The sequence below is a fragment of the Hippocampus bargibanti genome, linkage group LG12, assembly GCF_051943395.1.
Source record: "Hippocampus bargibanti isolate YZ-2025 linkage group LG12, ASM5194339v1, whole genome shotgun sequence".
NCBI classification, from domain to species: domain Eukaryota; kingdom Metazoa; phylum Chordata; class Actinopteri; order Syngnathiformes; family Syngnathidae; genus Hippocampus; species Hippocampus bargibanti.
Genome location: NC_142745.1, coordinates 21,313,269 through 21,415,000, shown reverse-complemented (window position 1 = coordinate 21,415,000; position 101,732 = coordinate 21,313,269). Strand labels below are relative to the sequence as shown.

At 47.2% G+C, this 101,732-nt stretch overlaps 2 protein-coding genes across 6 annotated transcripts in view; both read right to left on the bottom strand.

Annotated features, from left to right (window-relative positions):
* Window positions 1–8,022, bottom strand: part of LOC148890871 (6-phosphofructo-2-kinase/fructose-2,6-bisphosphatase 4-like) — a 20,471-nt gene extending 12,449 nt beyond the window's left edge. Inside the window, exons 1-7 of one of the 5 annotated variants that reach the window (XM_089010018.1) lie at window positions 7,681–8,022; window positions 4,272–4,388; window positions 4,084–4,180; window positions 3,942–4,008; window positions 3,785–3,859; window positions 2,934–2,990; window positions 2,731–2,852 (exon numbers count right to left, since the gene is read on the bottom strand). In XM_089010018.1, the coding sequence (XP_088866144.1) occupies window positions 2,731–2,852; window positions 2,934–2,990; window positions 3,785–3,859; window positions 3,942–4,008; window positions 4,084–4,180; window positions 4,272–4,388; window positions 7,681–7,882 (737 nt within the window). In that variant the 5' untranslated portion in view covers window positions 7,883–8,022. Of the gene's footprint in view, window positions 1–2,730; window positions 2,853–2,933; window positions 2,991–3,784; window positions 3,860–3,941; window positions 4,009–4,083; window positions 4,181–4,271; window positions 4,389–6,899; window positions 7,234–7,680 lie in introns of those variants that run through there. The other 4 variants (XM_089010019.1, XM_089010017.1, XM_089010020.1 and 1 more) reach the window with 4 other exon arrangements.
* A 23,822-nt stretch (window positions 8,023–31,844) lies between these two features.
* dnah1 (dynein, axonemal, heavy chain 1) lies at window positions 31,845–97,120 on the bottom strand. Its single transcript, XM_089010708.1, is given in 77 exon segments — window positions 31,845–32,119; window positions 32,518–32,752; window positions 32,843–33,049; window positions 33,132–33,276; window positions 35,236–35,366; window positions 36,672–36,842; window positions 36,933–37,109; window positions 38,602–38,781; window positions 38,866–39,036; window positions 40,514–40,642; window positions 40,751–40,909; window positions 40,969–41,113; window positions 41,714–41,910; window positions 41,986–42,137; window positions 42,228–42,423; window positions 44,415–44,640; window positions 44,807–44,967; window positions 46,397–46,546; window positions 46,653–46,772; window positions 46,854–46,979; window positions 47,045–47,176; window positions 52,398–52,589; window positions 52,654–52,821; window positions 60,911–61,102; window positions 61,171–61,356; window positions 61,432–61,542; window positions 61,629–61,820; window positions 61,924–62,095; window positions 62,214–62,422; window positions 63,013–63,148; window positions 63,296–63,492; window positions 63,561–63,791; window positions 65,572–65,750; window positions 65,839–65,868; window positions 67,292–67,465; window positions 70,285–70,442; window positions 70,524–70,684; window positions 70,772–70,912; window positions 70,993–71,097; window positions 71,188–71,346; window positions 72,092–72,211; window positions 72,282–72,476; window positions 73,732–73,909; window positions 75,026–75,180; window positions 75,254–75,345; window positions 75,425–75,611; window positions 75,693–75,779; window positions 77,999–78,262; window positions 85,016–85,121; window positions 86,993–87,181; window positions 87,280–87,393; window positions 87,454–87,617; window positions 87,705–87,891; window positions 87,893–88,110; window positions 88,191–88,296; window positions 88,411–88,532; window positions 88,615–88,779; window positions 88,884–89,096; window positions 89,174–89,427; window positions 89,557–89,755; window positions 89,844–89,999; window positions 90,223–90,364; window positions 91,791–91,873; window positions 91,963–92,082; window positions 92,669–92,894; window positions 92,978–93,171; window positions 93,295–93,445; window positions 93,950–94,248; window positions 94,309–94,520; window positions 94,617–94,774; window positions 94,955–95,210; window positions 95,301–95,438; window positions 95,523–95,655; window positions 95,757–95,892; window positions 95,994–96,156; window positions 96,787–96,859; window positions 96,956–97,120. Coding segments are annotated over 77 exon segments (12,645 nt in total). The 3' UTR covers window positions 31,845–31,997.
* Window positions 97,121–101,732: the final 4,612 nt, after the last annotated feature.

The window sequence follows — 101,732 nt, the reverse complement described above, 5'->3', positions numbered from 1 at the left end:
ATTTACGACCGGCGCGAGTTACGTCCACCCGTACTTACGACCACGACCGCCAGACCTTTTTTTTTTTTTTTTTTTAAATTCTACGGCTGTCACCGCTACAGCCAGCAACGCGACAGAGACAGAGGTCCGTGTAGGACGATTTATTAAGCTACAACACAAAGCACTGGTCCCAAAACAGGAACAGGGGAATAATCAAAAATAAAGATTACCAACAACGACGAGTGGGGGGGGGCAATGGGAAACCCGACAATGGCAAGAAGCAACTTGCACACGGTGGTGCAGAAACGGAACAATAATAATATATTTCACTTATAAGCGCCTTTCAAAACTGGGGGGATGAGGGGGGCTCAGACAAAGATATAGAAAGTCCAGGTAATAGAAAGTACAAATACAAGTTGACAGCGTCCCGTTTTCGTACCCGCTATCCTGAAGAAGGAAGTTGTGGAAGCGGGGAGGCGTGGCCCCGCCTCCAGCTGTCAATCCGAAAGAGACGCAAACGCCGCGTCGGGTTCACGGTCGACGCCGCCGCCTCTTTGAGACAGGTGACCTCTTCTGGCTTCTCCGTTAGCAGGGAGAGCGATTTTTGGAAAGCTCGCATGCGCGGGAAGCCGTGCGGATTTGGGTCAGCAGAAAGCGTGTGCGCCGACACAGTACAGTAATAAATATCAATAATACGAAATATAAAATGATTAAAATGACACTAAAAGTTATAAGATCTATAAATGAACTGTCAACATTTTGGTATATAATAGTATCCAATAGAAAACGTTGCTTAAAAACAACAGATTGACATCGTATACTATCCTGTCGTATAGGAGATGCCAGTGTGTCGTTATTTGTTATGATCACGTGATCCTCGCGTCAGCCATTTTGAATGCGTTTTTATTTACGACCATTTGACTTAACACCGTTTTGTCGGAACGAAACCTGGTCGTAACTCGGATGTTACCTGTATAGTGTATATATACTGTATAGTATATACATGTATATATGTATATATATGTACAGGTAACATCCGAGTTACGACCGGGTTCCGTTCCGACAAAACGGTCGTAAATCAAAATGCATTCAAAATGGCTGACGCGAGGTGTATACGACAGGATAGTATACGATGTCAATCTGTTCTTTTTAAAGGACAAGTTGTGTCCATAATTTGTAAAATGGCTTCAAATGACTTCTACTGAGTGTATTTTACCCAGAGAGATTCCACCGCAAACAGCTATATTTTACGTTTTAAGACTCGCGCTGAATATTCCGGAAGTCTTGTTTTTGAGTTGGTGACGAGTCCGAACGTTATGTCACTGTAAGAACGCCCGTGACCAAAAAAAGGACACATTGTAGCAGTCCTTCCATCACGTCAATGCATTTGGCTGTACTTGGCTGGGCTGAAAACTTCGTGTACCACCAAAAAAGAGGCAGAAGAGGACGACAAAGCTCCATGTAAGGAATTATTCAGCCTGTGGAAACGGGCTGATTAATTCCTGACACGGAGCTTGGTCGCCATTTTCTGCCTCTTTTTTGGTGATCCATTTCCCCCCAATGTTGCCTCAAAATGGCACGGAATAAATTCTTTAATGGATTGCAAACATGTATGCTTTCCTCTTCAGAACTATTTGAATCATATTCATAACTGGGTGTGTAACAAGAAAGCATATTCTCCGAATCTGAAGCCATTGTTTTGATTCTCGAGCAATGCAAGACGTCTTGGCATGATGTTACGAACTGGTGGCGGGACTTTCTGAAAATGCCCAATTCGCAGCTCAATTTTTTTGCAGATTTTAGACACTAAGTCATTTTTATTGGTGTTTTGCATTTGACTAAAAATATCAGACTGCGTGTTTTGGGTATTTTAGATGCTATAAAACGTTTTTCTGATGTCAGTTAGGAAACAAAAAAAGTGATGTCGGTTGTCCTTTAAGCAATGTTTTCTATTGAATACTATTATCTACGAAAATGTTGACAGTTCATTTATAATTCTTGCTTGTTCTGTAGCCACAAAGGGACATATGTCTTATTGTGCCGGTCCCACGCCCGGATAAATACAGAGGGTTGTGTCAGGAAGGGCATCCGACGTAAAAGCTTGGCCAAAACAAACATGCGGATCAAACCTCTCAAGATGGAGGACACTGATTGGCTGTGGCGACCCCTTGAAGGGAAAAGCCGAAAGGAAAAGAAGAAGATAACTTAGTGTCATTTTAATCATTTTATAATTCGCATTATCGATCTTTATTACTGTGTCGGCGGCGCACACGCTTTCTGCTGACCCAAATACGCACGGCTTCCCATGCATGCGAGGTGTCCAAAAATCACTCTCCCTGATAACGAGAAGCCAAAAGAGGTCACCCAACACACATGCTCGGACTGAGACGGACGCCGAAAGAAAAAAGTATTACCGGTTGCCCTCTCCCCGGCCGTACCCCGCGCCGACGTGCGGCCCAACCCAGGGGCCGTCTGCAACGCCGACTCGCCCAACCCGCCACCTCGCCACACAGAAGAACGAACTGTATCAAAGAGGCGGTGGTGACTACATGAGCTTAATGCGGCGTTTGCGTCGCGACGATCTCACCCGCTCAAGCGCCGACGCATCCCCCCCACCGATTGCCGTGCGAGTGAGATAATGTCAGGCTGGAGAAGATTGTCGTATGCGTTTGTTAAGAAACAGTTGCTCCGGCAAATAAACATCCTACTTGTTCGATATTGTCACGACCATTACAGTCTCGTTACTCTCACCTGTCCAGGACATCATCCAGGGTTTGGTACGAGTTTTCATAACACTTGATCCTCTTCATAAAGTCTTCTACCGCCTCCTCTGTGTTGCAATTTGTGTAGTCGGGGCTGCCCAGCTTCACTTGCTAAGCAGAAGCACAACAAACGATGAGCGCAACGGATGCCTGCTATTAAATGTCCTCTGAATTGCAAATCCACCTGCTCACCACAATATTCTCCTGGATCACATCTGGGTCCTCACACACCGATTCCACAAAAAACACCTGAGGGAGGAAGCACGACCACAAGTCAACGCAATAACTTCCGAGGAGCGCCACTTTCGACTCAATTGGCAAATACAGTGATACCTTGGCTTACGAACTTAATTGGTTCCCAGACAGTGTCTCAGGCAAAAAGTGTGTATCCCAAAAAATAATTTCCCATAGGGAACCATTAAAATGAGAATGATCCTTGATTGAATGGAGTGGCTGGTTTCATCAGAATGAAACACTTGATGAGGAACGTAACCATCTTCTCTCGCCATCTTGAAAAATGATCCCTTGTAGGTACTTTCTCTGTGATAACTTTATCTCGTTCCTCATCAATTGTGGTCTGTTTAGCTGGGTTCATAGCTTTTTGCATCAAGTGTACAGATGGCTTATGCGGGTTGTTTGTGGAGCCTGATTGATGGGATATTTTAACCTTGCAGTCTACACTCTGCCTTTACACTTTCAAAGTTGAAACTCTCTCACTGTCGTCTGCCTTTCTCTTTAATGTTTAAACCACCTCCCCTCACTGCTGCCTTCTTGACCAATCAAGTGGCTTTAACCTAAGACTGGGGGTGGGGAATAGAGGACAAAAACAGTCGGCTGCCATTTTGTTGTTCGAAGAACGGGCTCGTTCGCGAACGACACATCACTCATTGAGGTAGCTCCGTGTACGAAAAAAGTTTGTATGGTAAGGTAAGGTAAAATTTTCAGAAATTTAACGTTCGTAAACCGAAAGGTTCGTAAGCCAAGGGGTTCATAAACCGAGTTATCACTGACGGTGGTCTCGAGTGGGCGGCTTTAGTTCTTACTTTGAGGGCATTCTGCTTGGCAAACTCAATGATGGTTTTCCTCCTCGCTCTGGTAGTATTGGTGGCATCAAAAACCTGCATCCCCCACAAAGAGAGGAACAACCATGAAGGTGCCACCTGAATATCAAACCCGACACCCGAGCGCCACGGGACAGACCGCGACTTGGCCTCCTTCTTCGGCGAGGTACTGCCTTACATCGTTTAGAGCAGCCGAAGCGCATTGTCTGCAAAGGTCACACGAAAGCCCCCACGACAGACGTCAAAGCGATGGCCAACGCAGAGCGGATGCTCTCTCTCACCTCCTTATCTCTAATCCTTCCTCGTTGTCAGGACGGAAGAACTCAAAGGACTTGTAGATTTTCACACACTCTCTCCTGTACTGTCCGACATTGAACTCTGGAGAAGACACAAGGATCAGAATCACCTTGAGGGGAACTACCCATTTCTCCGCGGCGCCGCGTCCGTTTTCCTTGAGCAGCCATTTTACCTCTGGTGGGGACCCCGATCCAGTTGAGGTAGCGAGTCAGCTTCTTAGAGATGTAGGTCTTGCCCCTGGCAGGAAGGCCCACCGTTACGATCAGGGTAGGGCAGTTGGTCATACAAACTGCAACGGAAGACGGGAAGCAAGGTTGGTGTTGTCACGCCGGACGGGTCCTTCATTGGGGATCGCTGCAGGTGGTACATCGGCAACGGGGCCTTGCGCGCCACCCGCCGGCTTCTCACAATCCGACCCGCGCGCAGCATTCAGCACCCCACCGGGACCGACGGTGTTTGCACAGATGACTGGGTGAGGGCACGGTGGCCAAATGGCATCTATGTGCTAGACTCGCTATCACTCTTTATTTCAGATGTCAAACACTGGAGCAAAATCTCAGTGCCTCCGATTAGGGAGTCACGATGACATGGCTGCAGACTTATGCCAGTGTCTGAAACTCATGAAAAAAAGGTAGCGGACACCAAGGAAGACAACTCTGAAAAGTTGCCTGCCCCATTTTTCACAACTTGAAACCAGTAATCACAAAAACAAAACATTGTTGAAGTATAAAGGATTTTTTTTATTAAGGAAGTACCTACCAAAAATGCTCCCTTGCTTAATTTCTGGTAAATATTCCTTGCTGAAGATTTTGCCCCAGTTGTCGTTTGTCGGCATGGTGCGCAATGTTTGCGTTGCGTTGTCTGCTAAAAGCCACGTGGCTCCTCTTTCTAAGCGCCTTTCAAAACTTTCAAAGACACTTTACAGTCACAGCGGTTTGGCAATTTGCATACTCGGCACGGCAGCCAATCAGAAGCAAATTGCCAAACGAACGTTAGTTTGGCAATTTGCATACTCAGCACGGCAGCCAATCAGAAGCCTGTTTCGTGCTTCTGGCTATACCGTGACTGTAAAGTGTACTTGAGAGTTTTGAAAGGCACTTAGAAAGAGGAGTCCACGTGGCTTGTAGCAATTTGCTTGTAGCTTTTGCTTTATAGAATAAAACAAACGTTTGATTTTCGACAAATGTTTTTTTTTTTTCCTTGAAGTTGTTGGCCACCCGGGCCGAGACGTTTTAAAAGTTGTACACCGCAGGCCTCCGGGCAGACGTTATTTCAAACACTGCTTATGCATGCACGACGTTGGGTTGGCAATCAACCAAAGGCTTCTACCGACTAACTCGCTCGCTGCTCATTTCAACGTGCATAGGCAACGTATTGTTCTCAGTTTTGTGCATGCGCTTTGGATTGGATTGGATTTGCCTTTATTAGTCTCGCAGTGGAGAAATTTATACTTCACAGCAGCAAAGTTATGAAAGAAATGAAAGTAGAAAAGCAAAACACAGGAGCTGCTGGAAAGGCAGCCACTCTCGCGGCGCCGTCTTTAATACAATTTGGCAAAGCCCCCGCTCGTTGCACCTTCAACGGTTGGCTCATGGGCCATACATGTTTGTTATCTATGATGATGATTAACCGAGTTTGTTTCCATTTTTTAGGAGCTGAAACTTTTTCTGAGCATCTTCATCTTTATTAAATTCATGGAGTTGTTCTGTAGCCACAGGGGGATACAAGCCAGTGTCTGCTTGTGCCGGACCCAAGCCCGGGTAAATACATAGGGTTGTGTCAGGAAGAACATCCGACGAAAAAGCTCGGCCAAAACAAACATGCGAATCAAACCTCTGAAGACGGAGGACACAGATTCGCTGTGGCGACCCCCTGAAGGGAAAAGCCGAAAGGAAAAGAAGAAGAGACAATGCTTAGAAATGGAGCTTTTGCTTTGCCATTTTTCTAATTCAGGTCTTCCTCTGGAGAACGACACTCAAGCATCCGCCATCCGACGAAATGGTTTAAGTGGCTCGGCATCCGTGTACGAATACCAAGTCCGGTGTGGCTTGCTTGGCACTGCGTCGAGCGAGGCTACCGCACTATGGAACGACTACACGCCTGCAGCTGCCGCGCTTCGCCATAATCCTTCCGAGTCGTGACGACTGATTTCTGCTCGGGCCCTTCGCTGTGTGACGTCAGACATACCTGTCAATTTATACTTTTACCCCGTATTGTATACGTTTTTTTAATAATTTCAAATAATTTACAGCGTACTCCAACTTTTATACAGGAAAAAAAATAATTGTGAACCGATCTTACAAAGACCATTTTGGCTCAAATCCAGTTCGTCTCAACTGCTAGGAGCCAACGACAATACTGCCGCTGATCGCTCTTGTTGTCACGGCAAACAAAAGTAATCCTCAATTGTGTGTTTTTTAAATTGTCGCTCCGTACGGTTGGATTGATAAAAGCATAATGTGCACATGTGCGGTAAGGTGTCTGCATTTCCGCTTTTTTATCATTTCAAATAATGTACGGCGTACCACAACTTTTATACAGGAATTGTAATCATTTGTAAGGGCAGCGGTGAGCCAGGGTTGACAGGTATGCGCGACGGCCGACCAGGAGGACCGCGTTAGCAGCTAACGGTTTAAGCTAGCAGCACAAGACATGACGACAGCGGGCTCGAATGGTTCGGCGTTGTTAAAGGAGAGGAACGGAACTCAAAAACAGAATGGCATCCTGAAGAATTGGGGGGGGGGGGGTGACAAACAAAACGACAACAGCTTGTTTGAGGCCACGCCGATGCCGTACGTACCTTTCCTTTGCGAAATGTGCCTCTCCGGCAGGCCGTTTTTATACGGCATCCAAATCTTTCTGAGGGGGTTTTGGGTGAGTTCCCTCGGATTCAGATTCGAAAGTGGAGGGTCTTCCATCGCGTCCTGCGGCCACGTGAACGCCGCCGTGGGGGGGACGCGGGGTCTTTTCCCGCGATGCTCCTCCGAAGGTGACCGGGGCTTCATGGTCGGAGCTCGAGAAAGTGGCAGCCTGCCTCCGTCTCGGCTGCCTCTCGTGAGAATGAGCTATGTGACGTCACGCGCCGACACGATTGGTCGTAACGAACCCAATGCGCGCGCAGCCACATTTCCGCCACTTGACCAAAGACTTCGGTGAGGTCTTTCTTGACATTCCGCCTCTCGGTACGTTTTAACTTGATCTGAGAATTTCACCCATCTCTCGAATATTCAAAGACATTGTGTTCCGTTTTAATGTCATTTCATCAGTGATTGCCTCCTGATCGCCCCTGGGGATAAACGTATTAGAAAATGGATGGATGGGTGTTTTTTCTTTTATTGAATCGTTGGCAAATGGACGCGTTCAACTCGAAGGCGTTTCGCAAAGAAGGGCGCAACGCAAGGCAACGCGACACGACGTTACAGAACCGACGGGGGTTTGTTGTTGTTGTTCTAAATGTAGGGGAAAGGTCTCACCGACGGCGTCCGCGCGCAGACGCGGCGACGTCTATCTTTGCCCCGCAAAGTCAAGTCCTGCGGCGTCACGACAGCTCTCGACAAGGTCGACAAACGGAATTCCCTTACCCGCTCTGCCCTGGTTGTGTGCTGGCTTGGATCGACCGGAGCAGCCTCTCATCGTCGACCCTCTGCCGACGGGTGCAGCGAAGAGCCAAGCGCCGCACTGATGCTTGTTTTGTCCTGCCAACAGATGAGTGGGCGAAGTCCCAAGCAAGGCTTCTCGTACAAGGGGACGGAAGCAGGTGGCGGTATCTGCCCCCCTTTGCATACTCCCACAACTCGCGCAACCAGGCTCGCACCCACACACACAGACACGCGCGCGCAAGCACGTGCGCGCACACAAAGTACAAGGAGGTGCCCCCACTGGACTGACAGTTACAATGACAATCCAAGTGAAAGGTAACTAACTTTGTACACTATGTCTGTGTAAGCTCTCAGTCGTACAGGAGTGGTCCATCGATGAGAAGGTTTCTTCAGCCGTCATCTGTACTTCTTTGAAGGTGCCAGACGTTTCGCTTCTTATCCAAGAGGCTTCGTCAGCGAACTAAAAAAAACAAACATTTTTAGTTCGCTGACGAAGCCTCTTGGATAAGAAGCGAAAAGTCCGATACCTTCAAAGAAGTACAGATGACGGCTGAAGAAACTTCATCTTTGTACACTATATAATGATATGAGCAAATCGTATTTGCTTGTTCGACTATTGATGCCTGTCTATAGAACAAAGGAGCATTCACCTCAACCCTATGCCAGAAGTTGTATCATTTACCAAACCCGCTCAACAAAGCAACACACACTACAAGAAGCAATGCATTTTTAGTTTTTTTTGTTTCCTTTCCTTCCTTCCCTCTTCCTTTCATAACTTTGCTGCTGTGTTACTTCCGGGTAGAGTGAATGCTGGCGTGAATGGCTGCCGCTGCTCACCCGTACAAGAAAATCATGTGACTATAAAGTGTCCTTGAGAGTTTTGAAAGGCACTTAGAAATTAAATGTATTATTATTATTAAGACATACACGGAAAGAGCATACTTTGAGCACCAACCACATCAGTGGTGCGAGACGATTTAGCACTTGTAGTACTCGTAACGTGGAACACGTGTTACTTGAGCTCTTCCTCACGAAGAGCACGTCAGGCACACAAATGCTCAGATTTTAGGGTCCACATTGAGTGGACTATAGCAGAGAGAAGTCATTGAATCTGATTCGTGATCTTTTTCGGATCCCTCCCACATTCCGAAAACACGAGAGGTCAACCGAAGCCGCTGACACATGACTTTGGTCAACCGAAGCTCGCTGACACATGACTTTGGTCTCATGTCAGAACATACTAGTTGGACCAGTTTAACTGGTCCTTATCACGGTTCAAAACAAGGTGTGCCCCACCCTCGCACCCCCTGGATGTTCTCCGGACATTCTTGCTTTTTGTGCACACGTCACAATAAAGGCAGTTAAAGGACAACCAACACCATTTTTTGTTTCCTAACTGACATCAGAAAAACGTTTTAAAGCATCTTAAATACCCAAAACACGCATGGTGATATTTTTATCATTTTTGCTGGCGATCCCACCCATCCCTCCCACAGCCTCTTCAGCCTGCTGCCATCGGATAGGAGACTGCGGAGTCTCCGAGCCAAGACCAGCAGGCTCAAGGACAGTTTCTGCCACCAGGCAGTCCGGAGACTCAATAATAATAATAATACATTTAATTTCTAAGTGCCTTTCAAAACTCCCTCCCAGCCCTGCCCACCCTGCCCCTTCCCACTGCCACACTCACCGAACTCTGAGTACACGCTACATGCTGTACTATCATCCTGAACTCTATTTTTTTTGTTCTTTCTCATTTTTTTCTGCAAGACCTCACTTCAACCCTTTCTTGTTTGTTTTTACATTACTACATTACGTCACTTTATATACGTCACTTCCTCACGTTACATATGTCACTACCTCACTTTACATACTTCACGACCTCACTTTCCAGATGACACTACCTCACTTTACATTCAGAAATTCCATGTATATTGTCTGTTGTCAATTGTATGTCTTTTTAGCCACGTTATAAGTTCCTTGCATGCCTTGCACGCTAGGTCCGAGAGGACATTAATTTCATCTGTGCTGTGTGTCATGCATATTAGCATATTTGACAATAAAGCTGACTTTGACTTTGACTTGACTTTTAGTCAAATGCTGGGGCTAAACTAATACCAACAAGTGTTGAAGGTCGAGAAAAGGAGTCAAAACATATCAGGAGAGCACTCACAAACTGTGGGTACCCTCAGTGGTCATTTAACAAATGTCAGAAAGGAAGAATAGGGAATTAAACCAAAAAATCTGAAGATACAAAAAGGAGAGGAGCGGCAGTATCTTACATTGCAGGAGTTTCTGAAAAACTACAAACAGTCCTTTGGCAACACAAAATTCCTACTTATTTCAAACCGATAAACACTTCAAGGCAAAAATTAGTTCATCCAAAAGATAGGCTGCCAAATGAAAAACAAAGTAATGTAGTTTATTCCATACATTGTAAGAATGAAAATTGTAAAGAGCAGTACATTGGAGAGACTAAACAAATTCTCAAAAAAAGACTTTATCAACATCGCAGGGATAATACTAGTGGGCCTCAATCGGCAGTACATATGTACCTCAAAGCTAGGAACCACTCATTTGACGACAATGAGGTTAAAATCTTAGCGAAAGAACATACATGGTTTGAAAGGGGAGTAAAAGAAGTGATTTTCATAAAACAACTAAATCCTTCATTAAACCGGTTTGGTGGGGTGAGGTTCAATTTGGATCGTTCCTACAATAGCCTGCTTAGGCAACATAGGATTAGTAATAGTGATGAGATGATACCGGTAGAAGTGGGGCAATCAGGCCAGTCGTCAGTTAGGACAATAGGAACAATCAGTGGAGCTGCAGGGAGTAGTCCTCTGCTCCCCCCAACCTGAGAGCAGGGACCTATCATAGCAGAGTCCGGCACCGCCATGTCTGGACAGTAGGGATATATATATATAGGGCCTAAACTACCAGTAAGACTTCAGTTTGCTGATGAAGTTTCTTGGATAAGAAGCGAAACGTCCGACACCTTCAAAGAAGTACAGATGACGGCCGAAGAAACCTTTTCATCGATGGACCACTCCTGTACGACTGAGAGCTTACACAGACGTAGCTATTAGCTATCTATTGGCTTGAGAACTAGTTTTCTATCTATTTGTCTTAGTTACTGCCGGGTTGAGAGGAGCGCTGGCGCGTGTGGCTGCCGTTGCTCACTAAGCAGAGAAAATATCCTGTGACTGTGGAGTGTCCTTGAGAGTTTTGAAAGGCGCTTAAAAATGAATTGTATTATTATTATTATTATTATTATTCATAGGCAAGCTGCACGTTCTCAATCCTGTCTTGGTATGGGACCTGGCCTGCTCCTGACCCAAAGCCCTATAATACCCACTTGCAAGACACATCCGCTTGCCCACACACACACACACACACACACACAGACACACACATACACGCATAAAGCCTTTCTCAACAAAATGTCACAACTCAACCATGTGGCAAAGCAAACCACAGTTTTGCAAAGCGCGCTGGCGTCACATGGCCAGGTAACACACACACACACGCATACACAAACGCACCCACAAACCCTTACACACACATACACACACACACACACAGCCCCTGAGCTCACAATCGAGATCGGTGTGCCACATTATTGTGTTGGTGAAAAATAGCCCAGGTTCAAGAAAGGGGCACACAAATCAGACTTTTTTTCTGAACTCAGTGACAAAGGCATCTGAAGGCAAACACTGCACAAGCACTAGAGTTGCACATTTGGTTTGTTAAAGGTCACACCGAATCCATCATGCGCTGCTGCTTCTGCAGGCAATTTTTTGCCTGCAGCGAATTCACATGACTCCTCAACCAAACTGTGACAAGATCACATCTTCAAATTGTTGGTGCACTCCTCATGACATTTGCCCACTAATTGTTCCTCACTATCAAGTCAATGTGTTTGCCCGCAAAATGGACTCTTTGCTTTTGAATATTGAACATTGGCCTGCCGCTTGCCCAAACTTAGCTGGCATGTCCTACGGCTCACCCGAGCGATGGGGGAAAAATGGACGAGCGATGGGGAAAATAGTAGATCTGCATACTTCCACCTAGGCAATATCAATCGTCTTCGCCCGTCTCTCACCCCTCACACCACTGCTATGCTCATTCATAGTCTTGTCACCTCCCGGATTGACTATTGCAATTCACTTCTCCTTAATGTCCCTCAGAAACTTCTCCACAAACATCAACTCGTCCAGAATTGTTCAGCCCGGATTATCACCAGAACCTCATCCTTTCACCACATCACCCCCGTCCTCCAAGAGCTCCACTGGCTCCTGGTCAAATATAGAATCAATTTTAAAATTATTCTTTAGACATTTAAGGCTATCCATAACTTTGCCCCCCCGCCCCCATACCTATCTGACCTTCTTCAAATTTCTATTCCCTCTCGTTTGCTCAGATCCTCTTCCTCCCTCCACCTCTGTATGCCCCCATGGCCGTCTCAGCACGATGGAGGACAGAGCTTTCAGCTGCTCTGCCCCCGAACTCTGGAACTCACTTCCTCCCAACATTCATAACATGGATTCTCTTCCCACCTTCAAACCCCACCTATTTAAAATAGCATTTTCTGTGTAGCTCTTTCTCTTGTTTCAATTTATAATTGTATTTTATTTTTTTTATTCTATTTTGTGATTGTATTTTATTTATTATAGTACCTATGCTTGTCTGTGACTGTAAAGTGTCCTTGAGAGCTTTGAAAGGCGCTTAAAATAAAATGTATTATTATTATTATGGTTGCCAAAGCGCTGGTCATTTCCTCCTGTGACACATCAGAAGTAGAATTTGTTTACTCATGGCCCGTTCGCCTCAACAAGAGGAGGGAACGGCAAAAAAGTGTTTCAATTTCTCTTAGAAAACACTCGGAATGTGGCGTGCCAGGCTTTTCCTTCTTTGGATGTTTCTCTGGTCACGTGTGGTTCAAACCAGTGTGTTAGCCAGGCCGGCTAACACACGGTGGTCCACAGTGTGGTTGTTTCTTCAGTGTGGTCGGCGGAAGGATGACCGCAAGGAGATGATGTCCTTGGAGCCATTGAGGTGGGACGAGATCCACGGTGGATATACCTCCAGGAAGGACGACGAGCGACTTTGTCTGTGAGCCGGACAAACGATTGCAATCATGAGACGATTTGAAGGCTAAAACGCACTGGGATCGAGTTGTAGACTTCTCCTGATGATTGTGGAGTTCTTCCACTGATTACAGTAAACTGTAAAAAAAGCTAAAAAGAATCTAAAAAATAATGGCGGGTGAGCAGCCAGACACGTCAGCATGAACGTGAAGTGGAAATCAATTAAACTGCCTGCGAGGGACGCACAAAATCGATAAGTCGCAAGACTACCCAGCGCATTGAGGGGCTCAAAGTTCTTAGCTTCAAAGTTTCTTTTTTTCCCCAGACAATGTTCCATTTGGGGGTGGGGCCAGGGGAAGCAAAACTCTTCGCTGGCTGACCGTTACAGCCTTCAGCCTTCATGGGAGCCTCACCGAAACTGTGTCTCCAAGTTTTGTTCACCACACCCCCACCACCCAAAAGAAGACCACTGTCTGGAATAAAAGACTTTGATTGGTTTCCACTTTCACTCAAATCCGAACGCTGCTGTTTTTGGGCTACAGAATCGCGTGGTTGTGTTTCAGGTTCACGTCCGGGTAAGCTCGACTCTTTCTTCCTTAGAATAGGGAATGAATCCAAAAATTTGGAAGATACAAAAAGGAGAGGAGTAGCATTCTATTAGCTAGCTAGGTTTCTATCCATCCATTTTCCGTAGCGCTTATTCCTCATTAGGGTCACTGGAGCCTATCTCAGCTGTGTTCGGGCACAAAGACACTCTGAATTGGATTGGTCAATCTGCCTGCCATGCATGTTTTTGGAGTGTGAGAGGACAACCCACGCAGGCCCGGGGAGAACATGCAAATTCCACACAGGGAGGCCGGACCGGGACACGAACCGGCGACCTCTGCACTGTGAAGCCGGTGCGCTAACCACTCGACTACCAGGCCGCCCTACCTTTCTGTCTTTTTGAGTTATTCCGGGCTGAATAAACACTGGGGCGTGTGACTGCCACTGCTCACCCACAGAAAAACTTATCCTGTGACTGTAAAGTGCCCTTGAGAGTTTTGAAAAGCGCTTAGAAATGACATGTCTTCTGCTTTTCCTTTCGACTTTTCCCTTTAAGGGGTCGCCACCGCAAATCGGTGGCCTCCCTTTAGAGCAGGGGTCGGGAACCTATGGCTCGCGAGCCATATATGGCTCTTTTGATGATTGCATATGGCTCGCCGATAAAACTATATACATATTCTCGTTTTTTTCGCCGTTGATTTCCCGTTGGGGCTGCAGTTGGCGGAAAGCGCAATTTTGATTGGATGACACTGGCCGTCAGTCGAAACAGGTAAACGCCCCTTTAAATGAGCCCCACGAGTGCACTTCAGCTTGAATTCACCGGAGGATTCATTAGCCTTTGAGGAGAGAAAATGTTCGGATTCGAATTTGCAATGAAACAACACCATCGATGAAACAGTAGAACTTGAGTGACATTTTAACAAGCCCCGTGTTAACGTTAGCATCAACATACTTCTGCGAGAAGTAGATTGCAGATAGCAAGTGTGGAAGCTTATGAGCCGTGCGCAGGCTAGCTAGCAGTAACTCTGCCTCCGGACCGGCAAGTTGAATTTCATTCCGATCGTTTGCCTGAATTTTTACTCATCACGAGGAACGGAAAAACATTCATGTTAACGGTGAGTACTATCACAAAGTTAGTTTAAATAATCCATTCTGATATTTTGTTGAAAAGTGGCCGCGCGTGTTTGCGTGTGTGTGCGCGCGCGCGCCCGTGTGTGTGTGTGTGTGCGCGCCCGTGCCCGTGTGTGTGTGTGCGCGCGCGCCCATGTGTGTGCGCGCGCGCGTGGCTCTCGCTGAAGAACATTTCTAAATATTTTACTATTATGGCTCTCTTAGTCAAAAAGGTTCCCGACCCCTGCTTTCGAGGTTTGATCCGCATATATTATTATTATTAATAATAATTATTTAATAATAATAATAATCTTTTCCTTTCGGCTTTTCCCTTCAAGGGGTTGCCACAGCAAATCAGTGTCCTCCATCTTTAGAGGTTTGATCCGCATGTTTGTTTTGGCCAAGCTTTTACGTCGGATGTGTCACGGTTTGCAAGGTGGTGATGGCGGGTGCGGATCCCAAAAAGCAGGCAGGACGGAGCAGGAGGTTGTTGAACAAAATGTAAAACATCAAAATCAACTGAACGGAAAAAATACAAAGTATCAAAAGAAAATCAAGTGTAAAAGTCCGCCAATGTTAAACAAACACATGCACAGCGTACAATGCATGCGATTGCAGACAAAGCATGCAACAAACATGCAGCAAACAATGAACCGACACCGGATGGTCGTGCCGGGTGTCCTTTTAAGTGTCAGTGATTAAAACGACCAGCACCTGCGAGGCTGCAGGCAGGGCTGGCGTCGCTACCCGTTGGTCGCCAATCTGATCGGGACGAGCAGCACCTGTGCAGGTGCAGGCGGGGCCGACAGCGTCCCCCGTTGGTCGCCAACCAGATCATGACAGGATGCCCTTCCTGACACAACCCTCTCTATTTATCCAGGCCTGGGACCAGCACAAGAAGACTTGTGTCCCTTTGTGGCTACAGAACTAGCAACTCACTCAGTAAAAGGCTTGTGCTGGAGAATCAAAACATTGGCTTCAGATTCGGAGAATAAGATCATGACAGGATGCCCTTCCTGACACAACCCTCTCTATTTATCCAGGCCTGGGACCAGCACAAGAAGACTTGTGTCCCTTTGTGGCTACAGAACTAGCAACTCACTCAGTAAAAGGCTTGTGGCGCCGCTAGCATGCAGCTATGTTGAATGAATGGATTGAGAAGATTTTTTTCGGCCAAAAAATTGTAATTACGGTTAATCTGCGTATCAAAGGCTAGTAATACGAATTACAGTGATCGAGGTGGACCATTGTAATTCGAGCCTATGCGGGGAGTTTCCGTGCGTGATGCGCTAATGCCGATACGAGTTGCGTCGTCTGCTGTGGCACGCTCGGCTGACCAAGTGACTTATAAGACCGAGAATTTCCGTTCGAGGGCCTTTTTAGGAACTTGTTCCGATTAGGATGATTAAGTGTTATTTTTTTGTTTGATTGCAGTAGCAATAGATCGTGGATTTTCCGTAACATTAATGCATTCATCAACACTAGCGCATTATCAGCATTGCTAGTCGTGTGGGCGGGGGGGGGGGGCTGAGGTGGGGGCCATTTGGAGGAGCCGAATGTCCGTGTCCTTTTGTGTGTGTCTTTTGTGTGTCCCTCCTCCTCATTCTCTGCCCTAAAGGGGTGGGGGAAGATTCACAGCCGCATTCTCCTCTTCTTTTCCTATCGGTCTCCTGCCTGGCAGTTCGAGGCTCAGCATTCTTCATTCTTCATTCTTCTCCCGCACAGCCGCATTCCAGGATCGGCAAATTTATTCGTTCGCCGAATGGGTAAATAAAAGGAAAGAAAAGGTATAAGGCGGTTGCGTTAACATTCACAAACGTATTGTGCAAAAAAACATTGTTCCTGCCGCATGTAATCTGCCGCTCAGTTCTCTCTTCTTTCACAGGACGAGAGACTGCCTTGTCATTGCAAGAGGACTCGACGGGGGGGCACCCAGATGACTATCCCGTCACATCGGAAAACCTGCCCAACTATGCCAGCTCGCCGTACACATGAATGACATAACACTGTTTTTCCCATAGCTCTTTGATGAATACCGTCCACTTGAAACAACAATTAAATAGGCAGGCAAATTAGACTGAGTGAACAAATAAATAAGCCAACAAACAAATGAATAAACAGGCTTAACTTGAGTGAATTTGAAGGCAAAAGTAAAGTATTTTTGTTAGATTGGATAAAGTGTTCACGAAGAGAATTGAACACCTTGAAGTCAGGATTCCAATATTTTTGTCTGCGATCGGGACAAGTAATTTTGTGATCTGACTTCGGGCGACTGCAAAATGGAATTATATGTAATTGTGATGATGATTGCTGAATCATCAGATAGGGATGTTTTTAATTGTATAAAATGACAGAGTCAAAGAGTGAATTTATACAATTATAGGATTATTGACATTTAAATTGAGCTAAACTTTATTTTGTATATGGCTTGATTAAGCCATTTGAAAGAAGCCAGTTATTTACGATGCCTCTTATCAAGGTTTTTGTCAGCACAAAACTTCAAAGAGGGGTTTAACACCCAGAGGCAATTCTGGGGCCCACCACCACATTCCGTTGTGTTGACCTCTCGTAAATGACAGTTCAATTGGAAAAAGTAAATAAAATAGTCAGGGAAATTAGGCTAAATGACAAGAACATTTATCTCGAATTGGATGGAATTGGCAATTCAGAATCAGGAAAGCCTTTAGTAGTCCCACGATGGGGAATTTGGCAAGGTAAATGTGACTAGATTTGCTGGTGATTAATTACTTAAAAGAGGTACACCAGTTGATATCGTGGAACTTTTCATAAAAGAAAAGTTTATAGATTTATTAAAATAATGATCGTGACATGATCATTGCACTTGTTTTGACTTGACAATTGTCTTCCCCCTGAAGTCAATGAAAAGATGATTTGATTCACATAAGATATACATATTGAATTTGATGACGATAACAAATTGGATAAGGTTGATTTGCAAAATATGATGACTATTTTTTTCATTATGCTTTTTATGCAGATGATGTGAACCAGAACAATTTGCAAAGAGAGCTAGGATGGTGTTTGAGAAATTATTCAATTTCCAGGACGAATTCGTGAACTGTGAGATGCACACGGCATTTGCATCCACCCATCCTGTGATTTTCTCGACGCAGACGCTGCTGAATAACAGTTGTAGCATCCGAACTGCATTTTGATTCATGACAATTTCTATTTTGCACATATTTGTTCAGGCGGAATTTTTCAGACACATTTTTCTGATACTAGGCATTCAGAATGCTGTTGGGGTAATTCGCTATACGAACATCTTTAAACATCTTTTTGCATCATTTCGTTTTCGTTTGGACTTCCTGATACGTCATCCTGCCTTCCTTACATGATATCACATCCCATTACGTCACATCCTATTGCGTCGCACCCCGTCCGTCATATAAATGCTCTCCCAGTCCGTCTCTCTCTCTCTCTCTCTCTCTCTTGGCGCCGCTAGCATGCAGCTATGTTGAATGAATGGATTGAGAAGATTTTTTTCGGGCAAAAAATTGTAATTACGGTTAATCTGCGTATCAGAGGCTAGTAATACGAATTACAGTGATCGAGGTGGACCATTGTAATTCGAGCCTATGCGGGGAGTTTCCGTGCGTGATGCGCTAATGCCGATACGAGTTGCGTCGTCTGCTGTGGCACGCTCGGCTGACCAAGTGAATTATAAGACCGAGAATTTCCGTTCGAGGGCCTTTTTAGGAACTTGTTCCGATGAGGACGATTAAGTGTTATTTTTTGTTTGATTGCAGTAGCAATAGATCGTGGATTTTCCGTAACATTAATGCATTCATCAACACTAGCGCATTATCAGCATTGCTAGCCGTGTGGGCGGGGGGGCTGAGGTGGGGGCCATTTGGAGGAGCCGAATGTCCGTGTCCTTTTGTGTGTCCCTTTTGTGTGTCCCTCCTCCTCATTCTCTGCCCTAAAGGGGTGGGGGAAGATTCACAGCCGCATTCTCCTCTTCTTTTCCTATCGGTCTCCTGCCTGGCAGTTCGAGGCTCAGCATTCTTCATTCTTCATTCTTCTCCCGCACAGCCGCATTCCAGGATCGGCAAATTTATTCGTTCGCCGAATGGGTAAATAAAAGGAAAGAAAAGGTATAAGGCGGTTGCGTTAACATTCACAAACGTATTGTGCAAAAAAACATTGTTCCTGCCGCATGTAATCTGCCGCTCAGTTCTCTCTTCTTTCACAGGACGAGAGACTGCCTTGTCATTGCAAGAGGACTCGACGGGGGGGCACCCAGATGACTATCCCGTCACATCGGAAAACCTGCCCAACTATGCCAGCTCGCCGTACACATGAATGACATAACACTGTTTTTCCCATAGCTCTTTGATGAATACCGTCCACTTGAAACAACAATTAAATAGGCAGGCAAATTAGACTGAGTGAACAAATAAATAAGCCAACAAACAAATGAATAAACAGGCTTAACTTGAGTGAATTTGAAGGCAAAAGTAAAGTATTTTTGTTAGATTGGATAAAGTGTTCACGAAGAGAATTGAACACCTTGAAGTCAGGATTCCAATATTTTTGTCTGCGATCGGGACAAGTAATTTTGTGATCTGACTTCGGGCGACTGCAAAATGGAATTATATGTAATTGTGATGATGATTGCTGAATCATCAGATAGGGATGTTTTTAATTGTATAAAATGACAGAGTCAAAGAGTGAATTTATACAATTATAGGATTATTGACATTTAAATTGAGCTAAACTTTATTTTGTATATGGCTTGATTAAGCCATTTGAAAGAAGCCAGTTATTTACGATGCCTCTTATCAAGGTTTTTGTCAGCACAAAACTTCAAAGAGGGGTTTAACACCCAGAGGCAATTCTGGGGCCCACCACCACATTCCGTTGTGTTGACCTCTCGTAAATGACAGTTCAATTGGAAAAAGTAAATAAAATAGTCAGGGAAATTAGGCTAAATGACAAGAACATTTATCTCGAATTGGATGGAATTGGCAATTCAGAATCAGGAAAGCCTTTAGTAGTCCCACGATGGGGAATTTGGCAAGGTAAATGTGACTAGATTTGCTGGTGATTAATTACTTAAAAGAGGTACACCAGTTGATATCGTGGAACTTTTCATAAAAGAAAAGTTTATAGATTTATTAAAATAATGATCGTGACATGATCATTGCACTTGTTTTGACTTGACAATTGTCTTCCCCCTGAAGTCAATGAAAAGATGATTTGATTCACATAAGATATACATATTGAATTTGATGACGATAACAAATTGGATAAGGTTGATTTGCAAAATATGATGACTATTTTTTTCATTATGCTTTTTATGCAGATGATGTGAACCAGAACAATTTGCAAAGAGAGCTAGGATGGTGTTTGAGAAATTATTCAATTTCCAGGACGAATTCGTGAACTGTGAGATGCACACGGCATTTGCATCCACCCATCCTGTGATTTTCTCGACGCAGACGCTGCTGAATAACAGTTGTAGCATCCGAACTGCATTTTGATTCATGACAATTTCTATTTTGCACATATTTGTTCAGGCGGAATTTTTCAGACACATTTTTCTGATACTAGGCATTCAGAATGCTGTTGGGGTAATTCGCTATACGAACATCTTTAAACATCTTTTTGCATCATTTCGTTTTTATTTGGACTTCCTGATACGTTATCCTGCCTTCCTTACATGATATCACATCCCATTACGTCACATCCTATTGCGTCGCACCCCGTCCTTCATATAAATGGTCTCCCAGTCAGTTTCTCTCTCTCTCTTCTTCCTCCTCGCAGACCTCCCACAATGTGTCCGCTGACTTCAAGATTAAACTAACTTTCTGTCCAACACCTGCCTTCCTGCTGATTTAACCATCCTCTGCCATCAACACCCGTAGAAGCGATGAGCCAGGGACGAACGATCACGATAGACCAGGGGTGTCAAAGTCATTTTTTTGCCGCGGGCCACATTGTAGTTATGGTTTCCTCTCGAGGGCCGTTATGAATTTGGGGAACCCATTAGAATGTTTAAATCCCTTCAAATATTACATATAGAGCACACAGCAAATTAATGAATAACTCGTTTTCAAATCTGAAGTCAAGAATAATTACTTTTATTGTGGTTGACATCCAAAAATATGAAATTTTGGCTCAGATTTTAGCAATCATCATGGAATTTAACAAGTTTGATTTGCTTTCGCGGGCCGAAAAAAATGATGTGGCGGGCCGGATTTGGCCCGCGGGCCTTGACTTTGATACCTGTGCGATAGACCCATTAGTTGTCCTTTAAAGAGTCCCAAAATGTCCACAAAATGAGCTTACAACTAGGGGATTTCAGAAAGTCCCGCCCCCTTGTTCATGACATCACGCCAGGATACTCATTCACAAACTTCCTTGCTCCAGAATCAAAACAATGGCTTCAGTGACTTCAGATTCGGAGAAGATCCTTTCTTGTTACTCATCCAGTTATGCCTATGATTCAAATAGTTCTGAAGAGGAAAGCATAAATGTGACTCTTTTCCTCCACATTTCTTTAGGGAAGTTCTCCCGAGTATTGGCACATCGGTCTTAGGCAGCCTCTCTGGCATTGTCCCCCGACAGTTTAAACATGCTGTTGTCCAACCCTTGATCAAGAAACTTGGTCTTGATCAAGCTGTACTATTAGAACAACCGACACCTTCGGACAACTTGTGTCCATAATTTGTAAAATCAATTCAAGTGACTTCTACTGTGCGCAATTTACAAAGATTCCATCGCATAGCTATATGCTATATTTTACGTTTTAAGACTCACGCTGAATATTCATGTAGTCTTATTTTCGAGTTGATGACGATGCCCGAAGTGACGTCACGGAGGGAAAGCCCCTGACCGAGAAAGCGACACACAATGCATTTTGGGTACTTTTTCACCCTGTTTATCGCAAAATTAGAAGGAAAACTACAGAAATAACACTATGGTGAATCGTTGTGTGCCAAATTGTGGTAACACGCATTATGAAAGTGTAAGTTGACACAAATTCCCAGCGGACAAATCAGCCCATTTCCAACGGAGCTTGTGCCCCATATTGTGCATTTTCTAGGTGCTACTGTCACATCCTCCTCTGCGCCAGGACGTGCTCCTCGCCTCCTGTCTCATCCTCCTCTGCTCCTGCAGCGGGCCCCTCCCCTCCCTGCTCTCTGGACTCACACGACTGTGTGCAAGGAACGCGTTCGGCCGCTGAGTACTCCATCGACTTCCACATCCAGGCTACAACGATCGAGCGCTGAGAGGAGTGTTTCGTCGCGGACTGAGCGCCGCTCTCAAAGACGACGCTGGCACCACCCTCAGCGAGATGATCGATGTAGTCATCTGCCTGGACTATCGCCTCCGGGAGCGGCAGCGGGAGCAAGGTACCCAGCGGTCCGGCAAACCCGGAAACGAGCAGCGGACGAGCAGCGGACGACCACACCTGACGGCGACGAGAAGGCGCGACGCCAGGAGGAGTTCCCCGAGCCACTGCAGGTGGGAAGCGGGGGTGATCGAGCCAACCACGGGGGTCGCCGCACTCAAGGCCCCCCGCCTAAGACCTCCAGCACCCGTAAGTCCCCGGCCAAACTGCGACCATTGGAGGCATCGAGGACGGCGCCCGTCACGCGATTGGAGTTGGATGGCAAATTATTCGGCCGTCCAACTCCCAAGCTATACGGGTCCTAGTGGATTCGGGGGCGAACGGGTGCTTCATCGACCCCCAACTGGCCGAGACGTTGGGTTGCGGTACCGAGGAACTTAAGATCCCTAAGGAGATCCTGGACCTTGACGACCAACAGTTAGCCTGGGTAACGCGGATCACCGCACCCCTTAAACTCCGGTTATTAGGTAACCACGTCGAACAGCGCCAATTCCTGCTCATGCCCTCCCGCAACGTGCCACTCGTGCTGGGCCTCCCTTGGCTCAGCACCCATGGCCCTTCCATCTCTTGGGAGGGTCCACCATACAGGGTTGGAGCCCCTACTGCTATTCCAATTGCCTACGGTCGGCCACGGCAGGGCGAGACCCCTCCCGCGGCGGCGCACCCAAAGATATCTGTCTCGAGGGCGTGCCGCGTTGTTACCATGATCTGCGGGAGGCGTTCAGTAAGGACAACGCGCAATCCCTGCCACCCCACCAACCGTATGACTGCGCCATCGAACTGCAGCCGGGGGCTCCACTACCGGATTCTAGACTCTATCACATCTCACACCGGGAACAAGAAGCCCTGAGCACATGCATTGACTCTTCCCTCGCGGCTGGACTTATCCGACCCTCGCGTTCCCCGCTCGGCGCAGGGTTCTTCTTTATCGAAAAGAAAGATGGATCCCAGCGCCGTTGTGTCGACTATCGGGGTCTGAACGACATCACCATTCGCAACAAATACCCTCTCCCCCTCATGGAATAAGATTTCGCGCCTCTTCAATCGGTGACCATTTTTACCAAATTGGATTTTCGAAGCGCATATTATCTGGTTTGCATCAGAGAGGGGGACGAGTGGAAAACCTCATTCAAAACGTCCTTGGGGTATTTTGAATACCTGGTGATGCCGTTCGGACTCACCAACGCTCCCGCCGTCTTCCAAAACCTCATCAACGATGTGCTCAGGGTTTTTGTGTTTGTCTACTTAGACGACATCCTCATTTTTTCCAAATCTACAGAAGAACACCGGCAGCGTGTCCGACGGTTCCTGGCGCGGCTCCTGCAAAACCGGCTCGACGTGAAGGCAGAGACGTGAGTTCCACGTCTGCTTTCTGTCTTTTGTGGGGTTTGTCGTGGAGCAGGGGCAACTCCGGGCCGATCCCGCCAAAACCAAAGCGGTGGTAGAGTGGCCAACCCCGAAGACGCGCAAACAACTCCAGCGATTTTTGGGGTTTGCCAATATCTACCGCCGCTTTATCCGCAGTTATAGTCAGAAGGCACTCCCCCTTACTCCCCCTTACTAACCTCACATCCACCAAAACCCCTTCAGGTGGACACCCAACGCTGAGGGGGCGTTAAACCGCCTCCGTCATGCCTTCTCCAACCCTCCGGTCTTACGTCACGCTGACCCGGACATTGCGTTCGCGGTCGAGGTCGATGCATCTGAGTCCGGAGTGGGGGCGGTCTTATCCCAGCGCTCCCCGGTCGACCAGAAGCTCCACCCATGCGCCTTCTTATCTCGCCGGCTCAGCCCCATAGCCAACTACGACGTGGGGAACAGGGAACTCCTGGCGGTCATGCTGGCGCTGCAGGAATGGAGACACTGGCTTGAGGGGGCCAAACACCCCTTCACTGGATACACGGACCACAAGAACCTGGCCGCCATTCGGTCCGCCAAGAGACTCAACTCGCGGCAGGCCCGATCGGCACTGTTCCTCACACGGTTTAACTTCACTCTCACATACTGCCCAGGGTCGCAGAACACCAAGCCTGGCGTCCTATCTCACATCCACGAGCCGGCAGAGAATGAGGAGGTCATCGCCAACATCCTGCCGGCGCAACACATCGTGGGCGCCCTGCGGTGGGAGGTTGAGAGGAGAGTTCAGGAGCCCCAAGGGGGTAACCGTATCCCCAAGGGTTGCCCGGAGGATCGCCTGTTCGTCCCCCCCACTCTACGCACCGAGGTGCTACACTGGGGACACACCGCCAGGGTCGCCTGTCATCAGGGGGTCAACAGGATGATCCAGCTCATCGCCCAGCGGTTCTGGTGGCCGGAGTACAGGAAGGACATCACGGAATTACTGAAGGCATGCCCTGCCTGTGCTCGTGGGAAGGCATCCCACCAACCTCCGGCGGGACTTCTCCAGCCGCTACCGATTCCCTCCCGACTCTTGTCCCATATCTTCGTCGACTTCATTACAGGTCTCCCCCCGTCCCGTGGCAAGACGGTCGTTCTCACCGTTGTGGACCGTTTCTCGAAGTTGGCCCACTTCATCGCGTTAACCAGTTTGCCGTCCGCCATCAAGACGGCTCAACTCCTGGTTAACTACGTCGTCCGTCTCCACGGGATTCCGGCGGACATCGTGTCGGACCGGGGACCGTAGTTCGTGTCCAAGGTATGGAAACGTCTATCTCGGTGAGCCTGTCGTCTGGCTACCATCCCCAGACAAAACGGCCAGACGGAACGCAAGAACCAGGACCTGTAGGCGGCTCTCCAGTGTGTGTGCCTCCACAGTCCCGCGTCATGGGCCCTCCACTTGCCATGGGTGGAGTACGCTCACAACACCATGGTCTCCACAATCACAGGTCGGTCCCCTTGCATGTCCGCCTGTGGTTATCAGCCACCTCGGTTCCCTACCCAGGAGGGCCAGGTGGAGTTCTCCGTCCATCGAACACAACCTGAGACGGGCCCATCGAGTGTGGAAGGAGACCAGAGCCGCCCTCTCGCGCACGGCATCACGGAACCAACTGGTTGTGGATCGTCGTCGCCGCCAGGCACCAAATTACCAGGTCGGGCAGGAGGTGTGGCTGTCCCCGAGGGACCTCCGGTTGGCCGGGACATCGGCCAAACTGGGTCCATGGTTCGCCGGTCCCTTCCCCATCGAGGCCATCCTCAGCCCGGTCTCGGTGAGGCTTCGGCTGCCACCCACGATGAGGATCCACCCGGTCTTCCATGTCTCCCTCCTCAAGCCTGTGGAGACCAGCCCCCTGGCTCCAGCACCCACCCCCCGGATGGTGGACGGCGACCCGGTTTACACCGTGCGGGAGATAGTGGAATCTAGGCGCATGGGCAGGGGATTGCAGTACCTGGTCAATTGGGAGGGCTATGTAATGATATGAGCAAATCGTATTTGCATGTTCTAGTTCTACTAGTGATGCCTGGCTAGTATAGATCAAAGGATGCGCTCCTGCAAGTCAGTCTGATGAGAGCCTACGAGAGCCACACATGTCAATTGCCTTCTCCCACCAACCAACACAGCCGTCCTAATAAAGAACCTCAACTCTATCCAGAAGTTGTATCATTTACCGAACCCGCTTACACAAAGCAACACATGGTGTCAGAATTGGTCTGGAAGACAAGAGGATGATAAAAGGACTTGGAACGGAAGATTCCACGGAGGAAGGACATTGAGCACAACCCACGGCAGAAATGGAAGCTTTACGTCCACCCACAGCTCTGCAGCTAACAGGTAACATGGCTGAAAATTGGAAGAGATTTAAGCAACGTTTTGAACTGTATTTGTCTGCAATTGGAGCTGATGAAAGCCATTCAAAGATGAAATCATCTATGTTTTTGCACGTTGTTGGAGAGGAAGCTTAAGAGGTCTATAAAAACTTCACATTTGATGCTGAGGATGACAAGATGAAGCTTTCAAAAATAAGGGAAACGTTTGAAGCTTACTGCATTCCGAAACACAATGTGACGTTTGAAAGGCAGAGACTCTTCACATGTGTGCAGACGGTTGGAGAAACTATTGCCCATTATGCAAATGAGCTGAGAAACAGATCAAAGACGTGAGTTCGTTGGATTAATAGAATTACTGATCAAAGACAGAATAGTGTGTTGCATTACAGGTAATGAACTGAGAGAAAAGCTACTCAGACAATCTGATCAGGACCTGGAATGAGCCTTAGCACTGTGTAGAGCTGCTGAGACTGTTAAATCACAGGCTAAATAATTCTAGCTGCAATGTGGATGCAGTGGAAAGAAATGCACACAGATTCAACAAAAACAAGACTGCTGAGATCAAAGCAAGAGTGAGACAACCCAACAAAAATAGGATACTCAAACAAAAATCTTGTACTCGTGGTATGCAACATCCCCCAAAGCAGTGTCCAGCATATGGGAAAATATGTAAAAACTGCGACAAAGCAAATCACTATACTCGTTGCTGCAGGAACCAAGACATGAAAGGCAAGGTAGATGCAGTAGATGATCATTATGAAGTGGAGGAACTTTATGTGAATGCTGTAAAAGATGAAAGAGAAGAGATTGGATCACTACGCTGAAAGTGAACAACATTCATCTAAAATTCAAATTGGATACTGGAGCCAATGTGAATGTCATTTCAGAGACTGATTTCATGAAGATCAGGCCGAGACCAAAAATACATAAAGCAAATATGAAAGTAACAGCTTATGCGGGTTCAGTCATACCAATAAAAGGAAAATGCATTGTGAATGTGACACATAAAGGCCAATTACATAAGCTATCTTTCATCATAGTTCCAAGGGATGTGCAGGGTCTACTAGGATTGTCGGCATGTGAGAGACTACACCTAGTGAAGAGAGTTTTTGTCGTGGATAGACAAAAAGAGACAGTATATGATCAACTGATGGAGCAGTACAAAGACTTGTTTCAAGGGTTAGGCTGCCTACCAGGAGAACACACAATCAGAGTGGACAATAGTGTGCCACCAGTGATACATCCATGCAGGAAAGTCCCATTTGCTCTTCAAAAGCAGCTAAAATCAGAATTGGACAACATGGAGAGCAGGCATGTGCTATCCAGAGCACTCGAAGGCTAAACTGGATGAAGAAGTCGAAGCTTACATACACATGATCACCAGTGCATTGCGAGTTGCAGATGCAAAGATGTAGATTATACGGATGGAGACAAACAAAGATGAGACACTGAAACAATTGAAACAAATCATCAAAAATGGATGGCCAGAAGCGAAACAAAATTGTTCACCAGATGCAGCGGAATATTGGAACTACAGGATGGAGTTATCTGTAGTGGATGACATCATATACAAAGGCAGTAAGATTGTCATTCCAAAGACTTTGAGAAGTGAAATGCAAGAAAAGACCATGACAACTGATGTTCTGGCCTAGAATGAATCAAGACATCACAGATCAAGTGTCGAGATGTACAATTTGCCTCAAATATCAAGCAAATCAACCGGCAGAGCCACTACACCCACACCAAGCACCAGAAAGACCGTACCAGAAGGTGCGTGCTGACCTGTTTGCTATGTAATGATATGAGCAAATCGTATTTGCATGTTCTAGTTCTACTAGTGATGCCTGGCTAGTATAGATCAAAGGATGCGCTCCTGCAAGTCAGTCTGATGAGAGCCTACGAGAGCCACACATGTCAATTGCCTTCTCCCTCCAACCAACACAGCCGTCCTAATAAAGAACCTCAACTCTATCCAGAAGTTGTATCATTTACCGAACCCGCTTAAACAAAGCAACACATGGTGTCAGAATTGGTCTGGAAGACAAGAGGATGATAAAAGGACTTGGAACGGAAGATTCCACGGAGGAAGGACATTGAGCACAACCCACGGCAGAAAACGGCAGAAATGGAAGCTTTACGTCCACCCACAGCTCTGCAGCTAACAGGTAACGTGGCTGAAAATTGGAAGAGATTTAAGCAACGTTTTGAACTGTATTTGTCTGCAATTGGAGCTGATGAAAGCCATTCAAAGATGAAAGCATCCATGTTTTTGCACGTTGTGGGAGAGGAAGCTCTAGAGGTCTACAATAACTTCACATTTGATGCTGAGGATGACAAGATGAAGCTTTCAAAAATAATGGAAAAGTTTGAAGCTTACTGCATTCCGAAACCCAATGTGACGTTTGAAAGGCACAGATTCTTCACATGTGTACAGACAGTTGGAGAAGCTATTGACCAATATGCAAATGAGCTGAGAAACAGATCAAAGACATGTGAGTTCGGTGGATTAACAGAATCACTGATCAAAGACAGAATAGTGTGTGGCATTACAGATAATAAACTGAGAGAAAGGCTACTCCGAGAATCAGATCTGGACCTGGAAAAAGCCTTAGCACTGTGTAGAGTGCCGAGACTGTTAAATCACAGGCTAAAGAGTTGCTAAATGATTCTAGCTGCAGTGGAAAGAAATGCACACAGATTCAACAAAAACAAGACTGCTGAGATCAAAGCAAGAGTGAGACAACCCAACAAAAATAGGATACTCAAACAAAAATCTTGTACTCGTGGTATGCAACATCCCCCAAAGCAGTGTCCAGCATATGGGAAAATATGTAAAAACTGCGACAAAGCAAATCACTATGCTCGTTGCTGCAGGAACCAAGACATGAAAGGCAAGGTAGATGCAGTAGATGATCATTATGAAGTGGAGGAACTTTATGAGAATGCTGTAAAAGATGAAAGAGAAGAAAGAGATTGGATCACTACGCTGAAAGTGAACAACATTCATCTAAAATTCAAATTGGATACTGGAGCCAATGTGAATGTCATTTCAGAGACTGATTTCATGAAGATCAGGCCGAGGCCAAAAATACATAAAGCAAATATGAAAGTAACAGCTTATGCGGGTTCAGTCCTACCAATAAAAGGAAAATGCATTGTGAATGTGACACATAAAGGCCAATTACATAAGCTATCTTTCATCATAGTTCCAAGGGATGTGCAGGGTCTACTAGGATTGTCGGCATGTGAGAGACTACACCTAGTGAAGAGAGTTTTTGTCGTGGATAGACAAAAAGAGACAGTATATGATCAACTGATGGAGCAGTACAAAGACTTGTTTCAAGGGTTAGGCTGCCTACCAGGAGAACACACAATCAGAGTGGACAATAGTGTGCCACCAGTGATACATCCATGCAGGAAAGTCCCATTTGCTCTTCAAAAGCAGCTAAAATCAGAATTGGACAACATGGAGAGCAGGCATGCGCTATCCAGAGCTGTTGACCCGAAGGAGCACTCGAAGGCTAAACTGGATGAAGAAGTCGAAGCTTACATACACATGATCACCAATGCATTGCGAGTTGCAGATGCAAAGATGGAGATTATACGGATGGAGACAAACAAAGATGAGACACTGAAACAATTGAAACAAATCATCAAAAATGGATGGCCCGAAGCGAAACAAAATTGTTCACCAGATGCAGCGGAATATTGGAACTACAGGATGGAGTTATCTGTAGTGGATGACATCATATACAAAGGCAGTAAGATTGTCATTCCAAAGACTTTGAGAAGTGAAATGCAAGAAAAGACCACGACAACTGATGTTCTGGCCTAGAATGAATCAAGACATCACAGATCAAGTGTCGAGATGTACAATTTGCCTCAAATATCAAGCAAATCAACCGGCAGAGCCACTACACCCACACCAAGCACCAGAAAGACCATACCAGAAGGTGCGTGCTGACCTGTTTTCGTGTCAAGGTAAAGATTATCTTTTGGTCACAGACTACTACTCCCTGTATCCAGAAGTTTGCAGACTGCAAGCTACAACAACAGAAGCAGTGATAACATGCATGAAGGCCATATTTGCTAGAAACGGATTGCAAACCAAGTGTTTTCTGATAACGGTCCACAATTCGCCAATGAGAAGTTCAGAAAATTTGCGAAGGAGTGGGACTTTAAACACATAACCTCAAGTCCACATTTTCCACAATCCAATGGGTTGGTGGAAAGTCCTGTCAAGACTGTGAAAAGACTGATGTACAAGGCAACAGACAGTGGAACGGATTTCTACCAGAGCTTGCTGGTGTATCGCACAACGTCGCTCGAGTGTGGTATGTCCCCGGCCCAGCTACTCATGGGACGCGTGCCGAGATCCAACTTACCCATCCTGGAAAGCCTGCTAAAGACAAAGGAAGGGGAGAAAGTGAGGAAGATCAAAGAACAACAGAAACAAAAAAAAAAGTTCTACCATGACAGAGGAACACGGAACCTACCTGAACTGCACACCGGTGACCAAGTACGGTACAAAGACAAAACAGACACATGGTCACAGAAAGGAACTGTTCTGCGTCAGGTCCAACCAAGGTCATACAACATTCAGACAGAGGAAGGTGCTGTTTTAAGAAAAAAACGCTGAGATCTTCTCAAAGAACCAACCATAGCAAGTCAACGAACGGAGACTGTAACAGAGACTGTTGTAACACCTCTAAATCCAGGACATGCTATCCGAAAATCCTCAAGGAAAGTGAAACCACCTGAGAGACTGATTGAAACCATTTAACATGTTTTTCTAAGTGATCATGGTGAAAAAAAATGGATGTATCATGTGATAATGAATGTATCATGTGAATGTTTCATTTATTGTTGGAAGGTTTGGAAAGACTTTATTCAAGTTTAAATTTGCTAATTACTGAGCTAATTAAATTCATTACATTTGTTCAAAGTAAAGAATTCAATTAAGAAAGGGAGATGTAATGATATGAGCAAATCGTATTTGCATGTTCTAGTTCTACTAGTGATGCCTGGCTAGTATAGACCAAAGGATGCGCTCCTGCAAGTCAGTCTGATGAGAGACTACGAGAGCCACACATGTCAATTGCCTTCTCCCTCCAACCAACACAGCCGTCCTAATAAAGAACCTCAACTCTATCCAGAAGTTGTATCATTTACCGAACCCGCTTACACAAAGCAACACAGGCTACGGGCCCGAAGAACGCCAGTGGGTCCCCCGTTCCTGGATCCTCCACCCATGTCTCACCCGGGCATTCATTTGGCTGACCCCTCCAAACCGGGTGGGCCGCCAGGAGGCGTCCATTGAGGGGGGGGGGGGGGCACTGTCACATCCTCCTCTGCGCCAGGAGCGTGCCCCTCCCCTCCTGTCTCATTCTCCTCTGCTCCTGGAGCGGGCCCCTACCTTCCCCGCTCTCTGGACTCACTCACCTGTTCCTCATTTCCTTAATTGTGCTTTCTGGCTATAAAAGCCACCCATACCGTTTTCGGTCAGTGCCGGTGTATTCTCCGAAGTTCCCCGTCACCCAGCCGCACACAGGTCTGTTTCGCTCTTCTCCTCCATTGCCTGATTTCCTGTTTTGCCTTATGTGTCTCAGTAAAGACTCTTATTGAATCACTGTCTCCACCGTGTATTTCGGATCCAACCCTTACTACTTCCCGTCGTCCCTCGATTTCTGTCACCACTCCTCGAGCGGACGTGACAGCTACATTGTAGTCCAGACGGCTCGAATTGATACGGAAGGTCTTCTTTAATCGATTGCAAACATTTATGGTTTCCTCTCCAGAACTATTTGAATCATATTCATAACTGGATGAGTAACAAGAAAGCATCTTCTCCGAATTTGAACTTCTTTTGATTCTGGAGTGATTGTGAAGGAGTATCCTGGAGTGACGTCACGAACAAGGAGGCGGGACTTTTTGAATCTGCCCAGCTCCGAGCTCATTTTGTTGCAGTTTTGGGACACCTTAAGTCATTTTTATTGGTGTTTTGCATTTGACTAAAATGCGTGTTTTGGGTATTTTAGATGCTATGAAAAAAATTTCTGGTGTCAGTTAGGAAACAAAAAAATGGGGTCGGTTGCCCTTTGAAGGGGAAGGAGCCCATCAAATGTTGTCAATGCCGACTTGCTCTTTTTGGCAAGATTTGCGGGAGTCTTCCGTTAAAATAATTTGAAATCCCGGTACCCCACAATCACATTTTGATTTTTAAAGCGCAGTAATATCACTATTGTAACATAGATAAGCATTGAAACTCAAGAATGGATCGAGTGGTTCTTCGCAAGTTTATGCAAATCCTTAAGAAAATGTAATGGTATGTTTCATGTGTCATGTTTACTTTGGGCTGCTGTGAAAACGGTCCCAAAAGTAATCAGCGACGTTGGCTCAGTAACAAACTGGACATTGATGACTCGGAGGGCCTTTTTTTATTGTTTTTGTTAATAGTCTAAAGCGCAAATGAGAGCCACTCCCCGTTTGATCCAGTGTCCAGGAGTGAGATCTGTGGGCAGTTCAACTGCAATCACGTAGTTGGTAGAGTGACCGGTAGTCGACAGCGTCCCTGCAAAACGACACACGGACATTTCAGTGGCGGCACAAACCGCTTGTGTTGCGGCTCGAAAACACGGAGCTGCACTTCATAGAAGATGGCGAAAATGGACATGCTTTATCGCTGTACTGTTTAGCAAGGAAAAGATAAAAAGGACGAAGATCAAACTTCCATTTCGGACGGAAAGCGGGCACAGTGGTTTGTACGATTTTATTGCATACGTTTTATTTCATTGATGTGAAGTCTAAATATGTATGTTTAAATAAAAGCTATATTTTTATACTTAAGTGAAATGTATTATTACTATTATTATTATTCATCGTTCACAAAATGCAAGAGGTGCTCTGACGCAACACTATTTTGGGCTGAGTAATTGTTTGAGTTCTCAAAGTGTGTTCTCAAACACTGACCGGCTCGTGTGAGGGTCTTGTAAATGGGGCAGGTGTAGATGCCGGCGACGGGAGCTTTGCGGTTGGGAGTGGGGATGAGCCAGATGGCAGCCATCTCAGTGTACAGCTCCTTGGCTCTGGACTCGCCAAGCCGAGCGGCGTCGTTATCCCAGCGAGCGCCCTCCATGAATAAGCCGCTGATGTAGCAGCCCATGTCGGGCTTCTGGTCGATCTCGCTCACGGCTCTCAAAACCACCTAGGCCAGACAAACCCGGTCAGATGCCAGCAAACAGAGCTGCGGTACCCACTGCCAGCCACTTTGCGACACAGCGGCCACAAGTCTGACCTGAAAGTCAAATCCGATGGTGTCGATGGAGATACCGAAGCGGCGGGCGTAGTTCTGCAGCGTTCCGGTCAGAAAGGCTTGAGGGAAGTAGAATCCGCTAATCCAGAACACAGGTGGAATGCCCTTTGCGATCCATCCTTGAAGAAAGCCGATTCTCTGCAGCAGGTCCGACACCCAGGAGGCCAGAGGCTTCAGAGACGGGTAGGCCTGCGGGGAGAGGCAAAACGCCGTGTGGCGGTCGAGATGGTCGAGATGGGCGAGGTGGGCGAGATGGGGGTGTGCGCCTTGCCTTGGCCTTCCACATATCAGGCACGCCGTTGTTAAACAGGCTGTTCGCCATCAGCTCCAGTTCCGAAGACATCACCACTAAACCTTTCAGGGCCTTCACAATATCGCAGAGACTCTGGGCAATGACCTCCAGCAAGTTGTTGTATCTGAAAGGCAGATCAGATGCGAGGAGGGAGCATTGACCTTGGGGCTGTTGGTGGTAAGGGTTGACCCTGACTGCTCGTGGTTGTTATTAGATTGACAAATAGTTTGAAGCCACGAGGAAGGAGGCTTCCCGACGGTCGCCCTACATCAAAGGCGCTTGCACTTAATCATTTTGGCCACTCTACTAAATGTCTCTTTTCCGCAGGGGGAAAGCATACGACAACGTCATCATCATTGATAGGATAATGACACCAGTCAGGGTTTGGACTTGTACAATGGAAGGATACGTCGAAGATAATAACAATAATAATAATAATAATAATAATAAATTTGATTTTAAGCGCCTTTCAAAGCTCTCAAAGACACTTTACAGTCACAAGCATAGGTACTATAATAAATAAAATACAATCACAAATAGAATACAATAAATAAAATACAATTCTAAATGCAAAGAGAGAGAGCTACACAGAAAATGCAATTTTAAATAGGTGGGTTTTGAGATGGGACTTGAAAGTGGGGAGAGAATCCATGTTACGAATGTTGGGAGAAAGTGAGTTCCAGAGTTTGGGGTCAGAGCAGCTGAAAGCTCTGTCACCCATCGTGCTGAGACGGGTGGGGGGTGCACACAGACGTGGAGGGAGGAAGAGGATCTGAGGGAATGAGAGGGAATAGAAATTTGAAGAAGGTCAGATAGTGGGTTATGGATAGCTTTAAAGGACAACCGACGTCTCCGGACAAGTTGTGTCCATAATTTGTAAAATGGCTTCAAATGACTTCTACTGAGCGTATTTTACAAAAATTCCACCGCATATAGCTTTCTTTAACGTTTTAAGACTTGTGCTGAATATTCCGGAAGTCTTGTTTTTGAGTTGGTGACGATTCTGTACGTGACGTCACTGAAGGAACGCCCCTGACCGAAAAAAAAGGACACATTGTAGCAGTCCTTCCATCACGTCAAAGCTTGTTTGGTCTGACAACCTCGTATTGCACCAGAAAGAGCCAGAAGAGGGCGTCCAAGCTCCATGTAAGGAATTTATCAGCCTGTGGAAACAGGCTGATTCATTCCTCACAGGAGCTTGGTGGCCATTTTCTACCTCTTTTTGGGTGAGACATTTCCCCCCCAATGTTGCCTCAAAATGGCACGGAATAAATTATTTAATCGATTGCAAACATGTATGCTTTCCTCTTCAGAACTATTTGAATCATATTCATAACTGGATATGTAACAAGAAAGCATATTCTCCGAATCTGAAGCTGTTTTGATTCTCCAGCAATGCAAGACATCTTGGCGTGACTTCACGAACTGGGGGCGGGACTTTCTGAAAATGGCGAATTCGCAGCTCAATTTTTTTGCAGATTTTGGATACTTTAAGTCATTTTTATTGGTGTTTTACATTTGAATAAAAATATCATACTGCATGTTTTTTTAGATGCTATAAAACGTTTTTCTGATGTCAGTTAGGAAACAAAAAAGTGACGTCGGTTGTCCTTTGAATGTATAAAGAAGCATTTTAAAGTTGATTCTATATTTGACTAGGTGCCAGTGGAGCTCTTGGAGGACGGGGGTGATGTGGTGAAAGGTTGAGGTTCCGGATGATGATCCGGGCTGAAGAATTCTGGACGAGTTGAAGTTTGTGGGGAAGTTCTTGAGGGACACCAAGGAGAAGTGAATTGCAATAGTCAATCCGGGAGGTGAGAAGACTATGAACGAGGATAGCAGTGGTGTGAGGGGTGAGAGACGGGCGAAGTAGGTGCAAATACGCAGATCGGGTTATTTATATGGGAGTAGAAAGATAGTGTGCTGTCAAGAATGACACCTAGGCTTTTGACCTGATGGGAGGGAGAAACGGAAGATGGGTGTTTGTGGAATCAACAATCCAGGCCCAGAGCTTGGAGCAGGAGCGCGTCACAGAAGCAAAGAATGGGCGGAAGCGATGGCGCTACAAAACGGCCGGCGCTACCTGATGACCTCCTGCATTAGCACGGTGTTCATGGACTCTTCATAGAGCACAGGGTACTTTTCCACCACCTCCTGTATGTCAAAAGGCTGCGGGACCTTGACCACGATGCCCGCCACTATCTCCTCCACGATCTGTGGGACGGGAGGAGCTCTGTCACCTGATCCAGGCGCGTGCCCGACAGCGTCTTCCTCGGTGACGGCGAGGCGAGCGGCCGTTTGGGAGGGAACAAAGTACAGTGATACCTTGGCTTACAAACTTAATTGGATCCCAGACAGAGTGTGTAAGGTGAAAAGTGTGTATCCCAATAATTAATTTCCCATAGGAAACCATTAAGATGAGAATAATCCGTTCCCAGGTCCCCATACAACATAATTTTCTACTTTCTAATTACAGTAAAGTCTCGTTATATCGATATCGGATATATCGATAGTCCCGGTTATATCGATACTATTTCTATGCACGCACTGAGAAAATTACATGCAAACAGGGTCGGATATATCGATAGTCCCGGTTATATCGATATTTTTTCGGACTCCCTTGAATATCGATATAACGAGACTTTACTGTATATAAGCTTTCAAACTACACAAAATATACCTTATTTTATGTATAATAAATGTGTGATAGTATTATAATTAAAGAAATAAACTGTACAATATAATAAAGTCGTTTTATTTATCTTTGTGATGGTCATTGATGGCTTGATAGAATGGAGTGGTTTCATCGGCATTTAACACTTGAGGAGGAACGTAGCCTTCTTCTTTCATGATTTTGAGGAATTATTCATTGTAGGTGATTTCTCTGCGATAATGTTACCTAGCTTCTGTTTAGCTGGTTTGATAGCTTTTTGACTCAAGTGTACAGATGACTTGTGCGCGTTATTTGTGAAGCCTGATTGATGAGAATTTTAACCTTGCAGTCTACACACTGCCTTTGAACTATCAAAGTTGAAATGAGTCCAAATTTCACTGCTTTCTATCCATTTTGAAACTCTCTCTCTCTCTGTCATCTGCCTGTCTCTTTAATGTTTAAACCACCTCCCCTCACTGCTGCATTCTTGACCAATCACGTGGATTTAACCGAAGAGTGGGGGTGGGGAATAGAGGACAAAAAATGTCGGCTGCCATGTTCTTTTTTGGAGAATGGCTTCACTCTCTCTCTGTCTGTAAACCCCCCCCCCCCTCACTGCTGCATTCTAGACCAATCACGTGGCTTTAACCAACGACTGGGGGTGGGGAATAGGGGACCAAAACAAGCCGGCTGCCATTTTCTTTTTAGGAGAACGGGTTCGTTCGCGAACGACACATCACTCATTGTGGCAGCTCCGTGTGTATCCCGAAAAATAGTTCGTATGCCAGTTTATTTTCATAAACTTAACATTCGTAAACCGACAAGTTTGTAAGCCAATGGGTTTGTAAACCGAGGTATCACTGTACCTCTTCCAAGGTTTTGCCTCCAGCAGAAGCCGTTCGAGGTTGGAGGCGCAGCACTGCTCCGAGCAGAGCAAAGGTCTCATTCTGAGCAAAGCTGATGTTTGCGTTGTCGTGAAGACCAAAGATCTCCGGGGTGTCGTTGATGGGCAGGCTGTGGACGTATGCCAGGTAACCCTGAGGGCAGATGGGAGACAAACAAAGCGGATCAGAACCGGCGGGCGTTGCTGGTCCGCCTCGCGACCAAATCAAAGCGGCCCCTCCAACCTTGACGTCCACATTTGTTTCAATCTGCCGGTAAACGCCAGATTCAGAGTAGACGTGATCCTCTTGAAGAACGGCGGGACAATAGAAATCTTCCAACACACTCAGGAGGCAGCGTCGGTCCCACTCGTCCGTTACGCGGCCCCCGTAATTGATCTCCCCGGCTGTGTATTTCAGCACCTGCGCAGATGGAAAAGGCGCAGTTGAAGGGCAAAATGTTGCGCTGCAGATAGGAAGTGAAGGAAATAGATAGATTTATTTAGCCATATTAAACATGACACAAGATAAAAAGTTTAATCAGTATAAATATTGTTTTGTTTGTAAAAGATAGATAACAGAACAAAGAGGTATCGTTGGTTGGCGACATGTTTAAGGTGCCAGGAGATCGAAGCGGAGGCTGGCAGACACAAAGGAAGTGTGAAACGACAACATGGCCAAATGCTGGCCAACGCAGATGAAAGGAAGTGACGAAACACTGACTCGGCAGGACGCAACTTTTGATCTACCTTCCACCCTGCCTGGAGGTCAGGAAATACCTTGAGAACAGAGACATGAACCAGATCCCAGGAAGGACCAAATGGGAACTTGATTTCTTTGTAGGGGCCAAATTTGAATATACCTTTAAATCTGGGCTGCTCAGTCGTCGTCTTTCGTCTCTCTTCCTCATTTGGGGCACACGAATAATTTCTGTGTTAGGGAGCTGAGACCCAGAATTCTGTATTAGATCAAATTGTTAGGAATAAATTATCTGTGAGTTCCTTGCCGGCTTTTAGGTCATCCCTCTCACAACTGACGCGCCAATTGTTAGGTAAAACGTTGCGCAATAAGGTAAATATTTAATTCCGTTCAAAAGATTCAATGTAACTGTTAACGCTAATATTAGCAGTGTTTGAAATAATATCTGCCCGCAGGCCCGGGCGTACAACTTTCAAAACGTCTTGGGCCCGGTGGCCAACAACTTCTTCAAGAAAAAAAACCGATTTTTTTTCCAATCAAACGTTTGTTTTATTCAATAAAGCAAAAGCGACAAGCAAACAGCTACAAGCCACGTGACTCCTCTTTCTAAGCGGCTTTCAAAACTCTCAAGTAAACTTTTCAGTCACGGTTTCGTCCGATGCACGAAACAGGCATCTGATTGGCTGCCGTGCCGAGTATGCAAATTGCCAAAAGAACGTTCGTTTGACAATTTGCACGGCAACCAATCAGAAGCCTGTTTCGTGCTTCAGACGAAACCGTGACTGAAAAGTGTCATTGAGAGTTTTGAAAGCCACTTAGAAAGAGGAGTCCACGTAGCTTTGAGCAGACAGCGCAACGCGAAGATTGCATTCTGCACCATGACGACAAAAGGAGCAAAATTTTCAGCGAGGGATATTTACCAATTTAAGCAAGGGAGCATTTGTGGTAGGTACTTCCTTAATTTAAAAAAATCCTTATACACCGCAACAAGGTTTTTTTTTTTGCGATTAGTCGTCTTATTGTCTTTCAAGTAGTGAAAAATGGGGCAGGCAACTTTTCAGAGTTGTCTGCCCGGGTGTCCGCTAACTTTATGTCATGAGTTTCAGACACTGATATTAGCTTGTAGTATTCGAACCTAACAGAAGCCAGAAACGACCAATAGAAGAAAGGAGGTTGGCAGAAAGGCCCCACTGTTTGACAGGCTCAGCGCCATCACCTTGTAAGGGACCTTATCATATTCATCCAGAAACATTTTCAGTTGGCTGATGCAGATGCTCAGATCGCCGTCAGTGAATTCATAGGGAATGTTGAAGCCCAGCGGGCCAAATTTCCTTCGCTCCAGAGCAATTCCGTGGAACAGACACAGAGACAAGAGCAACGACTTCAAGTGCGAGACCTGTGGGGAAGCAAACGGAGCTAACATCAGCGCTTGTATCCGAATGGCGCTCAAGCGAGTAGCGGTGGGGGGCACGACGTGCACCTTGTCTGAAGAATTGATAAAGTCGTTGGTGAGCTTCAGGTAGGTTTTCTGCAGGTTGGCCTTGATTCCTTTGGGCAGCTCGATGGTCATCTTTGTCCCATTCTGAAGAATTGACACCGGGAACCTGTTGCTGGGAAGACTCGTTAGCCACAGGCGAAAATCCTTGTGGACCTGCAACGGAGCAAACAATCGCAGTTGCTTGCAAGGGGGAGCTGAGTTGGAATAATAATAATAATACATTTAATTTATGAGCGCCTTTCAAAACTCTCAAGGTCACTTTACAGTCACAGGATAAGTTTTTCTGTGGGTGAGCAGTGGCAGGCACACGCGCCAGCGTTCACTCAATCCGGGAGTAACTCAAATAGACAGAATGTTAGCCAGATAGCTATATAGCTAATACATAAAAACCTAAAAAGAACATCGTGTCCAGTAATTTCGAGGTTTGCATTCAATGAATACAGTACAGATATAACAATCATAATATCAATGGCCAGCTGTGCATTCGGCCTTCACTGGGTATTTACCAGACTTGAGCCACACAATACTTGTACTACTGCTTTGCAATTATAGAAATCATCAATAATATTTTATTGCGTACAAAAATGCAATTTAAAGCAAAATACCATTGCGGCACATAGTATCATCATGTATTGAGCTGTTCAGAACAAATTTTCATTGACATGAAAAGAAGCCATTCAAAACACAAGCAAAAAAATAATGGTATTAAAGGACAACCGACACCATTTTTTTTGTTTCCTAACTGACATCAGAAAAACGTTTTATAGCATCTGAAATACCCAAAACACGCAGGTTGATATTTTTAGTCAAATGCAAAATACCAATAAAAATGACTTAGTGTCCCAAAACTACTTCAAAATGACCTCAGAAAGTTTCAGATTCAGAGGTCCCGCCCGCTTGTTCGTGACGTCACGCTAGGACGTCTTGCCTTGCTCTAGAATCAAAACAATGGCTTCAGATTCGGAAAAGATGCTTTCTTGTTACTCATCCAGTTATGAATATGATTCAAATACTTCTGAAGAGGAAAGCATAAATGTTTGCAATTGATTAAAGAAGTCCTTCCGTCTCATTTTCAGGCGTCTGGACTCCAATGTAGCGCCCAGAAAATGCACAAGATAGCGGCCAAGCTCCGTTGGAAATGGGCTGATTTGTCTGCTGGGAATTTGTGTCAACTAGTGTCAAATAGTAGTCTTGGTGCAACACACAATGATTCACCATCGTGTTATTTATGTTTTTTCCTTCTAATTTTGCCATCAACATGGATCAACACGATGTTTTCAGACCAAACAAAGTACCCAAAATGTGTGTCGCTTTCTTGGTCAGGGGCGTTCCAGACATGACGTCACGTCAGGCATCGTCATCAATTCTAAAACAAGACTTTCTGAATATTCAGCGTGAGTCTTAAAACGTAAAATGTTGCTATACGCCATGGAATCTTTGTAAAATGTGCTCAGTAGAAGTCATTTGAAGTTATTTTATAAATTATGGACACAACTTGTCGGGAGGCGTCGGTTGTCCTTTAATGTTGCTACCTAGCTCCCTAGCTCCCAGCTATCTGGCTAGCTATCCCTCTCCCCACTGTCCCCATCCCCCCTTTTGAAAAAAAAGTTTGATTCTAGCCTGCAGACACCTTGAGGTCAATGTTCTCGATGAGGCTCTCCAGTGACGGCATCCAGCTGGGCGCCAGGTGACAGTTCTGAAAGAAGACCCACTGGCCTCTTTCCATGGCGGTGCGCATCAGGGCTTCGGCCAAGGGGCCCTAAAATCCCAAGCCGAGCGGAATAGGAAACCACAGCTCAAGGCGGGCTCTCACACCAAAGCCATCGCGTGTCAGCGTGCCAGCATTTCCTGCGAGCGCGTGTCTGACCTGGCCCTGACCCAGGGAGATGGCGGTCATCTTCTTGGAGAAGTGCATGGCGTCTGCAAACTTGTAGAGGTCAGACGCCGGGTCGGTGCCCGGAGACAAAACAAAGATGAGAGGAGATGACGGGGACGACTCCTTAAAGACCACGGCAAGGTCCGACGTCTGTGGGGAAAAAAATGGAAATAAAAGGCGTGGTGTGGGCGAGGGAAAAGGACAAACACCTGAGGTTCTATGAAGCGCTGTCCCAGCTTAGCAGCGACAAAGTCCTGGATGCCTTGAACTAGACAGTCGGCTCTCAGGCAGCGCAGAACGAGCAGCTTTTGGAAGCGGTCCAGCGCCGTGTCCCAATCCCCGGGCAGAGGCTCTCTAAAATGGACAAAGAGGGCGATGATGACATCACGATGCCTCTGGCCCAGCGCAACTGATAGAGATTAGACAGAATAAGAAGTTATTATATTTAAAAGTTTCATGCTTAGCTGGCCAACCAAACAAAAGGTGCAGATGGCCTGAGGTCAATCTGAGGTCAACAGACAGTTTGTTAAACTGTCATCTGCATCTAGGAGATCTGGCCTTGGACAGAATATAGGACTTGGGAAACTCCTTTATCACCGGAGTAATTTACGACTTGAAACTCCTTGACAGGAAGAGCTCATTCGCCAGGTTACAAATTTGTCAGTTGATAGAAAAGACAATGTTTTATTGCTTACAGCTGTTCGTGCTTAGAAATGTTCCAGGGGTGTGGTTTTCTAATCAAGAAAACTATGTTTTACTAATGTATCACTTCAATTTGCATATACTCTCAATGAATAGCTTGCAGAGGGCTGCAAAATGCAGGTGTCTGTCATGAATGGCTGTGTCTCCTGTCGGCAGTAAAAGACAATCTTTCTGGGTTCGAGCCTTTGTCCACAGTGTCTGATCGAACATCTCTGACAGCCACCCAGCCGCACGGGGGTGCCGCTCCCTTGCCTGTGAGGAACGTTGCTGTCAAAGATGTTCTTGAAGCCCGGCAGATGCTGGTCAAAAGTGCCCGCCAAGTCTTTGTAAGTCTCCAAGACGCTCAGACCCAGGATGTCCTTCCAGGCACGGTCCGACAGCCAGCTGGTGGCCGGATTGGCCAGCTCTTGGATGGGCATCCCACCAGATAACAAGTTTCGCCACTCGACCTGACAAAGTAGGAAACAAAGTATTGAACGCAGCAGATGCAAGACAGGAGAGCCGGCAGTGCCCCGTCGGCTCACCATGTCGATCTGGCCGTCGTTCATGAGGATGCGAGCGCAGAGCAGAAAGGCAAACATGAGCTTGTGCTTCTCAAACAAGCTGCGGCACACGTTGCAGTACAAGCTGAAGGTGAAGTATTTGTTAATGTTCTCGATCCGCTGCTCCACCGTGTCTGGAAGGAGACGCAAAGAGTCGGCATTTGCCAAACTCGACCGCGACACCGGCGTGCAGGAGATTTACGGCGCCCCCGTCATCCTGCTACCTGCCCTTTCCGCATTGCCGATGCCAACCATGAAGATACAGAGGAACCACTCCAGGGAGTATTGGTACATGGGGTCCACGTTGGACAGATCAGACACACAGAAGAAGAGAATCTGGGTGCGCACGGCCACCGGCACATATGTCAGACGGGTGGCGTCAATGTCCTTCTCGGTCTCCTCTGCCACCAGCACTTTGGCCTGATAACCCGAATGAATTAACAATGTACGGTACATCTGTGTAAGCTCTCAGTCGTACAGGAGTGGTCCATCGATGAGAAGGTTTCTTCAGCCGTCATCTGTACTTCTTGAAGGTGTCAGACGTTTCGCTTTGTATCCCAGGAGCTTCGTCAACGAACTAAGACCTTTTGCTGGTAGTTTTGGCTGTATATATATCCCTACTGTCCAGACTAAAGAGCAATACATTGGGGAGACTTAACAAATTCTCAAAAAACAGACCTTATCAACATCACAAGGATAATACTAGTGGGCTTCAATCTGCAGTACATATGCACCTAAAAGCAAGCACCCACTCATTTGACGACAATGAGGTTAAAATCTTAGCGAAAGAAAATAGAGGGTTTGAAAGGGGAGGAAAAGAAGCTATTTTCATAAAACAGCAAAACACTTCACTAAATCGCCACGTCTGGACAGTAGGGTTATATATAGGGCCAAAACTACCAGCAAAAGATTTTAGTTCGCTGACAAAGCCTCTGGGATAACAAGCGAAACGTCCGACACCTTCAAAGAAGTACAGATGACGGCTGAAGAAACCTTCTCATCAATGTACGGTACATCAATCGTGAAACGTGGACCAGGTTCAGTGGACCACAATCACTTTGGTAAACCCTTTCCCCCACCAAAAACGAAATAAAAAGCTCTTTGGCAGCATGGCTTGGATTTTACAAGCAGATTCACAGACCACTATAAAACCGCCAGCAATTCCTCCATGACATTCCTGATCCACTGGTGAAAACGGCTCTTAGATCCTCTCCCCAATCATCAAGGACTGCTTCACAACAAAGCGGGTGCAGAAAATGCTCAAAGGACAACCGACACCCCCAGACAAATTGCGTCCATAATTTGTAAAATCACTTAAAATGACTTCTACTGAGCGCATTTTACAAAGATTCCACGGCATATAGCTATAGATTACGTTTTAAGACTCACGCTGAATATTCAGGAAGTCTTGTTTTCGAGTTGATGACGATCACCTAACTGATGTCACGGAGGGAACGCCCGTGACCGAGAAAGCGACACACAATCCATTTTGGATACTTTTTTTTCTGAAAACACAGTGTTGATCGCGAAATTAGAAGGAAAACTACATAAACAACGCGATGGTGCGTCGTTGTGTGTTGCAGCCAATTGCAGTAACACGTATGAAGAAGATGTAAGTTTACACAAATTCCCAGCGGACAAATCAGCCAATTTCCAACGAAGCTTGTGCGCCATCTTGTGCATTTTCTGGGCGCTTCATTGGAGTCCAGATGGCTCTAATTGATACGGAAGGACTTCTTTAATCGATTGCAAACATTTATGCTTTCCTCTTCAGAACAATTATACTAAACTGGATGAGTAACAAAAAAGCATTTTCACTGAATCGAAACTCTCTGAAGCCATTGTTTTGATTCTGGAGCAAGGCAGTGTGTGACCAATAGTGACGTCACGAACAAGGGGGTGGGACTTTCTGACACTTGACACTTTAAGTCATTTTTATTGGTGTTTTGCATTTGACTAAAAATATGAGCCTGCGTGTTTTGGGTATTTTAGATGCTATAAAACGTTTTACTGATGTCAGTTAGGAAACAACAAAATGGTGTCGGTTGTCCTTTAAGATTGAATGACCGTCAATGTCTTTTGTGTTGTGTCACATTATTTGTTATTTTGTTTTGCTGTTGTTGTTTTGACTTCAAGATGGCGCCGCGAGAGTGGGTGCCTTTACAGCAGCTCCTGTATTTTTTCTACTTCTTCCTTTCCTTTCCTCTTCCTTTCATAACTTTGCTACCGTTAAATGTAAATGTATCCACTGCGAGACTAATTAAAGACTCATCCGATCCAATCCAAAGTGCCATACGTGGAGCGTCTCTCATACGTCCAACAAAGTAACAAAGACGTGAGTGTCTGTCTTACTTAAGTCTGACTTACACCGAGATAAACGGCAAAGAATACAAGTGCTGAGGCGGTCTGACCTGAATCTCGCCAGCTTTGACTTTGGAAGCTTCCAACACCTGAATGAGCTCCTGATTGTCCACTGGGTTTCCTTCTGAAGAGCTGAGGCGGAACAGGATCTCATCCTCGATAGCTTTCAACTCCTGCTTCATTTTGGCGTTGCTGACGATGAGCTGGTTCTTTGCCGTTTCCAGTTCTGGACGCTCTGCCGCCACCACCTGAGCCAGCAGCTGATCTTCCAAACCACTGAGAGGAAAACACAAAGTCTGTGATCTTTCCCGAGAGCCGTCGAAACAACAGCAGTGGCGGGGAACTTTGTCACTCGGTTCCGTTTTAGGAGAAGGAAAATTAGAACCATGCCACCGCTTGAGAAAAACAAGACAATCAGAGGATGACAGCGAATGAAAGTTACCTGGGCGACAGCGTGAAGTTGATGAGAGTGACCTTCGTGGAAACCTCTGGGGAGTAGTGTGGGTTGGGTAACTTGGTGGTGATGTAAAACTTGAAGCTCTCGTGGTACGGGACGGTTGAGTCACCCAGCTTCAGCTTTAAGCTGCCTTGCTCCTTAAACGTCTGGCCATGTACAGCGGCGGAAATTTATAAGGTGGGGTCAGGACAAGACCACGGGTGGCGTGACGTGAGCAGTGCCCCCCAACCCAAACTGAAACTATCACAAAAACTTGCAGTTTGAGGTTCCCTTGCCGTACTCATCATCTTGTAGTCAGGTAAACCTACTGGTTTACCTGTAGTGATACCTTGGCTTACGAACTTAATTGGTTCCCAGACAGAGTGTGTAAGGTGAAAAGTGTGTATCCCAAAAATTAATTTCCTAGAGGAAGCCATTAAAATCACGTGGCTTTAAGTTGGCTGCGATTTTTTTGGGGGAGAACGGCCTCACTTTATCTCTCTGTCTGTAAACCCCCCTCCCTCACTGCTGCGTTCTTGACCAATGATGTAGCTTTAACCAAAAACTGGGGCTGCCATTTTCGTGCTAGTAGAACGGGCTCGTTTGCCAATGACACATCACTCATTGTGGCGCTCCGTGTGTATCCTGAAAAATAGTTTGTATGCCAAGGTAAAATGTTCATAAATTTAACGTTCGTAAACTGAAAAGTTCGTAAGCCAAGGGGTTCGTAAATGGAGGTATTACTGTAGCTATTTTGGAAAGGACACGCTGAGGCTCCATCGTGACCATTTTGAGACGGCTTTAGATCAAATGGTTTTTCCATCGCGCCCCCAAGAGCGCATTTCCGTGTCACAAATCTGAGCATGGGAAAATTCCACTTGAAGAGATTGTTTCTCCTTTGTTGGGAGGTGAGGGCAACGGAAGCCAAATTGGACTTGATCTGTGGGATCGGCTATTTTGAATGGATTTCGACTTACGACCGTTTGACTTACGACCATTTTGTCGGAACAGAACCCGGTCGCAACTCGGATGTTACCTGTACATACATATTGATTGTATTCTTATTCTTATTCTTATTCTTATTCTTATTCTTATTCTTATTCTTATTCTTATTCTTATTCTTATTCTTATTCTTATTCTTATTCGCTATCTCTTAGCTAGCTAGCTTTCTATCCATTTGAGTTACTTCTGGGTTGAGTTAACGCTGGCGCGTGTGGCTGCCGCTGCTCACCCACAGAAAAAAAAATTATCCTGTGACTGTAAAGTGACCTTGACAGTTTTGAAAGCCGCTTAGAATGACATGTATTATTATTATTATTATTATTATTATTAGTATTAGTATTAGTAGTAGTAGTAGTAGTAGTAGTAGTAGTAGTAGTAGTAGTAGTAGTAGTAGTAGTTATTGCCGTCGCCACAAGATCACAGCCGTGCGGTCAAAATAGCCAAATGGAAGGGAACCCAAGTTAGTTGCAGCCGCTATTGGGTTTCAAATTTGGTCTTGAGCAGGAGAGGAGACGGTGGCGGTGTGCGAGAAGGCCTCTTGTTTTGCACCCGGAAGAAATGCCTTTTCTAACGGGGTGCCTGAGGCGGATTTACCTGCTGCAATAGCACGGGTTCCAGGGCCGGGTCCAAGTCCTCCTCAATATTCTCAAGCAAGCAGGGTTTCCCGAAACGAATGGCGTTTTCCAGATTGCGGAGGAAATCCCGGTCACTGAGTTTTATAATCTCCAGCCCGCTGTCCCGCTCCTGGTCGACAGAGTTATCCAGCCTTGTTACGTGAGTGACAGTAAAAGAGCCGCACGAGTGACCGGAAAAAGGGCAGAGTCAGCGTGAGGTCCCAACGCCCCCCTACCATGGCTTTGATCCAGGTGTTGGCTTGACCTTGAGGATCAATGAAGAGAGCCCAGCGGAGAGAATACTGGGCAATCACAGCATTTTCCACCGAAAGATGGTCCTTGGGCAGACCTGAGAGCTGTTGGAATCATAAGCTGTTGACGTTGGGATGCCAGAGTCGCTCAAACACGAATAGATAACGGTGAAACTAGGCGCCGACCTGCCAAGAGCGTATCTTGACGGGGTCTCCCAGGGTGGTGATGAGATTGGGTGCGTCGGTGTGTGGGACCTTCAACTCCTTGAAAGATCGCAGCCACTCCTCTGCCATGGCTGCCCGGTAGGAGCCCTGGGCCCACACAAACGTATGACGCGTATCTTGAAAGGACACCAAGCCCATTCCGGTTCACTTACGGTGAAGGGTCCCAGGTAGGAAACGTATCCCGCAGACATCAACACATCGCCCGCCACATTATTGACCATGTACTCCAGATGTTGCACCGTCTCTTTCCAGCGCGTTTTCTCATCCGCCAGGCCAGCGATGAGCTGGAGGACACAGAGAGTATCGTTGGGGGGTTGGGTGATTCTAACCGCCGAGCACACATGGGGCACATCTCATTCCCACGCTCACCTACCTTCTTCCCCTTGGCAATATTCTCCCTAAATTTGGTATCCAATTTCATTGCTTTGCGGATGACACCCAGCTTTACCTCTCCAGCAAACCTGACGCCTCTCTTCCACCTTCTTCCCTTTCACTATGCCTCTCTAAAATTAAATCCTGGTTTAACCATAACTTCCTCAAACTTAACAGCAAAAAAACTGAAATTATCCTCGTTGGTACCAAATCCACCTTGAGCAAAGCTAACAGTTTCTCTCTCACTATTGAAAAATCGACCGTTTCTCCCTCCCATTAGGTCAAAAGCTGAGGTGTCATCCTTGACAGCACACTATCTTTCCACTCCAATATAAATAACTTAACCCGATCTGCGTATTTCCACCGACGCCAGGGGTGGGCAAACTTTTTGACTTGCGGGCCACAATGGGTTCTAAAATTTGACAGATATGCAAATATGGCAAGATCAGTCGCAGCAAGACAATGTAGCCACAAGGGGGCACAAGCTAGTGCTTTATTGTGCCGGTCCCATGCTCGGATAAATACAGAGGGTTGTGTCAGGAAGGGCATCCGACGGAAAAAAAATTGCCAAAACAATTATGCGAATCAAACCTCTGAATTCCATACCGGATCGGTCGAGGCCCGGGTTAACAACGGCCGCCATTGGTACTGTTGACCTACAGGGTGACAGTGGAAAATTGACTACTGTTGGTCGAAGAAGGAGAGGAGGCAGGTGTGGCCGGAGGAAAAGAGAGAAATGGAACGCCAAGTTCCATTTCTGGAGTTTCTGGAGTTGGGGTTATCTTAAAAGAAGAGTTTGTTAGGAATGTCTTAGAAGTAAAAAGAGTATCAGATAGAATCATGAGTCTGAAGCTAGAAATTGAAGGCGTGATGTTCAATGTTGTTTGTGGGTATGCCCCACAAGTAGGATGTGAGCTGGCGGAGAAGGAGACATTTTGGTTGGATGAAGTCATACAGAACATCCCGAGAAGTGAGAGGGTCGTAATTGGTGGAGACTTCAATGGACATGTTGGGGCAGGAAACAAAGATGAAGAGGAGGTGATGGGCTGGTTTGGACTCCAGATGAGGAACGCCGAAGGACAGATGGTGGTTGACTTTGCTAAGAGAATTGAAATGGCTATTGTGAATACTTTCTTTCAGAAGAGACTGGCGCATCGGGTGACCTACAAGAGTGGAGGCAGAAGTACACAGGTAGACTACATTTTGTGTCAACAACGCCATCTAAAGGAAATCAGTGACTGCAAAGTAGTGGTTGGTGAGAGTGCAACCAGACAGCATAGGTTGGTGGTGTGTAGGATGACGCTGGCAGTGAAGAAGATGAAGAACCCAAAGGCTGAAGTGAGGACAAAATGGTGGATGTTGAAAAAGGAAGAGTGTTGCATGACATTTAGGAAGGAGGTAAGACAAGCACTGGGTGGGAAAGAGGTCCTTCCAGATGACTGGCAAATTACAGCGAACATAATCAGAGACACAGGTCGGAAAGTACTTGGTGTATCGAGTGGAAGAAAGGTAGATGAGGAGACTTGGTGGTGGAATAGGGAGGTGCAGCAGTGTATACAGAGAAAGAGGTTAGCAAAGAAGAAGTGGGACACTGAGAGGACGGACGAGAGTAGACAGCAGTACAAGGAGATGCAGCGCACGGTTAAAGTAAAGGTGGCAAAGGCCAAACAAGAGGCCTATGATGACTTGTATGCTCGGCTGGACAGCAAGGAAGGTGAGACTGATCTTTACAGGCTGGCGAGACAGAGAGACAAAGATGGTAAGGACTTGCAGCAGGTTCGGGTGATTAAGGATAGAGATGGCAATGTATTAACAGGTGCCAGTTGTGTGATGGCAAGATGGAAAGAGTACTTTGAAGAATTGATGAATGAGGAAAATGAGAAGGAACAAAGAGTAGAGGACGTGACTGTTGTGGACCAAGACGTTGCAAACATTAGCAAGGATGAAGTGAGGAGGGTGCTGAAGAGGATGAAGGGGGATAAGGCATTCGGGCCTGATGATTTACCAATCGAGGTATGGAAGTGTCTTGGAGAGGTGGCGGTGGTGTTCCTGACCGGGTTATTCAGCAAGATCTTAGATGGTGAACAGATGCCTGAAGAATGGAGACGAAGTGTACTCGTGCCCATTTTTAAGAACAAGTGAGATGTGCAGAGTTGTACTAACTACCGAGGAATAAAGTTGATGACCCATACAATGAAACTCTGGAAAAGAGTAGTTGAAGCGAGACTAAGAGCAGAAGTGAACATTTATGAGCAGCAGTATGGCTTCATTCCAAAAAAGAGTAGACAGATGCAGTGTTTGCTTTAAGAATGCTGATAGAGAAGTACAGAGAAGGTCAGAAGTACAGAGTACAGAGAAGTACAGAGAAGGTCAGAAGGAATTGCATTGTGTCTTTGTAGATCTGGAGAAAGCATACGACAGGGTGCCCAGAGAAGAGCTGTGGCATTGCATGAGGAAGTCTGGAGTGACGGAAAAGTATATCAGAGCGGTGCAAGACATGTATCATGACTGTAAGACAGTTGTGAGGTGTGCTGTCGGTGTGACTGAGGAATTGAAGGTGGAGGTGGGACTCCACCAGGGGTCAGCTCTGAGCCCCTTCTTGTTTGCTATGGTGATGGACAGGTTGACAGACGATGTGAGACAAGAATCTCCTTGGACCATGATGTTTGCAGATGACATTGTGATCTGTAGCGAGAACAAGGAACAGGTGGCGGAGAAACTAGAGATGTGGAGATATGCCCTGGAAAGGAGAGGAAAGAAGATCAGTCGCAGCAAGACTGAATATATGTGTGTGAATGAGAGGGATCCAAGTGCAAGAGTGATGCTACAGGGAGAAGAAATAAAGAAGGTGGAGGATTTTAAGTACTTGGGGTCAACTGTCCAGAGCAATGGAGAGTGTGGAGAAGAGGTGAAGAAGCGTGTCCAGGCAGGCTGGAGCGGCCGGAGAAAAATGTCAGGTGTGATGTGCGATAGAAGGGTTTCAGCTAGGATGCAAGGAAAATTGTATAAAACAGTGGTGAGACCAGCCATGATGTTTGGACTGGAGACAGTGCCACAGAAGAAAAGACAGGAAGTAGAGCTGGAGGTAGCAGAGTTGAAGATGTTGAGGTTTTCTTTGGGAGTGACCAGGTTGGATAGGATCAGGAATGAGTACATTAGAGGGACAACTCATATGAAAGGCTTTGGAGAGAAAGTCAGAGAGGCCAGACTGAGATGGTATGGACATGTCCAGAGGAGAGAGAGTGGTGTGTAGTGTAGCTCGTTGGTCTAGTAGTATGATTCTCGCATATGGTGCCAGAGGTCCCAGGTTCATACCACCACTGGCACCAATTGTTATGCGGCGAGACAGCAAGCAGGTGGAAAGATGATAAAAGTTCACTCAGCCAGATCCAGGGAGGATATTTTGAGTTTTCTTTATTTGAAGTGGTGGCGAATATCAGTTTTTGGCAGACCACAAGTAAAACTGCTATCCAGGGTGTCCTTTCTCCCTCTTCTTCCTCTCCGAAGTGACTTCATCAGTCTGGTTTTGAAGGTGGTTCACCTGAGCTTCTGGCCAATCAGGTCCCAGCGGCAATTGGCCATTCCCAGGTGGTTGCAATCACCTTTTCATAGACAATTAGCGGTCGCCCGACTCTACTGTTTTGGATGGGGAGAAATGCGCACCTTTCTCCCATCCAAAATCCAGAAAACACAAAATTATTTAACATTTCTTTTGACATCATGACAGATGGATTGTCCTGACAGCGCGCTCTACAAACTTGCCATGGACACCCTCGCCTTCACGTGCAAACAGTACACGTGTATCGTTGCCAAGCACACATAGGCTACCTGCAGTTGCAATTTGCATACTCAGCACGGCAGCCAATCAGAAGCCTGCTTTGTGCTTCGGACTTTCCCGAGCGTTACAAGGTCGTGCATTTGCATATCATTTTCTAAAATAGATGCACAGAACCTCAGCCCAGAAGAAAGATTCAAAAGAAGCAAAACAAATTTGTGACGGTACAAAAGGTAAACATACATTATACCGTGACTTTAAAGTGTACTTGAGAGTTATAAAGCAGACAATGCAACGCAAACATTGCGATGTGCACCATGACAACAAACGATAACTGGAGCAAAATCTTCAACCAGGGATATTTACCGTAAATTAAGCAAGGGAGCATTTGTGGTCCGTATATCCTTAATTAAAAAAAAACTATACTTTGCAATAATGTTTTTTTGCGATTAGTCGTCTTATTGTGTTTCAAGTTGTAAAAAATGGGTCAGACAGCTTTATGACCGGGCAACTTTTCAGAGTTGTCTGCCCTGTTGTCCGCTAACTTTTTGTCATGAGTTTCAGACACTGTTTTTACTATAATTTGGACAAGTTTGGCGGGCCAGATTAAAAAGCCTAATGCCAGGGGTGGGCCATAGTTTGCCCATCTGTGACCTACGCAATATCAATGGTCTTCGCCTCTTGTCTCTCACCCCTCACACCACTGCTATCCTCGTTCATAGTCTTGTCACCTCCCGGATTGACTATTGCAATTCACTTCTCCATGGTGTCCTTCAGAAACTTCTCCACAAACTTCAACTCGTCCAGAATTCTTCAGCCCGGCTCATAACCAGAACCTCATCCTTTCACCACATCACCCCCGTCCTCTAAGAGCTCCACTGGCTCCCGGTCATTATAGAATCAACTTCAAAAATTATTCTTTATACATTTAAAGCTATTCATAACCTTGCCCCCCTTACCTATCTGACCTTCTTCAAATGTCTATTCCCTCTCGTTCCCTCAGATCCTCTTCCTCCCTCCACCTCTGTATGCCCCCCGCCCTGCCCATCTCAGCACAATGGGGGACAGGGCTTACAGCTACTCTGTCCCCAAACTCTGGAACTCACTTCCTCCCAACATTCGTAATATCGATTCTCTTCCCACCTTCAAATCCCATCTCAAAACCCACCTATTTAAAATCGCATTTTCTGTATAGCTCTTTCTCTTGTTTCTATTTATAACTGTATTTGATTTAATGTATTCTATTTGTGATTGTATTTTATTTATTATAGTACCTATGCTTGTCTGTGACTAAAGTGTCCTTGAGAGCTTTGAAAGGCGCTTAAAATAAAATGTATTATTATTACTATTATTATCACCTTGTCTGCTCGAACCAGCCGTATCTCACACAGTTGGTACTTGTTGTCCAGCTCATTTTTCTTGGCCAGGCAGTCTTGGTACTTGGCCTCCAAGGCCGCAATGCCGCTCTCCACAGCCGCTTGCATTTCTTTAGCGGCTTTCAAGCTTCTCTGGGATTCGTCGTACTCCTCCTGGGCTGCCTTGAGAGCTTGCTGCGGAAAAAAGAGCGAGTCTCAATGACGAAGCGGCACTTGGTCCGGGCCCGGCCGGCTTTACCCTTTTGGGCTCCACGCCCTTGGCCACAAAGTGATAAAGGTGCATGGCTCGAACCCATTGACAAATTGAGGTACAGGCTTTGGAAACTTTTGCAATGGCGGCAGGCTGGAATTCTTCATTATCAATGTAGGGCTGCACCAAGGTGATCACTCTTTCTGGGATGTTGTCCTGCAGAAATTCGAAGAAATGGTGGAGCAATTTTTTTCAAAAGAGACAATCCCTAAAGGACAACCAACACAATTTGTAAAATCACTTCAAATGACTTCTACTGAGCGCATTTTACAAAGATTCCACCACATAAAGCTATATTTTAAGTTTTAAGACTCGCTCCAAATATTCATGAAGTCTTGTTTTCGAGTTAATGACGATGCCCTAAGTGACGTCACGGACCGAGAAAACGACACACAATGCATTTTGGGTACTTTTTTCGTCTGAAAACACAGTGTTCATCACAAAATTTGAAGGAAAACTACATAAATAACGCAATGGTAAATCGTTGTCACATCCTCGTCGTCGTCAGGAGCGCGCCCCTCCCCTCCTGTCTCTTCTTCCGCTGCTCCTTGGAGCGGGCCCCTCCCTTCCTGGCTCTCCCGGCTGACGCACCTGTTCCCCATTCCCTTAATTGTGCCTTCTGGCTATAAAAGCCACACCTACCTTACGGTCGTTGTCGGTGTATTCCAGGGAGTTCCCTGCCACCCCTACGCATGCAGGTCTGTCTTGTCATTGCCCTCATCCTTGCCTTATTTTCTGTCAAATCATTTGTGTCTCAGTAAAGACTCTTGGTTGGAAACTCTGTCTCCCCGTGTATTTCGGATCCAACCTTTACCACCTTCCGCCGTCCCTCGAGTCATGTCGTCACGCCTCGAGTGGACCTGACATAATACGCCGACCAACCATGGATCCCGCCGGTGGAGACAGATTCATAGCCGCCCTTTCCCTTCGAGCCACCTGGCCCAAGCTATCGCAGAGGCCTGCCAAACTGTGTCCACGCTGGCTCAACGCTTACAAGAGGTAGAGACACGCCTCGCCACCCTTACGGCTCCTTCCTCCCCTCCCGTGGGTAGGCGTGAGCCACAGCTACCTCACCCCTCACGCTACGCAGGTGAACCCGCTCAGTTTCTGATGCAGTGCTCGCTCGTGTTCGATCAACAACCCCACGCCTACGTTAGCGATGAGGCTAAGGTAGCCTTCGTCACCAGCCTGCTCACGGGTCAGGCAGAGACCTTGGTGCTGGCCGTCCGGGAGTCCCAGCCAGAACTGTGTGCTTCGTACCCGGACTTCGTGGCCGAGCTGCGCCAGGTCTTCCACCACCCGGTGACGGAAGTCGAGGCACAGGGGCTCCGATTCATTGGTCTGCGAACTTATAGATCTCCTAACCCCCAAGGAGATTCTCGACCTTGATGGCCGACTACTGGCCAAGGTTACCCGCATACCGAACATCGCCAATTCTGAGTCATGCCCTTCGCAACGTGCCGTTAGTACTGGGCCTTCCTTGGCTCAGTACCCATGACCCTTCCATTTCTTGAGAGCGTCCCACCATACAGGGCTGTGGAGCCCCTACTGCTACGCCAATTGCCTCCGGTCGGCAACGGCAGGGCAAGACCCCTCCCGCGGTGGCTTGCCCGAAGCGATCTGTCTCGAGGGCGTGCCACATTGCTACCATGACCTGCGGGAGGCGTTCAGGAAGGACAATGCGCAATCCCTGCCACCCCACTGCACGTATGACTGCACCATTGAAATGCAGCCGCTAACGGACTCCAGACTATACCATATTTCACAACCGAAACAAGAAGCCCTGAGCACATACATAGACTCTTCCTTCGTGGCGGGACTCATCCGACCCTCGCGTTCCCCGCTCGGCGCAGGGTTCTTTATTGAAAAGAAAGACAGATCCCTGCATCTGTGCGTCGATTATCGGGGTCTGAACGAAATCACCATTCGCAATAAGTATCCTCTCCCCCTCATGGATTCAGCCCTCGCGTCGCTCCAATCGGCGACCATCTTTTCTAAACTAGATCTGCGAAGTGCTTACCACCTGGTTCGCATCAGAGAGGGGGACGAGTGGAAAACCGCAATCAAAACGCCCTTGGGGCATTTTGAATACTTGGTGATGCCGTTCGGACTCACCAACGCTCCCGCCATATTTCAGAACCTTATTAATGATGTGCTCAGGGACGTTATCAACGTTTTTGTATTTGTTTATTTAGATTACATCCTCATTTTCTCTAAATCTCCAGAACAACACCGGCAGCACGTCCGACGGGTCCTGGTGCGGCTCCTGCAAAACCGGCTCTACGTGAAGGCAGAGAAGTGCGAGTTCCATGTCCGCTCTCTGTCCTTTCTGGGGTTCGTCGTGGAGCAGGGTAGATCCGGGCCGATCCCGCCAAAACCAAAGCGGTGGAAGAATGGCCAACCCTGAAGACGCGCAAGCAGCTCCAACGGTTTCTGGGGTTTGCCAATTTCTACCGCCGCTTTATTCGCAGTTATAGTCAGGAGGCACTCCCCCTCACTAACCTCACTTCCACCAAAGTCCCCTTCTGATGGTCACCTGACGCTGAGGGGGCAATCAACCGCCTCCGGCAAGCCTTTTCCAACCCCCCAGTCCTACGTCATCCTGACCCGGACCTCGTGTTCGCGGTCGAGGTTGACGCATCCGAGTCCGGAGTGGGGGTGGTCCTGTCTCAGCGCTCCCCGGTCGATCAGAAACTTCACCCATGCGCCTACTTCTCCCGCCGGCTCAGCCCCGCAGAAGCCAACTATGATGTAGGGAACTGTTGGTGGTCATCCTGGCGCTACAGGAATGGAGACACTGGCTTGAGGGGGCCAAACACCCCTTCACTGTATATACCGACCACAAGAACCTGGTCGCCATCCGGTCCGCCAAGAGACTCAACTCGCAGCAGGCCCGATGGGCACTGTTCCTCACGCGGTTTAACTTTACTCTCACCTACTGCCCAGGGTAGCAGAACACCAAGCCTGACGCCCTATCTCGCATCCACAAGCCGGCAGAGAAGGAGGAGACCATCGCCAACATCCTGCCGGCTCAACACATCCTGGGCGCCCTGCGGTGGGAGGTTTAGAGGAAAGTCCAGGAAGCCCTGGGGAGTAACCACATCCGCAGGGGTTGCCCGGTGGATCGCCTGTTCGTTCCCCCCGCGCTACGCACCGAGGTGCTACTCTGGGGACACACCTCTAGGGTCCCCTGTCACCCTGTGGTCAACAGGACGATCCAGCTCATCGCCCAGCGGTTCTGGTGGCCGGAGTACAGGAAGGACGTCATGGAATTCGTGAAGGCATGCCCTGCCTGCGCTCGTGGGAAGGCCTCCCACCAACCCCCGGCAGGAATTCTCCAGCCACTACCTGTCCCCTGCCGACCCTGGTCCCACATCTCCGTCGACTTTGTCACAGGTCTCCCCCCGTCCCGTGGCAAGACGGTCGTCCTCACCGTTGTGGACCGCTTCTCGAAGTCGGCCCCCTTTATCCCGTTAACCAGGTTGCCGTCAGCCATTGAGACGGCTCAACTCCTGGTTAACCACGTCGTTCCATCTCCACGGGATTCCGACGGACATCGTGTCGGACAGGGGACCGCAGTTCGTTCCAAGGTATGGAAACGTTTCTGTCGGTCCCTAGGGGCGTCGGTGAGCCTGTCGTCTGGCTACCATCCCCAGACCAACGGCCAGACGGAGAGGAAGAACCAGGACCTGGAGGCGGCCCTCCGGTGTGTGTGCCTTCACAGTCCTGCGTCATGGGCCCTCTACTTACCTTGGGTGGAGTACGCCCACAACACCCTGGTCTCCACAGCCACAGGTCGGTCCCCGTTCATGCCCGCCTGTGGCTATCAGCCGCCTCTGTTCCCCACCCAGGAGGGCCAGGTGGAGGTCGCGTCCATCGAAGACCACCTGGGACGGGCCTATCGAGTATGGAAAGAGACCAGGGCCATCTTGGTGCGCACGGCGTCCCGGAATCAACTGGTCGCGGATCGCCGTCGCCGCCAGGCACCCAAATACCGGGGGTCGGGCAGGAGGTATGGCTGTCCACAAGGGACCTCCGGCTGGCAGGGACTTCGGCCAAACTGGCCCACGCTTCACAGGTCCCTTCCCCATCGAGGCCATCCTTAGCCCGGTCTCGGTGAGGCTCAGGCTGCCACACACGATGCGGATCCATCTGGTCTTCCATGTTTCCCTCCTCAAGCCAGTGGAGACCAGCACCCTAGCCCCCACGCCCGCCCCCCACCTCCCCCCCGGATGTTGGAGGACGGCCCGGTCTACACCGTGCGGGAGATACTGGACTCCAGGCGCATGGGCAGTGGAGTGCAGTATCTGGTCGATTGGGAGGGCTATGGGCAAGAGGAACGTCAGTGGGTCCCCCGTTCCTGGATCCTCAACCCATCTCTCACCCGAGCATTCCATTCGGCTCACCCCTCTAAACCGGGTGGGCCGCCAAGAGGTGTCCGTTGAGGGGAGGGGGCACTGTCACATCCTTGTCGTCATCAGGAGCGCGCCCCTCCCCTCCTGTGTCCTCCTCCGCTGCTCCTTGGAGCGGACCCCTCCCTTCCTGGCTCTTCTGGCTCACGCAGCTGTTCCCCATTCCCTTAATTGTGCCTTCTGGATACAAAAGCCACACCTACCTTACGGTCGTTGTCGGTGTAATCCAGGAAGTTCCCCGTCACCCCTACGCATGCAGGTCTGTCTTGTCATTGCCCTCATCCTTGCCTTATTTTCTGTCAAATAATTTGTGTCTCAGTAAAGACTCTTCGTTGGAAACTCCCCGTGTATTTCGGATCCAACCTTTACCACCTTCCGAGTGGACGTGACAGTTGTGTGTCGCAGGAAATTGCGGAAACACGCATAAAGAAGGTGTAAGTTTACACAAATTCCCAGCGGACAAATCAGCCCATTTTCAACGGCGCTTGTGAGCCATCTTGTGCACTTTCTGGGCGCTACATTGGAGTCCAGATGGCTCAAATTTATACGGAAGGACTTCTTTAATCGATTGCAAACATTTATGATTTCCTCTTCAGAACTATTTGAATCATATTCATAACTGGATGAGTAACAAGAAAGCATCTTCTCCGAATCTGAACTCTCTGAAGCCATTGTTTTGATTCCGGAGCAAGGCAGTTTGTGAAGGAGTATCCTGGCGTGACGTCACGGACAAGGGGGCGGGACTTACTGAATATCGTAGATGCGATGAAACGTTTTTCTGATGTCAGTTAGGAAACAAAAAAAATGGTGTTGGTTGTCCTTTAAATTGGGTCAGACCGATTCGTAGGTCAAAACATGAATCGAGGCTTCGGCACTCTGTTGACGAAGGGAGCCTGTCCGTCGTCGCCACTAATTTTCCTCATCCGGCTTTGGGCATTTCACGTGGATACTGCTCGGTCGACAGAGGAATGTCAAACTTTCAGACGGGAAGGGGGACAACATTTAGGACAGCTGTAACAAGATCAAAAATGTCTGCCGTTCCCTTTTTTCCGCAAGTTGAAAAAGTCAAGAAACTGATGATGTAACGAATTATTATTATTATTATTATTATTATTATTATTATTATTATTATTATTATTATTATTATTATTATTATTATTTGCAACAGATATTTTTTCTTACAGTGGCTTTTTTAGGTGTTCAATTACCTTACATGTTTCAGCGTATACTTCCGCCTATGTCAGAGTGTCACGGATGTTGTTGTGACGCGCCTTTCTCAGCTGATGTTACTATGAGGGCGTGACCTACCTGTCTCCAGGATACTGCTCCAGGTGGTGGAGAGCATGTCATCATGCCTGTTGATGGTCCTTGGTTCTCGCTTCCGGATTTCAATGGCCTCCCTGATCCAGCGGTGATGTTTGTTTTATTCGGTGCGGATGACTCTGGCCTTCTCAGTCCATGATGTGATTTTCTCTTTTGCAGTGGTCTGTGATGGCTGATTTATGGTGTTTCTGTTGTGCTTGTTCTTTTATTGCTCTTGTTTGTATTGTTGCTGTCTCCTTCTTACACTCCTTCTTGTGCTCTTTTTTCCTTGTATTAAAGGACAACCGACACCTCCGGATAAGTTGCGTCCATAATTTGTAAAATCACTTCAAATGACTTCTACTGAGCGAATTTTACAAAGGTTCCATCGCATATAGCTATATTTTACGTTTTAAGACTTGCGTTGAATATTCAGGAAGTCTCTTTTCCGAGTTGATGACGATCCCCTACATGACATCGCATTTGGAACCCCCCCGATCGTGAAAGTGACACACAATGCATTTTGGGTACTTTTTTTCATCTGGAAAAATCGTGTTGATTGTGAAATTAAAAGGAAAACTACATAAATAACACAATGGTGAATCGTCGTGTGTCACAGCCAATTGCGGTAACACGCATAAAGAAGGTGGAAGTTTACACATATTCCCAGCAGACAGTGTGTGACCAATAGTGACGTCACGAACAACAACACGAACACTTTCTGAATATCTTCAGTTCCAAGCTCATTTTGTGGCAGTTTTGGGACACTTTAAGTCATTTTTATTGGTGTTTTGCCTTTGACTAAAGATATCAGCCTGCGTGTTTTTGCTATTTTAGATGCTATAAAACGTTTTTCTGATGTAAGGAAACAAAACATTGTGTCGGTTGTCCTTTAAAACGCATTCCTGTCTCCGCGATGTATGATTTATTGCATGATTTGCATGGGATTTCATATATTGAGTTGCATTTATTTTGTCCTTGGGTGTACCAAGATCTGTCGGAGAGTTGTGTATGGTTTGACAGGTGTGTTTATGTTGTGTTTCCTCATTGCTCTTTGTATGCGTTCTCTGATCCCTCTCATGTATGGCAATGTTACTGGAAGCGAGAACCAAGGACCAACCAACAGGGATGAGGGAGCTTACATGCTCTCTACCACGTGGAACAGTATTCTGGAGGGACGAGCGGACGGCGGGGGGCGTGACTTGCCTGTCAGATCTGACAGGTCGGTCATGCCCTCATAGTAACATCAGCTGAAAAAGGCGCGTCACAACAACATCTGTGACACTCTGACGAAGGCGGAAGTATACGCCGAAACATGTAAGATAATTGAACACCTAAAAAAGCCACTGTCTGTAAGAAAATAATCTGTTGTAAATTAGATAACAAGTACAGGTAACATCCGAGTTACGACCGGGTTCCGTCCCGACAAAACGGTCGTAAGTCAAACGGTCGTAAATTGAAAAGCATTCAAAGCGCAAGGATCACGTGATCATAACAAATGATGACACACTGGCATCTCCTATATGACAGGATAGTATATGATGTCAATCTGTTGTTTTTAAACAACAATTTCTATGAATACCTTTATATACCAAAATGTTGACAGTTCATTTATCAATCTTATAACTTTTAGTGTCATTTTAATCATTTTATATTTCATATTATTGATCTTTATTACTGTGTCGGCGCGCATGCTTTCTGCTGACCCAAATACACACGGCTTCCCACGCATGCGAGCTGCCCAAAAATCGCTCACCCTGCTAGCGGAGCCGACCGTGAGCCCGACGCAGCGTTTGCGTTGCGGCAATCCCACCCTCGCCGCCTCTCTCCCCTCGATTGCTGTGCAAGTGAGATGCTGTCATGCTGGAGAAAATTGTTGTACGCGTTTGTTAAGAAAGAGTTATTTTGTATCATCATTTTGTGTAATGCTGCTCCGGCAAATAAACATTCTACTTGTTCGATATTGTCCCGTTCGGATTGACAGCTGGGGGCGGGGCCACGCCTCCCCGCTTCCACCATTTCCTTCTTCAGGACAGCGCGTACGAAAACGGGACGCTGTCAACTTGTATTTGTACTTTGTATTACCCTGGACTTTCTATATCTTCGTCCGAGCCCCTTCCCCCCAACCCCCAAATCCCGTAATCCTTTCGGGATTGGTCCGTTTCTGCACCACAGTGTGCGAGTTGCTTCTCGCCATTGTCATTGTTTCCCATTGCTCCCCCCCACTCGTCGTTTTTGGTATTCTTTATTTTTGATTATTCCCTTGGTCCTCTGTTTGGGACCAGCGCTTTGTGTTGTAGCTTAATGAATCATCCTGAACAGACCTCTGTCTCTGTCGCGTTGCTGGCTGTCGCGGTGCCAGCTGTAGAATTTAAACAGAAAAAAGGTCTGGCGGTTGTGGTCGTAAGTACGGGTGGTCGTAACTAGCGCCGGTCGTAAATCGGATGTTACCTGTATTTTATTTTGGTATCGTGATTAGCACCATTTGCGTGGTCCATCCACCCCAGACGCATTGGCAAGATGGACGCTACCTTGTCATAGGAAAAAAGGCTTTCCAGAAACTTGCCCGGGTCCTGGAGCAAGACTTTGCCTGGCTCCCAGTAGTCGTCAACCTTGGTTCCGGGTTTTTCTCCGGGGACCTTCTTGGGTTTGGCATCCTTCATGATGCACATGGCCTCAATAACCAGCTTCACCCCCGCGGGGGGGCGCTGCATTGCGCGCACCTGGAAAAAACACGGCAAGGGTGCGGTCAAACAGGGAAGGCCGGTTGGGCAAATGGCGGGTCCCTGACCTCGGTGACATCGTTCTTGTTGAGCGACTTGAGGCTGGTGGTGGCGGCATCGAGGGCCGGGAGGGCCTCGTCCAGATCCCGCTGGGCGTCACTGGCAATTTCCCCTGCGACCTTGGCTTTTTCTGAAGCTTTGGCCTCCTCCTCTTGGACCGATTTGCGCGTCTCCTCGGCAATCACAGAGTCTTTCTGCCATCGGAGAGAAAACATCCGGCCGACTTAGTCACCTGGGCCGCACGCCAACTCGAGGCCACATTCCCTTACTTGGATGGTTTCCATGGTGACCTCGGTCTCCCGGGCGGCCTCCTCTAAAAGGGGCCTCATCACCTCCTGCTCCTCCTGCATCTTACTCACATCCTCTGCTGTGCTCAGGAGCTACAGAGAGCCGAGAACATTTCCATTTGAACTGAAGCCCACGTCAGCTGGCATAGGGCGAAGGTGTCGCGGGGTGGGGGCCTTGCCTTGTCCAGACCGGTCCTCATGCGCTCACGAGCATGACACAGCTCTTGCTTCTTGCGTCCAATAAGATTTGAGAAGATATTGAGCAATTCTAGGTAACTCTTGGGCGTCACGTAGTTTTGTCGAGAAAGCTCGGCCAGGAACTGCTCACACTTCTGGGCCACAATCTGGTGGATCATCATACACATCACCGTCTGGAAAAAGACAAGCCCCGTTGGTTGCTGTCTCCCCGTGAGGAAGACGAAAGCATCGAATCTCCTTCCTGCTGAGCCAAGGAAAGCCGAGGAGCATCCTCACCAGTCCGTCCATGACTTCGGGGCTCGCTTCCAGCTCAGGCAACTCGTTCAGAAATGAAGTGGCGACAGCTTGCAGTGCCTCATCAGGCCACGCGCTGAACCAGTCAATCGTGCAGCACGTCACCAGTGAGGGGAACTGCCTCAGCCTGGCACGAAACACTTCCCCAATGGGACTTTGAAGGAGCAGGAAGAACATTGGATGAAACGGAAACCAGGAGACACTCTTTGGTTTGCTCCTTTTGTAAGAAGAGGCGGATCAAAGCCCCCTGCCCCTGACACACACCCCCTTACCTCATGCAGAGGACTGTGTGGATGTTGGTGCGGACTCTCTTTAGGTAGGCGGCCATCAGGTTGGACTTGGTCGGCTGCTGGGCCAACTCTTGGACCACCGGCTTCATCGACGCCAGGATGCGCTCCTGCTCGTCTGAGGCATACAAGTTGGGAACGTCGCCAGAGTTAAGAATGCTGTTGATGTCTTCCAGGAACGACTCGCTTTTAATCTGGAACGGGACAAATCCAAAGAATTTGGCGGGCAACTCCCGACACGCAAACGCAGAATCGGGATAGGATACCACCCACCCCTCCCACAGCCTCTTCAGCCTTCTGCCATCGGGCAAAAGGCCTCCGAGCCAAGACCAGCAGACTCAAGGACAGTTTCTGCCACCAGGCAGTCAGGACACTCAACTACCTCCCAGCCCTGCCCCCATTGCCACATTCACTGAACTCTGAGTACATGCTACACGCTGTACTATCATCCTGAACTCTATTTTTTTTCTTTTTTTCTGCAAGACCTCACTTCAACCTTTTTTGTGTTGTTTTTGCATTACTAGACTACGTCACTTTACATACGACACTATCTCACTTTACATACGTCACTACCTCACTTTACATACAACACTACCTCACTTTACATTCAGAAATTACATGTACAGTATTGTCTGTTGTCAATTGTCTGTCTTTTTTAGCTACATTATAAGTGCCTTGCACGCTGGGTCCGAGAGTACATTAATTTCATTTGTGCTGTATGTCATGCATATTAGCATATTTGACAATAAAGCTGACTTTGACTTTGATGTGGCGGAAAAGAGACCTGAGTGTCCACAAAGAGAAAGGTGATCTGCTGGTTATGAATGCCGGCCTTCATCATGATGCTTTTGATGTCCTCCCGCCACTCCACATGGCCATAGTTCTTTGACAACTCAATCTGGAAACACTTGTACTCGGATCTGAAATAGAAACAGCGCGTGCGTGAAGCAAGCAAGCAAGCGAGGCCCCGGGATGCCATTGCGCGGTGTCAGCCTTTCGATGCTTCCTGAGAGCCGACAAGGGTGGTGATGGCGGGTGTTATGCAGAGGCGGCGACAAGCTGCTCACATATATGAGGCCAGTTTGGTGAGGGACTGTCGCCCGCTGCCGCCGACGCCAAGCAGCAGAGCATTGCCCAGCGGCTGGCGCAGGACGCGACCGATTCGGCAAACGTGCTCAATGGCGTCCATGAAGAGCACCAGTTTCATCTTAGGTGTGCAGTTCTGGTTGTAGTCTTCCATATATTCCATCATCACGTCTTCCAGCTGTCAAACGAGAGAGCCAAGCGGGAAACTCAAAGCCAGGTGGTCCATTTTTGAGGGCTGTTACTCACCTTCTCTTTATCATCGATGAAGGTGTAGACTTTGTGCAATGCGCCGGGGACCATGAAATCCCCATATAAGATGGGCCGGCAGGGTACCACTACATCAAAGTCGCAGTTGAACTCCTGAATGAATTCCCTCAGAAGTAAGTCGAACCACTCCCTGTCTTCGCGGCACACCAACCGGTCCTGGAAAACCCGGCAGTTTTCATGGTACCACAGCTGAAGCAGCATCTCTTTGCTCTAGGACAAAGCAAAAAAAAATCCACCGTTTGGAAGCCGCTCCAATCTCTCCAAACGTCTTCTGACATGGCGACGCTCCGCCTCGCACCTGTATTGTCCACCTATACCATTTGGCAATTGGGCAGAGCTTTTGTCAGCTTCTGCCATTGTGACTGTAAATGCTGTAGATACATTTGTCTATAACTTATATCCCATGGTTGACCAGCAGATAGCTGTGCTTTCTTTTTCTTGACATTACGTTGGTTGTTTTCACTTCTGGTACAGTTTTTACTTTCCACGCTTCTTTAAGTTTCATTTTACTGAGAAGACAGCGAGAATGGACATGTTTTATCGCTGTACTGTTTAGCAAGGAAAAGATAAAAAGGACAAAGATCAAAACTTCCATTTCGGAGCGGAAAACGGGCAAAGTGGTTTGTACGATTTTATTGCATACGTTTATTTAATTGATGTAAAGTCCAAATGTTTATGTGTAAATAATAGCTATATTTTTAAACTTGGTTGTAGTTCTACGGTGGTGTCGGTGGTGTCATTGGTGATTCATCATGCAAGTGAAAGAACATTAAAGAATTAACCATCAGTATAAAGAACGCGGAGTCCTCATGTTTCAAATGGAATTACAGTGACTGTAGCTCCAAAGGGCACAGAAAGTGGCCTCATGTGTCATCTACCACGTGCCTGACGTGATTGGGCAGAAAACGCCATTGGGTGCCTGGAAATGAAACCCGGGTTCTGTCTGAGCCCGACTTTCACTTCACTTTAGAGAAGACGGACAGAAGGTACCATCGATACGTTGGGCTATCTTTGGAAGTGTGGGCATGAAACGGGTAAAGCAAACCGGTGGATGCCAACAAGTGACGCAGAGGCGCGTCGAGTCCCTTTGAAGGAAGAGGAAGGAATTAAGGTGTCATTCTTGACAGCACACTCTTTCCACTCCCATGTAAATAACTTAACCTGGTCTGCGTACTTCCACCTACGCAATATCAATAGCCTTCGCCCATCTCTCAGTCCTCACACAACTGCTATCCTCGTTCATAGTCTTGTCACCTCCCGGATTGACTATTGCAATTCACTTCTCTGGTGTCACTCAGAAACTTCTCCACAAACTTCAACTCGTCCAGGATTCTTCAGCCCGGATCATCACCAGACCTCATCCTTTCACCACATCACCCCCGTCCTCCAATAGCTCCACTGGCTCCCGTTCAAATATAGAATCAACTTTAAAATTCTTCTTTATACATTTAAAGCTATCCATAACCTCGCCCCCCCTTTCCTATCTGACTTTCTTCAATTTTCTATTCCCTCTCGTTCCCTCAGATCCTCTTCCTCCCTCCGCCTCTGTGTGCCTCCCCCCTGCCCGTCTCAGCACGATGGGTGACAGAGCCTTCAGCTGCTCTGCTCCCAAACATTCGTAACATTGATTCTCTTCCCACCTTCAAATCCGATTTCAAAACCCACTTATTTAAAATTGCATTTTCTGTGTAGCTCTTTCTCTTGTTTCTATTTATAACTGTATTTCATTCATTGTATTCTATTTGTGATTGTATTTTATTTATTATTGTACCTACGCTTGTCTGTGACTGTAAAGTATCCTTGAGAGCTTAGAAAGGCGCTTAAAATACTTAGCAATAAAGATGATTCTGATTCATACTCGTTGCGCACTCCCCTCGGGATTTCAGAACACGCGGTAAGAGAGACTTGCTTCCCATTGCAACAAATCACCGGTCACCGTCATTCGGCGTGTCGGAGAGCAGCGCTCACCACTCATCCGCACTCTGCGTACCTCTATCATGCACGTCTCTGCCATGAGGATACCCTGAAAAACCTTGGACAGATCTCGGAGGTTGAATGTGTAGTGAGACTTTGTCGGAGTTGGCAGAAGCTGCGAGCAAATAGTCGTGTACACGCGGATGGTGGCGTTGACGATGGCATTGTTCAAGGGCACAATTTCTGGCACCGATCCTGATCGGAAACAAAGGGACAGAAAAAAAAGGGTGCGGGCAATTCAAAGACGGACGGCTACGGAATTGGTCATGGATTCATGACTTACGGCCTGGGTTCCTTTTACTCATCTTTCCATCTAAAGAGAAGATTGGGTGCATTAGAAAATGCTCGGACGTGCTCACGAAGGCAAAAGTACACAAAAGGAAGTGGGGGAAGGTCTTGACCCGCCGTGAGCTTTGCTCTTTTGATGGCAACGACTCAAATAAGCGGCCAAAACATATTGCCATGCATGGATGAGAAGGTTTCTTCAGCCGTCATCTGTACTTCTTTGAAGGTGTCGGACGTTTCGCTTCTTATCCAAGCGCAAACTATTTTATTTTTATTTTTTATTTTTTGCTGGTAGTTTTGGCCCAATATATATCCCTACTGTCCAGACGTGGCGGCGCCAAACTCTGCTATGATTGGTCCCTGCTCTCAGGTTGGGGGGAGCAGAGGACCACTCCCTGCGGCTACACTGATTACTTCTATTGTCCTGACTGATTACTTCTATTGTCCTGCCCAAGTATGAGTATCTACGACTGGCCTGATTGCCCCATTTGCTCTGGTATCTTTACCAGAGCAAATTAGGCAATCAGGCCCTTTGCCTATGAATACTGTTGTAAAAGCCCCGAGAGTGGCTGCCTTTCCAGCAGCTCATGTATTTTGTTTTTCTACTTTCATTCCTTTCATCACTTTGCTGCTGTGAAATGTAAATTTCTCCACTGTGAGACTAATAAAGGCAAATCCAATCCAATCCAATCCAAACGATCCAAATTGAACCTCACCCCACCATGGCGATTAAGGGAAGGATTTTGCTGTTTTATGATAATAGCTTCTTGTACTCCCCTTTCAAACCATCTATTTTCTTTCGCTAAGATTTTAACCTAATTGTCGTCAAATGAGTGGTTGCTAGCTTTTAGGTGCATATGTACTCCCGATTGAGGCCCAATAGTATAATCCCTTGCGATGTTGATAGTCTTTTTTTGAGAATTTGTTTCATCTCCCCAATGTATTGCTCTTTGCAATTTTACATTAAATCGCCATGGTGGGGTGAGGTTCAATTTGGATCGTTCCTACAACCGATTTCTTATGCAACATAGGCTTAGTTATGTTGATGAGGTGATACCAGAGCAAATGGCGCAATCGGGCCAGTCGGAGACCCCATACTCAGGCAGGACAATAGAAGTAATCAGTCAGGACAAGAGAAGTAATCAATGTAGCCGCAGGGAGTAGTCCTCTGCTCCCCCCAACCTGAGAGCAGGGACCAATCATAGCAGAGTCTGGCAACGCCACGTCTAGACAGTAGGGATATATATAGGGCCAAAACTACTAGCAAAAAAATATATAAGAAGCGAAACGTCCGACACCTTCAAAGAAGTACAGATGACGGCTGAAAAAACCTTCTCATCGATGGACCAATCCTGTATGACTGAGAGCTTACACAGACGTATATTCATGCATGGCAGATGCCCATTTGCGACCGACCGACCGGCCGGGCGGGCGGCGCGTCAATGACTCACTCATCCAGCTGCCCAAAACGGTGGAGAAAATCTTTTTCATGCTGGCATCTTCCAGTTCGGTAAAGGAAAGAAAACTGAAGTGGCGCGTGAAGCGCGGTGTGATGGGGTTGCGGCCGCCGCCCGGTGGTCCCATGGCGCAGGCAAAATTGATGTCCACAATTTGCTTGAAAGCCCCTGCGGCGATGGGGGAACAAAAAACAATAATACATTTGATTTCTAAGCGCCTTTCAAAACTATCAATGTCGCTTTACAGTCACAGGAGAAGTTCTTTTGTGACTGAGCAGCGGGAGCCACACCCGCCAGCGTTCACTCAACCGGAAGTAACTCAGATAGGAAGATAGCTAGCTAGCTAATAGATAGCTAGATAGCTAGCTTTCCATCCATTTGAGTCATTCAGCTAGCTTATATTTGAGCTATCCTGCTAGCTAATGGTCAGCTAATAGCTAGTCAGCTAGATAGCTAATAGCGTAGGCAAACTTTTGGGCAAACTTTTGTGGGCAAACTTTTTGACTCGCGGGCTGCATTGGGTTCTAAAATTTGACAGAGGGGCCGGGCATTTGGAGGGAGTGTTTGGGCCGGAAATACTAAACCTAAAGCATTAAAGAACAACCGACGCCCCGGACAAGTTATGTCCATAATTTATAAAATCACTTTAAATGACTTTGACTGAGCATATTTTACAAAGATTCCACAGCATATAGCTATAGTTTACGTTCTAAGACTTGCGCTGAATATTCACAAAGTCTTGTTTTCGAGTTGATGACGATCCCCATGTGACGTCACGTTTGGACCGCCCCTGACCGAGAAAACGACACACATTGCATTTTGGGTACTTTGTTTGGTCTGAAAACTTCGTGTTGATCCGTGTTGATGGCGAAATTAGAAGGAAAACACATAAATAATGCCATGGTGAATCGTTGTGTGTTGCACCAAGACAACTATTTGATTGGATTGGATTGGATTGGATTGGATATGCCTTTATTAGTCTCACAGTGGAGAAATTTACATTTCACAGCAGCAGATATTCGCTGACACAAATTCCCAGCTGACAAATCAGCCCATTTCCAATGGAGCTTGGGCGCAATCTTCTGCATTTTCTGGGTGCTACATTGCTGTCATTGACGTCTCGAATTGATATGGGAGGACTCCTTGAATCAATTGCAAACATTTATGTTTTCCTCTTCATAACTATTTGAATCATATTCATAACTGGATGAGTAACAAGAAAACATCTTCTCCGAATCTGAAGCCATTGTTTTGATTCTCGAGCAAGGCAAGATGTCTTGGCGTGACGTCACGAACAAGGGGGTGGAACCTTCTGGAACTGGCCATTTCCGGATTCATTTTGAAGTCATTTTTATTGGTGTTTTTCATTTAACTAAAAACATCAGCCTGCCTGTTTTGGGTATTTTATATGCTATAAAACGTTTTTCTGATGTCAGTGGGAAACACAAAAAAATGGTGCCGGTTGTCCTTTAAATGTAGTGTGTACAAACCTCATAGCACAGTAAGAACACTACAACCCAATTTATTAACTGTCTTTCAAATGTGAAAAATATCCCTGATCAGTTAATACATTTGTCTCAAGGAATATGGCGTTTACATACTATTTCGCAGATACTTGGAGGAGGAAATGGAAATAGATTAAAATAACATATGCACTGTGATTCATCAAGATTGCGTCTGTTTTTAATAAGTTTTCATTGAAGGGGCAAAGTTAAAGAAATCAACATTTATTGAAAAATTGAATCACTTTCAACATTCAAAACATATTATTCCACAACGAAATATTCAAGCTCAATAATACCTACTTGTGTTAAATTCCGCCAAATCATAGATGGTTTGTCCTGACGCGCGCTCAACAAACTCCTCACTGACGCCCTCGCCTTCACTCACAAACAATACACGTGTACCGTCGCCGAGCACACAGACATAGGCTACCTGCAGTGAAATTTGTATACTCGGCACGGCAGCCAATCAGAAGCCTGCTTCTTTCTTCCGGACTTTCGCAAGCGTTATAAAGTCGTGCAATTGCATATAATTTTCCAAAATAGATGCACAGAACCTCAGCCCAGAAGAAAGATTCAAAAGAAGCTCACAACATATGTGACGCTACAAAACGTAAATTTACATTAAACCGTGACTGTAAAGTGTACGTGAGACTTATGAAAGGGGCTATGAAAGGAAGCAATGCAAACGTCGCATTGTGCACCACAATGACAATCGACTACTGCAGCAAAATCTAGCAATGCACATTTACCGTAAATTAAGCAGTGTAGCGTTTGTAGTTGGTACATTCTTGATTAAAAAAAATATATATATACTTTCTGACAATGTTTTTTAATGTGATTACTTGTCTCATTGTGCTTGAAGTTGTGAAAAATGAGGCAGGCAACTTTTCAGTTATCTGCCCTGTTGTCCGCTAATTTTTTTGTCATGAGTTTCAGACACTGTTTTTACTATAATTTGGGCAGGTTCGGCGGGCCGGATTAAAAAGCCTAACGGGCCGTATGTGGCCCGCGGGCCGTAGTTTGCCCATGACTGAGCTAGAGCCTTGGTCTGTCCAACAGCAGCGACCTTTCCACTGTAGAAAGCGGGGCTGTGAAGATGCTGCCCCCATGACGGGCACAAAAAAGCAAAATGGCCCCTGAGCTGTTCAGTGACGACCGTCAAATGGCACGACATTTGTGTGTGGTCCTGGTCCCCACTTGGCTATCTAGCTGGCTATCTGGCTGGCAATGTGGCTGGCTGTCGAGCTGGCTACCTGGCTGGCTACCTGGCTGGCTACCTGGCTGGCTACCTGGCTGGCTACCTAGCTGGCTACCTAGCTGAATATCTGGCTGGTTGTCTAGTTGGCTGTGGAGCTGGCTACCTAGCTGGCTATATAGCTGGCCTTCGAGCAGGCTGTCTAGCTCGCTACTTGGTTGAATAACATAACAACTGCCACTCGGCGGCTTGCCGAATCGTCAATTGGCGCGGTCGCATCCACTCACCGATCTGCTTGCGGTCGTACCAGCCCGCGTGGTCCATCCATTGGCGCAGCAGTTCTATGGGAGGCTGCGCGCCGTAGGTCTCCAGCAGGGGCATGTTGAGGTCGTCAATGAAGAAAATGAAGTACTTGCCTTTTGGAGGAGCAAACACGCCTTTGCGCCTAACACGCAACCGTCAGAAATGGAGTTGGCTAGGGGTCATCCTGCAAAACGTATCCGCCCACAAGCGGCGAAGGCCTAACCTTTTGTCCAACTTGCTGTCGATGAAATCTTGAGTCTGATTGGCCGAGGTGCGCGCCGAGAACATGAGGAACTGCGTGACAAATTTTGAATGCATGTTCTTGAGCAGCTTGTCGGACAAGGCCAGGGTCTTTCCCGTCCCGGTGGGTCCGATGCAAAGCAACTGGTTCCCAAACATGGAAATGCAAGTAAACAAACGGCCAAGCATCGGAAGGGTCACTGCTTGTCCGTCTTATTGATGGACACTCACGGGCTTCATGTTGGACAAGAGCATATCCATGAGGAAAGTCATTCGGACGGTGTCGGCCGTGGGAACGATGATGTCCGAGTAACTCGTTTCTGGGGTGATGATAACGCTCTTTGCGTCATTCTCCCAATTGACCCACTGCACCTGTCGCACATGAATGGACGCTGAATAGTTGCCATGGCGACAAAAGCCTCCACCTTTTGAACTAAGGCCGAGCAGTTTACCTTTCTGTCCTTTGTCTCTTCCTCTTCCTCATTCCAGCGACTTATGCCCGCATCATCAAGCCTGTAGTCATAGACCAGGCCTTCTTCTGGGAAGCATAAATGAATCTGGGATGGATGTGAGGGGGAAAAAACATTTCCGCTCATTCTAAGGCTGGCTCGGCAGGGGGAGGTGCTAAAGAGGAGTTGCTATGCCACCTTTTCAACTGACATCTTCTTTTTGAGCCAGGCGCTAAAGCGCTGGTTGCTAGGTCCGTCTCCCGTGGCGCCGACACTCCATACCAGCGAGAAAATGAACCACGGCTGGATCAGCTCCTTCACGCGCTCCAACTTATTTTTAGGTGGTGGCTTTTCTTCCTACAAGGGAAGCGATGCTTGGTGGTTGAGGTGTAGATTGCGCAAAAGGTCAAATGTATCACAAAGTCAAGAAAGAGTCAATGGCAAAAGGCCCAGAAGGCAGTCTCTTAAAAAAAGGTTTCTTCAGCCATCATCTGTACTTCTTTGAAGGTGTCGGATGTTTTGCTTCTTATCCAAGAGGCTTCGACAGCGAATGAAAAATGTTTGCTGGTAGTTTTGGCCCTATATATATCTCTACTGTCAAGACGTGGCGGTGTCAGACTCTGCTATGATTGGTCCCTGCTCTCAGGTTGAGGGGAGCAGAGGACTACTCCCTGCGGCTACCCTGGTTACCTCTATTGTCCTGACTGATTACTTCTATTGTCCTGCCGTAGTATGGGGTCTACGACTGGCCTGATTGCCCCATTTGCTCTGGTATCGCTTCATCAGCATAACACAGCCTATGTTGCCTCAGAGTGCTCTTGTACGAACGATCCAAATTGAACCTCACCCCACCATGGCGATTTAGTGAAGGGTTTTGCTGTTTTATGAAAAAAAATTGGGGTTCGCTGACGAAGTCTCTTGCATAAGAAGCGAAACGTCCGACACCTTCAAAGAAGTACAGATGACGGCTGAAGAAACCTTCTCATCGATGGACCACTGCTGTATGACTGAGAGCTTACACAGACGTCTCTCAAAAAATACAATAAAAAACGCCTTGAAACCAAACTCAGCTCATGAAAAATGTCCCGGGCAATATTCCAACCTCGTTAAAGATAAACGGCCTGAAGAAGCAGTCCAGAAGTTTTAGGAGGCTACAGGTCAGATTGCTGTCCAGCGATGTGATGACCTCCTTGACAGAGTCGCGAACAAAATTGACAGAGTCCTGTGAAAGACACAGAGAAGAAACATGGCGGCAAAGCCTGGCAGCGCCTCGCCTTGCGTCTGGTTCTCACCTGAAGAAAGCGCTCAAACAAGTGAGTGAGCTCCGCCGTGAACGCTTTCATGACTTTGGGGACTCGCCGGAGCCAACACTCGGTGAATGGGACCAGGCCCAAAATGCTGGGCTCCAGGTAGATCATGCCGCAGCGAGACACCGTGGCCGGCGACGCCACCGCCAAGTCTTGCACCTCAAACATCATGGTCATGCACTGAAAAGAGTCAATCGCTCGTCTCAAGCACACCACTGTAATCATAATAATACATTATATTTTAAGCGCCTTTCAAAGCTCTCAAGGACACTTTCCAGACACAGACAAGCATAGGTACTATAATAAATAAAATCACAAAATAGAATACAAAAAATAAAATACAATTATAAATAGAAACAAGAGAAAGAGCTACACAGAAGATGTAATTTTAAATAGGTGGGTTTTGAGATGGGATTTGAAGGTGGGAAGAGAATCCATGTTACGAATGTTGGAAGGAAGTGAGTTCCAGAGTTTGGGGGCAGAGCAGCTGAAAGCCCTGTCCCCCATCGTGCTGAGACAGGTGGGGAGGGCACACAGAGGTGGAGGGAGGAAGAGGATCTGAGGGAACGAGAGGGAATAGAAATTTGAAGAAGGTCAGATAGGTATGGGGGGCAATGTTATAGATAGCTTTGAATGTATAAAGAAGAATTTTAAAGTTGATTCTATATTTGACTGGGAGCCCGTGAAGCTCTTGGAGCACGGTGTGATGTGGTGAAAGGATGGGGTTCTGGTGATGATCTGGGCGATTGATATTGCCTAGGTGGAAGTATGCAGATCGGATTAAGTTATTAATGTGGGAGTGGAAAGATCGTGTGCTGTCAAGGATGACACCTTGGCTTTTGACCTGTTGGGAGAGAGAAACGGTCGAATTGTCAACAGAGAGAGAGAAACTGTTAGCTTTGCTCAAGGTGGATTTGGTACCAACGAGGAGAATTTTTTTTGTCACTGTTAAATTTAAGGAAGTTATGGGTAAACCAGGATTTAATTTCAGAGAGGCAGAGTTAAAGGGAAGAAGGAGGAAGAGAGGCATCGGGTTTGCTGGAGAGATAGAGCTAGGTGTCATCCGCACAGCAATGAAATTGTATACCAAATTTACGGACGATATTGCCAAGGGGAAGAAGGTAGGTGATAAAAAGGAGCGGCCCCAGGACAGAGCCTTGGGGAACATCAGAAGTTACGGGTGAGGACTGTGAAGTTAAGGAGTTACTTTGGATGAACTGAGAGCGGCCAGAGGGATAAGAGTGGAACCAGCGTAGGGGCTGTCTGCGTATGTTTTTCTCCCCACACCGTCGGATGAAAGGAATAATGGAAGAAAGGAAGGACAACATGAGCGGTGGGAAATTGCCTTTGGGAAGCTAAAAAGAAAGCAATGAAGGCGAACCAAATTGGGACAGCTAAAATGATCTCAGAGTCCTAATGAAGCGCTTCGCCATACCTCAGTTAGCTTGATGATTTCACCAGAGCTCAGGCAAAGTTTTTTGTTGTCGTCCAGAACAGTGTTCATGTTCTCGATCCAGACCGCGTCCACCGGACCATCAAACATGTACCACTTTTTGTCATTGTCCATCACCGAGGTCCCCATCCGGATCAAAGAAGACAGGATGCCGTCTGTCCTGCAAGGTATCGGCGCCCGGCATCAGAAATCAGAAAACCTTTATTCGTCCCACAATGGGGAAATTTGAAGTCCACAGCAGCAATTTGAAAGGGGATGGGGTGTGGGAGGGGGTAGAAAAACAAGATATTCTAAGCATAGTAAAATAAAAATGTCAGTAGACTGAGATGTATACTGTAAATGTGCAAAGCCATTTCATATAAAAAACTGTACATAGTGCCAGTATCAAGAAAGGTATGTTGATATATGTAGCTGCATTGCATCAACCAGTGTTTGAAATAACGTCTGACCGGCGGCCCGGGGCGTACAACTTTTACATTACCCCCCCCCCCAAAAAAAAGTTATTTTTTCAAATAAAATGTTTCTTTTATTCAATAAAGCAAAAGCTACAAGCAAACTGCTACAAGCCACGATGACTCCTCCTTCTCAGCGCCTTTCAAAACTTTCAAGTACACTTTACAGTCACGGGTATAGTCCGAAGCACGAAACAGGCTTCTGATTGGTTGCCGTGCCGATTATGCAAATTGCCAAACTATTGCTGTTTCGTGCTTCGGACTATACCGTGACTGTGAAGTGTACTTGAGAGTTTTGAAAGGCGATTAGAAACAGGAGTCATTGTGGCTTTTAGCAGACTATGCAATGCAAACGTTGCATTGCGCACCATGACGACAAACGACAACTGGAGCAAAATCTTCAGTAAGGGATATTTACCATAAATTAAGCCAGGGAGCATTTGTGGTACTTCCTTAATTTAAAAAAAAATCATTTATACTTCCCAACGATGTTTTTTTTTTTTGCGATTAGTCATCTTATTGTGTTTAAAGTTGTAAAAAATGGGGCAGGAAACTTTCTGGCCGGGCAGGCAATTTTTGAGAGTTTTCTGCCCTGGTGTCCGCTAACTTTTTGTCATGAGTTTCAGACACTACATCCACCCATATTTACAGTACAAGAGTGCAAGTTTTTTTTCCACATGTGATTATTGAGAATTGAGAAGCCTGACAGCAGTCGGTAGGAACGAGCGGCGGTACCTCTTCTTCTTGCAGCGCGGGTGTAACAGTCTCTGGCTGAAGGAGCCGCGCGCCTTACGTCTCTCAGTGTGTAGGCGGGTGTCACTTACCACTCGTGCGTCAGCAGGTCGTACTCCCCGTAAAGCTGACCCATGGTGATTGACTTGGGGTTGAGCACGTAGGTCTGAACGGCCTCGTATAGATCCCCGCTGACAGAGGGCTGGCCCTTGAGAGCCGTGATGGCCGCCCCCAGGACTTCGTAGCACTAAAAGGCCAGGCGGAGCGACGTGGCTTCGTGGCATGACTGCGGCACACGGTGCATACGCATCCCGACTCACCTTGGTTTTACCCGATCCGGAGGGTCCCACTAACATCAGGCCATGTCTGACCACGGTGGTCTCGTACAGTTGGATGCACTTCCCGATGTATTCTGCAATCGCAGACGGCAACAGTGGAGAGGCTGCAGGCGGGACGCCCTCAACAAAACCCTCACTGGCCGCTCAGCTCACCGTCAACGTCCTTGAGGTTCATCTTCAGGCAAACATGCCTCATGGATTCCTCCAGCGTGCCGTAGTCGATGGGCTCCTGCTTGGTCTTTGGGAAAAGGTCAGACACGATGCCGTTGAAGAGCTTGAGGTCATCTCGTAAAAACTTGGGCACGTTGACATCTCTGATGGCCCTCAGGCAGATCAACTCCTGCGAGTTGGCGGCACCCGTTAGCGACGGGTTAGGAGAAACCGACCCCCGCTGGCAGTGACTCAAACAAAAGCGGCCAACCTCATTCATGTCGGGGTTCTCTCGCTTCAGATTACCAGCTGCCGAGATCACAGACTTGACAGATCTCATTCCGAAATCGTAGTGATCCTGAACACAGAGCAGAGCCACTTGTCTCACTTTTCCTCCTTTGTTGCGTCCATAATTTGTAAAACCACTTCAAATGACTTTTACTGAGCACATTTTACAAATATTCCACCGCATATATCTATATTTTACGTTTTAAGACTCGCGGTGAATATTCATGAAGTCTTGTTTTCGAGTTGATGATGATGTCCTAAGTGACGTCACGGAGGGAACGCCCCTGACCGAGAAAGCGACACACAATACATTTTGGGTACTTTTTTTCGTCTGAAAACAATGTGTTGATCGCGAAATTAGAAGGACTCCAGACGGCTCAAATTGATACGGAAGGACTTCTTTAATCGATTGGAAACATTTATGCTCCTCTTCAGAACTGTTTGAATGAGTGGATGAGTAACAAGAAAGCATCTTCTGAACTTTCTGATGCCATTGTTTTGATTCTGGAGCAAGGCAGTTTGTGAAGGAGTATCCTGGCGTGACGTCACGAACAAGGGGGCGGGAATTTCTGAATCTCCCCAGTTCCGAGCTCATTTTGTGGGAGTTTTGGGACACTTTAAGACATTTTTATTGGTGTTTTGCATTTGACAAAAAATATCAGCTTGCGTGTTTTTGGGTATTTTAGATGCTATAAAACGTTTTTCTGATGTCAATTAGGAAACAAAAAAAATGGTGTCGGTTGTCCTTTAAAATTACTTGAACTCATTCACTGCCAGACGTGCAAAAATGTGTCGACTCCAGCGCCAGGGTTTTTGTCATTGTCACTCGAATTCCAGGACCCACAGAATATTGAGTTTTAGGATGACATAAACATTGAATGCTGCATAAGAAACCTTAAACTCTCTTCTTTCATTAAAAAAAAATAGTTAATTCCTAAATTATATGAGTCTACAGTTATATGAGCTTGAAATGAGGGAGACTGTCCAAAATAGAATGCTGTATGTTTTGCATTGGTTTATATAGCGCTTGAACAACAGCTGAAGCTGGAACAAAGCGCTCACATGGCGCTCACATGGAAAGAAAGGAAAACTTTGCAACAGGCTATGGCCAGCGCTTTATCAGCACCCAAGAATGAAAAAGACAAAACCCAAACAAATTCAGGAATGGCGCTGTAAATGCTGTTGATACTGTCACGGTTTGCGAGGTGGTGATGGCGGGTGCGGATCCCAAAAAGCAGGCAGGAGTGAGTAGGAGGTTGTTTGACAAATTGTATTAAAATAAAGTCAGCAGGAACAAAATGTAAAACATCAAAATCATCTGAATGGAAAAAAATACAAAGTAGCAAAAGATGACCAAAAGTAAAAGTCCGCCAAGGTTAAACAAACACATACACAATGCATGCCGCAAACAAGCAGCAAACAAACAATGAACCGGCACCGGATGGTCGTGCCGGGTGTCCTTTTAAGTGTCAATGATTAAACGACCAGCACCTGCGAGGCTGCAGGCAGGGCTGACGTCGCTACCCGCTGGTCGCCAATCTGATCGGGACGACCAACACCTGTGCAGGTGTAGGTGGGGCCAACAGCGCCCCCCGTTGGTCGCCAACCAGATCATGACAGATACGTTTGTCTGTAACTGCCATCCCGTAGTTGACTAGCAGATGGCTGTGCTTTATTTTTCTTGACATAAAAGTTGTCACTTCCGGTACAGGTTTTACTTTCCGCGCTTCTTTAAGTTTCATTTTACTGAGAAGACGGCGAGAATGGACATGCTTTATCGCTGTACTGTTTAGCAAGGAAAAGATAAAAAGGACGAAGATCAAAACTTCCATTTCGCAGCGGAATGCGGGCAAAGTGGTTTGTGCGATTTTATTGCATACGTTTTATTTCATTGATGTAAAGTCCAAATGTTTATGTAAAAATAATAGCTATATTTTTATACTTGTTTGTAGTTCTTCAGTGGTGCCGGTGGTGATTCATCATGCAAGTGAAATCACAAAGAATTAACCATCAGTACAAAGACCCGAGTCCTCTGTTTTGAATGGAATCACAGGCGCTCTAAATCACATTTTCAATTCCTGAATAAATTCGTGAATGGCAGTGAATGAGTTAAATTGCCCTCTACCCCCAGAAACAAAAAAAAAAAACAACACGAGACCCAAGCCCAAGGGTTGGGACATATTTTTTTTTAACTAAAGAAAAAAAGGTGGAAAGCCCGATGAGTCCATATGAGGTTCAAAGCAGTTTGTCACCCTCACCACCACGGCAAGCGCATGAGGACAACCTCACCTGAGAGCTGAGTTGTTCCGAGGAGAGCGTGAAGGTGCTAGTGATTTTCTGGGACAGGACTTTGGCATCGCTGAAGCCAAACGAGTAGAGGGAGATCTCCGCTATCATGGCAAAGTTGGGGACCATCATGGCCACCGGCCGAAAGAGGGCCTTGAGGTTGTCGGGCAACTCAGTGCGGCCGGCATACCCAGGATTCATAGTGATGAACACGGCACAGGAGGGCACAAGCGGGATCTCCGAGCCCTCAAAAATAAACCTTTCTGCCTGCAAACATGGAACAGGAAAAGCGTCCGTGGGTGACGTACAGTGAGACCTTGGCTTACAAACTTAATTGGTTCCCAGACAAAGTGTGTAAGGCGAAAAGTGTGTATCCCAAAAATTAATTTCCTATAGGAAACCATTAAAATGAGAATAATCCGTTCCCAGGTCCCCATAAAACATAATTTTCTACTTTTTAATTTTCTAAGCCTTAAAACTACACAAAATATACCTTATTTTATGTATAATAAATGTGCTATGGTATTATAATTAAAGAAATGAACTGTACTGTATAATAAAGTCGTTTTATTTACCTTTGTGATGGTCGGTGATGGCTTGATGGAATGGAGTGGCCGGTTTCCTCAGCATTAAACACTTGATGAGGAACGTAAGCTTCTTATTTCACCATCTTCAGGAATGATCCCCTTGTAGGTGCTTTCTCTGTGATAATTTTATCTAGTTCCTCATCAATTGTGTTCTGTTTAGCTGGGTTGATAGCTTTTTTTGCATCAAGTGTACAGATGGCTTGTGCGGCTTGTTTGTAGAGCCTGATTGATGGGATATTTTAACGTTACAGTCTACACCAGGGGTGTCAAACTCATTTCGCATCGCGGGCCACATACGGCCTAGGGAGATGCCAAGTGGGCTGGACCATTAAAATTATACCATACTCTGCTGAAAATGGCAAAAATATCATGTATTTCCTTTGTTTTGTTGTAAAGAAGCACAAGAACATTAGGAAAATATTGACATTTAATGAACTATTCTTTGACAAAACATTTCCGTCCCTCGCTCACCCCTCACTCCGCTGCTATCCTTATCCACAGTCTTGTCACCTCCCGCATCAATTATTGCAACGCACTTCTCTTCGGTGTCAATCAGAAATTTCTCCATAAACTCCAACTCGTCCAAAATTCTTCAGCCCGGATCATCACTAGAACCCCCTCCTTTCACCACATCACCCCTGTACTCCAGCAACTCCACTGGCTACCGGTTAAACATCGTATCGAATTCAAAATACTTCTGTTTACTTTCAAAGCCATCCATAACCTTGCTCCTCCCTATCTTTCTGACCTGCTTCAAATCTCTCTTCCCTCTCGGTCCCTCAGATCCTCATACTCCCTTTACCTCTATGTGCCCTCTGCCCGTCTCACCACGATGGGATGCAGAGCTTTCAGCCACTCTGCTCCCAAACTCTGGAATTCACTCCCACCCAACATCCGTAATATTGACTCCCTCCCTATTTTCAAGGCTCATCTCAAAGCCCATTTGTTTAAAATTGCTTTCAATGTCTAATTCTCTCTGCTATTTTATTATTTATCATTTTACTTTAATTTTTTTATTGTTATGTGCTGTGTTCTATTGTTTTTGTTGTAAAGTGTCCTTGGGTGTTTTGAAAGGCGCTTGAAATAAAATGTATTATTATTATTTCATGAAACACCTCATATTTCCTTAGACAAATGTGCTATTTACTTTTATCATTCACAAATATGTAATGCAACTGATACCACTGATTGTACAAAGGCACAAAACTTTAATTCGTACTGAAAAATATAGTAATGCACTTTAAGATTAAATGAGACTTTTAAAGAAATCCCTTTCTTTTTAAAACCACTTACACATACGCGTATAAAATCTAAATGTAATCCCTGCGTACACCTTACAAACTAAGGAGAGTGATTTTAAATGTGTAATGAAGAAAGTGTTCACCTGTCCTGTAAATCTCTAAACTTCATACATTAAACATACATACCGATACAATACATATTGAAAATTTATGGAGTTGTATGAACAGTAGAATTCCATCACAGAACTTTTGTTTTGAAGCTGCTGACCAACATTAAAGTGTGGTATGGCAGGCTGTGGGTAATGTTGCTGTCGCTGAGAAGTTTGTCAAACTGACGATGGTTCAGACCTCTGGACCGGATGAAATTTACAGTGCGAACAACCACCTCCATGACGTGGTCCATGTAGCATATGTCACACTGCTACAGAATGTTGCGACAGGTCGAAAAGCAGCGGTGACGTCACGACCGCAGGTAGACTAAGATGGTGGCACAATCAACACGTTGACAAAGCAACTCTTCTCCTCTCATTCCTCCGGACACAACATTGACGACGAATATGGACTTCTACACAGCTTCCCTCCCCTCGTTTCTCGCGCTCCCCGGTGAGCCACCAGTCCCGTGGTCCCCCTGGTATGACTCGTTCATGACACATCTGATGGCGATCGGACTAAACGAGGCAAGCGACGCACGGCTAACAGCTATGCTAGTGCACAGCTTGGGAAACGAGGGGCAGCGCATTTTTCATGCACTCGGACCCGCGCAGAAATACAGGGATTGTGTCGCATTTTTGGACAAACATTTCGCCCCACCGCAGAGCGTGATTGTCCGGCGGATTGCCTTCCGTCAATGACGGCAACGAACAGGCGAGTTGCTACACCACTACGTTGCCGACTTGCGGTGTTTAGCGGGCCTCGGTAAATTCGGCCGCTTGGAGGAGGAAATGATAAGAGATCAACTAGCGGAGCACACGATTGATCCCAAGCTACGGGAGAAACTGTTATTGTCCCGTGACAACCTCCCACTATTGAAGGCTGTGGAAATGGCGTTCCAATTGGAGAACGCAGCACAATTAACGGCTCGGTTCGTGAACCCACCCACACCTTCACACTCTCCCACGTTGGCACAGATTGTTGCTCCAACCCCTCCACGCCTAGACACCACCTCCAGTTACGAATGCACCTCTAAATACGACGGTGCCGAGATAAATGTGGCCAGACGTCAAGGGGCCGATGCACGCACGCCTTGTGCCAACTGTGGGTCTGCCTCGCACCCCACACGTGCGCCCACTTGCAGAGCCACCCGACAACTATGCCAACGCTGCGGGAAGATGAATCACTTCGCCATAATGAGCCGCTCTGCTCCCACCTCCACCTATGAGGGTGCCGAGGTAAATGTCGTCAGACAGCAAGGGGCCAACACACGCAGGCCTTGTGCCAACTGTGGGTCTGCCTGGCACCCCACACGTGCGCCAACTTGCAAAGCCATTGAACAGAGATGCCAGCACTGCGGAAAGAGGAACCGCTTCGTCAGGATGTGCCGCTCTGCTCCCACGTCAACATACCTGTCACGCCGCTCACCAGACCAGCCGAGGCGAACCACCATCCACTGCGTGGGCACACGCGCCAAGCCATTCAAGTGGTGCACAGTGGAACTGGATGGAGTGAGCTTACCACTCCAGCTCGACACTGCAGCCTCCAGGTCACTGTTGAACGTGTCCACAGTTCGACGTCTATTTCCTCATCTCCCGATCGGGGCCAACTCTGAACACTTGTTTGGCTATGGCCACACTAAGATTGGTATGGTGGACACTGCCACCTTCACAGTGCGTTATGGCTCGAGGACTCTCGCCCCCTTCACCGTCCAAATATCCCGTCATGGCGCCAACCTCTTGGGCTCGGACTTGTTTTGTGCAATCGGCTTTTCCATCTCTGACAATGCGGGTGCCATAATTAACCCCCAGGCCAACGGGGGTGTAGAAAGCTCCAACCAAGCAGACGGCCTTCCCTACTCCTCCTCAGCCGGCAGAGGGCCCAACAAGAAGCGCCAGACAAAGCAACCCACACTTACTGTGGACCCAGTCCGACACGGACTGGGTCCGCATTCGCCGGCCGAGCTGCTCTCACAAATTGGACTCATTCCGGACAGCACAGCAGTCCAGATTACCGCCCAACTCGGACTGACCACCTTCTGTCTGGCTGACGGGTCGCGTTGGCATGCTAGCCGCCTAAGGAGAGTGGCATCACCGACCCCCTCAAACGACAGGGCTGTTGCAGATATGGGCTTCTCAGGCAGACTACTGACGTCCCGTCACACATCCGAGAACACCGGTGGGACGCCTTGAAGAGTGTGCATCTGTGTAAGCTCTCAGTCATACAGGAGTGGTCCATCGATGAGAAGGTTTCTTCAGCCGTCATCTGTACAAATTTGAAGGTTTCGGACATTTCGTCTCCTATCCAAGAGGCTTCGTCAGCGAACTAAAGTCTGACTGGTCGTATCGGCCCTATTTATATATCCCCTTTATATATCCCGGCGCCAGACTCTGCTATGATTGGTCCCTACTCTCAGGTTGGGGGGAGCAGAGGACCACTCCCTGTGGCCCCACTGATTGTTCCTACATTCCTGACTAACGACTGGCCTATTTGCCCCACTCCCACCGGTATCACCTCATCAGCATTACGAATGTTGCCTAACCTGTTTTGCCTAAGCAGGCTATTGTATGAACGATCCAAATTGAACCTCACCCCACCAGAGCGGTTTAATGAAGGATTTTGTTGTTTTATAAGAATCGCTTCTTTTACCCCCTTTCAAACCATCTATGTTCCTTCGCTAAGATTTTAACCTCATTGTCGTCAAATGAGTGGTTGCTAGCTTTTAGGTGCAAATGTACTGCCGATTGAGGCCCACTTGTATTATCCCTGCGATGTTGATACTACAGAATGTTGCGACAGGTCGAAAAGCAGCGGTGACGTCACGACCGCAGGTAGACTAAGATGGTGGCACAATAAACACGTTGACAAAGCAACTCTTCTCTTCTCATTCCTCCGGACACAACAGTCCATTTTCAGCGACTTGCAACACAATGCCTCCTGGTGCACAATACAGTGAAACGTCCAGAAACGATCTCCTCCATTAAGGGCTTGTACTTTGTCTTTGAACTTTGCCATGGATGACGCGCCGTCTGTAGCCAGGATGACAGCGCGGGACCAGTCCACTCCAACTCTGTCCAACACAGCAACGACAGAGCCGAAAATGTCCTCGGCTGTTGTGGTGTCCATCATTGGCACCAACTCAAGAAACTCTTCAGTAACAGTCAATGTCTCATCAACTCCTCGAATAAATATGGCCAGTTGGGCCACGTCTGTGATGTCAGTGCTCTCGTCAATTGCCACGGAAAATGCAATAAATCCTCTCTGCTATAGTATTCCTCGTCAGGCTAATATTGGCAAAAGCTTGTCGCTTCTTGGAACATACAAGTTCAGCCGCCTTCATCATGCATCGTTTAACAAAGTCACAGTCGAAATACGGCTTCGATGCTAATGCTATTTCGCTAGCATTTAGGTGGCTCGCTTTTACCACTGACCAGTTTTAAATTGACTTCTCGGCTACGGATGAAAGTTGACCGCTGTTTCCTCTGCCAGCAATTCGTTAATCTTTTCTCTTCTCAGTTGTCCTTGCAACGTGTCATATTTTTCGCTGTGATGAGTCTCGTAGTGGCGTCGAATATTATATTCCTTCAATACCGAAACTTGTTGTAAACACACCAAGGACAAAGGTTTTCCGTGCATCTCTGTAAATAAATAGGACGTGGTCCATTTTTCTTTGAAAATTCTACACTCCTTATCTACTTTGCTCCGTTTGGATAACAACATTTTGGCTAATGAGGGTGTAGCGGAGACCAAGGTATTAACAATGTTGTAACAAGCAGCAGATGGCGCATTGACACCATCTGCTGTTTTCAGTCTGTTTCAGTGATGCGGCGTGTCTTCTACTCTGATGGAAAGAGTGCGCCCTTTATTGGATTGGATTGGATTTGCCTTTATTAGTCTTGCAGTGGAGAAATTTACATTTCACATTTCGCAGCAGCAAAGTTATGAAAGAAAATAAAAAAATTAAAATTAAAATATTAATTCCATGTCTTTTATGAATTTTTCCACTTTCAAATTATCCTGCGGGCCTGATCGAACCTCCTTGGGGGCGGTTCCGGCCCGCGGGGCGTATGTTTGACACCCCTGGTCTACACTCTGCCTTTGAACTATGAAAGTTGAAACTCTCTCACTGTTGTCTGCCTGTCTCTTTGATGTTTAAACCACCTCCCCTCACTGCTGTGTTCTTGACCAATCACGTGGCTGTAACCAAAGACTGGGGGCGGGGAATAGAGGACAAAAAAAGTCGGTAGCCATTTTCTTTTTGGAGAACGGCTTCACTCTCTCTCTCTATCTGTAACCCCCCCCGCCCCCTCACTGCTGCGTTCTTGACCAATCACGTGGCTTTAATGGAAGACTGGGGGCGGGGAATAGAGTAGTGTCACATCTCGTTGCCGTCCTGGGCGCGCCCCGCCCCTCCTGTCACCTCCTCCGCTGCTCCCTGGAGACGGCCCCTCCCATCATCACGCACCTGGGTTCCCACAGCTGTTTGTCATTCCCTTGATTGTGCCTTCTGACTATATCTGCCGATCGCGCAATACAGTCTCCGTCGGAGTATTCAGAAAGCTAACCTCGCGACTTCCCTTCCGTCAGGTCTGCATTCTTTTTCCCTCACTCATCGCCATTGGTTTTGTTTGTGCACATGCTCACAGTAAAGACTTTTCTTGATTCACAAGTATCTGTCTCGCCGTGTACTTTGGATCCGAACCCCCGCTTTCCCTCGTCTCTTGAGTCCTGCCTCCAAGCCTCAAGAGACGCGACAAGTAGAAAAACAATCCGCTGCCATTTTGTTGTTAGAAGAACGGGCTCGTTCGCGAACGACACATCACTCATTGAGGCAGCTCCGTGTGTATCCCGAAAAAAAATGTGTATGCCAAGGTAAATTTTTCATAAATTTAACGTTCGTAAACCGAAAAGTTCGTAAGCCAAGGGGTTCATAAACCGAGGTATCACTGTACATGCAATTGGAAATTCCTGAAACTAAAGTCGGTGCCAGCAAAAAAACGAGCGGTGCCCAAGAAACGGATGCCAGGATGGAAAGAGCTCACCCTTTGCTGTTGCGCCTTTTGTATAGTGGTGATCTGTTGAGCCACCACAGACAGCACCTCCACATCGATGCGATTAAACTCATCGAAACAAGCCCAAGCACCGGAGCTGCAAAGGCAAGGTCTCAATTGTCAACTAGGCTCTACGTGCAAAATTGAGCACAGATGACCTTTCTTTCCTTTCAACCGCAGGGTGGGAGAGGAGCGAGCGAGCCCGCCCCACTCCCAACCCAACAGCATAAAAAAAATTAAAAATCTTAAAGGACAACCAACACCATTTTTTGTTTCCTAACTGACATCAGAAAAATGTTTTATAGTAACTAAAATGCCCAAAACAGGCAGGCTGATATTTTTAGTCTAATGCAAAACACCATTAATAATGATTCAAAGTGTCCCAAAACTGCCACAAAATGAGCTCGGAACTGGGCAGATTCAGAAAGTTCCATCCCCAGTTCGTGACGTTACATCAGGAAACTCCTTCACGAACTGCCTTGCTCCAGAATCAAAACAATGGCTTAAGAGAGTTCAGATTCGGAGAAGATGCTTTCTTGTTACTTATCCAGTTATGAATATGATTCAAATCGTTCTGAAGAGGAAAGCATAAATGTTTGCAATTCATTAAAGAAGTCCTTCCGTCTCAATTTGAGCCGTCTGGACTCCAATGCAGCGCCCAGAAAATGCACAAGATGGCTCACAAGCTCCGTTGGAAATGGCTGACTTGTCCGTTGGGAATTTGTGTAAACGTACACCTATTCTTTATGCGTGTTAACGCAATTGGCTGCGACGCACAACAATTCACCATCGTGTTATTTATGTAGTTTTCCTTCTAATTATGCCATCAACACAGATCAACATGGTGTTTTCAGACCAAACAAAGTACCCAAAATGCATTGTGCGTCGCTTTCTCGGTCACGGGCGTTCCCTCCGTGACGTCATGTAGGGGATCGTCATGAACTTGAAAACAAGACTTCCTGAATAGTCAGTGCGAGTCTTATAACATAAAATATAGCTTTATGCGGTGGAATCTTTGTAAAATGTGCTCCGTAGTAGTCATTTGAAGTGATTTTACAAATTATGGACACAACTTGTCCGCAGGTGTTGGTTTTCCTTTAAAGGGCAACCGACGTCACTTATTTGTTTAACTGAGATCAGAAAAACGTTTTATAGCATCTAAAATACCCAAAACACGCAGTATGACATTTTTATTCAAATGCAAAACACCAATAAAAATGACTTAAAGTGTCCAAAATCTGCAAAAAATTGAGCTGCGAATTGGGCATTTTCAGAAAGTCCCGCCCCCAGTTCGTGACGTCACGCCAAGACGTCTTGCATTGCTGGAGAATAAAAACAATGGTTTCAGATTCGGATAATATGTTTTCTTGTTACACATCCAGTTATGAATATGATTCAAATAGTTCTGAAGAGGAAAGCATACATGTTTGCAATTGATTAAATAATTTATTCCGTGTCATTTTGAGGCAAATGGGCGGGGGGAATGTCTCACCCAAAAAGAGGCAAGAAAATGGCCACCGAGCTGTGAGGAATGAATCAGCCCGTTTCCACAGGCTGATAAATTCTTTCCATGGAGCTTGGACTCCCTCTGCTGGCGGCTTTTGGATGTAACATCAAGGTTTTCAGATTAACAGTACAGCAAAATACATTGACGTAATGGAAAGACGCTTTTTTACGGTCAGGAGGCGGTCCTTTTCTGACGTCACGTGAGGACTCGTCACCAACTCAAAAACAAGACTTCCTGAATGTTCAGTGCGAGTCTTAAAACGTAAAATGTAGCTATATGCGGTGGAATCTTATTAAAATACGCCGAGTAGAAGTCATTTGAAGCCATTTTACAAATTATGGACACAACTTGTCCGGAGACGTCGGTTGTCCTTTAAAATAAGACAAAACATACAGAAATATCGTGTTTGCCACAGCGATTTCCCAACTGAGTCCAAAGGGGGGTGGGGGGTGGAGCCTTACCTGGCCAAGCCTTTCAGGAACTTGCCCATCGCCATAAAATCCAACTGATCAGAGCAGTTGAAAACAACCGTCTGGATGGCTAGAGCCTTTCCCAGATCTTTGGTGGTCTCTGTTTTTCCAGTGCCCGCCGGCCCGGCGGGAGCGCCCCCAAACTTGAGGTGAAGGGCGCCCGTCAGTGTCAGGTAGCATCTGAGGAAGGCGGAGAGACGCATCCAAGCTGTGAAGACGCCATTTGTGCCGATCGGCCAGGCAGCTCCAAGTAGGGCTCCGCGGGTCGGGGTGCCTACTTGTCTGTTAGCGGCGTGATGACCAGTCGTCCTGAGTTCCCCAGGTACTCGTAGCCATACAAAAACTCTGCATTCACCGCTCGGATGTACAGATCCTCTCTGGCCCAGTAGTATCTACAACGTTTGCGCAGGTGAATATCACGACAGAAGAAGGAGTGGGATTATTGCTTAAACCTGAGCTGACTGATCCACTCAAAGTCATTGACACTGGATACCGCCAGCTCCACCAGTTTGCCCGCCACATCTTTGGCGTGGACCTCGATGACAATGAGGGCGGAGAGCACAGCTCGCTGCATTTTCGATACGCCTCCCCTCACCAGGTGGACCAGGTTACCCAGCTGTAAGCGAAGCCCCACCCCCGAAAAGAACAAAAAAGAAAATGGAAGTTGTGAGGAGTGTCCCGCATTCACGGTACGGTTCTGCACCTGTTTCTGCAGCTGAGGAAAAAGACGGTCGGCCAAATCCCCCAGCTCCAAAGCCTCTGACACTTCCGCAGTCCAGTAGACCTGACAGCCGGCAATCACCACTTGCCCAGGCCACGATAAAACCCATTCCTCGCGGGGTTTCTGGAATGCGTCGACGTTTGTTTTCAATCCCACACACGTGAGCAAGAAGATTGGACTTGGGAGCTTTGAAGTCAAAGTCCCTCACCTCAGGGTAAACTTGAAGCGATCGATCGATGTAGTCTCTGACCGTGGCCGTCATGGATTTCTCCACCTCTCTCAGCCAGTCCTCCACATTGCCAGTGGGCATAACGGTCACGGCCAGCTGGGCCTCTTCACCTTCTCCCGAGTACATGTGTGTAATCAATAGATCGGGCTGGAATTTAAGCTGAGGACCGAGAGCAAACCGTTGCAAAGGAGTTGGCGGACGTCCTGTCAGATTTGACAGAGTGCTCAGAAAACACCCACCCGCGCGATATTCTCAAAGCATTTGCGCAAGTGCGGCTGGACAGCGGTGGCGTCTTTGGTCTGAGACAGGATCTCCAGAAGCTCATCATCTGACAGAAAGTAAAACCTACAAAAACAAGGTTATCTGAAGTCGTCCTCTGGTCGATTCCGTGACTGGCCAATGTGCAAATGACTTGAAGACTCCAACGTTTCATCTGCTAGTGTTTTGAAGAGGGCTTACCTGGGGAAGGCGTTTCGTTTGATCTCCAAGTATTCGCTCAAACCCTTTTGCACCTGTTCTAAAAGGACATTGCATTTTTTCAGTTTGTCCAGCAGGTGTGGCCCCGGGCAGAATTCGATGATCTGGACACCATAGAGGAGAGACCGTTACAATGACCGTTACAATTTTGGGCTCTGGCTGTGCTCGTATCGCATTGTGACTGACCTTTGGGTTGTCAGAGGCACCTTTCATGATTCTCTTCCAAATCTCTTCCATTTGTTGATATCTCATCCCCTCCACGGGCAGCTGTTCATTGATATCGTCGGAGCTGAAGATGGGCTCCAGGTAGAGCCAAGAACCCTGACACAAGAGCCACTCCTCCAGCACATCCTGCGAGAGGACAAGAGCACAAGATGGCTCCCATCTTGTGCTCTTGTGAGCAACTGGGAGACTGGCCCCGCCAACGCCACCGCCCTCCACATGTCCACACTTACTTGGGTCGTTCTGAGTTTGCTCTCCCACTTGTTGATTTCGGCCTCAAAGGCCTTTTTGTAGGGGGAGAAGGACATACTTTGCGTCATGACAATATGGTCATCCAGCAGCTGCAAGGCTTCGTCGGGACTCTTCATGATACAAGTGCCCGTTTCCTTGTATGGCATTAGATCAAAGAGAATCTCAGACCATTCCTCTTTCATTTTGTGTAGGGCCTGGCGGAAGGTGACAGACGGGTAGCGTTCCTTCTGTGCATTTCCCTCCCAAACGCCGCAAGCTCCCACCGAATTACCTGCTCAATGGTGTACTCTTTGCCTGCGGTTTCGGCCACCTGCGCGATGGCATCCATGTGGTTCTGAAGCCCCAGTTCCAAACAGCGGGACAAGGTCAGTTTGGCTTGGGGCACCACTTTGATCTGAATGGTTTCCGAAAGCGCCTCCCAGTGGTGCATTCGCATCCCCGGGTTCCTCAGACCCTGAACCAGAGGAACATAAGGACGGAACTCCTCAATCCTGGTGCGGATCAAAGATGCCACCATTTGGCAGTCTGGTGGAACAGGGAGTAAAGAGTAGACAACTTAGGAACAATCAAGCAAACGAGCGGTCAGTCAACCAACATTGTCGTCCAATTGAGTCGGTGACAACGACCCCTTCCTTACTCGACGAGGTGACTCACCAGGGTTGTCTTTGAACTGTTTGATACATTTATTCATGGTGTCCATGGCGCTTGTCACGTTGCGCTCAAGCAGCTCTGGGTCAATGGAGGTCAGCGGATCATTGAGCCAACTCTCATGCCGGTGGGTCCAATCGTAGGTGGTGGTCCAGAGGTCAAAGAATGGCTGGAACTGCTTGGCCATTTTGTGCAGACGATCATACTGATGCGAGCAGAGTCAAGTCAGACTTGATGACCACGTCTGCCGACTCGCCAGATTGTTTGGGCGCGACGCACATTGCTGGACTCACATTTGTGACAGGAGTACCAAACAAGCGCTCTCTGGTGTTGTAGGTTTGTGCCAAAGCCTGGCACTCTTTGAGCTCCTTACTTGCCCGCCTCACCTCGTTGGCTATCTCCGTGGCATGATCGACATCAGCGTAACCGGTGAACTTCCCAACCAGCATCTGGGAAGACATAGGCGGTGGCTTGAACATGATCAGGGCAATTTAGTCAGAAGTTAGCTTGAGCGAAAGTGTTTCGATGGACCCGGATCAGGCTGGGCTACAAACACTTTGAGATCAAGCATCCGTCGAAAGGGAGGAGCAAAGGCAAAATCATAAGGAAGCAAAGACAAGACAAAAGGGTAGCGCCGTCATCGGGCGAAAGAAACGAGATGGACAAGCGAACCTCAGCGGCTTCAATGCGCTGCTCAAAGATGTCCTGGTCGGCAATCTGAATCTTCTGGAAGCGCTCCTCTTCTTCGACAAGATGGGAAGTCACATCGTCAATCTGTCTGATTATCTTTTGGGGCCATTCGATAGCTTGCCACCTGAGAAAATACATTTATCAGCGGATGTGCGGGACGGGACAGGCCCCGATTTTCCATCACCCCACCAGACAAGCATCCATCATTCATCACAAACAGGCCTTTGCTCATCTATTTTGACCAGTCTCATAAGGTTGAGGGTAATCAATGCTTCTCTGCCGACAGAAAAAAAACATTGTCATCGAATGCAGCACTGGGCAACAGCCATGGCAAAAACTTTTTTAACAGGCCTTATCAGATACAATGATACCATGGCTTACGAACTTAATTGGTTCCCAGACAGAGTGTGTAAGGCGAAAGTGTCTATCCCAAAAATTAATTTCCCATAGGAAACCATTCAAATGAGAATAATCCGTTCCCAGGTCCCAATAAAACATAATTTTCTACTTTCTAATTTACTAAGCCTTAAAACTACACAAAATATACCTTATTTTATGTATAATAACTGTGTTATTGTATTATAATTAAAGAAATAAACTGGACAGTATAATAATGTGGTTTTATTGACCTTTGTGATGGTCGCTGATGGCTTGATGGAATGGAGTGACCGGTTTCATCAGCATTAAACCAGTGTTTGAAATAGCGTCTGCCCGGTGGCCCGGGGGTGTACAAGTTTTACGTCGGGCATACAACTTTCATAACATCTTGGCCCGGGTGGCGGACAACTTCGTCAAAGCGTCTGTGTAAGCTCTCAGTCGTACAGGAGTGGTTCATTGATGAGGTTTCTTGTACAGATGACGGCTGAAGAAAACTTTGTCAAAGAAAAAAAAAAAGCGATTTTGTCAAGCAAACGCTACAAGCAAACAGCTTCAAGCCACGTGCACTCCTCTTTCTTAGTGGTTTTTACAACTCTGAAGAAACGTTTTCATCGATGGACCACTCCTGTACGACTGAGAGCTTACACAAACTGTCTCTTTAATGTTTAATCCCCCACCCCCCGTCACTGCTGCGTTCTTGACCAATCACGTGGCTTTAACCGAAGACTGGGGGCGGGGAATAGAGGACAAAAAAAAGTTGGGTGCCATTTTCTTTTTTGGAGAACGGCCCTCTCTCTCTGTCTGTAACCCCCCACCCCTTACTGCTGCGTTCTTGACCAATCACGTGGCTTTATCCAAAGACTGGGGGCGGGGAATAGAGGACAAAAACAGTCAGCTGCCATTTTCTTGTTAGGAAAACGGGCTCGTTCGCCAACGACACATCACTCATTGTGGCAGCTCCGTGTGTATCCCGAAAAATAGTTCTTATGCCAAGGTAAAATTTTCATAAATGTAACGTTTGTAAATCGAAAAGTTCATTAGCCAAGGCGTTCGTAAACCGAGGTATCAACTGTGTCTTTAAATTGAGCGTAGTTTGCCCTATGTTGCGTCCAAGGTTCATGATTTAAAAATAAAAACATAACAACAAAACAAAAATAAAAAGGCATACTCACTTTTGAATAAAATCCTCATTTGATAAAGAGTAGTAAAATTCATCAAAGAGTTCATACTCGGTTAGAATTTTTGTAACACGTTCCTAAGGTTGGACAAAATAATAAATAAAAGATTGTGGTCAAGTGCACTTCAAGGGACACGGATCAAGCGACCGATTGGGTTTGGGGGCACCTTGCAACTCTTGAGCTGGTCTGGGATTTGTTTCATCCAGTCCCTCTTCTCCGTCAGGTCTTCGATGGAGTTGGGACGGTCACTTAGGGCGTGACCGATGGTGTTGAACTCATCACATTCCTAGCCAGGCAAAAATTATTATTATTATTATTATTATTATTATTATTATTATTATTATTATTATTATTATTATTATTATTATTATTATTATTATTATTATTATTATCTCATCTCATCTCATCTCATTTTCCGTACCACTTATTCCTCATTAGGGTCGCGGGGGTTGCTGGAGCCTATCTCAGCTGTCTTCGGGCACGAGGCGGGGGACACCCCGAATTGGTTGCCAGCCAATCACAGGGCACACAAAGACATACAACAGTCACTCTCACACTCACACCTAGGGACAATATGGAGTGGTCAATCTGCCTGCCATGCATGTTTATGGAGTGTGGGAGGAAACCGGAGGACCCGGAGAAAACCCACGCGGGTCCGGGGAGAACATGCAAACTCCACACAGGGAGGCCGGACCGGGACGCGAACCGGCAACCTCTGCACTGTGAAGCTGGTGTGCTAACCACTTGTCCGTTATTATTATTATTATTATTATTATTATTATTATTATTATTATTATTATTATTATTATTATTATTATGGTTGTTGCAGTTCCGTCAAAGACGAGTCAGACGATTTGAGGCGGACGACTTACCTCTTCCAGCCGCCGCCTGAGCTTGTCAGCGTGATGTTCAAGAGTCGCAACGGCTAAATCCTTTTTCTTGTTGATTAGAGTCTGACGTACCCCTTCGACATGTACGATAAATGCACCGATGATGATGGAGGATGGCAGAGAGCTTTGGAGCGCTTCCTTGTCTTTGACATGCTGTTCCACTTCCATCTTCACAACCTTGGATGTCTTCTCATCATCGCTGTCAGATCTGCAAAGGCAGCAGACGTCTTGGACCGGGAACTGGCGCCACGGGGCTGCACTTCAGATCTCGGGCAAGAAAAGACAAATTACGTGAAGTGCTCCTCGATGTTCAAGGTGTACAGTTCGATGTACTTGATGTATTCCGCAGCGTAAGCCTTGAGTGGAACAACCGCTTTCTTGAGAGCCATGCAGATCTTCTCTCTCAAACGGGATACTTTGGGTTCACAAAGATGAACCGACTCCAGCACGGGCTCGTCGCCAAATAGCAGCCTCTTCATTAAAAACTGTGCGATGCGGGGCGGAACTCACGTCAGTACGAACGGCTCACAAAGTAACGAATTGAACATTTTACGGAAGGCACGCAAAACTTCCTGTTTGACTTGCACTTCAAGGATCCCGGGCTTTACCTTATCAAGCATCGGTATGTTATGTGTGACCAAAATGCCCTCGTTGAATAGGTTGAAAATGGAGGCTTCAAAATTTTCCAGAGGTGTACTGTAATGGACCCCCGTCTCATTCAAGACTAAATCCACCAGGAATAGAGGCTTATTCTTCGGCCTGAAAGTCAAACAAAGACACGTACGATGGCAACACTAACGTAACCGCCTTCAATACATTATGATATGGTCAGGCTACATGAACGCCGAAGAAGACCCATCACGTCAACTGTCCATTTTTAACTCTGAGCTCTGGTATTCCGTCATCATACTGTGCATGGTTTTGGGTTGGAACCCAAGTACCGGGACAAAAAGCCCTACTGCAACACGCTAGATTTGATTGTTAGCGATGGTTCCTGGCCACTGACGGAGCTTGCCGATGCACTGATCATCGGTCAAATCAGGTGCGTTGGGAGTAGAGAGTGATTAAAAAAACGGCAGACGATGCCTCTCCAGGAACCCGAGTTCCTCAGCTCCCCAGCTCCCCAACCCTGCGATAAGCGATCGACTGCCGTGCCGCCCTATGCTCCAACGTCAGGAGTAGTGGGGGGCTTTGAAAATGGTGAGAGTGGTTGTTTCCAAATGCCATACAGCTCTTATGAGTAGAAGGCACGCTCTCCCTTACTTGTAGGGGCTGGTGATGTAGTCGTCCCCCCACACCAGGTCATCGGGACACGTTAGTGCGCTGCAGCACGCGTCCAGGATCAGCTTGCTCAGGCCGAGCAGCGATTCCTCCACAAGATTTCGCAGTGTGTCCTGCAGGTTGTAGTGCACCACCGCCAGCAGCTTGTTCAGCTTGGAAACTCTGTGCATCCCCCAGTGAGTCTCGTTCATGTTGTACGCCCCTTTGCCGATCGTTTCCAGGTTGTGACGGAGACTGTAAGTCACGGTGAGCATCCAGGCCTCCCGCAGAAACAAGCTGATCTGAAACGACACGCTGAAGAGCTCTATTGCCATGGCTCACAGGGTGACGTGGAGTCTTACCTGAGTTTGCATTTGGGTCTGGTTGGCCTCAAACTCGTCCAGTCGCAGAGGTTTGGTTAAGGAGACATTAAAGAGTTTCATATTGGCCAGCTTGTTGCACTCAGACCGAATTTCTGACAAGGTGCAGATGACTTTGGGTTCCGTCAGCATGGACTTGGTGAAGAATGCCGCCTGCTTCTTCTTGTAGTCAAAGGCGGGCAGCGTCACGCATCCTGCACGGGGTAGGGAAAACAGCCGTTGGCGGGGGCGCAACTCAGAGGGTGAGTGTCGGCATGCGTCCAAATGAAGGCAAGGAACTCGGCCTCGACCTTTGATTGGCACCCGTTGGGGTTCTTTGTGCGGCAGCGTAATGTGTGAAAACTCCTGCGGGTGGTTCGTCACGCTCTTGTCCAAGATGAAGCGATTCATCGTGCGGTCGTATTCCAGCTTCACCTCCTTTGCCAGCCCCTTCACACACGTTTTCACACTGCGGGACATGGATAGAGCCCGTCGAGCCGCTTTTCAGCTTCCGCCATGGAAACAAGCCCACGGCTAGAAAGCGTTTTGCCGACCCACTTATCCATTATGTCACGTCATATTGCATTCTCTCTCCCCTCTCCGAAAAAGAAGTCAAAGTCGCGCAGAGAAAAGCAGAGGGATGACTTACATCTCCAGTTTGAGGCCTGAGCCGGCGAGCGCTCGTTTTTGGATGCGACGGAGGCAGTGGGGATCGATGGACGGCGTCTCGTCCCAGATGGGCATGCAGTCCACCGTCAGGTTGTAGAGAATGAGGGCCTCGGAGTTGGCCCGCAGGCTCATGGCAAACTGGATGCGGCGCACAAAGACTCGGGGGTCTTCGGCACTGAACAGCAACCTGATGCGGGGAATCCAGTGCCTGTTGCCTGTTTGGAGGCACTGGACATCTGAACGGCGGCGAGACGGAAACAAGAAAAGGGCTCCTTCGGATCAAAGGTACAGGTCTGAGCCACGCGCGGCACTCTCCCTGACATTACCAGGGCGATTCCTTTCTCCTTTCAGCTTGCTGTTTGGGAAAACCTTTTCCACCAAGTATTGACATTTCTCCCTGTTGTAGTCCAGAACTCCCACTAAATGCCAGCTGTACTCCAACGACGGGTGAGGTTGGCCCATTTCTGATGGCGGATGAGATGAGGATACCAAAGAGAGACATGTGGGGTGAGCGTAAGATCCGAAACACTCCCGATTTTGCACCTTACCCAAGGCTACAATGTCATCTGTGGGCAGCAAGGCTTTTGCCGGTATTGGCTTTCGGCAGAGCGATCCTTCGGTTTCCCCCAGGACCAGCCAGTCTTCTGCAGTGCGGCAGTCAAACTCCACATTGTCAAAGATCTGCGAGGAAAACATCGCAAAGGGACGGCGGCGGAAAATACGGCAAGAAGAAGAAGGCGCCGAGAGCCCTGCCTGGTCGCATGCTGGCGGAGCGGGCTCACCTCAAGGGGAAGGTAGGGTGATACTATAAGACGCTCACTGTTACCATCCAAGGGACGTGGCATCAGGAGATTTGAGTCTATGCTCTTGTCCACCAACAGTTTCTCAAAATCGATCTTCAGGTATTCTCGTCGACACCTTGGGAGAAGATTCGCCAAAAGGTCTGGCCTTTGCTCTCCATGTGGTGCGGTGCCAATCTTCTCCGCAGTCAGAGAGCGGGCAGAGAGGACAGTCCCTACCTCTCCTTGGTTAAATCGCGAGGACTTTTGCCAGGAACGGTTTTGTAGGGCATCTGGACCTTTGGCGTGTCTGCGCCGTGGTTGAAGTAAGACGTGAGGAGTTGCTTGGAAAAGGGGCCATAGTACTCCTTGTTGTCAAACTTGTATTTGGCAAACGGAGACTCTAAGGACACCAAAGAGAGACAAGTGGGGTGAGCGTAAGATCCGAAACCCTGCCTAGTAGGCAGAGAATGACACTTCTCAGTCATTTTGCTTTGTGTTGGCGCCCAGTAAATTAATTTTTATAATAATTATTATAATAATACATTTCATTTCTAAGCGCCTTTCAAAACTCTCAAGGTCACTTCACAGTCACAGGATAAGCTTTTTCTGTGGGTGAGCAGCGGCAGCCACACGCGCCAGCGTTGACTCAACCCAGAAGTAACTTAAATAGATATCAAGCTAGCCAGCTAGCGAATATATAGCTAATAGATAGCGAATAGATAGCTATTAGCTAGAAAATAGATAGCTATTAGCTAGCGAATAGATAGCCAGTCGCTAGCAAATAGATAACGAATAGAGAGCTAGCAAATAGCTAGCCATTAGCTAGCAAATAGGTAGCCATTAGCCAGCGAATAGCTATTAGCTATTATTATTTTACCCGGTCCCGTTCCAATCCGATGATTCAAGGGGAATTTGCCCCCCTCAGTCCCTCAGTCCGATGGACAGAACCGTGAGCTGAGACTAAATTTGAATGACCGGCATGCGACGGGGCAACGCCTCGGTTTTGAATTGCGCATCCTCGACCACTTACCTGAGAAACCGTCATAATCGCTGAAGTCAAGGGTGGACACCCGCTCCTGGCCGTGCGATTCCTCCGCACAAGTCTGATTAGCCAATAGAGTTCGCCGATGAAAACGTGGAGCGCCACAACAGCCAAACAATGCAACATTAGCGGGATGAGATTCTGCGCCTGGTTTTACCTTAAACCTGAGAGCGGTGAAGACATCCGAATAGAGGCCATTCTGCTTCGTGGCGTGACCTTTTTGTACCGGTGGATACGTGTGTCTGTGACCTTGAGCGGACAGCCTGTCCTGAGGAGTTGGCAGGGAGTAATGGGGCCCAAATGCCCCATGTTTATCCTCCATCTTGAGGTTGACAGAGGTACCCCCTTGAGGATAAACAAGATGCACAGGCAGCAAGAAGGCATCAAGAAATAATGTGGAAATACATGAGAGTCAAAGAGTATTGATAGAGAAATAAGAAGTTATCATATTTAAAAGTTTCATGCTGTTATATGCTTAGTCAACATGTGTGACTCGAATACACATTTGAAGCACAGACAACCTGGTGTCAACCTGGTGTCAATCATTTATCCATCCATCCATCCATCCATCTTCTGCCGCTTATCCGGGGTCGGGTGCGGGGGTAGCAGCTTCAGTAAGGAAGCCCAGACTTCCCTCTCAGCCACTTCTTCTAGCAGCTAGATCAGGTGTATTGTAACAGGGAGACTTGGAAAACATGCAGGAAGGTGGCCCTCCAGGACTAGGAGTGCCCACCCCTGTTCTAGCTCGTCCTGGCGGATCTCGAGGCGTTACTATGCCAGCTGGGAGACATAGTCTCTCCAGCGTGTTCTTGGTCGTCCCCGGGGTCTCCTGCCAGTGGGGCATGCTCGGAACACCTCACGAGGGAGGCGTCCCGGGGGCATCCTAATCAGATGCCCGTGCCACCTCATCTGGCTCCTCTCGATGTGGAGGAGAAGCGGCTCGACTTTGAGCCCCTCCCGGATGACCGAGCTTCTCACCTTATCTCTAAGGGAGAGCCAGGACATCCGACGGAGAAAGCTCATTACGGCCGCTTGCATCCGGGATCTCGTACTTTCAGACACAACCCATAGCTCATGACCATAGATGAGGGTTGGGACGGAGATCGACCGGTAGATTGAGAGCTTTGCTTTGTGGCTCAGCTCCTTCTTCACCACGACAGATCGGTACAAAGTCCGCATCACAGCAGACGCCGCACCGATCCGCCTGTCGACCTCTCGCTCCCTTACACCCTCATTCGTGAACAAGACACCCAGATACTTAAACTCCTCCACTTGAGGCAAAATCTGAGGGCACTCCACCCTTTTCCGACTGAGAACCATTGTCTCAGATTTGGAAGTGCTGATTCTCATCCCAACCGCTTCACATTCGGCTGCGAAACGCTCAAGCAAGAGTTGGAGAGCTCCACTTGAAGGCCCCAACAGTACCACATCATCTGCAAAAAGCAGAGATGCTATACTGAGGCCACCAAAACGGAAACCTTCAACGCTTCGGCTGCGCCTAGAAATCCTGTCCATAAAGGTTATGAACAGAATCGGAGAATGCGGAGCCTTAGCGGAGCCCAACCCTCACTGGAAACGATTCCGACTTATTGCCGGCAATGCGAACCAGACTCTGACATCGGTCGTATAGGGACCGAACGGCCTGTATCAGGCGCTCCTGTACCCCATATTCCCGAAGCACCCCCCACAGAACTCCACGAGGGACACGGTCAAACGCTTTCTCCAAATCCAAAAAAGCACATGTAGACTGGTTGGGCGAATTCCCATGCACCCTCGAGGACCCTGCTAAGGGTGTAGAGCTGGTCCACTGTTCCGCGGCCGGGACGAAAACCACACTGTTCCTCCTCAATCTGAGGCTCGACTTTCCGACTGACCCGCCCCTCTAGGACCCCTGAATAGACCTTTCCAGGGAGGCTGAGGAGTGTGATCCCTCTGTAGTTGGAACACACCCTCCGGTCCCCGTTTTTAAAAAGGGGGACCACCACCCCGGTCTGCCAATCCAGAGGCACTCTTCCCGATGACCACGCAATCTTGCAGAGGTGTGTCAGCCAGGACAGCCCCACAACATCCAGAGCCTTTAGGAACTCCGGTCGGATCTCATCCACCCCCGGGGCCTTGCCACCGAGGAGCTTTTTAACCACCTCAGTGGCTTCAGTCACAAGGATCGGAGAGCCCACCTCGGAGTCCCCAGACACTGCTTCCTCCAAGGAAGGTGTGTTGGTGGAGTTGAGCAGGTCTTCGAAGGACTCTGCCCACCGGTTCACGACGTCTCGAGTCGAGGTGAGCAGCGCCCCACTCTCACTGTACACAGTGTTAGTGGTGCACTGCTTTCCCCTCCAGAGACGCCGGATAGTGGACCAGAATTTCCTGGAAGCGGTCCGGAAGTCGGCTTCCATGGCTTCACCGAACTCTTCCCGTGCCCGTGTTTTTGCCTCGGCGACCACCGAGGCTGCATTCCGCTTGGCTAATCGATACCTTTCAGCTGTCTCAGGAGTCCCACAGGCTATATAGGCCCGATAGGACTCCTTCTTCAGCTTTACGGCATCCCTTACTACTGGTGTCCACCAGCGAGTACGGTGGTTGCCGCCACGACAGGCACCAACCACCTTACGGCCACAACTCTGATTTGCCGCCTCAGCAAGGGAGGTAGGGAACATGGTCCATTCGGACTCAATGTCCCCCACCTCCCCCGGGACATGTGTATAGTTCTGCCGGAGGTGGGAGTTGAAACTCCTTCTGACAGGGGATTAAGCCAGACGTTCCTAACAAACCCTCACAACACGTTTGGGTCTTCCAGGTCGGACTGGCATCTTCCCCCACCAACGGAGCCTACTCACCACCAGGTGGTGATCAGTTGACAGCTCCGCCCCTCTCTTCACTCCAGTGTCCAAAACATGAGGCCGCAAATCCGATGATACAACTATAAAGTCAATCAGCGAACTGCGACCAAGGGTGTCCTGGTGCCACATGCACATATGGACACCCTTATGTTTGAATAAAGTGTTTGTGATAGACAATCCGTGTCGAGCACAGAAGTCCAATAACAAAACACCACTCCTGTTCTGATCGGGGGGCCGTTCCTCCCAATCACGCCCCTCCAGGTCTCACTGTCATTGCCCACATGAGCATTGAAATCGCCCAGCAGAACAAGGGAGTCCCCAGGGGGAGCGCTCTCCAGCACACCCCCGAAGGTCTCCAAAAAGGATGGGTACACTGAACTGCTGTTTGGTGCATATGCACAGACAACAGTCAGAACCCGTCCCCCCACCCAAAGGCGGAGGGAAGCAACCCTTTCGTCTACCGGGGTGAATCCCAACGTACAGGCGGCGAGTCGGGGGGCAATAAGTATGCCGACACCTGCTCTACGCCTCTCACCGTGGGCAACTCCGGAGTGGAAGAGAGTCCAACCCCTTTCGAGAGGGCTGGTACCGGAACCCAGGCTGTGTATGGAGGCAAGCCCAACTATGTCTAGTCAGAACTTTTCGACCTCGTGCACCAGCTCAGGCTACTTCCCTGTAAGAGAGGTGACATTCCACGTCCCAAGAGCTAGCTTCTGCAGTCGAGGGTCGGACCGCTAGGGTCCCCGCCATTGGCTGCTGCCCAGCTCACAATGCACCCGACCCATCTGGCCCCTCCCATGGGTGGTGGGCCCTTGAGAAGGGGGACCCACGTTTCCTCTTCGGGCTGAGCCCGATCGGGCCCCATGGGTGTAGGCCCGGCCACCAGGCGCTCGCCAACGAGCCCCATCTCCAGGCCTGGCTCCAGAGAGGGGCCCCGGTGACCCGTGTCCGGGCAAGGGAAAACCAGATCCATTTTTCTTTCTCTTCATACGGGGTCTTCTGAGTCATACTTTGTCTGGTCCCTCACACAGGACCTGTTTGCCATGGGTGACCCTACCAGGGGCGTAAAGCCCCAGACAGCTCCTAGGATCATTGGGACACCTCCACCACGGTAAGGTGACGACTCATGGACTCAATCATTTAGTCAAATGCAAAACACCAATAAAAATGACTTAAAGTGTCCCAAAACTACGTCAAAATTACCTCAGAAAGTTTCAGTTTCAGAAGGTCCCGCCCCCATGTTCGTGACGTCACACGAGGACGTCTTGCCTTGCTCGAGAATCAAAACAATTGCTTCAGATTCGGAGAAGATGCTTTCTTGTTACTCATCCAGTTATGAATATGATTCAAATAGTTCTGAATAGGAGAGCATAAATGTTTGCAATCGATTAAAGAAGTCCATCTGTCTGATTTTGATGAGTCTGGACTCCAATGTAGCGCCCAGAAAATGCACATGATATCAAATAGACATTTTTGAACGTTGTTCATGAAGGTGAGCATTTTAGTCCGGTGCGCCTTATTAATTGAAAATAAAGTAATCATGAACCTAGAATTTTATGGCTCTGACACATTGTAAAAAAAGCTGGCAGATGTGTCAAAAAAGACAGATAAAGTTGATGACTGCTCATCAAACACACACAAACACTTCTTCAGAATTGGTTTTGTGCATACAAATACAGAATATAATGTGATACATAATTCAAGTGTTAGGGTAATTCGCCATACAAACATCTCTAAACAGCTGTTTACATTTTGAACTTCCTCATACGTCATATCTTGCCTACACGATGTCGCATTTTCATTACGTCACATCCTGTCGCGTCATTACTATGCGCCGCATAAATACTCCTGCAGCCCGTTCGTCTCTCTCTCTCTCCATGCTCGCTCCTCCGTCCACACCGCAATGCCCGTGCTCTCCCAATTAAATCAACTTTCTGTTCAAGACCTGGCTCCCTAATGATTTAACCATCGATCTCCATCTACACCCGTCGAAGCAATGAACCAAGGGCGAACGATAAAAAAATAACCCAACACAAGTATCATGCAAGAACATACACGATAATGTATCATACCTGAAAAAGTTACGTCACTGTT